Here is a 144,179-nt window from a genome sequence, read left to right as displayed (position 1 = left end):
GGACTCTGGATAGATGGACAGGGTAAGCCAGTAGCCCCCAGAGCATATCTTCCAAGCTTAGCTGAGGCGGCACATGGTCTGACTCATCTGGGTAAAGAGGGCATGTGTAAGCTGGTGAGAGCCTACTGGTGTGCGCCAGGATTCTCTTCTCATGCTGGTAAGAGAGCAATGACATGTCTTACCTGCTTGAGGAAGAATATTGGAAAGTCAATACCAACAGAGCCATCCCATATCCCGCCGATAGACGGCCCTTTTCAGGTAATACAAATTGATTTCATACAGTTGCCACCCTGCAGAAATTTAAAGTATGTGTTAGTTTGTATTGACGTGTTTTCAAATTGGGTAGAAGCGTTCCCCGCTGCCACAAATACTGCTACGTTCACTGCAAAGAAGATCATGCAGGAATTTGTGTGCAGATATGGTATCCCTAGGATGATTGAAAGCGATAGGGGTACCCATTTTACAGGTGAAGTCTTTCAGGTTATGTGCAAACTAATGGGAATTAATAGTAAGCTGCATACTCCGTACCGCCCACAGGCGAGTGCGAAAGTGGAAAGAGTAAACAGCACTATTAAGAACAAGCTGAGCAAAGTGATGGCTGAAACTGGATTGTTGTGGCCAGAAGCTTTGCCACTTGTATTGTACAGCATCAGAACCACTCCCAGGTCCCCCCTTAACCTATCACCCTTTGAGATTCTTTTTGGTCGACAACCCCATGTAATGATTGACCCCAGGATGATTTGAAATGCAATAATGAGGTGACTGTAAAATATATGGTTAAGATGAGCCAGCAGTTGAGGATTTAAAACAGAAATCTAAAGCTGGTGATTCCTGACCTACCAAACAGTAATTGTCATGACATTGAACCTGAGGATTATGTAATGATTCGAAATTTTCTACGCTCAGGTTGCCTTGTTGACCGATGGGAAGGACCGTACCAAGTCTTACTATCCAGCACGACAGCATTGAAGGTTGCCGAGAGAGAGACTTGGGTCCACTCGTCCCACTGTAAGAAGGTCGCTGACCCAGAGAAAGCCCGTGACAAAGAGCAGAGTGTAGAGGAAATCGTATCACTGGAGTGCCTGTTACGGGAAGGTTGAGAGGCAGGACTGTGGTCACGGCACCTGAGCACAGAGAACTACAAGACCAAAGGTGGTTGTCGCACCAAAATTTATTTTTCCTTTTTATTATTTTCTCCATCTCCCATTAACCTCCTTTCCCCCTTCCTTGCTCCTTTTTCTCTCCCCTTAGCAAGATGGACTTACCCCAAGAGACTGCATTCCGGGTTTTCCTGTTGACCCTGTTGTTGACCAGAGCAGTCTGTTTCGGTGAGAGTACCAGAGAGGTCGAGATAGGATCTGGAATGGGTTCTGATGGCAAGGATGGATTTGTAGAATTCCAAGAGCAACACATTCACCGAGCAAAGAAAAAAATACATCCATTCGGAAAAGACTCTTTGATGGACACTCTAAAGTCTTTTATGGACACTCTAAAGACTTTTTATGGACACTCAAAAGACTTTGATTAACACTCACGGCAAAGATACACCCATCCGGACAAGACTTCAACCAACACCCAAGGACGATTGCACAAATGTTATATGATTGTATTTGTGATACGTGTCTTATCTTCATCTCTACAACCTTCAGGTAGTGACACACATAGTCGACAGGTGATATAGATACATATATTAGCATTCACATGTGTTCCCCCCCCATGTATCATCAACTAAATGTGCACCCCATTTGTTGGAGCAAGAAGCCGAAAAGAGCTCGTTAGTGTTTGTTGGCCCACTTACAGTCCCTTAATACGGGATGAGAAGGATTTAATGTATACTTCGCAATACCTCGAAGCTTATCTAGAACATGTACGGCACAATGATACATGCCCCTCAGACATGGATTTCATACATACATGCTTTTACTATCCCACTAGGCCATACATTTCCGCCTACTCCTCTCCTACTACCATCCAATTATTTTATAGATATTGTATTGTATATTTTTCTGTTTAATGTTTAGATAGTGGCAGTTATTATTGACTGCCAAAGGGTGGACTGTCAAAGTTGAAAAAATAAGAATTTACTTACCGATAATTCTATTTCTCGGAGTCCGTAGTGGATGCTGGGGTTCCTGAAAGGACCATGGGGAATAGCGGCTCCGCAGGAGACAGGGCACAAAAAGTAAAGCTTTAGGATCAGGTGGTGTGCACTGGCTCCTCCCCCTATGACCCTCCTCCAAGCCAGTTAGGTACTGTGCCCGGACGAGCGTACACAATAAGGGAGGAATTATGAATCCCGGGTAAGACTCATACCAGCCACACCAATCACACCGTACAACTTGTGATCTAAACCCAGTTAACAGTATGATAACAGCGGAGCCTCTGAAAAGATGGCTCACAACAATAATAACCCGATTTTTGTAACTATGTACAAGTATTGCAGATAATCCGCACTTGGGATGGGCGCCCAGCATCCACTACGGACTCCGAGAAATAGAATTATCGGTAAGTAAATTCTTATTTTCTCTATCGTCCTAGTGGATGCTGGGGTTCCTGAAAGGACCATGGGGATTATACCAAAGCTCCCAAACGGGCGGGAGAGTGCGGATGACTCTGCAGCACCGAATGAGAGAACTCCAGGTCCTCTTTTGCCAGGATATCAAATTTGTAGAATTTTACAAACGTGTTCTCCCCTGACCACGTAGCTGCTCGGCAGAGTTGTAATGCCGAGACCTCTCGGGCAGCCGCCCAAGATGAGCCCACCTTCCTTGTGGAATGGGCCTTAACCGATTTAGACTGTGGCAGGCCTGCCTCAGAATGTGCAAGTTGAATTGTGTTACAAATCCAACGAGCAATCGCCTGCTTAGAAGCAGGCGCACCCAACTTGTTGGGTGCATACAGTATAAACAGCGAGTCAGATTTTCTGACTCCAGCTGTCCTGGAACATATTTTCAGGGCCCTGACAACTCCTAGCAACTTGGAGTCCTCCAAGTCCCTAGTAGGTGCAAGGCACCACAATAAGCTGGTTCAGGTGAAACACTGACACCACCTTAGGGAGAGAACTGGGGACGAGTCCGCAGCTCTGCCCTGTCCGAATGGACAAACAGATATGGGCTTTTTTGAGAAAAAACCACCAATTTGACACTCGCCTGGTCCAGGCCAGGGCCAAGAGCATGGTCACTTTTTATGTGAGATGCTTCAAATCCACATATTTGACTGGTTTTAAACCAATGTGATTTGAGGAATCCCAGAACTACGTTGAGATCCCACAGTGCCACTGGAGGCACAAAAAAGGGGTTTGTATATGCAATACTCCCTTGACAAACTTCTGGACTTCAGGAACTGAAGCCAATTCTTTCTGGAAGAAAATTTACAGGGCCGAATTTGAACCTTAATGGACCCCAATTTGAGGCCCATAGACACTCCTGTTTGCAGGAAATGCAGGAAACGACCGAGTTGAAATTTCTTTGTGGGGCCTTCCTGGCCTCACACCACGCAACATATTTTCGCCACACGTGGTGATAATGTTGTGCGGTCACCTCCTTTCTGGCTTTGACCAGGGTAGGAATGACCTCTTCCGGAATGCCTTTTTTCCCTTAGGATCCGGCTTTCCATCGCCATGCCGACAAACGCAGCTGCGGTAAGTCTTGGAACAGACATGGTACTTGCTGAAGCAAGTCCCTTCTTAGCGGCAGAGGCCATAAGACCTCTGTAAGCATCTCTTGAAGTTCCGGGTACCAAGTCCTTCTTGGCCAATCCGGAGCCATGAGTATAGTTCTTACTCCTCTACGTCTTATAATTCTCAGCACCTTAGGTATGAGAAGCAGAGGAGGGAACACATACACCGACTGGTACACCCACGGTGTTACCAGAACGTCCACATCTATTGCCTGAGGGTCTCTTGACCTGGCGCAATACCTGTCCCGTTTTTTGTTCAGACGGGACGCCATCATGTCCACCTTTGGTATTTCCCAACGGTTTACAATCATGTGGAAAAAACTTCTCAATGAAGTTTCCACTCTCCCGGGTGGAGGTCGTGCTGAGGAAGTCTGCTTCCCAGTTTCCATTCCCGGGATGAAAAACTGCTGACAGTGTTATCACATGATTTTCCGCCCAGCGAAAAGTCCTTGCAGTTTCTGCCATTGCCCTCCTGCTTCTTGTGTCGCCCTGTCTGTTTACGTGGGCGACTGCCGTGATGTTTTTCCCACTGGATCAATACCGGCTGACCTTGAAGCAGAGGTCTTGCTAAGCTTAGAGCATTATAAATTTACCCTTAGCTCCAGTATATTTATGTAGAGAAAAGTCTCCATACTTGATCACACTCCCTGGAAATTTTTTCCTTGTGTGACTGCTCCCCAGCCTCTCAGGCTGGGCTCCGTGGTTACCAGCATCCAATCCTGAATGCCGAATCTGCTGCCCTCTAGAAGATGAGCACTCTATAACCACCACAGGAGAGACACCCTTGTCCTTGGATATTGGGTTATCCGCTGATGCATCTGAAGATGCGATCCGGACCATTTGTCCAGCAGATCCCACTGAAAAGTTCTTACGTGAAATCTGCCGAATGGAATTGCTTCGTAGGAAGCCACCATTTTTACCAGGACCCTTGTGCAATGATGCACTGTTTTTAGGAGGTTCCTGACTTGCTCGGATAACTCCCTGGCTTTCTCTTCCGGGAGAAACACCTTTTTCTGGACTGTGTCCAGAATCATCCCTAGGCACAGCAGACGTGTCGTCGGGATCAGCTGCGATTTTGGAATATTTAGAATCCACCCGTGCTGATTGTAGCAGTATCCGAGATAGTGCTACTCCGACCTCCAACTGTTCCCTGGACTATGCCCCTATCAGGAGATCGTCCAAGTAAGGGATAATTAAGACGCCTTTTCTTCGAAGAAGAATCATCAATTCGGCCATTACCTTGGTAAAGACCCCAGGGTGCCGTGGACAATCCAAACGGCAGCGTCTGAAACTGATAGTGACAGTTCTGCACCACGAACCTGAGGTACCCTTAGTGAGAAGGGCAAATTTGGGACATAGAGGTAAGCATCCCTGATGTCCCGGGACACTATATAGTCCCCTTATTCCTGGTTCGTTATCACTGCTCTGAGTGACTTCATCTTAATTTGAACCTTTGTAAGTGTTCAAAAACAAATTTTTAGAATAAGTCTCACCTAGCCTTCTGGCTTCAGTACCACAATATAGTGTGGAATAATACCCCTTTTCTGTAGTAGGAGGGGTAATTTAATTATCACCTGCTGGGAATACAGCTTGTGAATTTTTTCCCATACTACCTCCTTGTCGGAGGGAGACTTGGTAAAGCAGACTTCAGGAGCCTGCGAAGGGGAAACGTCTCGACATTCCCATCTGTACCCCCGGGATACTACTTGTAGGATCCAGGGGTCCTGTACGGTCTCAGCGCCATGCTGAGAACTTGTCAGACGCGGTGGAACGCTTCTGTTCCTGGGAATGGGCTGCCTGCTGCAGTCTTCTTCCCTTTCCTCTATCCCTGGGCAGATATGATCTTATAGGGACGAGAGGACTGAGGCTGAAAAGACGGTGTCTTTTTCTGCAGAGATGTGACTTAGGGTAAAAAACGGTGGATTTTCCAGCAGTTGCCGTGACCACCAGGTCCGATGGACCGACCCCAAACAAGTCCTCTTCCTGTATACGGCCATACTGTGCCGTTTGGAATCTGCATCACCTGACCACTGTCGTGTCCATAACATCTTCTGGCAGTTATGGACATCGCGTTTATTCATGATGCCAGAGTGCAAATATCCCTCTGTGCATCTCGCATATATAGAAATGCTCTATAGTCAATAAAATACTGTCCCTGTCAAGGGTATCAATATTTTTAGTCAGGGAATCCGACCAAGCCACCCTAGCTCTGCACATCCAGGCTGAGGCGATCGCTGGCCGCAGTATAACACCAGTATGTGTGTATATACTTTTTATTATATTTTCCAGCCTTGTCAGCTGGTCCTTGAGGACGGCCCTATCTATAGACGGTACCGCCACTTGTTTTGATAAGCGTGTGAGCGCCTTATCCACCTTAAAGGGTGTTTCCCAACGCGCCCTAACTTCTGGCGGGAAAGGGTATACCGCCCATAATTTTCTATCGGGGGGAACCCACGCATCATCACACACTTTATTTAATTTATCTGATTCAGGAAAAACTATGGTAGTTTTTTCACATCCCACATAATACCCTCTTTTGTGGTACTTGTAGTATCAGAAATACGTAACACCTCCTTCATTGCCTTTAACGTGTGGCCCTAATAAGGAATACGTTTGTTTATTCACCGTCGACACTGGATTCAGTGTCCCTGTCTGTGTCTGTGTCGACCGACTAAAGTAAACGGGCGTTTTAAAACCCTTGACGGTGTTTTTGAGACGTCTGGACCGTACTAATTGTTTGTCGGCCGTCTCATGTCGTCAACCGACCTTGCAGCGTGTTGACATTATCACGTAATTTCCTAAATAAGCCATCCATTCCGGTGTCGACTCCCTAGAGAGTGACATCACCATTACAGGCAATTGCTCCGCCTCCTCACCAACATCGTCCTCCTACCTGTCGACACACACGTACCGACACACAGCACACACACAGGGAATGCTCTGATAGAGGACAGGACCCACTAGCCCTTTGGAGAGACAGAGGGAGAGTTTGCCAGCACACACCAAAAACGCTATAATTATATAGGGACAACCTTATATAAGTGTTTTCCCTTATAGCATCTTAATATATATATAAGCATATCGCCAAATTAGTGCCCCCCCTCTCTGTTTTAACCCTGTTTCTGTAGTGCAGTGCAGGGGAGAGCCTGGGAGCCTTCCCTCCAGCCTTTCTGTGAGGGAAAATGGCGCTGTGTGCTGAGGAGATAGGCCCCGCCCCTTTTTCGGCGGCCTCGTCTCCCGCTCTTAACGGATTCTGGCAGGGGTTAAATATCTCCATATAGCCTCCGGAGGCTATATGTGAGGTATTTTTAGCCAAAATAGGTATTCATTTGCCTCCCAGGGCGCCCCCCTCCCAGCGCCCTGCACCCTCAGTGACTGCCGTGTGAAGTGTGCTGAGAGGAAAATGGTGCACAGCTGCAGTGCTGTGCGCTACCTTTAGAAGACTGAGGAGTCTTCTGCCGCCGATTCTGGACCTCTTCTTACTTCAGCATCTGCAAGGGGGCCGGCGGCAAGGCTCCGGTGACCATCCAGGCTGTACCTGTGATCGTCCCTCTGGAGCTGATGTCCAGTAGCCAAGAAGCCAATCCATCCTGCACGCAGGTGAGTTCACTTCTTCTCCCCTAAGTCCCTCGTTGCAGTGATCCTGTTGCCAGCAGGACTCACTGTAAAATAAAAAACCTTAGCTAAACTTTCCTAAGCAGCTCTTTAGGAGAGCCACCTATATTGCACCCTTCTCGGCCGGGCACAAAAATCTAACTGGCTTGGAGGAGGGTCATAGGGGGAGGAGCCAGTGCACACCACCTGATCCTAAAGCTTTACTTTTTGTGCCCTGTCTCCTGCGGAGCCGCTATTCCCCATGGTCCTTTCAGGAACCCCAGCATCCACTAGGACGATAGAGAAATATTGTAATGCATGCCTAACGTACTAACCCCATGCACATGCCCGCTGCGCGTGCACTCGCTCTGCCGTGCGTGCGCATATACGCAATTTGCGTAACGGAGCTTTACACGGCCATGCGCCTTAGCGCGTGGTATGCGCATTTACAGTAGAGTTTGTGAGCGCATAGAGGGTTATTAGAACATTACATAGTTAACCCAAATAGTGTACATTGTAGATATAGTTCCCCTAGACCATGTCAGCGAGTATTGATAGTTTAAACAGTTCCTGGACAGAGAGATTTGCCTTTGCATGATAGGAAGGGTCAGATAAAGGTTGGAAGGTGATGTCTAGTATCCAGCTGTAGGGTATTTTGAGGGTAACATTCCAGTGTTGGTTAGAGAAAGATCGCTTGTTCCTGCGTATAGTTATGTACAAAAGTAGAATATGAACATTAACTGTATTTACTGTATTTTATGTATGTGGCGGGAATTTAGAGGATACCACCCACAAGAGCAGTTGGGGAAAGACATCGCCTACCTATTCAAATCCACCTATGACCTTTTCTGTAATATAGAGACACATCCCTGTGTCCAATGGACAATGAGATTACAGTGACCATTGTATTTTGTATGCATGTTGTGTATAAAAAGACCATTGTTGCCTGGCCGGTCAGGAGACTCTAAACGCTATCTGTATGACCAGCGGAGGACCGAGCCGGGTTGCGCTTGCGAAAATTCTCACGTATGTATATTCTCTGTAGCCATTATTCTGTTTAGATTTACTTGTTAGCCTGTAGTGTATGATTTGTATTGTTTTTACCTTTTGGAATTAATCCACTGAGGCCTTAGAACCCTGTGGTTGCAACTACAAACCAGTGTTGTGTTTTTACTGTCCTGCATGGGCTTTAAAATAGATTTATCTGTATAAGGTGTATAAGCATTGATAAGGTGTACGCACTGCGGGTACTTTGTATCGCCAGCGCTACTTAAGGTTTACAGGTATTACATCATCACAGTACTTGCTGTTAAGGGTTTAAAGTATAAGCGTATCATTACATTGTATCATTAACAAGGCTTAAAGGTTATCCATTGTGTGTGCGCACGCTGAGCGTACTCTGTACACTCAGCGCGGCGTGTGTACGCCAGTACGTGCCACTGCGGGACTCTGTACGCAAATAGCGTACAAAGTGCGTAGCACGTGTATTAAGTCTAGCGGCCATAGCGGCTCAACGGTAAAAGTGTATTTAGAGGTATAGCTTTGCGGTCTAAGATAATATCGACATTATCAGTCCACCTCTGCGCTCTTTTTATTGCTAGATACATAAACCCATTAGGAGCTAAATCAAACTTGCCGGTTGCTGTGATTACTGCGACGTCTCTTTGCTTTAGCCGCGCCTGCAATGATAAGCTAATGCTATTACCAGCCCATCCCTGGTGTACATCCGTGTGTCTGATTGTGCAAGGTCTGAGACGCCCAGATCTTCAGGCACTGTAATACCACATGGTCCATTTTTAGATGCCACCATTGAACCCTACACCAGCCCCATGCTGGTCCATTAGATCCATCATAGTCATCATTGAGCCTCCAATGTGAGTGATTAAGCTTCCGAGTACTGTAGTTCAGCGACACGGCTGCGACACTCGCATAACACAGCAACAAGGTAGTACATCTCCGTGCGTGTAAAAAATCCACCCCCAGTCACCGGGCAGGGCAATTCCACTGCATTTCTGATACCATGCGCCTGAATCACTACTGCACCTCTGTGCGTACACACTGTAGGACACACGCACTTCTTCGAGTCACACGCATGCGCTGCAGCAAATGTAGTATCTGGTGATTAATAAATATGCCCGTAAGTATGTTGGGGTAAGTTCCTAGCAGGTTTGCACACTGTTAGACAGTGAATTTTAACAATTCTTCCATGCGGATTTGCTCTGGGTTGTTCAGGTTGGTTGGCTGATGACATCACATGATTACACCACGGAAGAGGTGACGACCTGCGTAGCAGCCCAGGGCTATGGTTTTATATTTACACAGTCAGTCAAGTGACTCAACTGGTGTAACTGTCTATCAGGCTCGCAGTTCCTCACTAGTGGATCGTCACTGTTGCATCTATCTCCTACAGACTACTGCTGCATTAGAGTTTTAATGGCACGGAACTGCACAGCGACTTCCTTGTGGCTCTGCTATTCCTTCTAAACATGAATGAGGCTCACTGTGCACCCATTTGCAGAGCATGCATAAATTCATTCTGCACATTCGCCAAAACTTAACGTACACAATGGGCCTAATTCAGACCTGATCGCAGCAGCAAATTTGTTAGCTAATGGACAAAACCATGGGGGTCATTCCGAGATGATCGTAGCTGTGCTAAATTTAGCACGGCTATGATCATTCACACTGACATGTGGGGGGACGCCCAGCACAGGGCTAGTCCGCCCCGCATGTCAGTGCCAACTCCCCCCCCCCCCCCGTCAGAAGTGCAAAGACATTGCACAGTGGCGATGCCCTTGCACTTCAAGAGTAGCTCCCGGCCTGCGCAGCTTTAGCGTGCTGGCCGGGAGCTACTCGTCGCTCCCCGGCCCGCAGCGGCTGTGTGTGACATCGCGCAGCCGCCGCGGCCCTCCCCCACAACGGTCCAGCCACGCCAGCGTTGGCCGGACCACGCCGCCATCCAGCCCCCACCCGCCCAGCGACCGCCTCTGTTTCAGAGGCGATCGCTAGGCAACGACGGCACATGCGCAGTTCCGACCCGATCGCTGCACTGCGAGAAACTGCAGCGAGCAATCGGGTCGGATTGACCCCCCATGTGCACTGCAGGTGGGGCAGATATAACATGTGCAGAGAGAGTTAGATTTGGGTGGGTTATATTGTTTCTGTGCAGGGTAAATACTGGCTGCTATTTTTTTACACTGCAATTTAGATTTCAGTTTGAGCACACCTCACCCAAATCTAACTCTCTCTGCACATGTTACATCTGCCCCCCTGCAGTGCACGTGGTTTTGCCCAACTGCTAACAATTTTGCTGCTGCGATCAACTCTGAATTAGGCCCAATATGAGCTGTGCGGACTCAGCTGCAATTTAATCACCTCAACCAAAGAGGGGGGACGGGAATATAACAGGCTGTTCTTATATATGTAAAGTGTAGTGAGACTGTGTTAGTGCAGATGCGTTCTATGCTGGCCTAGCACACGCGGCAGTACAACAGTGCTGAGTTGTATGTTCTGCACCTAGCTGCAAGTACACACTAACATTGATGACCAGTAGCGTCACAGGTGCCTCTGCTATAAACGCAGATACAGGAATCAATATACACATTTTTGCTGTGGGTGCTTCTATTAAGCAATGTATACCCAATTTGCCCTGTCAGTACCTTAAGCCAATGACATTCAAATAGCTGCATTCTGACCCATCTCCTCTTGCATCGTAGCAATTAAGGTTTAAAGATGCTGCATACAGTGTTTCTGAATGATAGTTGCTCCCATGTGGCAGGGGATGGAGCGCTCCTTAGTATTCTAACTGGGAATCGCTGACAACTTTTTCCCATGTATCTGGTGAGGAAGTCATGGCCCCAGGCCTGGCGCTACCTGCTCAGCAGAGGGATGCAAAGCAGGTAGGTGCCAGGCTGGAGAGGTGCTCTCCCTGCTCTGCATCCCCGCTGCTGAGCCTGGGCCCCTACTGCATCTGTCACACCGTTTGAAAGGCTTGAAGCCTCCCCCTAGCCCCCTGCAGTGTCCGTATCCTGGCCAAAAAGGGGGCAGAGCTACATGGCGCTGAGGGGCGGAGCTAAATGGGACCAGGCTGCAGAGGAGGACCGAAACTGCAGCCAGCCAGATGGTATGTGGAGAAGTGTGAGTGAGAAAGTGTGTGTGTGTGTGTGTGTGTGTGTGTGTGTATCTATGTGTATGTATGTATGTGTGTGTATCTACAGTGTGTGTGTATGTGTATATGTGTGTGCGTATCTGCTATGTGTATTTGTGTGTGGATTTGTATAAATGGCACTTCTGAGGGCATTATATGCTACTACAGGGGCTATTATGTGTATAACCGGCACTACTGCAGGGGCTATTATGTGTATTACCAGCGCTACTGCAGGGGCTATTATGTGTATTACCAGCGCTACTGCAGGGGCTATTATGTATATATCTGGCGCTACTGCAGGGGCTATTTTGTGTATAAGCGTCGCTACTGCAGGGGCTATTATGTGTATAATTGGCGCTACTACAGGGGCTATTACCTGTATAACCGGCACTACTGCAGGGACTATTATGTGTATAACCGGTGCTACTGCAGGGGCTATTATGTGTATAACCGGCGCTACTGCAGGGGCTATTATGTGTATAACTGGTGCTACTGCAGGGGCTATTTTGTGTATAAGCAGCGCTATTGCAGGGACTATTGTGTGTATAAGCGGCGCTACTACAGGGGCTATTACCAGTATAACCGGTACTACTGCAGGGGCTATAATGTGTCTAACCGGTGCTACTGCAGGGGCTATTATGTGTATAACCAGTGCTACTGCATGGGTCTATTATGTGTATAACTGGCGCTACTGCAGGGGCTATTATGTGTATAAGTGGCGCTACTACAGGCGCTAGTATGTGTATAACCGGCACTACTGCAGGGGCTATTTTGTGTATAAGCAGCGCTACTGCAGGGGTTATTGTGTGTATAAGCGGCGCTACTACAGGGGCTATTATGTGTATAAGTGGCGCTACTGCAGGGGCTATTATGTGTATAACTGGCGCTACTGCAGGGGCTATTATGTGTATAACCTACACTACTATAGGGGCTATTATGTGTATAACCGGCAATACTACAGGGGCTATTATGTGTATAACCGGTGCTACTGCAGGGGCTATTTTGTGTATAACTGGCGCTACTGCAGGGGCTATTACAGTATGTGTATAAGCAGCGCTACTGCAGTGGCTATTGTGTGTATAAGCGGCGCTACTGCAGGGGCTATTTTGTGTATAAGCTGCGCTACTACAGGGGCTATTATGTGTATAACCGGATCTACTGCATGGGGCTATTATGTGTATAAGTGGTGCTACTACAGGGGTTATGTGTATAAGCAGCACTACTGCAGGGGCTATTATGTGTATAAGCGGCGCTACTACAGGGGCTATTATGTGTACAAGTGGTGCTAATACAGGGGCTATTATATTTATAAGCGGCACTACAAAAGGGGCTATTATGTGTATAAGCGGCGCTACTGCAGAGGCTATTATGTGTATAAGCGGTGCTAATACAGGGGCTATTATGTGTATAAGCAGTGCTACAACGGGGGTATTATGTGTATAACTGCCACCACTACTGGGGACATTATGTGTATAAACAGCACTATTATGCAGTAATGTAAGATTGTGCTACTGTGTGGCGTAATTTGAAATCAGGGTGTGGCCACACCCCTTCCTTGTGAAACCACACCCCTTTTTGCAGCACGCTTTCCCTTTGTAAGATATGGGAGGGAGCAAATTTATAGTTTGCAGGAGGGTGCCGAACACCCTAGCACTGGCCCTGTATGGCCCTCATCCGTTCCCCCTACACCCACCACCTCCCCACTTGACCCTATCTCCTCCCACCTCCTCCGCTACCTCTCTCCTTCTGCCTATTCCCATCTTGCCCACCTTCTCAATCTCTCCCTCTCATCAGGCACTGTCCCTTCTGCCTTCAAGCATGCTCTTGTCTCCCCTATTCTTAAAAAACCTACCCTTGATCCAAACACCCTCTCCAACTATCGACCCATCTCTCTCCTCCCTTTTGCCTCCAAACTCCTTGAGCGTATTGTCTATAACCACCTCACTGCCTTTCTTTCCTCCCACTCACTGCTTGACCCATTCCAGTCTGGTTTCCGCTCTCTCCACTCCACTGAAACTGCCCTCACAAAAGTCTGCAATGACCTCCATGCAGCCAAATCTAAGGGCCACTACTCTCTGCTTATTCTTCTTGACCTCTCTGCTGCTTTTGACACTCTCTCCTTCTGCAAATCCTTCACTCTCTTGGTCTGCGTGATTCTGCCCTCTGCTGGCTGCCCTCCTACCTCTCTGATCGTTCCTTCTCTGTCTCCTCTCATGATGCTACCGCCCTCCCACTTCCACTAACTGTTGGTGTCCCCCAAGGTTCTGTTCTTGGTCCCCTCCTTTTCCATCTCCATATGTCCTCTTTAGGTGAACTCATTAGTTCTTTTAACTTACAATATCATCTCTATGCTGATGACACTCAAATCTACCTCTCCTCCTCTGACCTCTCCACGGCTCTCCTTACTCGTACCTCCAACTGTCTCTCTGCTATCTCCTCCTGGATGTCCCAGCGCTTTCTTAAACTTAACATGTCCAAGACTGAACTGATAATCTTCCCTCCCTCCCGCACAACCTCACCTCCCACAATCTCATTATCCATTGATGGCACGACTATCTCCTCTTTACCCCAAGTGCGCTGTCTTGGCGTAATCCTTGACTCCTCCCTCTCCTTCAAACCACACATTCAGCATCTCTCACAACACAAACCTGTAATTTTCATCTCAAAAACATTTCCAGGATCAGACCCTTTCATACCCAGGATGCCACCATTATTCACTCACTGATTATTCCAGACTGGATTACTGTAATCTCCTCCTGACTGGCCTTCCTGACAATTACCTCTCTCCACTCCAATCTATCCTCAATGCTGCAGCCCGGCTCATCTTCCTCACCAAACGCACTACGTCCACCTCCCCTCTCCTACAAGCCCCTCACTGGCTTCCCTTCCCTTTCAGAATCCATTTCAAGCTTCTCACACTCACTTACAAAGCCCTCACCCACTCCTCTCCCACTTACATCTCTGACCTTATCTCCCTTTACACTCCCACCCGTCCTCTTCACTCTGCTAATGCACGCCGACTCTCCTGCGTACGGATTACTTCCTTCCACTCCTACCTCCAAGATTTTTCATGTGCTGCTCCCTTACTCTGGAATTCTCTACATCTCCCCCTCAGACTCTCCACCTCTCTACAGAACTTCAAACGGGCTCTTAAGACCCTCTTCTTCACCAAACCCAGCCAAATCTCATCCTAACCCTCTGTCCCACGCTCAGTCTACCCCATCTGTGTCACCCCTGTCTGTCTACCCCTCCCCTTTAGAATGTGAACTCTCACGAGCAGGGTCCTCTTCTCTCATGTGCTTATCCTTTTCTTACTTTCATGTTCTTCAATTGCCCAAATCCTGCAGCTCTCGGCCACCTTGATACTTATCTCAGTGTCGTCTACTGATTTAGTTATGCTTAGTTACCCTGTACTTGTCCGATATTGTCTTCAACTGTAAGTCGCTGTTTTCCTGTTTTGATTATGTGCATATGTACTCTGTAATTGGGCGCTGCGGAACCCTTGTGGCGCCATATAAATAAAGGATGATGATAATAATAATAATAATAATAATAATAATAATAGACAAACGGGGAGATTTAGCAAACCTTGGAGTGTGATAAAGTACCAACCAAGTAGCCATGTTACAGCCTGTGTTTGAAAAAATTACAGGGGCTGACTGGTTGGTACTTTATCTCCATTCGGGTTTATCTATCTCCAAGCTTTAATAAATCTCCCCCAAATGCCTGTCTGACACCACCCATAATTTTATCACCTTAATGTAAAGCTACTCTATAACTAACACTCTCCATGAAGATGTTTCCGTTTTACTGTCTGCAGATTATGAGGTTGAAGATACATATCTTAATAAAGCCATAAAACATTGCCTTAGAGTTACTCTCTGTGTAAGTTTTCTGCAACAAGCCCTAAGACGGTATTATTGACGAGCCGTCTTTCATCTCACCTAATGCACTCCACATTATCTGCTCTTCTCCAGATTCCTTCCATCTGCTGCTGCGTATCTTCCAGAGATCATCTGAAATCCGAGGATAACCTTTCACTCCGCTCCTTGTAGTCAGTAACGGGGGATAGAACCAAGGAAGGGGTCAGAGGTCACAGATTATTTTTGAATTTACTGGGACCTCAAGTCGATGTTTTGGGCTGGAGGGCTTTGAAACTACCATGCCAGGACTTAATTGTATTACCACATACCAGTATATAATGACGGGAGGCTCCGTCCATACATCTGGGCACACGCGTCAGTTGTGAAACCTCATGTGGACATCTTTCAAAGAGTTGGGCTTCCCTCGCCCAGTATGAGGCTCAGGGTTGCTGGAGACATGATCCGCAGGTTCTGCAGATAGGATTTCAGTTTTCTGGGCCTGCAATGCTTTGTTGTCAACATAAAAGGGGCAATAAAAGCTTTTAGGTAAACTATTACATTTAGGAAACTGCTGATCTTACATGTCGTTGAGATGACTGCTTCCATATTGCCATCAGCTTAAAATTGTGGAATTGCTTTGTAGTGCGCCCTCTCCCCCCCCAAATCAGGCCAAAACCTAAAACGCAAACATATGGATCTTTAATTCCATTTACCCAGAGCTGCAAAGAAAATATGGATCATTTACTTACAAAATCTGCAGCAATCAAGAATGAGGTTTTATTTGCCAAGTGTAAGGAAGGCAATACAACAGGTTCCTGATTCATTACTGGGGTTAAGTGCAAATTTTGCACCTAACTGCAGTTTTAATACATAGGTCTATTTATTAAGCCTTTGGACGGAGATAAAGTACCAATCAATCGGCTCCTAAAGGCCCGTACACACTGGTCGATATATCGGCCGTTCTCCTGAACGGCCGATATATCGCGGGACCGTCGGCCAGTGTGTACGGCCGATACGTCTGTGAACTCCGTCGTTCACAGACGTATCGCGTCGGCCGCGCAGCACAGCCGACGGCCAATATATCTACCGATATATTGGCGCGTCGCTGTGTGTGTACGGGGCGGTCGGCCGACTGCCCGTACACATGCTGCGGCGGCCGGCGGTGATTGACAGGTGAACTGGGCGGGCGTGTGTACACGCCCGCCCAGTTCATGACGTCAGTCCCCGACGGATCGAGCAGTGTGTATGCTGAACACACTGCCCGATCCGTCCATAGATATATCTGCAGATCAATTGATCTGCAGATATATCTGTTAGTGTGTACCCACCTTAACTGTCCTTTTTCAAACACAGCCTGTGACGTGGCAGTTAGGAGCTGATTGGCTGGGACTATATCTCCATCCAAGGCTTAGTAAATAAACCCCAAAAGCCATTATGACGTAAACCAGGCATGTCCAAGCTGCGGCCCTCCAGCTGTTGTGAAACTACATATCCCAGCATGCCCTGACACAGTTTTGCTGTCGGGGAATGCTAAAGTTGTGTCAGGGCATGCTGGGATGTGTGGTTTCTCAACAGCTGGTGGGACGCAGTTTGGACATGCCTGATGTAAACAGTAATGCAGTAATGTATTATATAAAAAACTTTTGGTCAGCTTCATACAGCAGAGACAATGGTGTCTATTCATGAAGCAGTGAAAAGAGTGAAAACAGCACATCTAATAAATATAGGTAGTGCCCAGTGCTTAAAGTGGCCCTAGAGAAGTGGTGGAACTAAACCCACCATGCTGTGGCGTAAGTTCGTCCAAGTTGCCCGTAGGCAGACAAAGCATCTGGGACTCTGTGAAATTATCAATACAACTTGTATTATTGAGGTAACTATCATTTATCACTCTTTTATGGTACGGGTTCCATTTAATTGTTTTTGGATTTTCTGCTGCCTCTTTTTAGCCAGTGTATACAACATATTTTTTATGGCTTTCTGTTTTTTTATGGATTTTTGTATATTTTGTACATATTGTCCCCCAACTATGTTTTTTTTTATATATGTTTGTAAAAATAAATTCACCATTTTAATATATGCAATTTTTGGGACTGATATTATTCCATATATTTTGTTTAGAGTTTTTACAGTATGTGCACTTGGGATCCCGGTCGAGAAAATATAGTTTTCCTTGATATGAAAACTAAAGAACCCCATATAGGATCTACAAATCCATTATCTCTGTGAGTGTGGTACGCAAAATCTGTTTTATATCATGCAAAAGATACCCTTATACACAGATTCTCTTTATTTTTTATGTGAGTCACAGAACGAGATCATTTGATACATTTCCTGGTGGAGGGTCCATCACTATACAGTATATACAGGTATCTTTTTTTCCACTAAGAGTGGGTTACATTTGGCTGAACACTCTGGAATTTTACTTCATTTTTTCACTTATACTTTTTTCACTTATAAAGACTATACTACGCATTGAATTTTATCCATTTTTTTTTTTTAACATGGTACACATATACCACGAGAATCTGTAGAAAGAACGTATGATACGGTGAAAACTAAAGAAACCTAGATAGGAGTAAAAAGTCTACTATTTCAGTGAGTGTGGTACGCAAGATTGTTTATTAAAGCAACACTACTTTAAAGATACCTTGCTGTGCATATTCTTACTGTAAATCAATGTGAGTTATGGTACGCTTGTGTTTGTGAAAAATTACGGTGAAGGGTCTATCATCACATAAAAAGAAGCCTTTATATTCATGGAATTAACTCTCACACTGTGAGTTGGGTATGCTCTATTCCTCAAGAGTTGGATAAAATTTGTCACCGAGAATTTTGGGTCACAAAGACAATATTAGTTACACATTGTTTTTTTAAATTATTCTTTTGCATGACCTGCGGACATTTGAAATGAGTAAAAGGAACGACATAAGAAGCACACAGACGACAAAGTTCAACATTAAAGGAACGTATTTAATTAATATTTTTTACAGTTGTATATATTTCTCACAGTTTGATGTTATCATTGATGAGTTTTTCCATATAAAAACATTTTTGGGGGTTTAGCGCCTGTGTTTGCGCCATTTCCTCATACAACTTTTGCACTAATTAAATTGTTTCTCTGAACACGGAACGGGAGGAGAGGTGCCCACCTTAAGAGCAGGATCCTGGCGGCATCAGACTCCGTTGCCACCCACAGTTACCCCTCTGCCCCCATGCTCATTCAATAAAGAGCAGGTATGAAACCAGAAGAACTTTATATGATGCACTCAATGTATTTTTTCCTGGCAAAACATTTTTAAATATAATAAACTATTGCAAGTCGTTTCTTGCTTATGGCTAGAGCACTCCATGGGGGGGATTCAGACGTGATCGCTAGGCTGCTAAGGTTGCTGACCTGAGTTCGGATAGTCCCTGCCCAAGGGGGAGTGGTAATTCGCTCTTGTAAGTGGGCGATCGCATGCGGGCAGCTGCAAATCCGTTTGCACCTCACCCACTGTGTCTCTGCGCAGCCCAGGACTTACTCCTACAGTGCGATGAGAACAGGCTGATCGGGGCCGGAGCTGACGTCAGACACCCTCTCTTAAAAAACGCTTGGGAACGGCAGCGTTCTTCCTGACACTCCCTGTAAGCGGTCAGTTACCACCCACAAACGGCCTCTTCCTGTCAATCACCTTGCGAACGCCCGTGCGATCGGATTTTTCGCACCATCCTGTCGCTGACCAGCGATGCCCATTGTTGTTGTCCAACGCGCCTGCACATTGCGATGTATACAGATGCGCAGCAGCGGTCAGGTCTGAATCAGGCACCATGTACAGTGACAGAGCAGAGATACCTATAGGCTGTAAAACATAAAAATAACAATATATATATATACAATATTTGCATACAGTATTTTCTAGTTACAATTATGTGTTTCTGCTTTGATACAAAATAACTGTATAATAATAATAATAATAATAATAATAATAATATGCTTGACTTGTCCTCGTACTTAAGTACTATTTCTCCAAAATCATCTGCGCTCTTCATTCTCTTCCTATGTTATTCCTCTGCTAGTGCTGCATTTAAATAATTGGCTTTTAAGTCACGCCTTCCTTGGCGCCATAAGCCCCGCCCTGTTTGATAACTGCATTCTGCAGTTTTGATGGCCCTGTTGCAGAAAGACAATAGTTACATTTCCACCTCAGGTGCAGGTCCCGGAACTGACGTCAGACATCCGCCCTCCAAACCCCTGGACACGCCTGCGTTGGACTCACCACTCCCCGAAAACGGTGAGTTGCCGTCCGGTTCCGCCTTTCTCCTGTCAATCTTCTTGCGGTCAAAGCTGCGACCGCTTTTTTCGCTAGTGGCGTCGCTGCCCGGCAACGGCCGGCGCCGGGCAATGATGCGCCTGCGCATTGCGGCCGCCGCACATGCGCAGAACCGACCCGTTCGCACCGCTTCGAAAAACAGCAGAGTGCGAATGGGTCGGAATGACCCCCTGTCTCTTGTAGTTCCAGAAAGTTTGGCATAGAGGGGGTAAATCAGAGTCGATTGCAGCAGCAAATTTGTTAGCAGTTGGTCAAAACCATGGGGGTCATTCCGACCCGATCGCACGCTGCAGTTTTTTGCGCAGGCGCGTCACTGCACGATGACGGGGGACGCCGGGCAGCGATGAAACTAATGAAGATTGAGATCCAGCGCCAAACGCAAGGTGACTGACAGCAGGAAGGCGTTCCGGGGTGGTAACTGACCGTTTTCTGAGAGTGTCGAGGAAAACGCAGACGTGTCCAGGCGTTTGCAGGGCGGGTATCTGACGTCAATTCCGGATCTGACGGGCTGAAGTGATCGCCGCGGCTGAGTAAGTTCAGAGCTACTCAGAAACTGCACAAAACTTTTTTGGCACAGCTCTCCTGCACAAGCATTTGCACACTTGCTAAGGTAAAATACACTCCACCATAGGCGGCAACTATCTGATCACACGGGCTGCAAAACGTTGCAGCGTGCGATCAACTCGGAATGAGGCCCCATGTGCAGTGCAGGTGGGCAGATGTAACATGCGCAGAGGGAGTTAGATTTGGGTGGGTTATATTGTTTCTGTGCAGGGTAAATACTGCTGCTTTATTTTTACACTGCAATTTAGATTTCAGTTTGAACACACCCCACACAAATCTAATGCTCTCTGCACATGTTACACCTGCCCTCCTTGCAGTGCACATGGTTTTGCCCAACTGCTAACAAATTTGCTGCTGCGATCAACTCTGAATTAGGCCCAAAGTAAAGTGATGTGAGAGGCTCCTGTCACATAGATGCTTTATAATTGTGTTGTTACATTGCCCTCGGTGTGAAATGAAGATACTACGGATGTGTCCTGGTTTTAGTATACTTTCACTGTGATATAACTTCTATAATTTTTTTCTTTGAATGGTCGATACATATATTTAAAGCATATATATGTGTCATTTTTTATAGCTATCCTCCTAGAACTCATTGGGCCTGATTCTGCGTCGGACACGATGGGCGATGGTTTTCGTATGCGCTTCCACCTGAATCACACCGCGTATACGTCCCAAGTTTGTACATACAGAGTCTCAGTACCGATTCAGAGTCATGGTATCAGAAATGTGAGGGGCGGTCCTGGATAGTGACTGGGAGGTAATAGGGCTGTGGTTAAAAGATGTACGGAATTATTGCGTATTATTATATAGCGGGTGCGTTATGGCAGTGTTGCACCGCATCACTGAAATCGGTTGCGTATAGAGGCGCTGAATTCAGGAGGCCCCAATCAGCTATAGGACTATACGTTTCAATGGTGCAACCAGAGGTGGCATCTAAATACACAGCAAATGATATTACAGCATCTACGGAATGTTGACAGTGGGCGTCTCAGTCCTTGCACATTCGGACGCATGGATCTACACCAGGAAAAGACTTTGTATCAGCGTTGTCTGTGTCTCAATCAGAATCAGCCTCATTATCTTCTTTCAAAATCTCCCTGGAGGCCAAACAAAAATGACTGCCAGATTGTAATCTCCTCTGGGGCAGGGACTGATAACAATGGCTAAATATTCTTTGTAAAGTGCTGTGAAATATGTGTAAGCTATATAATAATAATAATAATAATAATAATAATAATAATAATAATAATAAAAAAAAATAAAGGATAATAATAAATGATAATAATAATATAATGTAATGGCAGTGGGGATATAAGAAGGATTTCACTGTGCACATAGGGGGTCATTCCGACCCGATTGCTCACTGCAGTTTATCGCAGCGATCGGGTCGGATCTGCACATATGCCAGCGCATGCTGGACGACCGAAGGCTGTTGTTTCGTAGCGATCGCCTCTGCCTGATTGACAGGCAGAGGCGGTCGCTGGGCGGGTGATGGCTGGATGGCGGCGTTAAGCCGCCGTTTAGGGGGCACGGTCCGGCCAACGCAGGCGTGGCCGGACCGTTGGCGGGGCGGGCCGCGGCGGCAGGAAGGAGGTTCTCCCGGCCAGCCGCAAGAGCTGCGCTGGCCGGGAGTTTCTCCTCAAATGCGAAAGCATCGCCGCTGTGTGATGCTTTTGCATTTCTGCGGGGGGGGGGGGCACTGACATGCGGGGCAGACACTAGCTCTGTGCCGGGCGTCCCCCCGCATGTCTGAGTGCCTGATCGTAGCTGTGCTAAATTTAGCACAGCTATGATCAACTCGGAATGACCCCCATAGAGCTTAGAGTTAGAAGTGGCATTCCAAAGCCCCTCTGACTACATCATGTGCCATGTTACTGTGGTTGTGATAGCAGCCTGAAGAAAACAAAAACAATGTAATCGCTTTTAGAAAGCCGAGAACCCAACACAGACAGAGACCCAAGAGAGAAGAAACACGTTAACTTATGGACATTACATAAGCATAAACATATCTGCTGCAATACTCTAAATGAAGTAAAAAAAAGTATCTTCCTATAAGAAGACATGAAAGGACGTAATTCAGCTCAGTATTTCCTCACAAGAGGACATTTCAAATTCCAGTAGAAAGTACATCAAAAGAAGTCTAGTGCAATAAAACTGTATGATGCAACAATATGTCAAATACTATTAGTATGAAACTTCCCTTAAACCGCGGAGAAAGCTTTATACTTCGACAACTCAATACAGAACAGTTAAAGTGTCAGTATATTGGATCATTCCGTATAAAGGGGAGATAAACTTTTAAGTACAGCATGGTCCAGTTGGGTTTCTTTTTGCAGGGAAATGGTCTGGGAGCCTTGGATTAAAGTTGGTCATTCCGAGTTGATCGCTAGCTGCCGTTGTTCCCAGCGCAGCGATCAGGCTAAAAATCGGCATTTCTGCGCATGCATATGCACCGCAATGTGCACGCACGACGTACGGGCACAAAGTCCTTTGTGGTTTTGCACAGGTTCTAACGAAGATTCCAGTCGCACGGCAGAACGCAGGAAGATTGACATGAAGTGGGCGTTTCTGGGTGGCAACCGACCGTTTTTAGGGAGTGCTTAGAAAAACGCAGGAGTGTCGGGGAAAACGCAGGCGTGGCTGGGCGAACGCCGGGCGGGTGTGTGACGTCAAAAGCCGTCCCTCCGTCATTAGAATCAACGCACGCGAAGAGTAACTACAGGGCTGGTCTTGTTTTGCACAAAATGATTTTGCAGGCGCTCTGCTGCACAGGTGTTCGCACTTCTGCAAAGCGAAATTACACTCCCTGGTGGACGGCGACAATGCGTTTGCACGGCTGCTAAAAGCTAATGAGCGATCAACTCGGAATGACCCCCAAAGTCTGATACAGATAACTCAGCTGCCACTAATATACCTCCAGCGTTATCCCTGTCGTCACTTTGTATGCTGCAAATTGTTGTTCTAACGTTCCCTCTGACTTACCCTTCCACACTCTCACACTTGCCTATCTCTTCCTCCCTCTTCCGTTCCCTGATGCCTAACAGTACAGATTGTGGCCTCATTCCCAGTAGCACGCTATGTTCATGTCAGACATGGATGCAGGTTTTTTGTTTACTGCTCATGTGTTTAAGTTGCAATGCACATGCGTCCCAATTGCATACCTCCCAACTGTCCCGAATACAGGGGGACAGTCCCACTAATTGGACACTGTCCTACTGTCCCTCCCGTGGGCTGCAATGTCCTGCGGGTGGGCAGGTTCGGAGAGCCAGGAGGATGCTGGGTGGGCCCCCGTCCTCTGTACGGTGCACTAGTCTCAGGTGTCGTGCTGGAGTCTACAGCGCACGCGCAGGTGTCTGCAAACATGGCGCCCACCATGCTCCGCAGACCAAAATCACTGCTGTGCATGCACAGCGGCCATTTTGGCTACGACTTTAGCCGCTGCTGCAGTGCCCGGCCCTGGACTCCGGAGAGGTAAGTATTAAAATAAGAATTTACTTACCGATAATTCTATTTCTCATAGTCCGTAGTGGATGCTGGGGACTCCGAAAGGACCATGGGGAATAGCGGCTCCGCAGGAGACTGGGCACAAAAGTAAAAGCTTTAGACTACCTGGTGTGCACTGGCTCCTCCCCCTATGACCCTCCTCCAAGCCTCAGTTAGGATACTGTGCCCGGACGAGCGTACACAATAAGGAAGGATTTTGAATCCCGGGTAAGACTCATACCAGCCACACCAATCACACCGTATAACTTGTGATCTGAACCCAGTTAACAGCATGATAACAGAGGAGCCTCTGGAAAGATGGCTCACAACAATAATAACCCGATTTTTGTAACAATAACTATGTACAAGTATTGCAGACAATCCGCACTTGGGATGGGCGCCCAGCATCCACTACGGACTATGAGAAATAGAATTATCGGTAAGTAAATTCTTATTTTCTCTAACGTCCTAGTGGATGCTGGGGACTCCGAAAGGACCATGGGGATTATACCAAAGCTTCCAAACGGGCGGGAGAGTGCGGATGACTCTGCAGCACCGAATGAGAGAACTCCAGGTCCTCCTCAGCCAGGGTATCAAATTTGTAGAATTTTGCAAACGTATTTGCCCCTGACCAAGTAGCTGCTCGGCAAAGTTGTAAAGCCGAGACCCTCGGGCAGCCGCCCAAGATGAGCCCACTTTCCAGGTGCAATGGGCTTTTACAGATTTTGGCTGTGGCAGGCCTGCCACAGAATGTGCAAGCTGAATTGTACTACAAATCCAACGAGCAATCGTCTGCTTAGAAGCAGGAGCACCCAGCTTGTTGGGTGCATACAGGATAACAGCAAGTCAGATTTTCTGACTCCAGCCGTCCTGGAAACATATATTTTCAGGGCCCTGACTACGTCCAGCAACTTGGAATCCTCCAAGTCCCTAGTAGCCGCAGGCACCACAATAGGCTGGTTTAAGTGAAATGCTGAAACCACCTTCGGGAGAAATTGAGGACAAGTCCTCAATTCTGCCCTGTCCGTATGAAAAATTAGGTAAGGGCTTTTATAGGATAAAGCCGCCAATTCTGATACACGCCTGGCTGAAGCCAGGGCTAACAGCATTACCACTTTCCATGTGAGATATTTTAAGTCCACAGTGGTGAGTGGTTCGAACCAATGTGATTTTAGGAATCCCAAAACTACATTGAGATCCCAAGGTGCCACTGGAGGCACAAAAGGAGGCTGTATATGCAGTACCCCCTTGACAAACGTCTGAACTTCAGGAACTGAAGCTAGTTCTTTTTGGAAGAATATTGACAGGGCCGAAATTTGAACCTTAATGGACCCTAATTTGAGGCCCATAGACAGTCCTGTTTGCAGGAAATGCAGGAATCGACCCAGTTGAAATTCCTTTGTAGGGGCCTTCCTGGCCTCACACCACGCAACATATTTACGCCAAATACGGTGATAATGTTGCACAGTTACATCCTTCCTGGCTTTGATCAGGGTAGGGATGACTTCATCTGGAATGCCTTTTTCCTTCAGAATCCGGCGTTCAACCGCCATGCCGTCAAACGCAGCCGCGGTAAGTCTTGGAACAGACATGGTCCCTGCTGGAGCAGGTCCTTTCTTAGAGGTAGAGGCCACGGGTCCTCCGTGAGCATCTCTTGAATTTCCGGGTACCAAGTCCTTCTTGGCCAATCCGGAGCCACGAGTATAGTCTTTGCACCTCTCCTTCTTATGATTCTCAGTACCTTGGGTATGAGAGGCAGAGGAGGGAACACATATACTGACTGGTACACCCACGGTGTTACCAGAGCGTCCACAGCTATTGCCTGTGGGTCCCTTGACCTGGCGCAATATCTGTCCAGTTTTTTGTTGAGGCGGGACGCCATCATGTCCACCTTTGGTTTTTCCCAACGGTTCACAATCATGTGGAATACTTCTGGGTGAAGTCCCCACTCCCCCGGGTGAAGATCGTGTCTGCTGAGGAAGTCTGCTTCCCAGTTGTCCACTCCCGGAATGAACACTGCTGACAGTGCTATCACATGATTTTCCGCCCAGCGAAGAATCCTTGCAACTTCCGTCATTGCCCTCCTGCTTCTTGTGCCGCCCTGTCTGTTTACGTGGGCGACTGCCGTGATGTTGTCCGACTGGATCAACACCGGCTGACCCTGAAGCAGAGGCCTTGCCTGACTTAGGGCATTGTAAATGGCCCTTAGTTCCAGGATATTTATGTGAAGTGACGTTTCCATGCTTGACCACAAGCCCTGGAAATTTTTTCCCTGTGTGACTGCTCCCCAGCCTCTCAGGCTGGCATCCGTGGTCACCAGGACTCAATCCTGAATGCCGAATCAGCGGCCCTCTAGGAGATGAGCACTCTGTAACCACCACAGGAGAGACACCCTTGTCCTTGGAGACAGGGTTATCCGCTGATGCATTTGAAGATGCGATCCGGACCATTTGTCCAGCAGATCCCACTGAAAAGTTCTTGCGTGGAATCTGCCGAATGGAATCGCTTCGTAAGAAGCCACCATCTTTCCCAGGACCCTTGTGCATTGATGCACTGACACTTGGCCTGGTCTTAGGAGGTTCCTGACTAGGTCGGATAACTCCCTGGCTTTCTCCTCCGGGAGAAACACCTTTTTCTGTACTGTGTCCAGAATCATCCCTAGGAACAGCAGACGTGTCGTCGGAATCAGCTGCGATTTTGGAATATTTAGAATCCATCCGTGCTGTCGTAGTACTACTTGAGATAGTGCTACTCCGACCTCTAACTGTTCTCTGGACCTTGCCCTTATCAGGAGATCGTCCAAGTAAGGGATAATTAAGACGCCTTTTCTTCGAAGAAGAATCATCATTTCGGCCATTACCTTGGTAAAGACCCGGGGTGCCGTGGACAATCCAAACGGCAGCGTCTGAAACTGATAGTGACAGTTCTGTACCACAAACCTGAGGTACCCTTGGTGAGAAGGGCAAATTGGGACATGGAGGTAAGCATCCTTGATGTCCAGAGACACCATATAGTCCCCTTCTTCCAGGTTCGCTATCACTGCTCTGAGTGACTCCATCTTGAACTTGAACCTTTTTATGTAAGTGTTCAAGGATTTCAGATTTAAAATGGGTCTCACCGAGCCGTCCGGTTTCGGTACCACAAACAGCGTGGAATAATACCCCTTTCCCTGTTGTAGGAGGGGTACCTTGATTATCACCTGCTGGGAATACAGCTTGTGAATGGCTTCCAATACCGCCTCCCTGTTGGGGGGAGACGTTGGAAAAGCAGACTTCAGGAACCGGCGAGGGGGAGACGTCTCGAATTCCAATTTGTACCCCTGAGATACTACCTGCAGGATCCAGGGGTCCACTTGCGAGTGAGCCCACTGCGCGCTGAAATTCTTGAGACGGGCCCCCACCGTGCCTGAGTCCGCTTGTAAGGCCCCAGCGTCATGCTGAGGACTTGGCAGAAGCGGGGGAGGGCTTCTGTTCGTGGGAAGAGGCTGTCTGCTGCAGTCTTTTTCCCCTTCCTCTGCCCCGGGGCAGATATGAGTGGCCTTTTGCCCGCTTGCCCTTATGGGGACGAAAGGACTGAGCCTGAAAAGACGGTATCTTTTTCTGCTGAGAGGTGACCTGGGGTAAAAAGGTGGATTTCCCAGCCGTTGCCGTGGCCACCAGGTCCGATAGACCGACCCCAAATAACTCCTCCCCTTTATACGGCAATACTTCCATATGCCGTTTGGAATCCGCATCACCTGACCACTGTCGCGTCCATAACCCTCTTCTGGCAGAAATGGACATCGCACTTACTCTTGATGCCAGAGTGCAAATATCCCTCTGTGCATCACGCATATATAGAAATGCATCCTTTAAATGCTCTATAGTCAATAATATATTGTCCCTGTCGAGGGGATCAATATTTTTAGTCAGGGAATCCGACCAAGCCACCCCAGCACTGCACATCCAGGCTGAGGCGATTGCTGGTCGCAGTATAATACCAGTATGTGTGTATATACTTTTTAGGATATTTTCCAGCTTCCTATCAGCTGGTTCCTTGAGGGCGGCCGTATCAGGAGACGGTAACGCCACTTGTTTTGATAAGCGTGTGAGCGCCTTATCCACCCTAGGGGGTGTTTCCCAACGCGCCCTAACCTCTGGCGGGAAAGGGTATAATGCCAATAATTTTTTAGAAATTAGCAGTTTTTTATCGGGGGAAACCCACGCTTCATCACACACCTCATTTAACTCATCTGATTCAGGAAAAACTACGGGTAGTTTTTTCACACCCCACATAATACCCTTTTTTGTGGTACTTGTAGTATCAGAAATGTTCAAAACCTCCTTCATTGCCGTGATCATGTAACGTGTGGCCCTACTGGAAAATATGTTTGTTTCCTCACCGTCGACACTGGAGTCAGTGTCCGTGTCTGTATCGACCTGAGGTAACGGGCGTTTTATAGCCCCTGACGGTGTTTGAGACGCCTGTACAGGTATTAACTGATTTGCCGGCTGTCTCATGTCGTCAACAGTCTTTTGTAAAGTGCCGACACTATCACGTAATTCTTTCCATAAGACCATCCAGTCAGGTGTCGACTCCCTAGGGGGTGACATCACTAACACAGGCAATTGCTCCGCCTCCACACCATTTTCCTCCTCATACATGTCGACACAACGTACCGACACACAGCACACACACAGGGAATGCTCTGATAGAGGACAGGACCCCACTAGCCCTTTGGGGAGACAGAGGGAGAGTTTGCCAGCACACACCAGAGCGCTATATATATACAGGGATAACCTTATATAAGTGTTTTTCCCTGATATAGCTGCTGTATATATTTATATGCCAAATTAGTGCCCCCCCTCTCTTGTTTTACCCTGTTTCTGAAGTGCAGGACTGCAGGGGAGAGTCAGGGAGCCTTCCTCCAACGGAGCTGTGAGGAAAAAATGGCGCCAGTGTGCTGAGGAGATAGGCTCCGCCCCCTTCTCGGCGGCCTTTCTCCCGCTTTTTTATGGAAAAATTGGCAGGGGTTAAATGCATCCATATAGCCCAGGAGCTATATGTGATGTATTTTTTGCCAAAAAAGGTATTTTTATTGCCTCTCAGGGCGCCCCCCCCAGCGCCCTGCACCCTCAGTGACCGGAGTGTGAAGTGTGCTGAGAGCAATGGCGCACAGCTGCGGTGCTGTGCGCTACCTTATTGAAGACAGGACGTCTTCTGCCGCCGATTTTCCGGACCTCTTCAGTCTTCTGGCTCTGTAAGGGGGCCGGCGGCGCGGCTCTGGGACCCATCCATGGCTGGGCCTGTGATCGTCCCTCTGGAGCTAATGTCCAGTAGCCTAAGAAGCCCAATCCACTCTGCACGCAGGTGAGTTCGCTTCTTCTCCCCTTAGTCCCTCGGTGCAGTGAGCCTGTTGCCAGCAGGTCTCACTGAAAATAAAAAACCTACTTTAAACTTTTACTCTAAGCAGCTCAGGAGAGCCCCTTAGTATGCACCCTTCTCGTTCGGGCACAAAAATCTAACTGAGGCTTGGAGGAGGGTCATAGGGGGAGGAGCCAGTGCACACCAGGTAGTCTAAAGCTTTTACTTTTGTGCCCAGTCTCCTGCGGAGCCGCTATTCCCCATGGTCCTTTCGGAGTCCCCAGCATCCACTAGGACGTTAGAGAAAATATAGGTGCAATGTGTGCGGTGTGGGCCCCCCCCCTGGACAATGTGTGCCGTGTACACATTACAGCAGTGTAATGTGTACACGGCACACATTGCACCCATTATAGAAACGCCAATGAGCAGCACTGCTCTGCCGTAGAAAGCAGCTGGTGATCACTGAATAGATGCCGTGCAGGCAGTGGAGCCGGGGGCGCTGGGCACGCCCCCGAAATTACAAAATGGGGGTTGCTGTGCTAGGACCCACCTCTCCACTCAGAGCACCGTCCCTTTCCACCTGCGGACACGCCTCTGGTGCGGCATGTTCCGACTCCATACACTAGAAAGTTGGGAGGTATGCAATTGTGTCCATACAGAGTTGCAGTTGCGGTGGACCGGCTTGTGGGCATGCTCAAATGGAGACACAGCACCTGCCATACGGCTGATGCATTTTTGATAGTGCTGCCAAGTGGTATTTCTGCTGCGGGGTACACTGGGCTCCACAAGGAATAGACATAGTGGTGTAGAGTAGGATCTTGATCCGAGGCACTAACAGGCTCAAAGCTTTGACTGTTCCCAGAATGCACAGCGCCGCCTCCTCTATAACCCCGCCTCCCTGCACAGGAACTCAGTTTTGTAGTTGGTGCTGCAGTAAGCAGGCACATAACAGAGGGGCTGCTCCAGGCAGCCCTAAGAAGAGCTTATTTTTAAAGAAAAAAGTGAAGACTTCAAGGGCAGCAGTGGTGGTAAATGTCAGAAGACATTCACTGCTGCAGCTCCAGCTCTCCCCAGCGGCGCTGTACACTCCCGAGCCCTGGTTGCTGGGTAACTACAGCAGGAGGCTCCGGTTTTCTTCACGTCAGGCACACACGACTGGGGCTCTCCGGGATTGCGTGGCCGCGCTTCGGGAGGTGGTGAGTGAGTCCCGCTTGCGGGACCCGGTCTTTATCGCGATCCGGCGCAGTCAGTGGGAGGTGGGCCGCGCGCTGGCGGTGGACACTGTGGCAGTACAGGCGATCCCACTAGATCACCAGGGCATGGGTGCAGGTCAGGTTTTCTCTCTAAACCATTTTCAGTAGCCCACAGTACCCGGTGGTTTTGCCAGCAGGGGGATAAGGCTTAGACCTGAAGCCCCTCCCCCAGCCCCATGGCGCCATTTCCCGCAAATGTTCCCGCCCTGGAGCTGCATATCTGTCTCTCCCTCACTCCCTGTCAGTGTCTGGGCGCCATTATCCCTCAGCTTCACTGTTCCTGGGACTGCTTGGGCAAATCCTCCTGTGTAAAGCCACCTGGTTGTCATACCCTCCAACTGTACCTTTTTACCAGGTACAGTACCTTTTTTTTATGGTCTGTACCGATTTTTGGCTCTTCAAACTTCCATTGAAAGTATAGGAAAATGGATGTGGCCACGCCCATTTTACCCGTGACCACGCCCCTTTCCTAATTTGTACCGATTTTTCTGTGTAAAATGTTGGAGGAAATGGGTTGTCAGTGCTGTGACTCTACATGACACTTAAGTATTCTACCTGCCTTTTTAGACAGTGCTAGTTAAGAAAGAGTGCACTTAGTCAGGGTTTTCTGGTACAATTACCCTGTGATATACATCCAGTTCTTACTGTGTAGTGTTATATCTATTGACTATATAGCTATATATATATATATATATATATATATATATATATATAAATATAAAAGCTAGTCCAGTGCAGTATTATTGTTAGTAATAACCTCTGCATTGTACAAACTGTGACTATATGTATGTGCATTAGATAGCTGAGTGGTGTCCATTTCGTGTCTTTCACTCAACTTGCTATCCCTATATTCTATAACCTGAGGGGGCTTGGTGCGTCAGGTTTTATATTGATATAGGATTTTCACAAAGATATACTTTACTACGTATTTTTTTCTGTGATTTAGTCACCATATGACTATTTTATCTCTGCTAGTACTGACTACACTGCGCAGGGGTTTGGGCTAGAGGTATTGTGCTGCTGCCAATTATACTGTGTTACCTGATACTGCAAGTTATATCATGTCTGTTACTGAGGGTAACGGTTCTGGGGCTGAACACACTGCCGGTTTTGCTGAAGCCACAGATCACTATGAGGGGAATATAGCAGCTGTGGGCTCTGGTTCTGGGGGCTCCTTGCCCCCCAGTGGGACTGTGGCAATGGAGGTACATAATGACCCACCGTGGGCCGCTTTTTCCACGCTTCTGCATACGCTAGTTCATAAACTAACACCCCCTATGGGACTCCCAATGCCGGTACAACCGTATGTGGTCCCTGCAGCTAACCCGCCGTGGGCGGACAATTTATCTGCTCAATTAAAGAAGTTGAACCAGTCCCTGACTACAAGAAAGTCTAACCATCGCTCGCCTAAGTCCAAGAGGTCCTCTAAGCGAGCGTTTGTCTCCTCACAATCCACTGCTGTCACTGACACCTCGTCTGAAGTAGACGGCACTTGCACTGACCCCACAGGTTCTGACTCAGATACTGCTGATGGGGAGGGTAGTTCACATGTGGATGTTCCTGATCTTTTGGAGGCTATTACGTTAATTCTACAGATTACGGATGATCCCAAGCCATCCGTCCCTCCTAAGAAACCAGATAGGTTCAAGCGTCAGAAGGTGGTTAAACAAGTTTTACCTCACTCTGATCACCTAGTGGATATACGTCAGGAACCCTGGGAAAACCCGGGTACGAAGTTTGTGCCTCAAAAGAAGATGCTGGCTCGCTATCCCCTCGCGCCAGAGCTGTCTAAGAATTGGGAAACGCCTCCTCCAGTAGACTCACATGTGGCTAGGATGGTGGTTTCCACAGCTCTGCCTGTCACTACCGTCACGTCTCTAAAAGAGCCTACGGATAAACGTGTGGAGGGTTGTCTTAAAGCGATCTACACCCTCACGGGTGCTGCATAAAGGCCCACTATTGCAGCAACATGGGCTGCAGAGGCTATTGAAGCATGGGCCTTGGAGTTAGAAGCTGAAATCTCTTCTGACCATGCTAGACAATGCTTGTCATATATTGTCACAGCTTCTCGCTATATTAAAGAGGCGGCTTCTGATGCCGGTATCCAAACACCAAGTACCGCTCCTTCTGTGTCGAAGGCTAAAGGTACTTCCTTTCGCCCCTTTCGTCCTTCAGGTAAAGCAAAAGGTCAGGCGTACAACAAGCAGGTCCGCACTTCCAAACCTGGTAAGCCAAAGCCAAAAAGAGCCTGGGCGGCCCGTCAGCCAGCTTCCAAGGCCGATAAGCCTGCCGCATGACGGGGCGGTCCTCCCCCTGGGGGATCCCAGGGTGGGGGGCCGGCTTCTAGGGTATACCCAGGAATGGTTGAAGACCACTTCAGATGCCTGGGTACGGGAAGTCGTCACTCAAGGTTTACGCCATAGCCTTCAAAAACCGACCCCCTCATCGATTTTGCCAGACAGACGTCCCGTTGGACCAGACAAAGGCAAACACTCTGCAATCGGTGGTACAGACCCTCCAGGATACAGGAGTCATAGTACAGGTGCCTCTTGCGCAGAGGGGCCGGGGGTACTATTCTCCGCTGTTTCTAGTCCCGAAACCGAATGGGTCCTCCCGGCCCATTCTCAACCTCAAGGCATTGAACAGGTTTGTGAAGGTTTCCAAGTTCCGTATGGAAACCCTTTGCTCTATAGTTCTGGCCTTGGAACCTGGGGACTACATGGTCTCCCTGGACATACAGGATGCTTACCTATAGCAGCGTCACATCAGCAATACCTGAGGTTTGCTATTGGCAACCTCCATTACCAGTTTCGGGCGTTACCTTTTGGTTTAACAACGGCTCCGCGAGTCTTCACAAAAGTTATGGCGGTGATGACGGTGGTACACCGCCGTCAAGGGGTCAGGATAGTGCCGTATCTGGACGACTTGTTAATTCTGGCAAATTCCCCAGAACTTCTCCTGCGTCATCTAGATATGACGGTCCAGTCTCTGCAAGCCCACGGGTGGCTCATCAACTGGAAGAAATACTCCCTGATCCCTGCTCAGAGCATGGTGCACCTGGGAGCGCTATTGGACACTCACAACCAGAGGTTGTTCTTGTGTCAGGAGAAAGTCCTGAAGCTTCAGGACAGGATTCATTGCTTCCTTTCTCGTCCGCAAGTGTCGATACATTCGGCGATGCAGGTGCTGGGCCTCATGGTATCAGCATTCGACATGGTGGAGTATGCTCAATTGCATTCTCGTCCCCTCCAGAGGCTGATTCTAGCCAAGTGGGACGGCCTGCCTCACCGGATCAGGTCTCAAATGATCTCATTGACTCCGGAGGTCCGTCTGTCGCTGCTCTGGTGGCTCCGGGACCAACAATTGTGCAGGGGCCGTCCCTTCTGGATATCGAACTGGGTCCTGTTGACGACAGATGCCAGTCTAAGAGGTTGGGGCGCGGTGCTGGAGCAACACTCCCTTCATTGTCGGTGGACCAAGGAGGAGTCCCTCCTCTCAATCAACATTCTGGAATTGCGGGCGGTCTTCAATGCATTGAACCTAGCCCAGCATTTAATTCAGAACCGTCCTGTTCAAGTACAGTCGGACAACACCACCACAGTGGCTTACATAAATCATCAAGTTGGCAATGAAGGAAGTCTCATGGATTCTACATTGGGCAGAACGCCATCTACCGGCCATATCGGCAATATTCATTCCGGGAGTCCTGAATTGGGAAGCAGACTTTCTCAGTCGTCAGGACGTACATGCCGGCGAGTGGGGCCTCCATCCAGAAGTGTTTCAACTCCTAGTGGAAAAGTGGGGCCTTCCAGACGTGGATCTGATGGCGTCTCGACACAATCACAAGGTTCCGGTCTTTGGAGCAAGGACAAGGGATCCTCAAGCAGCACTCGTGGATGCGCTGGCGGTACCGTGGAGGTTTCGGCTGCCGTACGTGTTCCCTCCGGTGTCACTCCTGTCCAGGGTAATTCAGAAGATCAAGCAAGAAAGAGGAATTCTGCTTCTCATAGCTCCAGCGTGTCCCAGACGGCACTGGCTCTCAGACCGGCAAGGCCTATCGTCAGAGTGTCCAATTCTACTTCCACAATGCCCAGACCTCCTCGTTCAGGGCCCCTGTGTCTACCAGGACCTAGCCCGGCTGTCTTTGACGGCGTGGCTCTTGAAGCTTCCATCTTAAGGGCTAAAGGGTTTTCTGAGGCGGTCATTTAAACTATGTTGCAGGCCCGGAAACCAGCTTCGGCTCGGATTTACTATAGGGTCTGGCATTCTTACTTTGTTTGGTGCGCATCTAACGATCATGACGCTTTCAAGTTTAGTATAGCCAAGTTGTTGGCTTTTCTTCAGCAGGGCCTGGACTTAGGCCTGCGTCTGGCCTCCCTCAAGGTTCAATTATCTGCCTTGTCGGTGTGGTTTCAGAGAAAAATTGCAACCTTACCTGATGTGCATACCTTTACTCAGGGCGTGTTGCGTATCCAGCCTCCCGATGTCCCGCCTGTGGCTCCTTGGAACTTGTCGGTGGTTTTGGAGGCGTTACAAGAGTCTCCGTATGAACCTGTTGGTTCGGCTGACCTTTAGTGGCTTTCCCTTAAGGTGGTGTTTCTGCTGGCTATTGCTTCAGCTAGAAAAGTGTCGGATTTGGGTGCCTTGTCCTGTAGTTCCCCATATCTGATATTTCACCGTGACCGGGCGGTTCTTAGGACTCGTCCCGGATATTTACCTAAGGTTTCTTCGTTCCACCTTTACCAGGAGATAGTGGTTCCTGCACTTGTTTCTCCTGATCTGTCTCCCAAAGAGCGGTCTTTGGATGTGGTACGGGCTCTCCGTATCTATGTGAAGAGAACTGCTTCTATTAGGAAACCTGATTCTCTCTTTGTGCTGTTTGGATTTCACAAATGGGGCTGGCCTGCTCACAAGCAAACTTTGGCCAGATGGATTAGAATGGTGATTGCACATGCTTATGTGAGGGCTGATCTGTCAGCTCCTGCTCACATTACGGCCCATTCTACTCGGTCTGTTGGACCTTCTTGGGCGGCCTGCCGTGGTGCGACCCTTGAACAATTGTGCAAGGCGGCTACGTAGTCCTCTGTGAACACGTTTATAAGGTTCTATGCCTTCGATACTGCCGCTTCCCAGGATGCTTCCTTTGGACGCCGGGTTCTTGTGCCCGCTACAGTGCGTCCCCTCCCATAAGGAACTGCTTTAGGGCATCCCCTATGTCTATTCCTTGTGTAGCCCAGTGTACCCCGCAGCAGAAAACGAGTTTTATGGTAAGAACTTACCTTTGTTAAAACTCTTTCTGCGAGGTACACCGGGCTCCACAAGGCGCCCACCCTGACGCACTTAGCTTCTATGGGTTGGTATGGCATTAGCCGCTGACACTTCTCCTGTCGTGAGAGTGTGGTGTATGTGGCTACTAACCGTTGTCGTCTCTTTTCCTGCTACTGCATTGGGCTGGTTACCTAAAAACTGAGCTCCTGTGCAGGGAGGCGGGGTTATAGAGGAGGCGGCGCTGTGCATTCTGGGAACAGTCAAAGCTTTGAGCCTGTTGGTGCCTCGGATCAAGATCCTACTCTACACCCCTATGTCTATTCCTTGTGGAGCCCAGTGTACCTAGCAGAAAGAGTTTTTACAAAGGTAAGTTCTTACCATAAAACTCGTTTTCAGCGTCTTTTCTTTATACTATGTAGTTTTCTCTCTGGTTCTTGTGACTCTCTTCAAAGAGAATAATTCTTACTCTCTTATAAACCCCCCTATCGGTAGATTTGAGATGTCTCCCACATGTTTTACCCAACCCTCTTAACATTAAAACGCTAAACTTATCTAAAATAATGACACTGACAACAGAAAATAGGATTTTAATTACCTACTGGTAAATCCTTTTTTCGTAGTCCAAAGGGGATACTGGGAATCCATTTAGTACCATGGGGTATAGACGTATCCACTAGGAGCCATGGGCACTATAGAAGTTTGATTGTGTGTGCTGGCTCCTCCCTCTATGCCCCTCCTATCAGACTCAGTTTAGGAAACTGTGCCCGAGGAGACGGACATACTTTGAGAGAAGGATATAGAAAAGGAAAGTGGTGAGAATTCGAACCAGCACAACCAGTACAAGAGGAAAACCATGCTAACTAAACTTGCAAACAGGGTCAGCAACAGCGGAACCAAACAAGATTACTTAACCACGTAACAGCAGGAAGAACGAAGCACCAGGTGGGCGCCCAGTATCCCCTACGGACTACGAGAAAAGGATTTACCGGTAGGTAATTAAAATCCTATTTCCTCTTACGTCCTAGGGTCCTAGGGATCCATTTAGTACCATGGGGAATTACTAAAGCTCCCAAACTGGGTGGGAGAGTGCTGAGGTTCCTGCAGAACTGATTGACCAAACTGAAGGTCCTCAGAGGCCAATGTATCGAACTTGTAAAACTTAGCAAACGTGTTCGAACCTGACTAAGTAGCTGCTCGGCAGAGTTGTAAAGCCAAGACACCCCGGGCAGCCGCCCAAGAAGAACCCACCGACCTAGTAGAGTGGGCTTGAACAGATTTCGGAATCGGCAATCCTGCTGTGGAATAAGCATGCTGGATAGTGAGCCTGATCCAGCATGCAATGGGCTGCTTCGAAGCAGGACACCCAATTTTATTGGGATCATAAACAATGAACAGCGAGTCTGATTTCCTGTGACGAGCTGTTCACTTCACATAGACCTTCAAAGCCCTTACGACATCCAAAGACTTGAAGTAGCAGAGGCGTCCGTAACAACCGGAACCACAATAGGTTGGTTGATGTGAAACACAGACACCACCTTAGGAAGAAATTGCTAATGAGTCCTGAGTTCAGCTCTGTCCTCATGGAAAATTAAGTAGGGGCTCTTGTGAGACAACGCCCCCAGATCCGACACACGTCTTGCTGAAGAAGCCAAGGCCAACAGTGTGACGGTCTTCCACGTAAGGTATTTTACATCTACCTCCTGCAACAGTTCAAACCAGTCTGATTGAAGGAACTGCAGTATCAAATTGAGATCCCAAGGTGCCGTAGGAGGCAAAAAGGGAGGTTGTAAGTGCAGAACACCTTTCATGAACGTCTGGACCTCAGGGAGAAAAGCCAGTTGTTTCTTATAGAAAATAGACAATGCCGAAATCTGAACTTTAATTGAGCCTAGGCATAGGCCCACGTCATCTGCCGACTGCAAAAAACGTCCTAGATGAAATTCCAGAATATTGTCTACTTTCACACACCAAGAGACATATTTCTTCCAGATACGATGGTAATGTTTAGACGTTACCCCCTTTCTGGCCTGGATCACAGTCAGGATGACCTTATCAGGAATCCCTCTCCTGGCTAGAATCAACCGTTCAACTTCCATGCCGATTAAACGTAGCCGTGGCAAGTCTTGATAGATGAACGGGCCCTGCTGCAGAAGATCCTCTCTAAGAGGCAGAGGTCACGGATCTTCGATCAGCATCTCGAGAAGATCCGCATACCAGACCCTTCGTGGCCAGTCTGGAGCAATGAGGATTGCTTGAACCTTTTCCCATTTTATTCTTTTTAGAATTCTTGGGATCAGAGGAATGGGAGGAAACAAGTACACCATCTGGTAAACCCATGCAGTTGTCAGGGCGTCTACCGCTACTGCCTGTGGGTGTTATGATTCCAGCACTCTGGTCAGAGGAGATCTTATGGCAAGGACCGGAGCACTGGAACGGAATGCTGGGGAAGGGAGCAGGACAGGAAAATAGCCCCTGGCGCCCTAACTCTGTTGTCTCACCCGTGTTGTCAGAAATCCCCTGCGAGACTATGGTTTCTTGAGCCCTTGGCAGCCGCGTTTGAAGGGCGGATTATGTCTGCCCAACTTCGATGCCCCCCGGTCTTAATGAGAGACAAAGGGAAACCCGAGACAGGGTGATAACAAGAGGCCCTCTAACTAAACAACCAGGCCAGGGGCTAAGCAAACTCAAAACTATAATATGTGCGGAGAAACCGCCAGGGAAAAGGACAACCAAAATATCCACTTGTCCAATTCTCCTACCCGGCACCGCCGAGTACCAGAGAGGACTTGTGGAAGCGGAACCCTCCGCAAATGCTCCAAACACAAAATATAAAAGGTAAAGCGGCTGAGCCGCAACACACGGCAGAGCCGCAACTCACGAACACCACTGGATATAAAACGGTGATCAGTCAGGACTCCAGGGAACCAAACGACCTCTTGGGATGAGATGACAACTCCCGAATACCGGACTTCTGAGGACTGGAATGACCGGATACAGCAGGACTGGAAACAGACTCTCAGCAAACAAAGGCAGCATGCAGGAAGCTATTACCGGCGTCTGTGAGAAGCCCTGGGAGTGTATTTAACAAGGAGTCCTCCAATCAGCTGCTTAAAGGCTGATTAGAATAAATGCCGTGCAGCTGCCTTGCTGCACGGCCAGAGAGCAGGTGAATATCTTAATTTCCTAAAGCCTAGCAACGGGGAACGCGGTCCGCCAGTGGCGTCCCCGTTGCTAGGGTCCATGCGGCTCAGCGTGCCCGGCGTCTAGCGTTGCTAGGGAGCCGGCGGCTGTACGTGCACGGCGTCTCTAGTTGCTAGGCGCCGGGCCGCGCAGACCATCAAGCGGACGCCGGCGCCTAACAGTACCCCCCCCTTGAGGAGGGGTCAAGGAACCCCTAAAGCCAGGTTTCTGAGGAAATTCACGAAAAAATGCCCTCTTGAGCCTCGGGGCATGAAGATCCTTATCCAGGACCCAAGACCTTTCCTCCGGACCATAGCCTTTCCAGTGAACCAGAAAATACAGCCGATCCCGGGACAATTTGGAATCGAGAACCTTCTCTACCAAGAACTCCTGTTGTCCCTGTACATCCACTGGAGATCTACCCTGAGAGATCTTCCGAGGAAATCTACTGGAAGAAACGTATTGTTTCAACAGGGAACAATGAAACGTATTTCCAATCCTGAGAGATCTTGGTAAACGTAACCGAAAGGCAACTGGGTTGACTCTTTTAATAATAAGAAATGGCCCAATAAATTTGGGTCCCAGTCTAGCCGAGGATTGTCGAAGCCTGATGTTGCGAGTCGACAACCACACCCTATCTCCCACCTTAAAAGTGCAAGGACGTCGGAGCCTGTCAGAAAATTTCTTCTCTCGAAAGGCCGCTTTTCTGAGAGCACGGTGCACCTTTTTCCAAATGGCTCTGAGATGGGAGGTTAAGGTAAGCGAGGAGACTGAGGAATAATGAAAAAAAGAATTAGCTCTGGGGTGAAAACCAAAAACTGAAAAGAATGGAGACTCTTTAGTGGAGGAATGACAAGAATTATTGTAAGCAAATTCAGCCAACGGAAGAAACTCGGACCAATCATTCTGGAGTTTGGCTGAATACAAGCGCAAATATTGTTTCAATGATTGGTTAACTCGTTCGGTTTGCCCGTTGGATTGTGGGTGGTAACCGGATGTTAACGACAATTTCATCTTCAATGAGGCACAAAATAAGAATTTACTTACCGATAATTCTATTTCTCGTAGTCCGTAGTGGATGCTGGGGACTCCGTCAGGACCATGGGGAATAGCGGCTCCGCAGGAGACAGGGCACAAAAGTAAAAGCTTTAGGATCAGGTGGTGTGTACTGGCTCCTCCCCCTATGACCCTCCTCCAAGCCTCAGTTAGGATACTGTGCCCGGACGAGCGTACACAATAAGGAAGGATCTTGAATCCCGGGTAAGACTCATACCAGCCACACCAATCACACTGTACAACCTGTGATCGGAACCCAGTTAACAGTATGATAAAACGTAGAAGCCTCTGAACAGACGGCTCACAACAATAACAACCCGATTTTTTTGTAACAATAACTATGTACAAGTATTGCAGACAATCCGCACTTGGGATGGGCGCCCAGCATCCACTACGGACTACGAGAAATAGAATTATCGGTAAGTAAATTCTTATTTTCTCTAACGTCCTAAGTGGATGCTGGGGACTCCGTCAGGACCATGGGGATTATACCAAAGCTCCCAAACGGGCGGGAGAGTGCGGATGACTCTGCAGCACCAAATGAGAGAACTCCAGGTCCTCCTCAGCCAGGATATCAATTTTGTAGAATTTTACAAACGTATTTGCTCCTGACCAAGTAGCTGCTTGGCAAAGTTGTAAAGCCGAGACCCCTCGGGCAGCCGCCCAAGATGAGCCCACCTTCCTTGTGGAGTGGGCATTTACAGATTTTTGGCTGTGGCAGGCCTGCCACAGAATGTGCAAACTGAATTGTACTACAAATTCAGCGAGCAATCGTCTGCTTAGAAGCAGGAACACCCATCTTGTTGGGTGCATACAGGCTAAACAGCGAGTCAGATTTTCTGACTCCAGTCGTCCTGGAAACATATATTTTCAGGGCCCTGACAACGTCAAGTAACTTGGAGTCCTCCAAGTCCCTAGTAGCCGCAGGTACCACAATAGGTTGATTCATGTGAAAAACAGAAAACACCTTAAGGAGAAAATTGAGGACGAGTCCTCAATTCTGCCCTGTCAGAATGAAAAATTAAGTAAGGCCTTTTATATGATAAAGCCGCCCATTCTGACACACGCCTGGCTGAAGCCAGGGCTAATAGCATCATCACCTTCCATGTGAAATATTTTAAGTCCACAGTGGTGAATGGATCAAACCAATGTGACTTTAGGAAACTCAAAACAACATTGAGATCCCAAGGTGCCACTGGGGCACAAAAGGAGGCTGTATATGCAGTACCCCTTTTACAAACGTCTGAACTTCAGGCACTGAAGCCAGTTCTTTCTGGAAGAAATTCGACAGGGTCGAAATTTGAACCTTAATGGACCCTAATTTTAGGCCCATAGACAGTCCTGTTTTCAGGAAATGTAGGAAACGACCCAGTTGGAATTCCTCTGTAGGGACCTTCTTGGCCTCACACCACGCAACATATTTTCGCCAAATGCGGTGAAAATGTTTTGCGGTTACATCCTTCCTGGCTTCGACCAGGGTAGGGATGACTTCATCTGGAATGCCCTTTCAGGATCCGGCGTTCAACTGCCATGCCGTCAAACGCAGCCGCGGTAAGTCTTGGAACAGACAAGGCCCCTGCTGGAGCAGGTCCTTTCTTAAAGGTAGAGGCCACGGTTCTTCCGTGAGCATCTCTTGAAGTTCCGGGTACCAAGTCCTTCTTGACCCATCCGGAACCACGAGTATCGTTCTTACTCATCTCCTTCTTATGATTCTCAGTACTTTGGTATGAGATGCATATGAGGGAACACATACCCTGACTGGTACACCCACAGTGTTACCAGAGCGTCCACCGCTATTGCCTGAGGGTCCCTTGACCTGGCGCAATATCTGTCTAGTTTTTTGTTCAGGCGGGACGCCATCATGTCCACCTTTGGTTTTTCCCAACGGTTTACAATCATGTGGAAGACTTCCCGCTGAAGTCCCCACTCTCCCGGGTGGAGGTTATGCCTGCTGAGGAAGTCTGCTTCCCAGTTTTCCACTCCCGGAATTAACACTGCTGAGAGTGTTATCACATGATTTTTCGCCCAGCGAAGAATCCTTGCAGTTTCTGCCATTTCCCTCCTGCTTCTTGTGCCGCCCTGTCTGTTTTCGTGGGCGACTGCCGTGATGTTGTCCCACTGGATCAATACCGGCTGACCTTGAAGCAGAGGTCTTGCTAAGCTTAGAGCCTTGTAAATTGCCCTTAGCTCCAGTATATTTATGTGGAGAGAAATCTCCAGACTTGATCACACTCCCTGGAAATTTTTTCCTTGTGTGACTGCTCTCCAGCCACTCAGGCTGGCATCCGTGGTCACCAGGACCCAGTCCTGAATGCCGAATCTGCGGCCCTTTCATAGATGAGCACTCTGCAGCCACCGCAGAAGAAAACACCCTTGTCCTTGGAGACAGGGTTATCCGCTGATGCATCTGAAGATGCGATCCGGACCATTTTCCCAGCAGATCCCACTGAAAGGTTCTTGCGTGAAATCTACCGAATGGGATCGCTTTGTAAGAAACCACCATTTTTCACAGGACCCTTGTGCAATGATGCACTGATACTTTTCCTGGTTTTAGGAGGTTCCTGACTAGCTCGGATAACTCCCTGGCTTTCTTCTCCGGGAGAAAACATCCTTTTCTGGACTGTGTCCAGAATCATCCCTAGGAACATTAGACGTGTCGTCGGAAAAAGCTGCGATTTTGGAATATTTAGAATCCACTCGTGCTGTCGTAGAACTACTTGAGATAGTGCTACTCCGACCGCCAACTGTTCTCTGGACCTTGCCCTTATCAGGAAAGCGTCCATATTTCTTTTAGGAAGAATCATAATTTCGGCCATTACCTTGGTAAAGACCCGGGGTGCCGTGGACAATCCAAACGGCAGCGTCTGAACTGATAGTCACAGTTCTGTACCACGAACCTGAGATACCCTTGGTGAGAAGGGCAAAATTTGGACATGTAGGTAAGCGTCCCTGATATCCAGTGACACCATATCGTCCTGGTTCGCTATCACTGCTCTGAGTGACTCCATCTTGATTTGAACCCTTGTATGTAATTGTTCAAATCTTTCAGATCTCACCGAGCCGTCTGGCTTCAGTACCACAATATAGTGTGGAATAATACCCCTTCCCTTGTTGTAGGAGGGGTACTTTGATTATCACCTGCTGGGAATACAGCCTGTGAATTTTTTTCCAATACTGCCTCCATGTCGGAGGGAGACGTTGGTAAAGCAGACTTCAGGAACTTGTGAGGGGGAGACGTCTCGAATTTCCAATGTACACCTGGGATACTACGTGTAAGATCCAGGAGTCCACTTGCGAGTGAGCCCCTGCGTGCTGAAACTCTTGAGATGACCCCCCACCGCACCTGAGTCCGCTTGTATGGCCCCAGCGTCATGCTGCGGACTTGGCAGAAGCTGTGGAGGACTTCTGTTCCTGGGAATGGGCTGCCTGCTGCAGTCTTCTTCCCTTTCCTCTAACCCTGGGCAGATATGACTGGCCTTTTGCCCGCCTGCCTTTATGGGTACGAAAGGACTGAGACTGAAAAGACTGTGTCCTTTTCTGCTGAGATGTGACTTGGGGTAACAAAAGTGGATTTTCCAGCTGTTGCCATGGCCACCAGGTCCTATGGACCGCCCCTTTATACGGCAATACTTCCATGTGCCGTCTGGAATCTGCATCACCTGACCACTGTCGTGTCTATAAACATCGTCTGGCAGATATGGACATCACATTTACTCTTGATGCCAGAATGCAAATATCCCTCTGTGCATCTCGCATATATAGAAATGCATCCTTAAAATGCTCTATATTCAATAAAATATTGTCCCTGTCAAGGGTATCAATATTTTCAGTCAGGAAATCCGACCAAGCCCCCCCAGCGCTGCACATCCAGGCTGAGGCGATTGCTGGTCGTAGTATTACACCAGTATGTGTGTATATACTTTTTAGGATATTTTTCAGCTTCCTATCAGCTGGCTCCTTGAGGGCGGCCGTATCTGGAGACGGTAACGCCACTTGTTTTTATAAGCGTGTGAGCGCCTTATCCACCCTAAGGTGTGTTTCCCAACTCGCCCTCACTTCTGGCGGGAAAAGGTATACCTCCAATAATTTTCTATCGGAGGAAACCCACGTATCATCACACACTTTAATTTATCTGATTCAGGAAAAACTACAAGTAGATTATTCCCACCCTACATAATACCCTTATTTGTGGTACTTGTAGTATCAGAAATATGTAACACCTCCTTCATTGCCCTTAACATGTAACGTGTGGCCCTAAAGGAAAATACGTTTGTTTCTTCACCGTCGACACTGAAGTCAGTGTCCGTGTCTGTGTCTGTGTCGACCAACTGAGGTAAATGGGCGTTTACAAGCCCCTGACGGTGTCTGAGACGCCTGGACAGGTACTAATTTGTTTGCCGGCCGTCTCATGTCGTCAACCGACCTTGCATCGTGTTGACATTATCACGTAATTCCTAAATAAGCCATCCATTCCGGTGTCGACTCCCTAGAGAGTGACATCACCAATACAGGCAATTTGCTCCGCCTCCTCACCAACATCGTCCTCCTACATGTCGACACACACGTACCGACACACAGCACACACGCAGGGAATGCTCTGATAGAGGACAGGACCCCACTAGCCCTTTGGGGAGACAGAGGGAGAGTTTGCCAGCACACACCAAAAACGCTATAATTATACAGGGACAACCCCTTATACAAGTGTTTTCCCTTATAGCATTTTCACATATGTAATCATATCGCCAAATAAGTGCCCCCCCTCTCTGTTGTAACCCTGTTTCTGTAGTGCAGGGGAGAGCCTGGGAGCCTTCCTCACAGCAGAGCTGAGCAGGAAAATGGCGCCGTGTGCTGAGGAGAATAGGCCCCGCCCCCTTTTCGGCGGGCTTCTTCTCCCGTTTTTCTGAGACCTGGCAGGGGTTAAATACATCCATATAGCCTCCAGGGGCTATATGTGATGTATTTTTAGCCATAAAAGGTATTATACATTGCTGCCCAGGGCGCCCCCAGCAACGCCCTGCACCCTCCGTGACCGTTGGTGTGAAGTGTGTGACAACAATGGCGCACAGCTGCAGTGCTGTGCGCTACCTTCATGAAGACTGAAAAGCCTTCTGCCGCCTGTTTCTGGACCTTCAATCTTCAGCATCTGCAAGGGGGGTCGGCGGCGCGGCTCCGGGACGAACCCCAGGGTGAGACCTGTGTTCCGACTCCCTCTGGAGCTAATGGTGTCCAGTAGCCTAAGAAGCCAATCCATCCTGCACGCAGGTGAGTTGAACTTCTCTCCCCTAAGTCCCTCGATGCAGTGAGCCTGTTGCCAGCAGGACTCACTGAAAATAAGAAACCTAAAAACTTTTTCTAAGCAGCTCCTTAAGAGAGCCACCTAGATTGCACCCTGCTCGGACGGGCACAAAAACCTAACTGAGGCTTGGAGGAGGGTCATAGGGGGAGGAGCCAGTACACACCACCTGATCCTAAAGCTTTTACTTTTGTGCCCTGTCTCCTGCGGAGCCGCTATTCCCCATGGTCCTGACGGAGTCCCCAGCATCCACTTAGGACGTTAGAGAAAAACATTTCCAGAATTGTGCGATGAATTGTGGACCCCGATCAGAAACAATATCAGTAGGCAACCCATGAAGCCTGAATACATGGCGGAGAAACAAAACTGCCAACCCTTGGGCAGAAGGCAATCGGGGAAGAGCAATAAAATGAGCCATTTTACTAAAATGGTCCACTACCACCCATATGACTCGGAATCCGGCTGAAAGGGGAAGGTCAACCACAAAATCCATGGAAATATGAGACCACGGCCTGAGAGGAACATTTAAGGGCATAAGTTGCCCGATGGGCAAGGAACGGGGAACCTTATGCTGTGCACAAACCTGACATGAATAAACAAATTCCTTGACGTCTTTAGAAAGACCAGGCCACCATACTGAGCGAGAGACTAACTCCAATGTCTTAGAGACTCCTGGATGCCCTGAAACTTTGTTATCATGGAATTCCGTTAAAACAGTAGCTCTCAAAAACTCAGGGACGTAAAGACGACCAGCAGGAGTAATTCTAGGAGCTTGGTGTTGAAGCTGTTTTAACTGGGTAAATAAATCTTGTGTGAGGCCCGCCCAGATGACCGAAGATGGAAGTATGGGGGTAACAGGATTGTTATTGTGAACCGGAAGAAAGCTACGCAGTGGCGGAACAAGCAAGCGGTGGGCCCAGGTGCAACAAAATGCTTTGGGCCCCCCCCCCCCCATCCCATCCAAGTCCACCCCATGGGCAGTGCGCGCCGTAGGCGCGCGCAAAAATACATAGTGGCGTGGCTTCGTGGGGAAGGGGTGTGTCCACAAAATAATACCAATTCATAAAACGGTGCACAGTAGTCTCCATTCTTCAAATTACGCCGCACAGTAGCACCACTACACCAGGTAGAGACCCTTTTACTCCTTACAGCGAACAGATTCCCCTTTTTACACATAACGGCAGACAGTGTGCACTTTTTACACATAACGGCAGACAGCGTGCCCTCGTTACACATAGCGGCAGACAGCATACACTTTTTACACAATGGCAGACAGCGTGCCCTCGTTACACATAGTGGCAGACAGCGTGCCCTCGTTACACATAGCGGCAGACAGCGTGCACTTTTTACACATTACGGCAGACAGCGTCCCCATTTTACACATTACGGCAGACAGCGTCCCCATTTTACACATTACGGCAGACACCATACACTTTTACACATAACGGCAGATAGCGTGCCCTTTTTACACATTACGGCAGGCAGATTCTACCTTTTTACACATAGCGGCAGGCAGATTCCCCATTTTTATACATAGCGGCAGGCAGATTCCCCATTTTTATACATAGCGGCAGGCAGATTCCCCATTTTTACACATTGCGGCAGGCAGATTCCCCATTTTTACATTGCGGCAGGCAGATTCCCCATTTTTACACATTGCGGCAGGCAGATTCCCCATTTTTACATTGCGGCAGGCAGATTCCCCATTTTTTACATTGCGGCAGGCAGATTCCCCATTTTTATACATAGCGGCAGGCAGTCCCCCCTTTTTACACATTGCGGCAGGCAGTCCCAACAAATAAAAAAAGAAAGAGACAGAAAGAAAGAAAGAAAGAAAGAAAGAAAGAAAGAAAGAAAGAAAGAAAGAAAGAAAGAAAGAAAGAAAGAAGAATTATACTTACCCTCTCTGTTGGCTCAGGCTCCTCGGTGCAGCTTCCCGGGCAGTAGAGAAGAAGGAGGAGGGAGGTGAAGGAGGGAGCCGCAGCAGCGCTGTGTTACTGGTGGAGGCGCTGCTGCTGCTGCCCCTCTGCTTCCCTATAGGCTGTTCTCAGAGACAGCCTATAGTGAAGCAGAGGAGCAGCAGCAGCAGCGCCTCCACCAGTAACAAAGCGCTGCTGCGGCTCTCTCCTTCACTGAGAGACTGTGACCTGTTTGTATATGAGGGAGGGAGGGACGGACCCTCCTCCCTCCTTCGTGTGCGGGTGGCCAGAATCGTTCCTTATGACGGGCGGGTCACGGGAGCGCTGGTGTGCGGCTGCGGCATGACATACAATGAGTCATTGTGACTCATTCATGTAATGCCGGCCGGCGGCTGTGGGCCCTTGAGTGCGGCGGGGCCCCAGTGCAATGCACTGCCTGCCCCGCCAGTAGTTCCGCCCCTGAAGCTACGTGACAGGGCATCAGCCTTAGTATTCTTGGAACCAGGCCTGTAAGTGATTATAAATTTGAAACGCGTAAAAAATAATGCCCAACGTGCCTGCCGGGCATTAAGCCGCTTAGCCGATTCAATGTATTGCAGGTTCTTATGGTCAGTCAATACCGAAATAGTATGTTTTGCTCCCTCCAGCCAATGCCTCCACTCCTCGAAAGCCCACTTTACCGCCAGTAACTCCCGATTACCAACGTCATAGTTGGATTCAGCGGAGGAGAATTTCCTGGACATAAAGGCACAAGGATGTAACTCCAGAGACTCCGGATCCTTTTGAGAAAGGATAGCCCCCACTCCAACCTCCGAGGCATCAACCTCCACCACAAAGGGCAATTCCGGATTAGGATGTCTGAGGACTGGAGCCGAGACAAAGGCTTGTTTCAAGGCCCGGAAGGACAACTCAGCTTCACGCGACCAGTTGGTAGGATCCGCTCCTTTCTTTGTCAGAGCTACAATGGGAGCAACCAGGTCAGAAAAAGAATGAATGAACCTCCTATAATAATTCGCAAACCCTAAAAAGCGCTGAATTGCTTTTAAATTGGTGGGTTGCGCCCGACTAAGGATGGCCTGGAGTTTCTTTGGTTCCATGGAAAATCCCTGAGGGGAAATTATGTACCCTAAAAAAGATACTTCCGTGACATGAAACTCACACTTCTCCAGCTTGGCATATAAATGATTCTCACGTAACTTTTGAAGAACCAGACGCACCTGGGTAACATGTTGTTTCATTGATTCAGAAAAAATCAGGATGTCGTCTAAGTAAACGACCACGAATTTCCCTAGGAAGTCACGGAGCACATCGTTAATGAGGTCTTGAAAAACTGCCGGAGCATTGGACAGGCCGAACGGCATCACCAGGTATTCGTAGTGACCCGACTGAGTACTGAATCCGTTTTCCACTCATCTCCAGATTTAATTCGGATGAGGTTGTACGCTCCTCTAAGGTCAATTTTAGAAAAAATCACAGCAGAACGTAACTGATCAAAGAGTACAGAAATCAACGGCAAAGGATAGGTGTTTTTAACTGAGATCTTATTCAGGGCTCTAAAATCAATGCAAGGTCTAAGCGAGCCATCCTTTTTCTCCACAAAGAAGAAGCCTGCACTTAAAGGATTTATTAGACCATCAAAATCTCCTTTCTCAAGGCTCTCCTTTACATATTCATTCATAGCCGCAGTTTCTGGCCCGGATAATGCATATAATCTTCCCTTTGGCAATGCGGCACCAGGAATTAACTCAATACCACAATCATAAGGCCGATGGGGAGGCAGAATGTCCGCATTGCCTTTGGAGAAAACATCAGCAAACTCCTGGTATTCCACCGGAATGGGTTCTGGAATGATAGCTGCTACTCTGACTGGAAACGTGATACATTCCTTATCACAAAAAGTACCCCAATGTGAAATCTCCCCCGACCGCCAATCAATGGTGGGATTATGAAAGGCCAGCCAAGGGTGACCCAGAACAACTGGAACTGCTGGGCAATGTGTAAGAAAGAACTCGATTTTCTCGGAATGTAGAGCTCCTACTGCAAGTAGTACAGGGGGTGTACGGAGAGAAATAATCCCATTAGACAGCGGACTCCCATCTAAGCCATGCATGGTGACACACCTACCCAAAGGTAACTGAGGAATGCCTAAGGCCTTAGCCCAAGTTAAATCCATAAAGTTTCCTGCAGCTCCACTGTCAACAAAAGCCGACACCGAACAACTGAGGCTGCCAAAGGAAACTTTAACTGGGACTAAAAGGGAGTTATTCGAGGAGATAAGCTGCAGACCTAGGTGAACCCCCTCACAATTCACCTGGTCAAAGCGTTTCCCGACTTGTTCGGACAATTACGAGCAAAATGTCCCTTACCCCCACAGTACAGACAAAGACCAGAATTTTGCCTTCTGGCTCTTTCTTCAGGAGACAGCCGGGAGAGACCCATCTGCATGGGCTCCTCTACGTCTTCTGGAATGGAATATACACACGGACTTGACCTTACAGGTGCTCCTTTTTCAGCCCTCCGCTCTCTGAGACGACGATCAATCTTAATAGAAAGCTCCATGAGTTTATCGAGAGTCTCAGGAGCGGGGTACTGAAGGAGACTGTCTTTTATAGACTCTGATAAGCCGAGGCGAAACTGACTGCGCAGGGCTGGGTCATTCCAGCCACAGTCGTTCGACCAACGGCGAAACTCCGTACAATAAACCTCCGCAGGATTCCTACCCTGTCTGAGAGCGCACAACTGACTTTCAGCGGACGCCTCTCTATCAGGGTCATCATATAAGAGCCCTAAAGACTCAAAAAAAGCGTCAACTGACAACAATGCCGGATCCTCTGTTCTTAAACCAAATGCCCAGGTCTGAGGATCCCCCTGGAGCAAAGAAATAATAAACCCGACCCGCTGAGATTCAGTACCCGAGGAAGTCGGTCTTAAACGAAAATAAAGTTTACAGGATTCTTTAAAATTAAAAAACTCTTTTCTATCACCAGAAAAACGGTCAGGCAAATGCATCTTTGGTTCAGGGACTACCCTTGGGGAAGCTCGCAAAAGATCTTCCTGCGACTTCACCCGAAGAGAAAGATCCTGAACCATCTGAGTAAGTTCTTGAATCTGGCTGACTAAGAGCTGACCAGGATTTGTCCCTAAACCTGTTGGATTCATGAGGCCGATAAACTCTCACAAAACTGAATGAGAAAAAATTAAACCCCGTTTAATTTTAAGTTTTGATATGGCCGGTAATAATGTTATGATTCCAGCACTCTGGTCAGAGGAGATCTTATGGCAAGGACCGGAGCACTGGAACGGAATGCTGGGGAAGGGAGCAGGACAGGAAAATAGCCCCTGGCGCCCTAACTCTGTTGTCTCACCCGTGTTGTCAGAAATCCCCTGCGAGACTATGGTTTCTTGAGCCCTTGGCAGCCGCGTTTGAAGGGCGGATTATGTCTGCCCAACTTCGATGCCCCCCGGTCTTAATGAGAGACAAAGGGAAACCCGAGACAGGGTGATAACAAGAGGCCCTTTAACTAAACAACCAGGCCAGGGGCTAAGCAAACTCAAAACTATAATATGTGCGGAGAAACCGCCAGGGAAAAGGACAACCAAAATATCCACTTGTCCAATTCTCCTACCCGGCACCGCCGAGTACCAGAGAGGACTTGTGGAAGCGGAACCCTCTGCAAATGCTCCAAACACAAAATATAAAAGGTAAAGCGGCTGAGCCGCAACACACGGCAGAGCCGCAACTCACGAACACCACTGGATATAAAACGGTGATCAGTCAGGACTCCAGGGAACCAAACGACCTCTTGGGATGAGATGACAACTCCCGAATACCGGACTTCTGAGGACTGGAATGACCGGATACAGCAGGACTGGAAACAGACTCTCAGCAAACAAAGGCAGCATGCAGGAAGCTATTACCGGCGTCTGTGAGAAGCCCTGGGAGTGTATTTAACAAGGAGTCCTCCAATCAGCTGCTAAAGGCTGATTAGAATAAATGCCGTGCAGCTGCCTTGCTGCACGGCCAGAGAGCAGGTGAATATCTTAATTTCCTAAAGCCTAGCAACGGGGAACGCGGTCCGCCAGTGGCGTCCCCGTTGCTAGGGTCCGTGCGGCTCAGCGCGCCCGGCGTCTAGCGTTGCTAGGGAGCCGGCGGCTGTACGTGCACGGCGTCTCTAGTTGCTAGGCGCCGGGCTGTGCAGACCATCAAGCGGACCCCGGCGCCTAACAGTGGGTCCCTTGACCTGGAACAATACCGCTTGAGCTTCTTGTTGAGTCGAGAGGCCATCATGTCGATTTGTGGATACCCCCACCGATGTGTTAACCACCAGAACACCTCTGAGTGGAGGCCCCATTCTCCCAGGTGCAGATCGTGTCTGCTGAGGAAATATGCTTCCCAGTTGTCTACTCCCGGAATAAAGATTGCCTACAACGTTGCGGCGTGTTTTTCCGCCCAGAGGAGAATTCTTGACACCTCTGACATTGCGGCTCTGCTTTTCATTCCACCCTATCGGTTTATGTACGTTACAGCCGTCACATTATCCGATTGGACCTGAATGGCCTGATTCTGAAGAATAGATGAGGCCTGCAGAAGGGCATTGTAGATAGCCCTGAGTTTTACGATATTTATTGGAAGGACGACCTCCTGACTTGACCATTTCCCTGAAACTGCACCCCCATGGTGACTGCTCCCCAACCTCTTAGGCTTGCGTCTGTGGTTAGCAGAATCCAATTCTGAATCCTGAACCTACTACCCTCGACTAGGTGAGAAGTCTGTAGCCACCACAGGAGGGAGATCCTTGCTTTTGGTGACAGACGAATCCTCTGGTGCATGTGAAGATGCGATCCGGACCATTTGTCCAACAGATCCAGCTGTAAGGGCCTCACATGAAACCTTCCGTACTGAATCGCTTCATAAGAAGCCACCATTTTCCCCAGAAGGCGTATGCAGAGATGCACTGAGACTCTGGTCGGCTTCAAGACGACCCGAACCATCTACTGGATTACCATTGCCTCTTCCAAGGACAGGAATACTTTCTGAGACTCTGTGTCCAGTATCATTCCCAGGAAATGAAGCCTCTGCGTCGGGTCTAGGTGAGATTTTGGCAGGTTCAGAATCCACCCATGATCCAGGAGTAGTCTGGTTGAGAGGGCAATGTTCTCCAACAGCTGTACCCTGGATGGTGCCTTTATCAGAAAATCATCCAGGTACGGAACTATGTTCACTCCCTGTCTGTGGAGCAACATCATCATCTCTGCCATCACTTTGGTGAACACCCTCGGTGCTGTGGAGAGACCAAATGGCAGTGCCTGAAACTGGTAGTGACAGTCCTGCAGTGCAACCGTAGATAAGCCTGATGAGGCGGCCAGATCGGAATGTGAAGGTAAGCATCCTTGACATCCAGAGACGCTAGGAATTCCCCCTCCTCCAGACCTGAGATTACAACTCTCAACGACTCCATCTTGAATCTGAACACTCGTAAGAATGGGCTCAATGACTTAAGGTTCAGAATTGGTCTTACCGAACCATCCGGTTTTGGTACTACAAACAAGTTGGAATAGTAACCCTTGTTTTGAAGATGAAGGCATCGCGGTCCACTGTCATGCGGAAGGTTTTGAGGAAGCAGAGCCTAAGCCCTGTTCCTGTGAACCAGCAGTCGCTGGTTTGCGTGGTTTACCTCTAGCACCTCTGGCGGCGGTAGAAGAACCTCTGGCCTTGCCCCTAAACTTGGCCATCTGAAAGGACTATAGATTAGGCCCTAAGTAGGCCTTCCTAGCTGGCAGAACTGCAGAAGGTAGGTATGTGGACTTATCTGCAGTAGCTCAGGAGATCCATTTGTCGAGTTCATCTCCAAATAAGGCCTCTCCTGTGAAAGGTAGGCCTTTCACTCCTTTCCTGAAGTCCGCATCAGCCGTCCACTGGAGTAGCCATAATCCTCTGCGCGCCGACACTGCCATAGCTGTAGTGCGTGCATTAAGCAAACCTATTTCTTTAATGGCTTCCACCATAAAGTGAATTGTATATGTTGTAGGAGCAAAACAATCTCCTCTTGAAGTAAGGTGTCTAACCCATCAAATAAATTACCAGACCATTTAGCAATGGCTAGCGTAATCCACCCACATGCTATAGTGGGTCTCTGGGCCTCCCCAGCAGCAGTATACAAGGATTTGAGTGTAGTCTTAATCTTGCGATCAGCCGCATCTTTTAGGGAGGCTGCACCAGGGACAGGTAATACAATTTTACGTGAGTGCCTGGAGACTGACTAATCCACTATCGGTGGATTTTCCCATTTTTTCCTATCCTCAGGAGGAAAAGAAATAGATGAGAACAACCGCCTGGGAATTTGAAATTTCTTATCTGGATTAACCCACGGTTCTTCAAACAGGGTATTTAGTTCCTTTGACACAGTAAAAGTAGATGAGGATTTTTTCTTAATATTAAAGTAAGATTCCTCACTCTCCTCTGTCACCTTATCAGGGATATTTAGATTTTTTCTGATAGCCTCTATGAGAGCCTCTGCACCCTGCGACAGAGTACCCTCCCCTACCTCTGTGTCCACCTTACCTTCCTCCATTTCTGACCCTTCATTATCAGAGTCAGAATGCAGGATATGGACCAAAGTACGTTTTTGTGCACAAATCATAGAGGACTCAGACGCTGGTCTGGTTACTGAGTCCTTTTTCATAAACGCATCCATGGACTGCCTTAAGTATTGCATCTCTTTCTCATTACGAGATAATTTTGTAGAAATGGTGGAAATCATTCCCCTAATGGAGTCCAGCCATGCTGGTTCTGCCCCACTAGTCTGGGAAGGAATACTACACTGAGTACACACTAGTGAACCCCCTGGAGAAGAGGAACACTGTGCATTACATGAAACACACTCTTTGCCTGACATACTGCAGTAGTGACAGCACACACACAGGAAAAGGTTAAAAGCACAATTAAGCCCTTCCAGAGAAACACAGAGAGAGTATGGAACCTGCACACGTGTCCTTATTGCTAATGCCAAGCTTAGCCGGGTCGCAGACTAAGTACCTAGATTAGGGACTTAGGGGGACATTTACTAAGCAGTGATAAGAGCGGAGAAGTGAGCCAGTGGAGAAGGTGCCCATGGCAACCAATCAGCACTGAAGTACCATCTATAATTTGCATACCATAAAATTATACAGATCTGCTGATTGATGGGGGCAACTTCTCCACTGGCTCACTTCTCCGCTCTTATCACTGCTTAGTAAATGACCCCCTGAGTACACTAGTAAACCGCACCCCCCTGCTATAACTCCCTGGTACCGCTGAGGTAAACTGAAGGCTTTCTGGAGAAGCTGCGCGTCCCTGCCAGTCAGCGTCTGTGTCAGCTGCAGTAGGGAAAATGGCGCTTGTGAGCTGCTGGATCTGCTCATAGTGCAGCTACGCCCCTTCAATGGCGCGCAATCTTCCGCTGTTCTTTTTACTGGCTTATGTGTCTGTGTGCATAAAATGGAGACATTCACCTTTTATGGCAGTAGTGCCAGTCTGGGTACTGTGTACACTACAGTGTACTTAGTCAGGAGATTCAGCCCGCCCCGTGTAGAAGCTGTGAGTCTCTGTACCATCATGCCGCTATAATGGCCAGCGACGCCGGCTTAGTACTCACCACACTTCATTCTTCTGGCTCTGTTAGGGGTGGCGGTGTGCTGCGGAAATGTACGCTGGGCTTGCAAATAGTTCCCTCAGGAGCTAGCGTCCTGTCAGCGGGGAATGGGAACATTAACCCTTAGTGAGGTTGGGCCGTTCCCCTCCTGAAGTCCCACGAAGCAGGAGGGCTGGTGCCATCCAGTCCTGCCTGAAAATAACAAACTTTAAAAATAAATGCAGAAAACTCTTCAGGAGCTTCCAGAGATGTGACCAACTCCTCCGGGCACATTTTCTAAACTGAGTCTGGTAGGAGGGGCATAGAGGGAGGAGCCAGCACACACATTCAAACTTCTATAGTGTTCATGGCTCCTAGTGCACCCGTCTATACCCCATGATACTAAATGGATTCCCAGTATCCCCTAGGACGTAAGAGATATGGCATTAAAATCGATCAACCTTTTTTATTATTCAAGAAAACTTATAGATTAGGGGGTCTATTCATGAAACAGTGAATAGTGTGGAGAAGTGAGCCTGTGGAGAAATTGCCCATGGCAACCAATCAGCGGCTCCGTACAGTTGTATGGTTTGCAAATTATAAATGTTACTTCAATTCTGATTGGTTGCAATGGCCAACTTCTCCACTGGCTCACTTCTCCACAGTTTTCACTGCTTCATGAATAGACCCCTCAGTATGGTGGCAGAAATAAAGAACAGGCAGTTGCTTAGTGACATTATAACTTATGCTGGTCGGATGTTCGCGACATGCGCTTAACTAAGCCAACTGGCCGTTCTTTCCCGCTGCATCGAGGTTGGCTAACCCCAACAGGGGTGAGTGGTTGGGGAATGCAGGGAAAAGAGGCAGATCCTAGCTAGAATTAGCCAGAAAATGCCTGACACCCCACCCTAAATCCCCCCCACCCCCGGTACACCTAACTGGCTAACAATCCCTAACCAGTAACCCCAATCTCACGCTGCCTAGGAGTTTACATTTTGCTTGCGCTCATTCAAGCACTCGCCGGCAGAGGCGTGCGCAGCACATTTTATTAGGGTGTGTTCTGCCAGAGGGGCATGTCTTGCCCCGCCTATTGGGTGTGTCTAGCACTATTTTTACAAATGCTGCAAGTGGGAGAGCATAAGAATGTGAAAAAGAGGTGGGAGCCCTGAATGGAATGCGTATGTGGGATCGACTCCGACTATGTCAATCCCAGAATGCAAGCATTAGCGTGAACAAGGTTAGCGGTACTTAGAGCATTTTAACTGGACCAGTATTACAACTGTAAAACGGGATGCAGGTAAATTGGCAGCAGTCGGGATTCCGGCGGTCAGGATACCGACGCAGAAATCCCATCTGATGACAATGCCGCCAGCCGGAAACTCGGCTCACAGGGACTATTCCCACTCATGGGTCTACACGACACGAGTGGGACTAGCATACCTCCCAATATTGCTTCCTATGAATCCGGGACATCGGCGTGGCGTAGTCGCGCCTGAAAAGGGGCGTGGTTTGTGGGAAAAGGGGTGTGGCTTCGCAGGAGAGTCCGAGAACATGAGCCACGCCCCCGTTTTCATCAGTGAGGGGGCATGCCCAGCGCTCTGTGAGCTGCAGCATGCCCTCTCTCACTCTGTCTCCACGGAATAGACGCTGACGCGCATGCGCACAGCCTCTATCCACCACTGGAGCCTCCCAACTGCCCCCCCCCCCCACTGCGGAACACTGAAGCCTGCAGGTGGGAGAGCGGGACAGTCCCTAAAAAACTGGACTTTCCCGCAAAAATCGGGACAGTTGGGAGGTATGGAATAGGGCCAAGCACAGCGAGCCCGCAAGGGGAATCTCTGCGCTCTCCCCCTTGCTGGCATTCTGGCGACCAGTATCCCAGTGTCGGCATGCTGACCACCGGGATCCTGTACCCAACCCCCTGCGACACCCTGTTTTCTCACTTTCTTTCTGACATATGGATAGGCCCCCTGACCGCCTTCTAATATATATAGTTGTATACAGAGCCGGCCATAGGCATAGGCAAACTAGGCAATTGCCTAGGGCATTTGATATGCCTAGGGGCATCAGCAGCTTCTGCTGATTAAAATGATATGCGGCATGCCTATATTCTGTGTGTAGCATTTCATATGCAGATACAGACACAGTCTCACACAATATATAGGCATGCTACATATCATTTTAATCAGTAGAAGCTGCTTGTGCATCCTAGCCACATAGCAATGCAAATAAGATGCATTTTCATAAAAAACATGTGCCCAACGTTAGCACTGAGGCAAGATTTATGAGGACACATCTGTATTCAAGCAGAGGCAGAGGTCACAGTGTTAGTGGCAGTGTGATTGCTGTGTGTATGTGAGTGGGTTGGTTGTGCAGTAGTGTTCAGAATATGTGTAAGGATCATTATGTGTGTTATGTAAAAATGCATTAAAAATGTGCAACATATGTGTAAAGGGCCACTATGTGTGTCATTATGTGTATAAGGGCATTAATAATGTGCGGCATATGTGTAACAGGGTACTACTGTATGTGTGTCATTATGTGTATAGGGGCACTATTAATGTGCAGCAAATATCTAGGGGGCACTATGTGTGTCATTATGTGTATAAGGGCATTAATAATGTGCGGCATATGTGTAACAGGGTACTACTGTATGTGTGTCATTATGTGTATAGGGGCACTATTAATGTGCAGTAAATATCTAGGGGGCACTATGTGTGTCATTATGTGTAAAAGGGCATTAATAAAGGTTGTCATAATGTGTAAGGCACATTATATTTATAAGGACATTAATAATATGTCTCATGTGTAAGGGACATTACTGTGTGGCATTATGTGTATAAGGTGCTCTACTATGTGGCATTGCATATAGAAAGGGCACTACTGTGTCGTCTAATGTGAATAAAGAGCAATAGGGTGGGGTCTAATGTGAATAAGGAGCAATTCAGTGTGATGTAATGTGAATAAGGGGCTCTACTGTGAGGAGTAACGTTTATAAGGTAAAGTGATACTACTGTGGGATGTAATATGAATTATGGACACTATTGCATGATCAAATGTGGGTAAAGTTGCAGTACTGTGTGGCGTAATTGGAATTGGGGTTACTATTGTGTGGCCATGCCCCTCGCCAGCAAAAACACACCCCTTTTTGGGCTGTGTGCCAAATGGATGAGGGGTGGTGGTGCTGGGAAAGAGGTGCAAGGTCAGAGGCAGAAACAGCGGTGGTGCTAGGGGGCACCAGCCAAAATCTTGCCTAGGGCATCATATTGGTTAGGGCCGGCTCTGGTTGTATAGTTTGGTACTCTCAATGAATGTCAACGCCGGGGTGCCCTACGTAATTATGTCCACAAATCCTAATAATCCTTGGTATGGAAGCAGATGGCCTCTACGGGAAAATGAGCAGCGGGACTCCACGGACTTTAATATATTATAGACCGTATATTAAGACAAGGGGGGTAATTCAGACCTGATCGCTGGGCTGCTAATTTTGCTGTCCTGCGATCAGATAGTCACCACCTACAGGGGGAGTGTAAATTCGCCGTGCAAGTGTGCGATCACATGTGTACGCCGAGCTGCTAAAATCCAGTATGTGCAGTTTGTGCGCAGCCCAGGACTTACTCCTACAGTGCGACGAGAACAGGCTGATCGGGGCCAGAGCTGACGTCACACACCCTCCCTGAAAACGCTTGGGCACACCTGCGTTTTTCCAGACACTCCCTGTAACCGCTCAGTTGCCACCCACAAACGCCCTCTTCCTGTCAATTACCTTGCGAACTGATTTTTCGCACCATCCCGTCGCTGACCGGAGATGCCCGTTGTTGTCTGACGCACATGTGCAGTACGGTACATACACATGCGCAATTAGGATCTGATCACCCACTGTGCGACTACGCACAGCAGCGATCAGATCTGAATTACCCCCAATGTTAGAAACATAGGGCCCGATTCAGACCTTATTGCCCCTCTGCGAATTTGCAGAGGTCGCAATCAGTCACCGCCCAGACAGAGTGAATACCCGCCCTGTGCAAGTCTGAATGCGCCTTGCCAAAATCTCTGCATATGCCAGTCAGCAAATACGTTCGCAACTCACTCACCATCTAATGATTTTCCAGTGTGTGCAGTGTGTGCGTAGCCCAGGACTTACTCCTCCAGTGTGATACAAACAGGCTGATCGGGGCCGGAGCTGACGTCACACACCCGCACTGAAACCGCTTGGGAACGCCCACGTTTTTCCTGACACTCCCTGAAAACGGGCAGTTACCACACAGAAAAGTCCTCTTCCTGTCAACCAACTTGTGTACGCCTAGCGATAAAAAAGAGCAGGATTCTTTCGCAGCTTGGCCTCGCACGTGTGCATCACGATCCGTATGCATGCGCAGTTGATCAATAATTGTTCCATCTGTTTCCATACCAAGGATTAGTAGGAATGTGTGTGTGTGTGTGTGTGTGTGTGTATATATTAGAGATGAGCGGGTTTGGTTCCTCAAGATCAGAACCCCCCCGAACTTCACCTATTTTACACGGTTCCGAGGCAGCCTCAGATCTTCCCGCCTTGCTCGGTTAACACGAACGCGCCCGAACGTCATCATCCCGCTGTCGGATTCTCGCAAGATTCGTATTCTACATAAAGAGCCGCGCGTCGCCGCCATTTCCACTCGTGCATTGGAGATTGAACGGAGAGGACGTGGCTGCGTTCTCTCCCTGAAAAGCTCCGTAATCTGTGCTCAGTGTGCTGCAAATATCTGTGCTCAGTGTGCTGCAAATATCTGTGCTCAGTGTGCTGCAAATATCTGTGCTCAGTGTGCTTCATTTTGGTGACAAACAGTATATAGTTGTACAGTACATGATTAGGCCATTGCTGTAGTATCTTGCAGCTCAGTGTCACTGCAAGTATCCATTCCATATCTGTGCTGCATTTTGTGAGCAGAATATATAGTATTACAGTGCAGCATTTTGGTGACCAACAGTATATAGTTGTACAGTACAGTAGGCCATTGCTGTATCTTGCAGCTGTGTCACTGCAAGTATCCATTTCATATCTGTGCTGCATTTTGTGAGCAGTATATATAGTATTACAGTGCAGCATTTTGGTGACCAACAGCATATAGCTGTACAGTACATTAGGCCACTGCTGTAGTATCTTGCAGCTCAGTGTCACTGCAAGTATTTATTCCATATCTGTGCTGCATTATTGTGAGCAGTATATAGTATTACAGTGCAGCATTTTGGTGACCAGCAGTATACATATATAGTACAGTACAGTAGGCCATTGCTGTATCTTGCAGCTCTGTGTCACTTCTAGTATCCTGATCAGTGCTCAATATCTGCTGCATTGTTGTGACCAGTATGTATACTGTACTGTGCGACGTGTGTTATACACCTGGTGATTATACATCCTGTAATCTGTACTGAGCGATGTGTGAGATACACCTGGGGATTATACACCCTATATACTGTACTGTGTGATGTGCGAGAAACACCTGGGGATTATACACCCTATATTATTATTATTTTCTCTTACGTCCTGGAGGATGCGGGGACTCCAAAAGGACCATGGGGTATAGATGGGATCCGCAGGAGACATGGGCACACTGTAAGACTTTGACTGGGTGTGAACTAGCTCCTCCCCTCTATGCCCCTCCTCCAGACCTCAGTTAGATTCTGTGCCCAGGAGAGACTGGACACACACTAGGGGAGCTCTACTGAGTTTCTCTGGAAAGACTTTATGTTAGGCTTTTTTATTTTCAGGGAGACCCGCTGGCTACAGGCTCTATGCATCGTGGGACTGAGGGGAGAGAAGTCAGACCTACTTCTTCTGAGTTAAGGGCTCTGCTTCTTAGGCTACTGGACACCATTAGCTCCAGAGGGTTCGATCACTATGGTACGCCTAGCTGCTTGTTCCCGGAGCCGCGCAGTCACCCCCCTCACAGAAGCCAGAAGAAAGAAGCCGGGTGAGTATGCAGAAGGCAGAAGACTTCAGTGACGGCAGAAGACTTCAGTAACGGAGGTACAGCGCTCCATGCTCCCACACACACACACCAAAGGCACTCACAGGGTGCAGGGCGCTAAGGGGGGAGCGCCCTGGGCAGCAAGTAACTGAGGTTGGTTTTTACTGGCAAAAAACGCATATTAGGTGCCTGGGCACTATGTATGAGACCCCCGCCAGTATAATAATTTAAATTTAAGCGGGACTACAGCAAGAAGGGGCGGGGCTTAGCCGCACAGCTTACCAGCGCCATTTTATCTCTTCACAGTGCATTCAGAGACGCTGGCCCGGACCTCCACTCTCCTTACAAGTACAGGGAGCAAAACGAGGAGGGGGGGGCACAGGCAATTTGGTGCTATATATTTACAGCGCAGCCATCATATATTATTTATTTAGTAGTATATGGGCACTGGGGTGTGAGCTGGCATACTCCCTCTGTGTTCTCTCTACAGGCTTCCCTGTGGGTCTGTCCCCTTTGGCCAGTGTGAGTGTGGGTGTGTCGGTACTGCGTGTCGACATGTCTGAGGCTGAGTGTTCCTCCCCGGAGGAAGTTACTGGGGGCGCGGAGAAGGACTTGGGAATGACTCTGTCGGCACAGCCGACTGCTGATTGGGTGAATATGTTGAGTACATTGAATGCAAATGTGGCATTATTGTCTAAGAGGCTGGATAAATCTGATTCTCAGACACAAACGTGGAGAAAATCCATGGAGGATGCTTTGTCTCAGGTACAGACCCCCTCAGGGTCACAAAAACGTTTGTTTACCCAGATGGCAGATACGTACCCCGACACATACTCTGATTCCAGTGTCGACTTCAATGAGGCCAGTTTACATCCGAAATTGGTTAAGAGTATTCAGTACATGATTGTGGCTATTAAAGATGTTTTACATATTTCTGAAGTGCCTGCTGTTCCAGATACGAGGGTTTGTTTGTATAAGGGAAAAAGCCTGAGGTGACATTTCCCCCCTCTCATGAACTGAACGCTCTTTGTGAAAAGACTTGGGAGTCACCTGACAAAAGGTGGCAGATTCCCAAGAGAATTTTTATTGCATATCCTTTCCCCTCTGACGACAGGGAGAAATGGGAGTCGTCTCCCAATGTGGACAAGCCTCTGTCCCGATTGTCCAAAAAGGTGGCGCTTCCGTGTCCTGACACGGCTGCCCTCAAGGAACCGGCGGATCGCAAGCAGGAGACAACATTGAAGGCCATTTTCGTCACTTCTGGTGCACTACTCAGGCCTGCCGTGGCGTTGGCGTGGGTGAGTAGTGCTATTGCTAAGTGGGCTGATAATTTAGCTTCTGACATGGATACCCTTGATAAGGATAATATTCTTTTGACTCTTGGTTATATCAGGGATGCTGCAGATTACCTAAAGGATGCGGCGAGGGATATTGGCTTCTTGGGATCAAGGGCTAATGCCATGGCGGTCTCGGCCAGGAGGGCGCTGTGGATTCATCAATGGAATGCTGATGCCGACTCCAAGAAAGCTATGGAAGCTCTCCCTTTTAAAGGTAGTGTCTTGTTTGGTGACGGCCTTGCTGACCTGGTGTCTACCGCTACTGCGGGTAAGTCATCTTTTCTTCCTTATGTTCCCACACAACAGAAAAAGGTGCCCCATCAGCAGATGCAGTCCTTTCGGCCTAATAAATACAAAAAAGGAAAGGGCTCGTCCTTTCTCGCTTCAAAGGGTAGAGGAAGGGGAAAAAGGTCACCTGCTGTGTATGGCGCCCAGGACCAAAAGTCCTCCACAGCCTCCGCCAAGTCCACCGCATGACGCTGGGGCTCCCCTCTGGGAGTCCGTGCCGGTGGGGGGCCTTCTCCGAATCTTCAGTCAGGCCTGTTTTCAATCAGGGGGAAAAGGGCCCTAATTTGCACACCTTAATTAGGTAGTGAGGTGCTACTCTGCTTGAGACTTAGTAAAGTGGAGTGTGAGAGGAGAGAAACAGAAGGAAGTCTGTATTGTTGACGCACTGAGAAAATATGGATTAATTTTAAAATATAACCTTTATTTGATATACATTAAGATAGAGTTGGATATCGTCCTGAACTGCAGTGAAACATAAGAGTTAAAATGACAGTACTAACATATATGTGAAAAGAATGAAAAAATGTGAATAAAGAGTTAAAAACGTGTCCACATGTGTTTCACGTCTGATTCTTAGGAGTTGCTGTGATGACTTATATGTCAATAGTCTTTATCCAATATCAAAAAAGGCTCTCACAATCTATGATATTGGAACCCGCTATCAGTGGCGGTTCTTGCCACGGGCAAGCGGTACTTTTGCCCGGGGCGCCGCCTTCCGGAGGGCGCCGCACCAGGGCAAGATCCGCCACTGTGCCCCCCCGCAGTGCCCTGCTGTGCCCCCCCGCTTTGAAGGGAACCAGACACGTAGCGTCTACTTTCCCTTCATTGAGAGGACCTTAGTTGTGCGGTGCGCGATGACGTCATCGCGCACCGCACAGCAAAGGTCCTCTCCATGAAGGGAAACTAGACGCTACGGTCTAGTTTCCCTTCGTGTAGAGGACCTTTGCTGTGCGATGCGCGATGACGTCATCGCGCACCGCACAGCATAGTGGCACAGACACTAGGGGTCATAATTGACCTCTAGTGTCTATGCTGTTCTATGGGAGAGACGTAATAACGTCTCTCCCATAGATCGAAGAGAAGAGAGAGGGGAGAAGAGCGGTGCCGCAGGCGGAGGGGGTCTGGATCAGGAACGGGGATGGTTAGTATTCTTTTTATTTATTTATTTATTTTCTTGCAGCGTCGTGACCACGCCCCCAATTGAAGCCATGCCCCCATATTTTGCCCGGGGCGCCACAACTCTTAGAACCGGCCCTGCCCGCTATATAATATTAATAGTCAAAATATTCACTCTACATATATGTATCTTCTTCACTCCATGAAGATTATCATTTGACAAGTACTTCCCCTTATGTAGTAGAAATATGTGGACTATAAAATCAGATGAATGCACATATATCACCTAATTTTAGGTAAAAGATTGGTCTTTGAGTATATGTGGTTGCTTTAATCTTAATTTCCCTATTACTGTAGACACAATTCTCTGCTGAAATACGGATCTCCACACGTAAGGAGTCCCAACACTTATTATCAGTACCTTCAGAAGATCTGTTGTATGTGTGGGTAGGGTTGCTTCGGAGGTTATAATAATCCCCACTTTTATGGGAACGGCCTGCGTGTATATTAATACACATCGGCTCTATTAAACTGATTCTATTAGGAGTGTGGCTGGAAATTGCTTCTGTTAGGGGTATAGCAGCCCCAATTTTTCTTAGAAAGCAATCCGCCTGTAGACGCAACTCATTTCCTATGCGTCTATAGTATGTTAATATTGAGGATTATTATATATATCCTCAGTTGATTCCAATATTTTTTTTTTCCCTTCACAAAGTAAATTCCCATTTATCAATGTAAATCACTGTTATGCCATTAAAGGAATAAACCTTATTTGATTGGTTAACAATAACAGTGAGATTAGTGGTGGGGTATAACAGTCCAAGCTTTAATGTAGACTAACCCACATATACATTGATTATGGTAGCCTTAAGGAGTAATTCCTATTTTTTGGCTACCAATATACATAGAGTGATAACTGAAAGGTATAGTGCTCTTAGTCCTTGTGTCACAAAATTATTCTCAAATTGTTAGACTTCAGATATAGGGAAATTTATTATTATTTATGTTGGATTTATTACATTTATCAAAAAACCTTGATTTGTAAAGCAACCACTGTATGGGGAGACCTGTTATAGTTTCAGGTCAGTAGAGGTCATAAAATAAATTTATGTATGAATATTGCGGGTATCTCAAAGAGTGTGTGTCATGATGATGCCATATACCCTGGCTGTCAATTATGCCACAGTCACAAAATTATAACTTTTATTAATGAGATTCACAATTTGGAGCTGCTCTTAACATGAATTCTCTTGCTGGTAGCTGCTTCAATAATATCTTAGGACACGTAGCTGTCCTCTGGCTCTTATGTGTTGCCAGTTCGATTGCTACAGTGTGTTGTAAATTAAAGCATGCGGGTTCAAACACTTTTGCTAAGTTCTACAAGTTTGATACCCTGGCTGAGGAGGACCTCATGTTTGCTTAATCGGTGCTGCAGAGTCGTCCGCACTCTCCCGCCCGGTCTGGAGCTTTGTTATAGACCCCATGGTCCTTTTGGAGTCCCCAGCATCCTCTAGGACGTAAGAAAAAATAGGATTTTAATACCTACCGGTAAATCCTTTTCTCCTAGTCCGTAGAGGATGCTGGGCGCCCATCCCAGTGCGTACTGTTACTTGCAGTTGTACTGTTGGTTGTTGTTTTCGGTTACACGATGGTTGTGTATTGGTTATGTTCAGCTTGTTGCTGATTTTTTTTTTTTTAGTTCATACTGTTCTCTGGTATTCCTGCTTTTCCAGTTGTACGGTGTGTTTGTGGTGTGAGCTGGTATGTATCTCACCCTTAGTTTAACAAAAATCCTTTTCCTCAAAATGTCTGTCTCCCCTGGGCACAGTTCCTATAACTGAGGTCTGGAGGAGGGGCATAGAGGGATGAGCCAGTTCACACCCAGTCAAGTCTTATAGTGTGCCCATGTCTCCTGCGGATCCCGTCTATACCCCATGGTCCTTTTGGAGTCCCCAGCATCCTCTACGGACTAGGAGAAAAGGATTTACCGGTAGGTATTAAAATCCTATTATTATTATTATCCTTTATTTATATGGTGCCACAAGGGTTCTGCAGCGCTCAATTACAGAGTACATAAATAATCAAACCGGAAAACAGCAACTTACAGTTGATGACAGTATAGGACAAGTACAGGGTAAATAAACATAGTTACATCAGCAGATGACACTGGAATAAGTATCAGGTGGCAGAAGACTGCTGGATGTGGTACAGTTGAAGATTATTCAAGTAAGACAAAGGATAAGCACATGAGGGAAGAGGGCCCTGCTCGTGAGAGCTTACAATCTAAAGGGGAGGGGTAAACAGACATGGGTGACACAGATGGGGTACATAGAGAACGTGGAACAGAGGGTTAGGATGAGATTTGGATGGGTTTGGTGAAGAAGTGGACCCCCAGAAGGCACAAGTCAATACTTAACATTGCAACATTTTACTGGGCTATGCAGGAGAAAATTAAAAATAGGGGGGGAAAAAATAAAATAGGCCGTTTGTGGGTGTCAGCTCCAGGTCGGATCATCGCAGCGGCTGAGTAAGTCCTGAGCTGTGCAGAGACTGCACAAACTTCTGTTTGTGCAGCTCTCTGCACATGCATTCGCACCCCTGCACAGCGACTACCCCCTCCCCTTGTAGGCGGCGACTACCTGGTCGCAGCAGTGCAAAAAACGCCTGCTTGCGACCAGGTCTGAATTAGGCCGTAACTCTCTGCCCTTACCATAACTCTCTCACATTACATTGCTGCCTGTCACCTCTCTCTAACTCTCTGCACTTACTATAATCCTCTCACATTACATCGCTGCCTGTCACCTCTCTCTGACTAACTCTCTGCACTTACTATAATCCTCTCACATTACATCGCTGCCTGTCACCCCTCTCTGACTAAGGGTGTGTACACACGGTGAGATTTTTTCTTAAGATTTTGACTATATAGTCAAAATCGTAAGAAAAGTTAGTGCAGATCGCAAGGTGAAAGTCACCTTGCGATCCCGATGCGCGGTCCCGCCAGGTCGGCATCGCAAGGAAAGATAGACTGTGCAGGCAAGTCAATCCTTGCTAGATCGGTGTACTATCTAGTAGAGCTGAGCGCCTGAAATTTTTCGGGTTTTGTGTTTTGGTTTTGGGTTCGGTTCCGCGGCCGTGTTTTGGGTTCGACCGCGTTTTGGCAAAACCTCACCGAATTTTTTTTGTCGGATTCGGGTGTGTTTTGGATTCGGGTGTTTTTTTAAAAAAACACTAAAAAACAGCTTAAATCATAGAATTTGGGGGTCATTTTGATCCCATATTATTATTAACCTCAAAAACCATAATTTCCACTCATTTTCAGTCTATTCTGAATACCTCACACCTCACAATATTATTTTTAGTCCTAAAATTTGCACCAAGGTCGCTGGATGACTAAGCTAAGCGACACTAGTGGCCGACACAAACACCTGGCCCATCTAGGAGTGGCACTGCAGTGTCACGCAGGATGTCCCTTCCAAAAAACCCTCCCCAATCAGCACATGACGCAAAGAAAAAAAGAGGCGCAATGAGGTAGCTGACTGTGTGAGTAAGATAAGCGACCCTAGTGGCCGACACAAACACCGGGCCCATTTAGGAGTGGCACTGCAGTGTCACGCAGGATGTCCCTTCCAAAAAACCCTCCCCAATCAGCACATGACGCAAAGAAAAAAAGAGGCGCAATGAGGTAGCTGACTGTGTGAGTAAGATTAGCGACCCTAGTGGCCGACACAAACACCGGGCCCATTTAGGAGTGGCACTGCAGTGTCACGCAGGATGTCCCTTCCATAAAACCCTCCCCAAACAGCACATGACACAAAGAAAAAGAAAAGAAAAAAGAGGTGCAAGATGGAATTGTCCTTGGGCCCTCCCACCCACCCTTATGTTGTATAAACAAAACAGGACATGCACACTTTAACCAACCCATCATTTCAGTGACAGGGTCTGCCACACGACTGTGACTGATATGACGGGTTGGTTTGGACCCCCCCCAAAAAAGAAGCAATTAATCTCTCCTTGTATGGACTGTGTGACGTGCCTACTTGGATGCGGTCACTCATATAATCCTCCACCATTCTTTCAATGGTGAGAGAATCATATGCAGTGACAGTAGACGACATGTCCGTAATCGTTGTCAGGTCCTTCAGTCCGGACCAGATGTCAGCATCAGTAGAGATGAGCGGGTTCGGTTTCTCTGAAACCGAACCCGCACGAACTTCATGTTTTTTTTACGGGTCCGAGCAGACTCGGATCCTCCCGCCTTGCTCGGTTAACCCGAGCGCGCCCGAACGTCATCATGACGCTGTCGGATTCTCGCGAGACTCGGATTCTATATAAGGAGCCGCGCGTCGCCGCCATTTTCACACGTGCATTGAGATTGATAGGGAGAGGACGTGGCTGGCGTCCTCTCCATTAGAAATTAGATTAGAAGAGAGAGAGAGATTGTGCAGAGTCAGACAGAGTTTACCACAGTGACCAGTGCAGTTGTTGTTAGTTAACTTTTATTTATTTTAATATAATATATCCGTTCTCTGCTATATCCGTTCTCTGCCTGAAAAAAAACGATACACAGCAGCAGCCAGTCACACAGTGTGACTCAGTCTGTGTGCACTCAGCTCAGCCCAGTGTGCTGCACATCAATGTATAAAAGGCAAAGCTTATAATAATTGTGGGGGAGACTGGGGAGCACTGCAGGTTGTTATAGCAGGAGCCCCCAGGAGTACATAATATTATATTAATTTAAAATTAAACAGTGCACACTTTTGCTGCAGGAGTGCCACTGCCAGTGTGACTAGTGGTGACCAGTGCCTGACCACCAGTATAGTAGTATATTGTTGTATGTATTGTATACTATCTCTTTATCAACCAGTCTATATTAGCAGCAGACACAGTACAGTGCGGTAGTTCACGGCTGTGGCTACCTCTGTGTCGGCAGTCGGAACTCGGCAGGCAGTCCGTCCATCCATAATTGTATTACAATATATACCACCTAACCGTGGTATTTTTTTTCTTTCTTTATACCGTCGTCATAGTGTCATACTAGTTGTTACGAGTATACTACTATCTCTTTATCAACCAGTGTACAGTGCGGTAGTTCACGGCTGTGGCTACCTCTGTGTCGGCAGTCGGCAGGCAGTCCGTCCATCCATAATTGTATTATTATTATAATATATACCACCTAACTGTGGTATTTTTTTTTCTTTCTTTATACCGTCGTCATAGTGTCATACTAGTTGTTACGAGTATACTACTATCTCTTTATCAACCAGTGTACAGTGCGGTAGTTCACGGCTGTGGCTACCTCTGTGTCGGCAGTCGGCAGGCAGTCCGTCCATCCATAATTGTATTATTATTATAATATATACCACCTAACCGTGGTTTTTTTTTCATTCTTTATACCGTCATAGTGTCATACTAGTTGTTACGAGTATACTACTATCTCTTTATCAACCAGTGTACAGTGCGGTAGTTCACGGCTGTGGCTACCTCTGTGTCGGCAGTCGGCAGGCAGTCCGTCCATCCATAATTGTATTATTATTATAATATATACCACCTAACCGTGGTTTTTTTTTCATTCTTTATACCGTCGTCATAGTGTCATACTAGTTGTTACGAGTATACTACTATCTCTTTATCAACCAGTGTACAGTGCGGTAGTTCACGGCTGTGGCTACCTCTGTGTCGGCAGTCGGCAGGCAGTCCGTCCATCCATAATTGTATTATTATTATAATATATACCACCTAACTGTGGTATTTTTTTTTCTTTCTTTATACCGTCGTCATAGTGTCATACTAGTTGTTACGAGTATACTACTATCTCTTTATCAACCAGTGTACAGTGCGGTAGTTCACGGCTGTGGCTACCTCTGTGTCGGCAGTCGGCAGGCAGTCCGTCCATCCATAATTGTATTATTATTATAATATATACCACCTAACTGTGGTATTTTTTTTTCTTTCTTTATACCGTCGTCATAGTGTCATACTAGTTGTTACGAGTATACTACTATCTCTTTATCAACCAGTGTACAGTGCGGTAGTTCACGGCTGTGGCTACCTCTGTGTCGGCAGTCGGCAGGCAGTCCGTCCATCCATAATTGTATTATTATTATAATATATACCACCTAACTGTGGTATTTTTTTTTCTTTCTTTATACCGTCGTCATAGTGTCATACTAGTTGTTACGAGTATACTACTATCTCTTTATCAACCAGTGTACAGTGCGGTAGTTCACGGCTGTGGCTACCTCTGTGTCGGCAGTCGGCAGGCAGTCCGTCCATCCATAATTGTATTATTATTATAATATATACCACCTAACCGTGGTTTTTTTATACCACCTAACCGTGGCAGTCCGTCCATAATTGTATACTAGTATCCAATCCATCCATCTCCATTGTTTACCTGAGGTGCCTTTTAGTTCTGCCTATAAAATATGGAGAACAAAAAAGTTGAGGTTCCAAAATTAGGGAAAGATCAAGATCCACTTCCACCTCGTGCTGAAGCTGCTGCCACTAGTCATGGCCGAGACGATGAAATGCCAGCAACGTCGTCTGCCAAGGCCGATGCCCAATGTCATAGTACAGAGCATGTCAAATCCAAAACACCAAATATCAGAAAAAAAAGGACTCCAAAACCTAAAATAAAATTGTCGGAGGAGAAGCGTAAACTTGCCAATATGCCATTTACCACACGGAGTGGCAAGGAACGGCTGAGGCCCTGGCCTATGTTCATGGCTAGTGGTTCAGCTTCACATGAGGATGGAAGCACTCAGCCTCTCGCTAGAAAACTGAAAAGACTCAAGCTGGCAAAAGCACCGCAAAGAACTGTGCGTTCTTTGAAATCCCAAATCCACAAGGAGAGTCCAATTGTGTCGTTTGCGATGCCTGACCTTCCCAACACTGGACGTGAAGAGCATGCGCCTTCCACTATTTGCATGCCCCCTGCAAGTGCTGGAAGGAGCACCCGCAGTCCAGTTCCTGATAGTCAGATTGAAGATGTCAGTGTTGAAGTACACCAGGATGAGGAGGATATGGGTGTTGCTGGCGCTGGGGAGGAAATTGACCAGGAGGATTCTGATGGTGAGGTGGTTTGTTTAAGTCAGGCACCCGGGGAGACACCTGTTGTCCGTGGGAGGAATATGGCCGTTGACATGCCAGGTGAAAATACCAAAAAAATCAGCTCTTCGGTGTGGAGGTATTTCACCAGAAATGCGGACAACAGGTGTCAAGCCGTGTGTTCCCTTTGTCAAGCTGTAATAAGTAGGGGTAAGGACGTTAACCACCTCGGAACATCCTCCCTTATACGTCACCTGCAGCGCATTCATAATAAGTCAGTGACAAGTTCAAAAACTTTGGGTGACAGCGGAAGCAGTCCACTGACCAGTAAATCCCTTCCTCTTGTAACCAAGCTCACGCAAACCACCCCACCAACTCCCTCAGTGTCAATTTCCTCCTTCCCCAGGAATGCCAATAGTCCTGCAGGCCATGTCACTGGCAAGTCTGACGAGTCCTCTCCTGCCTGGGATTCCTCCGATGCATCCTTGCGTGTAACGCCTACTGCTGCTGGCGCTGCTGTTGTTGCCGCTGGGAGTCGATGGTCATCCCAGAGGGGAAGTCGTAAGCCCACTTGTACTACTTCCAGTAAGCAATTGACTGTTCAACAGTCCTTTGCGAGGAAGATGAAATATCACAGCAGTCATCCTACTGCAAAGCGGATAACTGAGTCCTTGACAACTATGTTGGTGTTAGACGTGCGTCCGGTATCCGCCGTTAGTTCACAGGGAACTAGACAATTTATTGAGGCAGTGTGCCCCCGTTACCAAATACCATCTAGGTTCCACTTCTCTAGGCAGGCGATACCGAGAATGTACACGGACGTCAGAAAAAGACTCACCAGTGTCCTAAAAAATGCAGTTGTACCCAATGTCCACTTAACCACGGACATGTGGACAAGTGGAGCAGGGCAGGGTCAGGACTATATGACTGTGACAGCCCACTGGGTAGATGTATGGACTCCCGCCGCAAGAACAGCAGCGGCGGCACCAGTAGCAGCATCTCGCAAACGCCAACTCTTTCCTAGGCAGGCTACGCTTTGTATCACCGCTTTCCAGAATACGCACACAGCTGAAAACCTCTTACGGCAACTGAGGAAGATCATCGCGGAATGGCTTACCCCAATTGGACTCTCCTGTGGATTTGTGGCATCGGACAACGCCAGCAATATTGTGTGTGCATTAAATATGGGCAAATTCCAGCACGTCCCATGTTTTGCACATACCTTGAATTTGGTGGTGCAGAATTTTTTAAAAAACGACAGGGGCGTGCAAGAGATGCTGTCGGTGGCCAGAAAAATTGCGGGACACTTTCGGCGTACAGGCACCACGTACAGAAGACTGGAGCACCACCAAAAACTACTGAACCTGCCCTGCCATCATCTGAAGCAAGAAGTGGTAACGAGGTGGAATTCAACCCTCTATATGCTTCAGAGGTTGGAGGAGCAGCAAAAGGCCATTCAAGCCTATACAATTGAGCACGATATAGGAGATGGAATGCACCTGTCTCAAGTGCAGTGGAGAATGATTTCAACGTTGTGCAAGGTTCTGATGCCCTTTGAACTTGCCACACGTGAAGTCAGTTCAGACACTGCCAGCCTGAGTCAGGTCATTCCCCTCATCAGGCTTTTGCAGAAGAAGCTGGAGGCATTGAAGAAGGAGCTAACACGGAGCGATTCCGCTAGGCATGTGGGACTTGTGGATGCAGCCCTTAATTCGCTTAACAAGGATTCACGGGTGGTCAATCTGTTGAAATCAGAGCACTACATTTTGGCCACCGTGCTCGATCCTAGATTTAAAGCCTACCTTGGATCTCTCTTTCCGGCAGACACAGGTCTGCTGGGGTTGAAAGACCTGCTGGTGACAAAATTGTCAAGTCAAGCGGAACGCGACCTGTCAACATCTCCTCCTTCACATTCTCCCGCAACTGGGGGTGCGAGGAAAAGGCTCAGAATTCCGAGCCCACCCGCTGGCGGTGATGCAGGGCAGTCTGGAGCGACTGCTGATGCTGACATCTGGTCCGGACTGAAGGACCTGACAACGATTACGGACATGTCGTCTACTGTCACTGCATATGATTCTCTCAACATTGATAGAATGGTGGAGGATTATATGAGTGACCGCATCCAAGTAGGCACGTCACACAGTCCGTACTTATACTGGCAGGAAAAAGAGGCAATTTGGAGGCCCTTGCACAAACTGGCTTTATTCTACCTAAGTTGCCCTCCCACAAGTGTGTACTCCGAAAGAGTGTTTAGTGCCGCCGCTCACCTTGTCAGCAATCGGCGTACGAGGTTACATCCAGAAAATGTGGAGAAGATGATGTTCATTAAAATGAATTATAATCAATTCCTCCGCGGAGACATTGACCAGCAGCAATTGCCTCCACAAAGTACACAGGGAGCTGAGATGGTGGATTCCAGTGGGGACGAATTGATAATCTGTGAGGAGGGGGATGTACACGGTGATATATCGGAGGGTGAAGATGAGGTGGACATCTTGCCTCTGTAGAGCCAGTTTGTGCAAGGAGAGATTAATTGCTTCTTTTTTGGGGGGGGTCCAAACCAACCCGTCATATCAGTCACAGTCGTGTGGCAGACCCTGTCACTGAAATGATGGGTTGGTTAAAGTGTGCATGTCCTGTTTTGTTTATACAACATAAGGGTGGGTGGGAGGGCCCAAGGATAATTCCATCTTGCACCTCTTTTTTCTTTTCTTTTTCTTTGCATCATGTGCTGATTGGGGAGGGTTTTTTGGAAGGGACATCCTGCGTGACACTGCAGTGCCACTCCTAGATGGGCCCGGTGTTTGTGTCGGCCACTAGGGTCGCTTATCTTTCTCACACAGTCAGCTACCTCATTGCGCCTCTTTTTTTCTTTGCGTCATGTGCTGTTTGGGGAGGGTTTTTTGGAAGGGACATCCTGCGTGACACTGCAGTGCCACTCCTAGATGTGCCCGGTGTTTGTGTCGGCCACTAGGGTCGCTAATCTTACTCACACAGTCAGCTACCTCATTGCGCCTCTTTTTTTCTTTGCGTCATGTGCTGTTTGGGGAGGGTTTTTTGGAAGGGCCATCCTGCGTGACACTGCAGTGCCACTCCTAGATGGGCCCGGTGTTTGTGTCGGCCACTAGGGTCGCTAATCTTACTCACACAGCTACCTCATTGCGCCTCTTTTTTTCTTTGCGTCATGTGCTGTTTGGGGAGGGTTTTTTGGAAGGGACATCCTGCGTGACACTGCAGTGCCACTCCTAGATGGGCCCGGTGTTTGTGTCGGCCACTAGGGTCGCTTATCTTTCTCACACAGCTACCTCATTGCGCCTCTTTTTTTCTTTGCGTCATGTGCTGTTTGGGGAGGGTTTTTTGGAAGGGACATCCTGCGTGACACTGCAGTGCCACTCCTAGATGGGCCCGGTGTTTGTGTCGGCCACTAGGGTCGCTTATCTTTCTCACACAGTCAGCTACCTCATTGCGCCTCTTTTTTTCTTTGCGTCATGTGCTGTTTGGGGAGGGTTTTTTGGAAGGGACATCCTGCGTGACACTGCAGTGCCACTCCTAGATGGGCCCGGTGTTTGTGTCGGCCACTAGGGTCGCTTATCTTTCTCACACAGTCAGCTACCTCATTGCGCCTCTTTTTTTCTTTGCGTCATGTGCTGTTTGGGGAGGGTTTTTTGGAAGGGACATCCTGCGTGACACTGCAGTGCCACTCCTAGATGGGCCCGGTGTTTGTGTCGGCCACTAGGGTCGCTTATCTTACTCACACAGCGACCTCGGTGCAAATTTTAGGACTAAAAATAATATTGTGAGGTGTGATGTGTTCAGAATAGGCTGAAAATGAGTGTAAATTATGTTTTTTGAGGTTAATAATACTTTGGGATCAAAATTACCCCCAAATTCTATGATTTAAGCTGTTTTTTAGGGTTTTTTGAAAAACACACCCGAATCCAAAACACACCCGAATCCGACAAAAAAAATTCGGTGAGGTTTTGCCAAAACGCGTTCGAACCCAAAACACGGCCGCGGAACCGAACCCAAAACCAAAACACAAAACCCGAAAAATTTCAGGCGCTCATCTCTAAGCATCAGCAGTCGCTCCAGACTGCCCTGCATCACCGCCAGCGGGTGGGCTCGGAATTCTGAGCCTTTTCCTCGCACCCCCAGTTGCGGGAGAATGTGAAGGAGGAGATGTTGACAGGTCGCGTACCGCTTGACTTGACAATTTTCTCACCAGCAGGTCTTTCAACCCCAGCAGACTTGTGTCTGCCGGAAAGAGAGATCCAAGGTAGGCTTTAAATCTAGGATCGAGCACGGTGGCCAAAATGTAGTGCTCTGATTTCAACAGATTGACCACCCGTGAATCCTTGTTAAGCGAATTAAGGGCTCCATCCACAAGTCCCACATGCCTAGCGGAATCGCTCCGTGTTAGCTCCTCCTTCAATGTCTCCAGCTTCTTCTGCAAAAGCCTGATGAGGGGAATGACCTGACTCAGGCTGGCAGTGTCTGAACTGACTTCACGTGTGGCAAGTTCAAAGGGCATCAGAACCTTGCACAACGTTGAAATCATTCTCCACTGCGCTTGAGACAGGTGCATTCCACCTCCTATATCGTGCTCAATTGTATAGGCTTGAATGGCCTTTTGCTGCTCCTCCAACCTCTGAAGCATATAGAGGGTTGAATTCCACCTCGTTACCACTTCTTGCTTCAGATGATGGCAGGGCAGGTTCAGTAGTTTTTGGTGGTGCTCCAGTCTTCTGTACGTGGTGCCTGTACGCCGAAAGTGTCCCGCAATTTTTCTGGCCACCGACAGCATCTCTTGCACGCCCCTGTCGTTTTTTAAATAATTCTGCACCACCAAATTCAAGGTATGTGCAAAACATGGGACGTGCTGGAATTTGCCCATATTTAATGCACACACAATATTGCTGGCGTTGTCCGATGCCACAAATCCACAGGAGAGTCCAATTGGGGTAAGCCATTCCGCGATGATCTTCCTCAGTTGCCGTAAGAGGTTTTCAGCTGTGTGCGTATTCTGGAAACCGGTGATACAAAGCGTAGCCTGCCTAGGAAAGAGTTGGCGTTTGCGAGATGCTGCTACTGGTGCCGCCGCTGCTGTTCTTGCGGCGGGAGTCCATACATCTACCCAGTGGGCTGTCACAGTCATATAGTCCTGACCCTGCCCTGCTCCACTTGTCCACATGTCCGTGGTTAAGTGGACATTGGGTACAACTGCATTTTTTAGGACACTGGTGAGTCTTTTTCTGAGGTCCGTGTACATTCTCGGTATCGCCTGCCTAGAGAAGTGGAACCTAGATGGTATTTGGTAACGGGGGCACACTGCCTCAATAAATTGTCTAGTTCCCTGTGAACTCACGGCGGATACCGGACGCACGTCTAACACCAACATAGTTGTCAAGGCCTCAGTTATCCGCTTTGCAGCAGGATGACTGCTGTGATATTTCATCTTCCTCGCAAAGGACTGTTGAACAGTCAATTGCTTACTGGAAGTAGTACAAGTGGGCTTACGACTTCCCCTCTGGGATGACCATCGACTCCCAGCAGCAACAACAGCAGCGCCAGCAGCAGTAGGCGTTACACGCAAGGATGCATCGGAGGAATCCCAGGCAGGAGAGGACTCGTCAGAATTGCCAGTGACATTGCCTGCAGGACTATTGGCATTCCTGGGGAAGGAGGAAATTGACACTGAGGGAGTTGGTGGGGTGGTTTGCGTGAGCTTGGTTACAAGAGGAAGGGATTTACTGGTCAGTGGACTGCTTCCGCTGTCACCCAAAGTTTTTGAACTTGTCACTGACTTATTATGAATGCGCTGCAGGTGACGTATAAGGGAGGATGTTCCGAGGTGGTTAACGTCCTTACCCCTACTTATTACAGCTTGACAAAGGGAACACACGGCTTGACACCTGTTGTCCGCATTTCTGTTGAAATAGTTCCACACCGAAGAGCTGATTTTTTTGGTATTTTCACCAGGCATGTCAACGGCCATATTCCTCCCACGGACAACAGGTGTCTCCCCGGGTGCCTGACTTAAACAAACCACCTCACCATCAGAATCCTCCTGGTCAATTTCCTCCCCAGCGCCAGCAACACCCATATCCTCCTCATCCTGGTGTACTTCAACACTGACATCTTCAATCTGACTATCAGGAACTGGACTGCGGGTGCTCCTTCCAGCACTTGCAGGGGGCGTGCAAATGGTGGAAGGCGCATGCTCTTCACGTCCAGTGTTGGGAAGGTCAGGCATCGCAACCGACACAATTGGACTCTCCTTGTGGATTTGGGATTTCGAAGAACGCACAGTTCTTTGCGGTGCTACTGCTTTTGCCAGCTTGAGTCTTTTCATTTTTCTAGCGAGAGGCTGAGTGCCTCCATCCTCATGTGAAGCTGAACCACTAGCCATGAACATAGGCCAGGGCCTCAGCCGTTCCTTGCCACTCCGTGTGGTAAATGGCATATTGGCAAGTTTACGCTTCTCCTCCGACAATTTTATTTTAGGTTTTGGAGTCCTTTTTTTACTGATATTTGGTGTTTTGGATTTGACATGCTCTGTACTATGACATTGGGCATCTGCCTTGGCAGACGACGTTGCTGGCATTTCATCGTCTCGGCCATGACTAGTGGCAGCAGCTTCAGCACGAGGTGGAAGTGGATCTTGATCTTTCCCTAATTTTGGAACCTCAACATTTTTGTTCTCCATATTTTAATAGGCACAACTAAAAGGCACCTCAGGTAAACAATGGATATGGATGGATACTAGTATACAATTATGGACGGACTGCCGAGTGCCGACACAGAGGTAGCTACAGCCGTGAACTACCGTACTGTGTCTGCTGCTAATATAGACTGGTTGATAAAGAGATGTCGTAGTATGTATGTATGAAGAAGAAAGAAAAAAAAACCACGGTTAGGTGGTATACAATTATGGACGGACTGCCGAGTGCCGACACAGAGGTAGCCACAGCCGTGAACTACCGTACTGTACTGTGTCTGCTGCTAATATAGACTGGTTGATAAAGAGATGTCGTAGTATGTATGTATGAAGAAGAAAGAAAAAAAAACCACGGTTAGGTGGTATACAATTATGGACGGACTGCCGAGTGCCGACACAGAGGTAGCCACAGCCGTGAACTACCGTACTGTACTGTGTCTGCTGCTAATATAGACTGGTTGATAAAGAGATGTCGTAGTATGTATGTATAAAGAAGAAAGAAAAAAAAACCACGGTTAGGTGGTATATACAATTATGGACGGACTGCCGAGTGCCGACACAGAGGTAGCCACAGCCGTGAACTACCGTACTGTACTGTGTCTGCTGCTAATATAGACTGGTTGATAAAGAGATGTCGTAGTATGTATGTATGAAGAAGAAAGAAAAAAAAACCACGGTTAGGTGGTATACAATTATGGACGGACTGCCGAGTGCCGACACAGAGGTAGCCACAGCCGTGAACTACCGTACTGTACTGTGTCTGCTGCTAATATAGACTGGTTGATAAAGAGATGTAGTAGTATGTATGTATAAAGAAGAAAGAAAAAAAAACCACGGGTAGGTGGTATACAATTATGGATGGACTGCCGAGTGCCGACACAGAGGTAGCTACAGCCGTGAACTACCGTACTGTGTCTGCTGCGACTGGATGATAAATAATGATATAAAAAATATATATATATCACTACTGCAGCCGGACAGTTATATATATATTATATAATGACGGACCTGCTGGACACTGTCTGTCAGCAGAATGAGTTTTTTATAGAATAAAAAAAAAACACCACACAAGTGAAGTCACACGATGAGTGTTTAACTTTTTCAGGCAATCACAATATAGTATACTACTAACTATACTGGTGGTCAGTGTGGTCAGGTCACTGGTCAGTCACACTGGCAGTGGCACTCCTGCAGCAAAAGTGTGCACTGTTTAATTTTAATATAATATGTACTCCTGGCTCCTGCTATAACCTATAACTGGCACTGCAGTGCTCCCCAGTCTCCCCCACAATTATAAGCTGTGTGAGCTGAGCACAGTCAGATATATAATATATACATAGATGATGCAGGCATGCAGCACACTGGGCTGAGCAGTGCACACAGATATGGTATGTGACTGAGTCACTGTGTGTACCGTTTTTTTCAGGCAGAGAACGGATATATTAAATAAAACAACTGCACTGCTGGTGGTCACTGTGGTCAGTCACTAAACTCTGCACTCTCTTCTACAGTATCAGCCTCAGGTCAATCTCTCTCTCTCTCTCCTAATCTAAATGGAGAGGACGCCAGCCACGTCCTCTCCCTATCAATCTCAATGCACGTGTGAAAATGGCGGCGACGCGCGGCTCCTTATATAGAATCCGAGTCTCGCGAGAATCCGACAGCGTCATGATGACGTTTGGCCGCGCTCGGGTTAACCGAGCAAGGCGGGAAGATCCGAGTCGCTCGGACCCGTGAAAAAAAACATGAAGTTCGTGCGGGTTCGGATTCAGAGAAACCGAACCCGCTCATCTCTACTATCTAGTTCTTCTCACATGTCAATGACATCTCACATAAGCCAAAATCTCACATAAGCCAAAATCGTAAGCACACATAGGGGGTAATTCCAAGTTGATCGCAGTAAGACATTTTTTAGCAGTTGGGCAAAACCATGTGCACTGCAGGGGAGGCAGATATAACATGTGCAGAGAGAGATAGATTTGGGTGGGTTATTTTGTTTCTGTGCAGGGTAAATACTGGCTGATTTATTTTTACACTGCAAATTAGATTGCAGATTGAACACACCACACCCAAATCTAACTCTCTCTGCACATGTTATATCTGCCTCCCCTGCAGTGCACATGGTTTTGCCCAACTGCTAAAAAATTTCCTGCTGCGATCAACTTGGAATTACCCCCATAGTACAGATCTCAAGAAAAGTTAGTCAAAATCTGTCCTATCTGGCCTCCGGGGAGTTCAAGGGAAATCGCAAGTAAAAATAGGACATAGCAAGGATCTCACCGTGTGTACACACCCTAACTCTCTGCCCTTACTAAGCAGGCAGAGATCCGCATAGGCTCGAAGCCACATAAACACCCGGAATTTTTCTGACATGTGTTGAGGATAGGCAGGGCTAGCCTTAGTGATTGACAGTTGTGGTCAGGTGACAGATGGATGCCTATTAGGGATATGTAGGAGGAGTATACACAGGGGTATATAGTCCTGGGTTTTGGCAGCCATCTTCCTCTTGCCAGTTTTCTTGGATGTGGTAAGTGTGCATGCTGTACAGCAGTGTTCAATTTGCCCCCTTCTACCATCTGCATTTGTTAACTGGTGCCAGCTTGTTATTTAGCCTGCTCCCCTGCGCTATGCCCCGTCCTAAGAAATCTGCTCCCCCTCCCCGCCGTCTGGCTGAGGGCACCCGTCCGCTCGCAGCGGCTGGCTACCGCCGGCCGCGCGTGCGCGTGGTCCCCCCGCCGCTTCGCCGCCCGCTGGAGACAGTGTCCTGCTCTCTTCGGGCGGCGGTTGTGCTCCTGCCACAGCCGCTCTAGGAGCCCGGCGCAGCGGTAGAGCCGCGCGCGCCGGGGCTCCGGCCTACATGGGTGGGTGGGGCTCTCGCCCCGCGGCCGCATCAGCAGGGTCCGGCGACCCGTCGAGCGGGTCCCACGACGCCGGGCTGAGTACTATGTTTCGGGGTCCCTCTCCAGCCAGCTCCCCTGCGGGTGCCTGGCTGGTACAAGACGTGGTATCCTTGCAGTCACTTACAGGGGTGGTCCGGGGGGCGGGGCCTCGGTTTACGCAGGCAAATGGGGGTGGATTAGATACCCTGTTCCCCCCGCTGTGCCCGTGGTTTCCACTGCCGCGGTGCTCGGGGGGGTGTCGGACGTCGGCGTGCAGACATCGGGGATTTACCCGGGGGCGCTCCCGGTATCCCAGATCCTGCTGCCGCCGGTGAGTGGCCTGTGGCCCAGTGCAGCGACGCCATCTGCTGACCAGCTCATGGTACAGCAGATGGGGTCAGGACACACTTCCATGGCCGCTTCATTTGCGTACCGAGGCGGCGCATATCCAGCTACCCACGCGGGTTTCCTACCGGCGGCTTCCGTGTCGGTGGCCTGGTCTGGGGCACTGCAACTCCCGGTCATGACGTCCGGGGCGGCACCCGATTTCCGAGGGGGTCGGGCCCCCTTTTCGTCCCCTTATTTGCCAGCAGCGTTTCCGCATGGGCAGGGATCGGTGACCTCCTGGCCCACGCCGAGTGGTCCGGGGTTTGCTCCATGGGGGGGTTCTTACGCCGGCGGTTTTACCCCCGGGGCTCTCGCGCAGCCGCCTTACTGGGTGGCGCCGTTGTCTCAGGCTTCGTCCAATTGGCACGCTGGTTTTACATCCCCGGCCACATGGCCTCCAGCGTCTGGCGCAGCCGTTGATTTGGCTGGCGTGGCGTCCTTGGGCATGCCCGCCCTCGGTTCACGGCCCCCGCTTGCTGCTTTCCCCCCCCCCGCTACCTCCGGTTCCCCCGCCGGAGGCGGCCGTTTTTGTGCCTCCCCTCCCCCCCCCCTTCTGTTTCCCCATCAGGTGCCGGTACGTCGAGGGGGGTCTCTCCCCCGGTCGGATCGTCGGGAGCCACGGCAGCAGCAACATCCGGCGAAGCACAGCCAGGAGCGGAGAAGCAGGCTGAACAAGTGGGAACGGGGGGATCTCGGGTCCCCGAAGAGGTTCCATCCGGCCCCGCACCCGCGGCAGAAGAAACGGGCGGTCCTTCTGGAACGGGTGAGACGGTTAATCCTTCTTCTGATAGTTCTTCTTCCAGCTCCTCTTCAGATACTAGGTCTTCCGGGTCCCCCAGGCGCCCGCGTAAATTAGCCAGGCTCATTGCGCATCGCTTGCACAAGAAAGATAGGAAGGCCAAAGGCACAGTTGCGGCAGTCACACAGGACCCTCCGCGTTTTACGGAAATGGTGCACTGCGCCAACACGGCGGTCACCAGGGGTTTACGTAAACGGATGAGGGAGAAGATTAAGAAGGGTAAATACGTCGACATGTTCACCCTTACGGATGACATGCGGAAGGCGTTCGATAAGGCCAAGAAGGTCGGGGGCATTGGCGAGAATGCATTTCGCAATTTTCACCAGTGGCTCCGGGGGTTTTTAGTGTTCACAGCGTGCTACGCCGAGTCGAGGCCTACGGAGTATCACAGCACGGTCAAGTATTTGCACCTGGTGCACGAAATGTACTTGACCTCCAAGGGTTACGCGTGGCGGGATTACGATGAGAAATTCGTCGTAACCAAGACGGTAACCCGACACTGCCCTTGGGGTTCAAGGATGTTGAAGTTTGGTTAGAGGTCACGCAACATAATAAGCCCCTTTATGAAGCCCAGGGCGGCAAGCCGGGTTTAAGTGTCCGGCCGAGCCCGCCTATGGGGAATAAAGGGAAATGCTTCGCTTTCAACGAGGGCAAGTGTTCCCGGGGGGCTATATGCCGTTTTCGCCACTCCTGCAAGGTGTGCGGCGGGGGGCACCCGGCCAAAGATTGCCAGTCCCCTTCCGGGTCCAGGCCCTCTGATGCTGCCGAGGTGCCCGGAAGTGGAAAGTAAGGCGTTTTCCCCCATCAACGTCCCCGAATTGACTAAATGGTTGGGCATTTACCCCGACGTCACTTCGGGGTTGTTTTTGTTGGACGGTTTCCGTAGCGGTTTTAGGCTTCCCATCCCGGATTCGGTCCTCGTGGTCTCCAGGCGCAATTTAAAATCCGCACGCGATTTCCCCTCCGTGGTCGCCCGTAAGGTCCAGGCGGAAATCTCTTTGGGGCGCATGTGCAGCCCTTTCCCGTCCCCACCACTGCCCCGGCTGTGCGTCTCACCATTAGGGGTGGTCCCCAAGAAAGTTCAGGGTCAATTCCGCCTCATTCAGCATTTGTCGCACCCCCGTGGCGGCTCGGTCAACGACGCCATCCCGGAGGAAGCTTGCAGGGTGCGATATCAATCGTTTGATGAGGCCCTGCGGTTAGTCCAAAGGGCGGGTCCCGGCACCCTCATGGCCAAGCTGGACATTGAGTCCGCTTTCCGCCTCCTGCCCATCCACCCCGATTCCCTGCGTTTCCTTGGTTTCAGGCTAGGGGGTGGGTATTATGTAGACAGGTGCTTGCCCATGGGGTGTTCCATCTCTTGTGCCTACTTTGAGAAATTCAGTTCGTTTTTACATTGGTGCGTAGTGTCAGCCTCCGGTCACCCGGGGGTTGCCCACTACCTAGACGATTTTCTCTTTGTGGGTCCAAGGGAGGGGTCGGTTTGCGGTGACGTGCTGGGTTTAGCCCAGAGTTTGTTCGGTCGCCTAGGCGTGCCCGTGGCCTCGGATAAGACCGAGGGGCCCACGGTGTGTATCAGTTATTTGGGCATTGAAATCGATTCGGAAGCCGGTTGCTGCCGGCTTCCGGCCGATAAGGTGCACAAGTTGCTGGGTCTCATAGAGCAGTGCCTCCTCACGCGCAGGGTCAGATTACAACGGGTCCAGTCGTTGCTTGGGTCTTTTAATTTTGCGTGCAGGATCATACCCATGGGTCGGGTTTTCTGCCGTAAGCTTGAGAGATCCATGTCGGGGGTGCGGAAACCTCACCATACGGTTTACATTTCACGCGAGGTCAGGGAAGATTTGAGAATCTGGTCCACTTTTTTGGTTTCTTTTAACCGGGAGGTGTTGTGGCCAGCGAAGCGGTGTTCCAACGCCGCGTTACAACTTTTTACCGACGCCGCTGGGGGTTCGGGCTTTGGGGCTTTTTTCAGGACAGAGTGGTGCACCGCGCCTTGGCCTGCAGCATGGGTGACCCGAGGTTTTACAAAGAACTTGCTGCTTCTAGAGTTATTCCCCTTGACAGTGGCTGTCGAGTTGTGGGCGCCCAGCTTGTCGGATCGGAGTATTGTATTCCGCTGCGACAATCTGGGCGTCGTGCACGCCGTTAATAACCAGCGCTCGTCCTCTCCTGAGGCTCTGCGCTTGTTGCGTTATCTGGTGCTTAAGTGCTTGAGGCATAACATTCATTTCACGGCTGCGCATGTCCCGGGGGTTGACAATAGAATTGCTGACGCACTGAGTTCGATAAGTTTAGGGAGCTGGTTCCTGATGCCGCGGTTGGGGGTCTATTGGTGCCGCCCTTCCTGTGGAGAATCGTTGATTAAGGCCCTCCTCGGTGAGTGGGTCTTGCCTATGCGGGCTGGATACCGTTTGGGGTATGGCAGCCCGGTATCAGTTGGCTAGGCTTGCGCCTGGTCTAAGGAATGGGTTAAGTGTTTGTTATTGCGCCTGTTGCGCGAACCCGGAAATGTGTTTTACTCGTCGGTTTTTGAACGGCTAGCGTTCAGAAATGGAGGGTGTGAAGTGAATTTTTTAATTTTCCTCTGAGGGGACCGAATTACAATTGGCATCACACACGGTTCACTGGAGTTTTTTTGAGTTTTCTCCTTCACTCTGGTTCTTAATTGCATGTTTTAAGTTATTGTTTTTCGATATGTTATAGTGTCTGACGGTAGGAAATTTTCTTTTGCAGCTACTTTGGACGCCTCGGATCAGATTTGGCTCGTTGGCCATTCTTTTATTTTTTGGGCGGAGAGGCATCCGATGGCAGGACGAACAGGCGAATTGTTTGGCGACAAGGTAGTCAGATGGTTGGGCGTTAGAGGCTTGCGTTGGATGGGTTTACTTCGCTTGCTGTTTCGCCATGAGCGAAGGTGGGGGCGCCCCGGCTGGGTTGTCATTCACCTCGGGGGGAATGATATGGGGCGGGTCATAGGCATCGATCTCATCTTGAGTATCAAAGCGAATTTAGTGGCGTTGCGGGCATCCTGGCCCCGGGTGATAGTTGTGTGGTCTGACATGGTGCCCGGCTTCCATTGGCGGGGTGCGGTTCGTTTTTCTGCTATCGAGAAAGCGAGGAAGAAAGTTAATTCCGCGGTGTCAGTATACGTGCAGGCGATAGGAGGTTTAGTGGTTAGGCATCCGCTTTTGGTGCTGCACAATGTACAGTTTTATAGGGAAGACGGTGTTCACCTTTCCCCTGTGTGTATTGGTGTGTTTTTGGAAAGTATTTTTAGAGTGCTGTCTGGTTGAGTCTCTTCTTCTTTTGTTGGTTGGATGGCGGTCTGCAGTTTTTTGTTAAAATCCTTGTAGTGGCGGAAAGTCGCTACCAGCCAGCGGTCAAAAAGTTACATAAGTGGTCACTGTGGGGCACCCCCTTTTGATTGAACAGCGAGTATGCCCTCCCCTTGCGGGTGGACTACGGATGTTCCCGTGCAGGTTCGTCCACGGCTCTGCTAAAGTAAGGGGGGTGAGTCCTGCGCAGTGCGGGTTATGTTAAGGAGGCGGTTGTGAGGCCCCTCCTATTTTATTGTTTATTATAGTTGACTGGTGCTGGTGAGTTGGTAGCGCCTTTTCTTGCCATCCTCCAATATTCTTAGTTTAAACGACAGGTCACCAAACAATAAATATCTGTTTGACCTTTTAAATGTAGCAGTTGGTGTCCGTGTGTTTATTTATTAGTGATAAGTTAGCTAGTTATAAATGTTAAATTCGTCGGAATAAAGTCATGGGTGGTTTATAATCCCCTCACATTACATCGCTGCCTGTTACTCCTCTCTGACTAACTCTCCGCCCTATCTATAATCCTCTCACATTACATCGCTGCCTGTTACTCCTCTCTGACTAACTCTCCGCCCTATCTATAATCCTCTCACATTACATCGCTGCCTGTCACCTCTCTCTAACTCTCTGCCCTTACTATAATCCTCTCACATTACATCGCTGCCTGTCACCTCTCTCTGACTAACTCTCCGCTCTTACTATAATCCTCTCACATTACATCGCTGTCTGTCACTCCTCTCTGACTAACTCTCCGCCCTATCTATAATCCTCTCACATTACATCGCTGCCTGTCACCTCTCTCTAACTCTCTGCCCTTACTATAATCCTCTCACATTACATCGCTGCCTGTCACTCCTCTCTGACTAACTCTCCGCCCTATCTATAATCCTCTCACATTACATCGCTGCCTGTCACCTCTCTCTAACTCTCTGCCCTTACTATAATCCTCTCACATTACATCGCTGCCTGTCACCTCTCTCTGACTAACTCTCCGCTCTTACTATAATCCTCTCACATTACATCGCTGTCTGTCACTCCTCTCTGACTAACTCTCCGCCCTATCTATAATCCTCTCACATTACATCGCTGCCTGTCACCTCTCTCTAACTCTCCGCCCTTACTATAATCCTCTCACATTACATCGCTGCCTGTCACCTCTCTCTGACTAACTCTCTGCCCTTACTATAATCCTCTCACATTACATCGCTGTCTGTCACCTCTCTCTAACTCTCCGCCCTTACTATAATCCTCTTACATTACATCGCTGCCTGTCACCTCTCTCTGACTAACTCTCTGCCCTTACTATAAGTCTCTCACATTACATCACTGCCAGTCACCTCTCTCTAACTTTCTGCCCTTACTATAATCCTCTCACATAACATCGCTGCCTGTCACCTCTCTCTGACTAACTCTCTGCCCTTACTATAGGCCCCCATCCACTAGTCAGATTTGGGCAGTTTTCTTCAGATTTCGATGCATCTGACCGTCATATCTGAAGAAAAGTGTCACATTGGATGGCTCTTCAGATCCAATGCTCACTCCCGTGTCAGATATGTCTGAACTACAGATCTCTGAGGCTGCCCCAACTATTTATCTGAATCTGAAGAAATCAGGTGCATATCGGATTGTTTTTTTTACTTCAGATGTATCTGATCAGATTCATCTGAAGCGTCACTTGACTGGCATCTCCCTGGCCACTCCCACCCACCACAGGACGGGGCGGCATCAGCAGCATCAGATCAATCGCATATAGCATGTGTGCATCAGATATATCTGATGCGATCTGGCACATGATATATTGCATCAGATATATCTGAAGTGAATGTAATGAAAATTAAAGCCCAGGGTCAGATCCGATTCCCGGGACACTCCTGGGAGAGTTCAAGAGAAATCTGATGCTATCTGCAGTTCAGACAAGTCTGAGTAGTGGATGGCCACCTTAAGTCTCTCACATTACATCGCTGCCTGTCACCTCTCTCTGACTAACTCTCTGTCCTTACTATAAGTCTCTCACATTACATCGCTGCCTGTCACCTCTCTCTGACTAACTCTCTGTCCTTACTATAATCCTCTCACATTACATCGCTGCCTGTCACCTCTCTCTGACTAACTCTCTGCCCTTACTATAATCCTCTCACATTACATCGCCGCCTGTCACTTCTCTCTGACTAAATCTCTGCCCTTACTATAATCCTCTAACATTAAATCGCTGCCTGTCACTTCTCTCTGACTAACTCTCTGCCCTTACTATAATCCTCTCACATTACATCGCTGCCTGTCACTTCTCTCTGACTAACTCTCCGCCCTTACTATAATCCTCTCACATTACATCGCTGCCTGTCACTTCTCTCTGACTAAATCTCTGCCCTTACTATAATCCTCTAACATTAAATCGCTGCCTGTCACCTCTCTCTGACTAACTCTCTGTCCTTACTATAATCCTCTAACATTAAATCGCTGCCTGTCACTTCTCTCTGACTAACTCTCTGCCCTTACTATAATCCTCTCACATTACATCGCTGCCTGTCACTTCTCTCTGACTAACTCTCTGCCCTTACTATAATCCTCTCACATTACATCGCTGCCTGTCACTTCTCTCTGACTAAATCTCTGCCCTTACTATAATCCTCTAACATTAAATCGCTGCCTGTCACTTCTCTCTGACTAACTCTCTGCCCTTACTATAATCCTCTCACATTACATCGCTGTCTGTCACTTCTCTCTAACTCTCTGCCCTTACTATAAGTCTCTCACATTACATCGCTGCCTGTCACCTCTCTCTGACTAACTCTATGCACTTACCATAATTCTCTCACATTACATCGCTGCCTGTCAATCCTCTCTGACTAACTCTCCGCCCTATCTATAATCCTCTCACATTACATCACTGCCTGTCACCTCTCACTGACTAACTCTCTGCCCTTACTATAATCCCCTCACATTACATTGCTGCCTGTCACCTCTCTAACTCTCTGCCCTTACTATAATCCTCTCACATTACATCGCTGTCTGTCACTTCTCTCTGACTAACTCTCTGCCCTTACTATAAGTCTCTCACATTACATCACTGCCTGTCACCTCTCTCTAACTCTCTGCCCTTACTATAAGTCTCTCACATTACATCGCTGCCTGTCACCTCTCTCTAACTCTCTGCCCTTACTATAATCCTCTCACATTATATCGCTGCCTGTCACCTCTCTCTAACTCTCTGCCCTTACTATAATCCTCTCACATTACATCGCTGCCTGTCACCTCTCTCTAACTCTCTGCCCTTACTATAATCCTCTCACATTACATCGCTGCCTGTCACCTCTCTCTGACTAACTCTCTGTCCTTACTATAAGTCTCTCACATTACATCGCTGCCTGTCACCTCTCTCTGACTAACTCTCTGTCCTTACTATAATCCTCTCACATTACATCACTGCCTGTCACCTCTCTCTGACTAACTCTCTGCCCTTACTATAATCCTCTCACATTACATCGCCGCCTGTCACTTCTCTCTGACTAAATCTCTGCCCTTACTATAATCCTCTAACATTAAATCGCTGCCTGTCACTTCTCTCTGACTAACTCTCTGCCCTTACTATAATCCTCTCACATTACATCGCTGCCTGTCACTTCTCTCTGACTAACTCTCCGCCCTTACTATAATCCTCTCACATTACATCGCTGCCTGTCACTTCTCTCTGACTAAATCTCTGCCCTTACTATAATCCTCTAACATTAAATCGCTGCCTGTCACTTCTCTCTGACTAACTCTCTGCCCTTACTATAATCCTCTCACATTACATCGCTGTCTGTCACTTCTCTCTAACTATCTGCCCTTACTATAAGTCTCTCACATTACATCGCTGCCTGTCACCTCTCTCTGACTAACTCTCTGCACTTACCATAATTCTCTCACATTACATCGCTGCCTGTCAATCCTCTCTGACTAACTCTCCGCCCTATCTATAATCCTCTCACATTACATCACTGCCTGTCACCTCTCACTGACTAACTCTCTGCCCTTACTATAATCCCCTCACATTACATTGCTGCCTGTCACCTCTCTAACTCTCTGCCCTTACTATAATCCTCTCACATTACATCGCTGTCTGTCACTTCTCTCTGACTAACTCTCTGCCCTTACTATAAGTCTCTCACATTACATCACTGCCTGTCACCTCTCTCTAACTCTCTGCCCTTACTATAAGTCTCTCACATTACATCGCTGCCTGTCACCTCTCTCTAACTCTCTGCCCTTACTATAATCCTCTCACATTATATCGCTGCCTGTCACCTCTCTCTAACTCTCTGCCCTTACTATAATCCTCTCACATTACATCGCTGCCTGTCACTTCTCTCTAACTCTCTGTCCTTACTATAAGTCTCTCACATTACATTGCTGCCTGTCACCTCTCTCTGACTAACTCTCTGCCCTTACTATAAGTCTCTCACATTACATCGCTGCCTGTCACCTCTCTCTGACTAACTCTCTGCCCTTACTATAAGTCTCTCACATTACATCGCTGCCTGTCACCTCTCTCTGACTAACTCTCTGCCCTTACTATAATCCTCTCACATTACATCGCTGCCTGTCACCTCTCTCTGACTAACTCTCTGCCCTTACTATAATTCTCTCACATTACATCGCTGCCTGTCACCTCTCTCTAACTCTCTGCCCTTACTATAAGTCTCTCACATTACATCGCTGCCTGTCACCTCTCTCTAACTCTCTGCCTTTACTATAATCCTCTCACATTACATCCTTGCCTGTCACCTCTCTCTGACTAACTCTCTGCCCTTGGCAATGAGGAAATTGGGTTAAGGATGCCACACAGGACTAAGTGATGTATAGTAAATGGCTGTTTAGATACTGAAGTTTCCAAGAAAACCGACAGACTAGACAGAAGTCTCGTATTAATCACCATCTACCAATTGAGGGAAATCCTATAGGTAGGTGAAATGGTTATTGTCAGTGGTGCTCCCATAGGTCCAAATACATGAGTAAGTAAGAAAAAGAGAAACAAAGAAAAAGTGACCTTTGTTGGGAGCACTCACTCTCGGAAACAGTTATAGATTTAAATACATATGAGCAATAATGTGATGATGAAATAATTTAAAACGTAACTTTTAATATTATTTAAATAAAATATAAGTACACCAAAAAAATGTTTTTATATAAATCAATGTGGCTATAATAAATATTAACCACAAGCTAAGCTGAAACTGCGAACATATTGATGAATAAATTAGGAATTGATTGCAAACCCATCAGGCATTTGCCCGCTATACTGCAAGGTCAGTGCAATTGTTGATATGGTGCCGTCAAAGAACCTACAACACCTGGTATTCCTTGGTGGTCAACCACCTAAGTACTGACCAGGCCCAACACTGTATTGCTTCCAAGATCGGACGAGATTGGGCATACGCAGTGTGGTATGGTAGTAGGTTATGTGTGATAAGGCAGAAGGATGCAGCAGTTGTGCAACTTGTAGGTGATAATTATCACTAGACCTGGTTGCTGGGATAAATATAATCTCTTAATAGAGATATAAATTTGACCATCATTGCACCAATTTGCAACCCATTCTTATAGGTATACAGGGGTTTAAATCATGTGGTCAATATAGGTTTGTGGCAACCTGCCTGTGTATTTTTGTGTGCATAACCGCGCCACTGGAAAAATTAATAGGTAAGGCAGATGTGAGAACGCCTGTTGTATTTAAGACATGCCACAATGTCTTTGTGAGATCCAAGAGAGACGTGACTCTTACTCGCTGGATCTCCCTGTTGAGCACCGGATGAAACAAGTTATTATTGTGGTTCCAATGCTGGCTAACACCAAAAACAAGACCTATATATGACTATAATAGGTAGTTTGAAGGAACAGAAGCTGAGACTGCAATGATCTAAACCCTTCTGCTGTTCTCCCGTCATGCCGCAATGTTCGGTATAGGACGGGGAATGAGAGAGTGCAGAATGCAGATTTTTCAACTTGAAAAAGAATAGACAGACTTTTAGCACAGAGGTTAGTATCGAGACACCCTTGATGTGAGTTGTTACCACAGCGCAAGTGGTCAGTCTCAATATTTAGCCCTAAGTGCGACTCAGTCATGAATGCACTAGAGAGGCATAAGAGTGGACAGGATAGATACAAATAAAAATATCTCTGGAGAGAAAATCTCAATTGTCCACAATGTTAGGCTGACTAACACAGTGGTGCCTTAGGTAGCAAATGCTGTCTTTATAGCAACATTGTTAAAACAATCCGTGCTTACAGAGAGGAATTATACATGTGCAAACAATGTCATAAATTGTGTCAGTAGTGATACCTGCCTAGCTTGTATCAATAATAGTGCGTGCCAGGTGTCCTTGTGCTATAACAACTGAAACATGCACAATAGCTTATTGCCTATTAAACCTGCATAGAGAGGTGCTGGGGTACCAGGAGCAAAATGAGGGCAATTCCGGCACAGTAATTACCGGGGCCCTAGTAAATAGCTATAATTGCTGGTTGCTCCCGATAAGAGCAAAACATATGAACACATGAATTTTGTATAACTGGAACTTAGTCATATAGCTAACATTACAATTAGCATTAAAAGCACCTGAAAGAAATAATTAACATATGTTTGTAGATGACGCCTGAAGTGAGTAGCATAAATTTGCCAATGAGACCGGTACATTTAGTATCATAATTACATATGCATATTGCTGGAGAGTGGAAACAATATGTATCAAGGATAGGGGAGAATACTTATATTTGCGGTGTGTGTCTCCCTGATGTCCGGATGCCGCTGACCACTGAGATTCATGCAGTAAGCGGCTAGGCGGCTCACCTGGTCTCCTCTCCTGCCGGTCTGTGATCGGTCACGTGAGCGCGCTCACCGTGGCCGCGTCCACATCACCCAACGTACGTTTCACAACAGCTTGTTCACGGGTAGCATGAATCACGGAGAGATCCATGCTTAACATCTAAGCAATCTGACTAGATTGCTTCGATTTTAAGCACGATCACTCATGTGTAGCCCCCTCAGCGATAGCGATGCGCGGCCCCGCACATCGCTATCGCCGGTGCTAGATTGAGCCTGCATGCAGGCCAAATTTAGCAGTTCACTCATTTCACCCGCTGGGTGAAATGAGCGGCCCCCATCCTCCCCCCGCATAGCTCAGCACACATCTCTCCCGTGTATACCCCCCTTAACTCTCTGCCCTTACTATAATCCTCTCACATTACATCACTGCCTGTCACCTCTCTCTGACTAACTCTCTGCCCTTACTATAATCCTCTCACATTACATCGCTGCCTGTCACCTCTCTCTGACTAACTCTCTGCCCTTACTATAATCCTCTCACATTACATCGCTGCCTGTCAGCTCTCTCTGACTAACTCTCTGTCCTTACTATAATCCTCTCACATTACATCGCTGCCTGTCACCTCTCTCTGACTAACTCTCTGCCCTTACTATAATCCTCTCACATTACATCGCTGCCTGTCACCTCTCTCTGACTAACTCTCTGTCCTTACTATAATCCTCTCACATTACATCGCTGCCTGTCACCTCTCTCTGACTAACTCTCTGCCCTTACTATAATCCTCTCACATTACATCGCTGCCTGTCACCTCTCTCTGACTAACTCTCTGCCCTTACTATAATCCTCTCACATTACATCGCTGCCTGTCACTTCTCTCTAACTCTCTGCCCTTACTATAATCCTCTCACATTACATCGCTGCCTGTCACCCCTCTCTGACTAACTCTCTGCCCTTACTATAATCCTCTCACATTACATCACTGCCTGTCACCTCTCTCTGACTAACTCTCTGCCCTTACTATAATCCTCTCACATTACATCGCTGCCTGTCACCTCTCTCTGACTAACTCTCTGCCCTTACTATAATCCGCTCACATTACATCACTGCCTGTCACTTCTCTCTGACTAAGGGGGACATTTACTAAGCAGTGATAAGAGTGGAGAAGTGAGCCAGCGGAGAAGTTGCCTCATCAACCAATCAGCAGCTCTGTATAATTCTATAGTATGCAAATTCTAGATGTTACTTCAGTGCTGATTGGTTGCCATGGGAAACTTCTCCACTGGCTCACTTCTCTGCTCTTATCACTGCTTCGTAAATGTCCCCCTAACTCTCTGCCCTTACTATAATCCCCTCACATTACATCGCTGCCTGTCACCTCTGACTAACTCTCTGCCCTTACTATAATTCTCTCACATTACATCGCTGCCTGTCACCTCTGACTAACTCTCTGCCCTTAGTATAAGTCTCTCACATTACATCGCTGCCTGTCACCTCTCTCTGACTAACTCTCTGCCCTTACTATAATTCTCCAACATTACATCGCTGCCTGTCACTTCTCTCTGACTAACTCTCCGCCCTTACTATAATCCTCTCACATTACATCGCTGCCTGTCACCTCTGACTAACTCTCTGCCCTTACTATAATTCTCCAACATTACATTCCTCTGCATTATGTAAGTGCCCTCGTGTACATGACAGTCCGGGCGTGGTGATTACTGCCCATTGATGATAAAATCAGATATACATGGCCCAACTCAGCAGCTGCAGCCCATTACTACAGTCAGCCCACCTCTGGTGTTTGCTATAACTAAGAGTACTAGCCCCATTGAATAGCACGTCCGCAGGACTGTACCTTTTAGGCCCAGACTGCACAATTTCACCATCACATTCTTTGTCGTTACTACAGGGACTGAAGCAAGGAAGATATAGGGCTATTGGCCCAACATATAGATTCTTCTGGAGTGCACAATCTGGATAGAATTTCAGCACAGACAATATTGATGCGTTTGGCGCCCAGATGTTTACGTGATATATACGGGCTCGGCTGAGCGAACCTGCAGCAGATTTGGTACAAAAGGCACTTAAAAGCATTATGCATCCATCGGAAAGCTCCATAGATGTCCCATTGTGTATATTAAATGCACAGTGTGTTGTCAGTATGGCTTTCATAAAATAAATCCAGCTAATAACCAACCTTTGTGAAAACAAGTCAATAAATGAAACCCACACTCTGGTTTTCCCGTTAGATCCATTGGATATAATAAGTAGGTGCCGTGATATAACACATCAAAGTTCATTAGAGACAAACTGTGCACCAGATGTTACAGCTTAACTTTTATAAACACCGTAATACATTCAGAGCTTGTTATCGGCGCATATAAATATTATTCCTTCAACGATTTGTGTTACATAACCAAGATCGGCAGAAGCATTTGATCTGTAGACCCCATAGATTACACAGCCAAGGATGGCTACTCCAGGCCTCTGTTCACGCGATTATCAACTGTCCAATCAGCGTTGTTTTCTCTCGCGCCTTTCACATTTTTTTCCCTTTTCATTTTTCTCCCCAACAAATGAATTCCACTTGGTTAATATAATGTAATATTCATCAGCAAACACTTATTTTACTGGCAGTTGTGTTTAGTGGCTCAATAACACCGCACCGGGGGGGTCATTCCGAGTTGTTCGCTCGCTAGCAGATTTTAGCAGCATTGCACACGCTAAGCCGCCGCCCTCTGGGAGTGAATCTTAGCATAGCAGAATTGCGAACGAAAGATTAGCAGAATTGCGAATAGAAAATTCTCAGCAGTTTCTGAGTAGCTCGAGACCTACTCCTACACTGCGATCACCTCAGTCCGTTTAGTTCCTGGTTTGACGCCACAAACACGCCCTGCGTTCGGCCAGCCACTCCCCCGTTTCTCCAGCCACTCCCGCGTTTTATCCTGGCAAGTCTGCATTTTTCCGCACACTCCCAGCAAACGGTCAGTTTCTGCCCAGAAACACCCACTTCCTGTCAATCACACTCCGATCACTTTAACGATGAAAATTCTTCGTTCGGACGTGAGTAAATCTACTAAGTTTTGTGCAAAATTACTTAGCGCATGCGCACTGCGTACCATGCGCATGCGCATTTTTGCCTTAATCGCACCGTACCGAAAATCGTCCACGAGCGAACAACTCAGAATGACCCCCCTAGGGCCTAATTCAGACCTGGTCGCAAGCAGGTGGTTTTTTTGCACTGCTGCGACCAGGTAATCGGCGCCTACTGGGGAGAAGGAAAACGCTGTGCAGGGGTGCGATTGGCTGTGCAGTTTCTGCACAGCCCAGGACTTACTCAGCCGCTGCGACGATCCGGGATGTGAGTGAAGTCAGGAACCTTCCCTGGAAACGTCCGAGCCCGTGGCCGACGCGCCTGCACATTGCGGGTCACACGCATGCGCAGTTCAGACCCAATCGCACGGCTGCAGAAAAGTGCAGCATGCGATCGGGTCTGAATGACCCCCAATGATCACCTAACGTATGAGATACGTGGTCAAAGCGGTATAAGGTGTCATCAGCTTTGCCGCAGTCTCAAGCTCATCCCTAACATTTACATGGAAGATGACTTCATCTGCAGCACCGGAGGGATTCTGGCGTTGGCTGAACGCCTAAGCGGCAAAAAGTTCCATCTGCGGGGTTCGCAACTTTTATCCGAAAAGGGCTATAAGGAAGGATTAAAGGGCCGTGCCCTTATAGGGCAGCATCTGGCTGACTGTGCGCGGCTTCATCTGAATATAAGATTTATGCATAAAATTCTAATTTTTTATTATTTCAAGTCATTAGATTTGACACATTTATAATGCCAAAGGTCCTAGGGGTTTATTTGCTAAAGGTCCATTTCCAGTCATTTTTACCATTTTCAAATCAATGAAAATTGATCTAAATCGATGTTGGGTTTGTGTGCTAACACACACATTTTCTACAATGGAAAAATCAATATTAAAAATGTCTTAGTAAAAGTCTGTGTTAGCTCATAGGCAAACACAGGGAGGGGGAGGGGGGGGGGGTTACAGTTGCCCGGAAACCCCCTCCTCTTGGTAAGTGGCTCAATTTAAGACAATGGCAATGATATATAATACGATTCTTATAGCTGCCACCACATCATGCAGTGTAAGGGACAGAGCAGAGCTGCTGCACATGACCAGTGGTAGCAGCTTCTTCTACCAAGTTTGCTGTGTGTGTGGATCTGAGTCCTCAATTAGGGCACTGGACCAGAGAGTAGCTGCCAGGGAGAAGAGACAGGAGCCTCACCATGAGGTGGGAGAATGTGTGCTTAGAAAGTGCAGTACTGGTTCTCTTATTATGTTTGTGTATTTATTTATAATGGTATGTTTAACCTTTTCTTGACCATGTATTTATATTATTAAAATGTTTGATAAATCCTATACTATAGACCATCTATAGTGTTAAATATAAACACTGTATTCCATACAGTATCCAGTGTATAAAAAGAAGACCAATGTTTACATCAATGTCCAGGGTCGTTACTATGTTCTTCTACCACTCCTCCAGACTCCCTCACTTGCTCCAATGTTACGCAGAGTAGGAGATTGCCACCCTCTAGAAATCTTGCGTTTGCCAAACCCCCAGAAACCCAACATCACTTTAGATCAATGTTCATTGGTTTGAAATTGAATTAAATCTATGAAAATTGACCGTTTGTAAATATTACTCCTAGTGGCAATCTCCTGTATAATAGCCCAGATCTGTCACTCTGTGACTGTGTGTATAACGCTGGGTGTGGCTAAGAGCTCTAATTGGGTTAGCGGCAGGTCTATCACACCCAGTCCACAGCTGATTGGGCGAGAAATGCCCTCCCACACAGGTTACATCCAATGGGAGGCTCTGCCCTTTGGCTGCTGTGTGTTCCCAGAGTAGTATTAGCAATTGGGGTTGATGGAGCAGCAGCTCCAGGCCCACATCCCAAAATAGGCCCACTGCATCTGCAGCAACCTTCCCTCCAACAATTTACACATAACAAACGGGACAAATTCGGAAAGGGGGCGTGGCCACGGCTAAAGGGGTGTGGCCATGCCCCTTTTCCTATACTTTTAATGGAAGTTTGGAGAGGCAAAAATCGGTACAGACCATAAAAAAAGGTAGTGTACCTGCCAAAAAGGTGCAGCTGGAGGGTATGCCACTGCATCTGCAGCAAGTCTCTGCGCTGTAGATAGGGGGAAAAAATCCTTTTACTGCAGCGTCCTATGTCCTGCTGCCAGTCCTCCTGCCCACTCCTGCATCAACAATCCCCCACTCCCTAGCCGCGGCGCAGGTGGAACAAAAGCTGCTGCGGCCACCGGTATAGATGTGTATGAAAGCGGTGCAGCGGAAGGCTTTCATAGCCCTCCCTGCGCCACATACTCTCTGAGCCCCGGAGCCTCCTATGCGCGTGATGTCACAGAAGTGCCTCCCTGCCACAGCAGCGCCCAGATCCCCAGAGGCCCTGACTCCGCAACCCCGCACCTGGGCTGCCAGCCTGGAAGCCCCAAGATGGCTAATGTAACGGATAGAGTGGGGGATATCGCGGAGGGTAATGTCTGGACGCTGAATCAATGTAAAAGGTGACAGTGCTGTGCAGTGCAGTGGGTGTGCAGTGTCACTGACACTGCACAGCACTCTCACCTTTTACATTCATTCAGCGAGTCAGTCAGTTCTGCCAGCCAGTCACTACTGTTAGCGCCGGTGTCCCAACGCGCCACATTACAGGGAAGTACACCTACTAAATATAATACAGCTCCCCGCAGCCCTTAGCGCTGAAGCATTCCGGTGCTAAGGGCTGCTGGGAGCTGTAGTTTATTGAGTGCATCTTCTTCCCAGTAATGCGGCACGTTAGGACACCAGCGCTAACAATAGTGACTGGCTGCTTGGCTGCTGTGCGAGTCTCCGGGAGAGCCACTGCCAAAGGGAGGACAGCAGCTTAGCTGCTTCCAGGAGGAGAAGCAGGAGAAGCATTACCCGCCCCTCCCCCACTCACAGTACCTCGGGGCCCCATCCACGGCACCCCCACACACACCCCTCCACCACCCGCAGTGGCTCCGGACCCCCTCCCCCACCCGCAGCACCCCCGCCCCTCCCACATCCGCGGCACCCCCGCAACAGCTCTTTCCCCACCCGCGGTGGCTCCGGACCCCCTTCCCCACCCACGACACCCACGCACCCACTCCTCCCCCACCCACGTCACCACTGCACCAGCCCCTCCCCCACCTGGGGCACCCATGCAACCGCCCCTCCCCCACCCGTGGCACCCCCCGACCCCTTAACCATTGCACGCCCTTTGTCCGTGCAATATTTATCCACTCACACAATTATGATTGGAGGTAATACTCCATATAATAAAAATATTGCATGCCACAAGGGTGTGCAAGGGTTAAGGGGGCGTAGCCCCTTACAATGGTGTGAAGAGCGCCTGTATGGCGCGATGAATCACCTAGTTTGTTTATACTTTACTAAACCTTCTAGGGCCTGATATTGGCGGTTGCCCATTTCCGCATTAATGCAGATACCCCTACAAAGTAGTGGTGAGCGGGTTCGGTTTCTCGGAAACCGAACCCCCCCGAACTTCACCTTTTTTACACGGGTCCGAGGCAGGTTAGAACCTTCCCGCCTTGCTCGGCTAACCCGAGCGTGCCCGAACGTCATCATCTCGCTGTCGGATTTTCGCGAGATTCGGATTCTATATAAGCAGCCGCGCGTCGCCGCCATTTTCACTCGTGCATTGGAGATGATAGGGAGAGGACGTGGCTGGCGTCCTCTCCGTTTATTGTAGAAGTTGATTGGTTTATTGCTTAATTGTGGGGAGGATTGGGGAGCAGCTGTTAGGAGGAGTACAGTGCAGAGTTTTGCTGATAAGTGACCACCAGTTTTTATCCGTTCTCTGCCTGAAAAAAACGCTCCATACCATATCTGTGCTCAGTGTGCTGCATAATATATCTGTGCTGAGTGCTCACACTGCTTAATTGTGGGGACTGGGGAGCAGCTATAGCAGGAGTACAGTGCAGAGTTTTGCTGACAGTGACCACCAGTATACGTTGTCTGCCTGAAAAACACTCCATATCTGTGCTCAGTGTGCTGCTTTATTGTGGGGACTGGGGACCACCAGTATAATTAATATTATATAGGAGGAGTACAGTGCAGAGTGCACTGCTGTACCTACCTCTGTGTCGTCATCCATTAAGTATACTATCCATCTACATTCTATACCTTTGGTGCATTTTAGTTTTGCAGTTTGCTGACACAGTGTCCACCAGTATACTATATATAGCAGTATGGTAGGCCACTGCTGTACCTACCTCTGTGTCGTCACTCGTCATCCATTAAGTATACTATCCATCTACATTCTATACCTGTGGTGCATTTTAGTTTTGCAGTTTGCTGACAGTGTCCACCAGTATACTATATATAGCAGTACGGTAGGCCACTGCTGTACCTACCTCTGTGTCGTCACTCGTCATCCATTAAGTATACTATCTGTCTACATTCTATACCTGTGGTGCATTTTAGTTTTGCAGTTTGCTGACAGTGTCCACCAATATACTATATATAGCAGTACGGTAGGCCACTGCTGTACCTACCTCTGTGTCGTCATCCATTAAGTATACTATCCATCTACATTCTATACCTGTGGTGCATTTTAGTTTTGCAGTTTGCTGACAGTGTCCACCAGTATACTATATATAGCAGTACGGTAGGCCACTGCTGTACCTACCTCTGTGTCGTCACTCGTCATCCATTACGTATACTATCCATCTACATTCTATACCTGTGGTGCATTTTAGTTTTGCAGTTTGCTGACAGTGTCCACCAGTATACTATATATAGCAGTACGGTAGGCCACTGCTGTACCTACCTCTGTGTCGTCACTTGTCATCCATTAAGTATACTATCCATCTAAATTTTATACCTGTGGTGCATTTTAGATTTTCAGTTTGCTGACAGTGTCCACCAGTATACTATATATACTTATAGCAGTACGGTAGGCCACTGCTGTACCTACCTCTGTGTCGTCATCCATTAAGTATACTATCCATCTACATTCTATACCTGTGGTGCATTTTAGTTTTGCAGTTTGCTGACAGTGTCCACCAGTATACTATATATAGCAGTACGGTAGGCCACTGCTGTACCTACCTCTGTGTCGTCACTCGTCATCCATTAAGTATACTATCCATCTACATTCTATACCTGTGGTGCATTTTAGTTTTGCAGTTTGCTGACACAGTGTCCACCAGTATACTATATATAGCAGTACGGTAGGCCACTGCTGTACCTACCTCTGTGTCGTCATCCATTAAGTATACTATCCATCTACATTCTATTACTATACCTGTGGTGCATTTTAGTTTTGCAGTTTGCTGACAGTGTCCACCAGTATACTATATATAGCAGTACGGTAGGCCACTGCTGTACCTACCTCTGTGTCGTCACTCGTCATCCATTAACTATACTATCCATCTACATTCTATACCTGTGGTGCATTTTAGTTTTGCAGTTTGCTGACAGTGTCCACCAGTATACTATATATACTTATAGCAGTACGGTAGGCCACTGCTGTACCTACATCTGTGTCGTCATCCATTAAGTATACTATCCATCTACATTCTATACCTGTGGTGCATTTTAGTTTTGCAGTTTGCTGACAGTGTCCACCAGTATACTATATATACTTATAGCAGTACGGTAGGCCACTGCTGTACCTACCTCTGTGTCGTCATCCATTAAGTATACTATCCATCTACATTCTATACCTGTGGTGCATTTTAGTTTTGCGCAGTAAATATAGTAGTAGGCCATTGCTATTGATACTGGCATATAATTCCACACATTAAAAAATGGAGAACAAAAATGTGGAGGTTAAAATAGGGAAAGATCAAGATCCACTTCCATCTCGTGCTGAAGCTGCTGCCACTAGTCATGGCCGAGACAATGAAATGCCATCAACGTCGTCTGCCAAGGCCGATGCCCAATGTCATAGTAGAGAGCATGTAAAATCCAAAACACAAAAGTTCAGTAAAATGATCTAAAAATCAAAATTAAAAGCGTCTGAGGAGAAGCGTAAACTTGCCAATATGCCATTTACGACACGGAGTGGCAAGGAACGGCTGAGGCCCTGGCCTATGTTCATGGCTAGTGGTTCAGCTTCACATGAGGATGGAAGCACTCATCCTCTCGCTAGAAAAAAGAAAAGACTTAAGCTGGCAAAAGCACAGCAAAGAACTGTGCGTTCTTCTAAATCACAAATCCCCAAGGAGAGTCCAATTGTGTCGGTTGCGATGCCTTACCTTCCCAACACTGGACGGGAGGAGCTTGCGCCTTCCACCATTTGCACGCCCCCTGCAAGTGCTGGAAGGAGCACCCGCAGTCCAGTTCCTGATAGTCAAATTGAAGATTTCACTGTTGAAGTACCCCAGGATGAGGATATGGGTGTTGCTGGCGCTGGGGAGGAAATTGACAAGGAGGATTCTGATGGTGAGGTGGTTTGTTTAAGTCAGGCACCCGGGGAGACACCTGTTGTCCGTGGGAGGAATATGGCCATTGACATGCCTGGTCAAAATACAAAAAAAATCAGCTCTTCGGTGTGGAATTATTTCAACACAAATGCGGACAACAGGTGTCAAGCCGTGTGTTGCCTTTGTCAAGCTGTAATAAGTAGGGGTAGGGACGTTAACTACCTCGGAACATCCTCCCTTATACGTCACCTGCAGCGCATTCATCATAAGTCAGTGACAAGTTCAAAAACTTTGGGTGACAGCGGAAGTAGTCCGCTGACCACTAAATCCCTTCCTCTTGTAACCAAGCTCCTGCAAACAACACCACCAACTCCCTCAGTGTCAATTTCCTCCTTACCCAGGAAAGCCAATAGTCCTGCAGGCCATGTCACTGTCAAGTCTGACGAGTCCTCTCCTGCCTGGGATTCCTCCGATGCATCCTTGAGTGTAACGCCTACTGCTGCTGGCGCTGCTGTTGTTGCTGCTGGGAGTCGATCGTCATCCAAGAGGGGAAGTCGGAAGACCACTTGTACTACTTCCAGTAAGCAATTGACTGTCCAACAGTCCTTTGCGAGGAAGATGAAATATCACAGCAGTCATCCTGCTGCAAAGCAGATAACTCAGGCCTTGGCAGCCTGGGCGGTGAGAAATGTGGTTCCGGTATCCATCGTTAATTCAGAGGCAACTATAGACTTGATTGAGGTACTGTGTCCTCGGTACCAAATACCATCTAGATTCCATTTCTCTAGGCAGGCGATACCGAAAATGTACACAGACCTCAGAAAAAGACTCACCAGTGTCCTAAAAAATGCAGTTGTACCCAATGTCCACTTAACCACGGACATGTGGACAAGTGGAGCAGGGCAGACTCAGGACTATATGACTGTGACAGCCCACTGGGTAGATGTATTGCTTCCCGCAGCAAGAACAGCAGCGGCGGCACCAGTAGCAGCATCTCGCAAACGCCAACTCGTTCCTAGGCAGGCTACGCTTTGTATCACCGCTTTCCAGAATAGGCACACAGCTGACAACCTCTTACGGCAACTGAGGAAGATCATCGCAGAATGGCTTACCCCAATTGGACTCTCCTGGGGATTTGTGACATCGGACAACGCCAGCAATATTGTGCGTGCATTACATCTGGGCAAATTCCAGCACGTCCCATGTTTTGCACATACATTGAATTTGGTGGTGCAGAATTATTTAAAAAACGACAGGGGCGTGAAAGAGATGCTGTTGGTGGCCCGAAGAATTGCGGGCCACTTTCACCATTCAGGCACCGCGTACAGAAGACTGGAGCACCACCAAACATTCCTGAACCTGCCCTGCCATCATCTGAAGCAAGAGGTGGTAACGAGGTGGAATTCAACCCTCTATATGCTTCAGAGGATGGAGGAGCAGCAAAAGGCCATTCAAGCCTATACATCTGCCCACGATATAGGCAAAGGAGGGGGAATGCACCTGACTCAAGCGCAGTGGAGAATGATTTCAACGTTGTGCAAGGTTCTGCAACCCTTTGAACTTGCCACACGTGAAGTCAGTTCAGACACTGCCAGCCTGAGTCAGGTCATTCCCCTCATCAGGCTTTTGCAGAAGAAGCTGGAGACATTGAAGGAGGAGCTAAAACAGAGCGATTCCGCTAGGCATGTGGGACTTGTGGATGGAGCCCTTAATTCGCTTAACAAGGATTCACGGGTGGTCAATCTGTTGAAATCAGAGCACTACATTTTGGCCACCGTGCTCGATCCTAGATTTAAAACCTACGTTGTATCTCTCTTTCCATCAGACACAAGTCTGCAGAGGTTCAAAGACCTGCTGATGATAAAATTGTCAAGTCAAGCGGAACGTGACCCGTCAACATCTCCTCCTTCACATTCTCCCGCAACTGGGGGTGCGAGGAAAAGGCTAAGAATTCCTAGCCCACCCGCTGGCGGTGATGCAGGGCAGTCTGGAGCGAGTGCTGACATCTGGTCCGGACTGAAGGACCTGCCAATGATTACTGACATGTCGTCTACTGTCACTGCATATGATTCTCTCACCATGGAAAGAATGGTGGAGGATTATATGAGTGACCGCATCCAAGTAGTGATTCTTCTGAGGAAACAGCCATAAACATACGGCTGAGAAACGCATCAAGAGTGTCCCTTGTGTGTGTGGACCTAATTGTGAAAACAGTTTACGAGTTCCCCCCTGTCGGCAAGACACCTGGCAAAATCTCGGGAACTGTGAAAACAGCGCGCAGCCGCTGATAGACACCGCCGGAGCTAATTAGCCCGACAGACCACACCACCGCAAGTTTTCTGTGGTACTGTTTTGGGAGAGGCGGTCCGCGAGAGTCTTGGTGCAGGAGAAGCAGCCGCGTGCTGCCTAAGATACCGACGGACGCCCGGCGGGAGCAGTAGCCGATACGAACAGGGGTGAGATCAGCCGTGTATGCGGCCTCCATTTATTGAATAAGAACTCACGAATGAACTGTGGAGCATGCCTATATAAACAGGAGTCCTACTGTATATAATTAACTCTATCACCAGACGGGGACGCCCGTCAGAACGGCAATTTATTCAGTTATAATAGCCGCAAATTAAGGGATTGTATTAAGAAAAGTAGCTACTTTATCTCCTTAATTCAGATATTGCGTGCTCTAAATCTGTGGCTTTGGATGGATTATTGTCCCAGCGGGAGGAGATATATAATTTAGATTCATGGTGAACATATCTCTCCGGATATGTCTGGGACTGTGAACACTTAACCCTTCCAATTACGTTTATAGGAGGCTGCTTAAAGGAGTGAACTATCAAAAAGGAATAAACACTGAGTGGATTAGTATATGACATCTAACACAATTGTTTAATTTGATGTAGAGCAGGCATGTCCAAACTGCGGCCCTCCAGCTGTTGAGAAACTACACATCCCAGCATGCCCTGACACAGCTTTAGCATTCTCTGACATCAAAACTGTGTCAGGGCATTCTGGGATATGTAGTTTCACAACAGCTGGAGGGCCGCAGTTTGGACATGCCTGATGTAGAGTGTGTCAATTTAATGCAAGTGTATCTACTGTGTTTAAACTGTTTCACTAATAGGTACCACTGGAAAATAGCTATGGTCCGTAATATGTTTCAATGTCTAAACCTTTAGATCAGTATTGATAAGGATATATGTGAATAGTGATTTTATAATTTTTTAATCAAATAAAAAACTCCTTTATTGTGGACAGCGCTTTCAACCTTTTTCTTTGATTATATGAGTGACCGCATCCAAGTAGGCACGTCAGACAGTCCGTACGTATACTGGCAGGAAAAAGAGGCAATTTGGAGGCCCTTGCACAAACTGGCTTTATTCTACCTAAGTTGCCCTCCCTCCAGTGTGTACTCCGAAAGAGTGTTTAGTGCAGCCGCTCACCTTGTCAGCAATCGGCGTACAAGGTTACTTCCAGAAAATGTGGAGAAGATGATGTTCATCAAAATTAATTATAATCAATTCCTCCGTGGAGACATTCACCAGCAGCAATTGCCTCCAGAAAGTACACGGGGACCTGAGATGGTGGATTCCAGTGGGGACGAATTAATAATCTGTGAGGACGGGGATGTACACAGTGAAAGGGGTGAGGAATCGGAGGGTGATGATGAGGTGGATATCTTGCCTCTGTAGAGCCAGTTTGTGCAAGGAGAGATTGATTGCTTCTTTTTTGGTGGGGGCACAAACCAACCAGTCATTTCAGTCACAGTCGTGTGGCAGACCCTGTCGCTGAAATGATGGGTTCGTTAAAGTGTGCATGTCCTGTTTATACAACATAAGGGTGGGTGGGAGGGCCCAAGGACAATTCCATCTTGCACCTCTTTTTTCTTTCATTTTTCTTTGCATCATGTGCTGTTTGGGGACAATTTTTTGGAAGTGCCATCCTGCCTGACACTGCAGTGCCACTCCTAGATGGGCCAGGTGTTTGTGTCGGCCACTTGTGTCGCTTAGCTTAGTCACACAGCCACCTTGGTGTGCCTCTTTTTTTCTTTGCATCATGTACTGTTTGGGGACAATTTTTTGGAAGTGCCATCCTGTCTTGATTGACACTGCAGTGCCACTCCTAGATGGGCCAGGTGTTTGTGTCGGCCACTTGTGTCGCTTAGCTTAGTCACACAGCCACCTTGGTGCGCCTCTTTTTTCTTTGCATCATGTGCTGTTTGGGGACAATTTTTTGGAAGTGCCATCCTGTCTTGATTGACACTGCAGTGCCACTCCTAGATGGGCCAGGTGTTTGTGTCGGCCACTTGTGTCGCTTAGCTTAGTCAAACAGCCACCTTGGTGCGCCTCTTTTTTTCTTTGCATCATGTGCTGTTTGGGGACAATTTTTTGGAAGTGCCATCCTGTCTTGATTGACACTGCAGTGCCACTCCTAGATGGGCCAGGTGTTTGTGTCGGCCACTTGTGTCGCTTAGCTTAGTCACACAGCGACCTTGGTGCGCCTCTTTTTTTCTTTGCATCATGTGCTGTTTGGGGACAATTTTTTTGAAATGCCATCCTGCCTGACACTGCAGTGCCACTCCTAGATGGGCCAGGTGTTTGTGTCGGCCACTTGTGTCGCTTAGCTTAGTCACACAGCCACCTTGGTGCGCCTCTTTTTTTCTTTGCATCATGTGCTGTTTGGGGACAATTTTTTGGAAGTGCCATCCTGTCTTGATTGACACTGCAGTGCCACTCCTAGATGGGCCAGGTGTTTGTGTCGGCCACTTGTGTCGCTTAGCTTAGTCACACAGCCACCTTGGTGCGCCTCTTTTTTTCTTTGCATCATGTGCTGTTTGGGGACAATTTTTTGGAAGTGCCATCCTGCCTGACACTGCAGTGCCACTCCTAGATGGGCCAGGTGTTTGTGTCGGCCACTTGTGTCGCTTAGCTTAGTCACACAGCCACCTTGGTGCGCCTCTTTTTTTCTTTGCATCATGTGCTGTTTGGGGACAATTTTTTGGAAGTGCCATCCTGTCTTGATTGACACTGCAGTGCCACTCCTAGATGGGCCAGGTGTTTGTGTCGGCCACTTGTGTCGCTTAGCTTAGTCACACAGCCACCTTGGTGCGCCTCTTTTTTTCTTTGCATCATGTGCTGTTTGGGGACAATTTTTTGGAAGTGCCATCCTGTCTTGATTGACACTGCAGTGCCACTCCTAGATGGGCCAGGTGTTTGTGTCGGCCACTTGTGTCGCTTAGCTTAGTCAAACAGCCACCTTGGTGCGCCTCTTTTTTTCTTTGCATCATGTGCTGTTTGGGGACAATTTTTTGGAAGTGCCATCCTGTCTTGATTGACACTGCAGTGCCACTCCTAGATGGGCCAGGTGTTTGTGTCGGCCACTTGTGTCGCTTAGCTTAGTCAAACAGCCACCTTGGTGCGCCTCTTTTTTTCTTTGCATCATGTGCTGTTTGGGGATTATTTTTTAAATCGGCCATCCTGTCTGACACTGCAGTGCCACTCCTAGATGGGCCAGGTGTTTGTATCGGCCACTTGGGTCGCTTAGCTTAGTCATCCAGCGACCTTGGTGCAAATTGTAGGACTAAAAATAATATTGTGAGGTGTGAGGTGTTCAGAATAGACTGGAAATGAGTGGAAATTATGGTAATTGAGGTTAATAATACTATGGGATCAAAATGACCCAGAATTCTATGATTTAAGCTGTTTTTTAGGGGTTTTTGAAAAAAACACCCGAATCCAAAACACACCCGAATCCGACAAAAAATTTTCGGTGAGGTTTTGCCAAAACGCGTCCGAATCCAAAACACGGCCGCGGAACCGAATCCAAAACCAAAACACAAAACCCGAAAAATGTCCGGTGCACATCACTACTACAAAGTCCTACCCTGGTGCTCATCCACGCAGATGACTGTGCAGGGACTGAGCGCAACTTTGAGCATCTGTAGATGCTGTAATACCAGCAGATAACCAAGTATTTGCAAATTCATGTAACAAATATCTCTGAAATTCTATTACCAGATAGGTTATTTATTTATTTATTTATTTATTTATTTATTTATTACCAGTTATTTATATAGCACACACATATTCTGCAGCGCTTTCCAGAGAATATTTTTGCCCTAATGGTTCAGGTAATGTTGCGAGTATTAGTCAGTATGCTGGGGGATAAAAGGGGTGGAGGGGGAATGGGAGGAAACACCGCTCAGAATTTTTTTGTTTTTGTTTTATAAAGTGTAAAAAGTATTTTTTTTTAAATATATTTCAATATTTAAAAAACATATATACCTAGGTGGTGGTTTGCAGTGCACACCAACCCCCCACCCCCCCGTGTCCATAGGCCACCATTGTGATTGTACTTCCCACCCCCGATCAGAAATCTTCCCTAGTGGCATAAGATCCCCTGCTTTATCAGCCCCCACCTCCCTAGTGGTAATAGATCACAGCGGAAGATCCCCCACCCTCAAGCCCAGAATCAATGGGCCCCCATTTTATTCCCGTCTCCCCATGTGTCACTATATAAGGATTTTGTTATTTTATATATATTCCCCCAGCACAAAAATCTTTTTATGGGGCAGCATAAATCACCCCTACCCCACATAGTGCCTAAAGATGGCAGGTAGAGGGGGGTATCCAATTACCTGCGGTCAGTGTCCACGGGTAATTGTATTGCCATGAGCTATCCTGTTACCTCCTCCACACGATGCCGGCACTTATCGCGGATTATGCCTCATGTACCTCAGGCACCCGAAGCATAATCCGCGATGAACCGTCATCGGAGCAGCAACTCCAGATGGGATAGGGGACTTATCCCTGATTCCATGGGTTTTTGCGCCAATCCATACAGCCTCCAATTGGATACCGCAATAATGACCATCGGTCATTAATCGCGATATCCGGCCGCTTTCATCCGCCGAAATGGCATGGTGGCTAATTGGATGCCCCCTTAGAGTGTGGAAATGTTACACTATACACTGTAGCTATTACTGTCCACGATTCATTTTCTAGTCCGCTACTTTTTAAACAAACACGGCAGCCCCTGCCGCTCCCATACACGTAGACTATTTCTTCTTTGTATATTATACAATTTCAACCCAATACATTTTTGTGTAATATTCCCAATGCATTTAATCATCCATTTATTTAGAATTACGCTCCCTGACGATATCTTTTGATGAAAATCTAAAGAACAGCCTCAAAAACGTAAAATCGGCCGCAAATAACGAGACGCTGCTACCGAGCTGTGAAGTGAAAACATGCATTAAGGCAAATATTCACTTCCGAGAAGAGGGGTGGGGGGTGGGGGTGGGGGGGGGAGAAATAATTTCCCTGTGCTAGAAATTAACGAGTCAGGCCTGTGGGGGGGATAATTCTGCTGAGGCAGTATATCTGCGACCTAGGTGGTGGTCGGCTCATTCTCACAGAGGGCCGGGGGGGCTCTGACACAGGCTTCAGACCACCAGAAAGGGAAAATTGCTTAGCGCGCTAGGCACATATTCAATTTAATTAATGCAGTCACGTTGAGGGGAAAATATATACAAAAGGAAATTGACTGTAAAACCTAGTTGTGCTGCAAATCTCACACAGCTCGAATGCTGTAAATATTACTCACGGGGGGACTATATATGTGTGTTCTACTATTCACCTATTAGCTCAACGCTCTGCAAATTTACTGCTGGAATATATTTATTTTCACTTTTACGATGTCGTTTTTTTAAAATTATTATTATTATTTTTACCATTTCTGTGTTATTTTACCGTTATTTTACCTTTATTTTGTGTTTTTTACCCTGGAGTTTCTAACACAAACGGAATTTGTACATTTGCGTTGGAAAGGATTTATGTGGTGCTAGAATCAGGATAAACACGTGTGATTTACAGAAATAATTAAGGTTTGTATTGTAGAGTCAGAGGTCCCTGGCAATAGAGAGACGTTGGGGGGAAGGCAGGGAGGAGTCACGGTGAAGGGCTTCTGGGAAAAAATTGTTGTGGTAGAAATATAAAATGACAGAAAAAACATTACAGGTTGTTGGGGGTATGGTATTAATGTAACAGCCAATTCAAGGTTTCAGAGGAGGATTCAAGTAAACTAATATAGTAGAATAGGAAGTATTACGGGACATGGACATGGGGGGCTGATGCCATATGCCATAAATGGCTAGTTTGTGGCCTCACAGCACTGAGGCCTTGAGCTCAATTGCCACAAACTTTCCCCTAGGGCAGGCATTCCCAACCACGGTCCTCAAGGCACACCAACAGTGCAGGTTATAGGCCCTACACACTGGCCGATTTTTTTAAAGATATGAACGATCTCGTTCATAAATGAACGAGAACTCGTTCATATCTTTCAGTGTGGAGGCTCCAGCGATGAACGATGCGCGGCTCCGCGCTCGTTCATCGCTGGTCCCCCGTCGGCTGTGCATGCAGGCCAATATGGACGATCTCGTCCATATTTGCCTGCAGTTCTATGGAGCCGCGTGACGGGGGGAGTGAAGAAACTTCACTCCCCCCGTCACTGCCCCCCCGCCGCCGGGTCGCTCGTCGGCCGTATCCGCCGTCGGGCAGCTCGGCGGCGGGTCGGCCAGTGAGTAGGGCCCCTTATAGTGATATCCAGGCTGCAGCATAGATGGTTACATCAAAATAACTGAGGTACTAATTAAGTCACCTGTGAAGCCTGGATATCACTAAACAGTGCCAGATAAAGGTCCTGATGGGCCTGGAGCTGAAATTTATAAAGGGCCTATTGGGGGCTGCCGCAGGGTGTGTGGCTACTGATAAGGGTGTGTGGTCTGTGTCGTGAGGTGTGACTAGCACCAAGGAGGGCGTAGCTACCCACCTTCTTTCACCCAATGCAATCTCCCTCTCCTCTTTGCTTATATGAAACACAAAAACAAAAACACAAAAAACTAGTGATGAGCTGGTTCGGTTTCCGAGAAACCGAACCCCCCCGAACTTCACCCTTTTTAGACGGGTCCGAGCCATACTCGGATTCTCCCGTATGGCTCGGTTAACCCGAGCGCGCCCGAACGTCATCATCCCGCTGTCGGATTCTTGCGAGATTCGGATTCTATATAAGCAGCCGCGCGTCGCCGCCATTTTCACACGTGCATTGAGATTGATAGGGAGAGGACGTGGCTGGTGTCCTCTCCGTTTATATAGTTATATACTACACAGTTGATCTGATTGCTTAGCTTATTGTGGGGAGGATTGGGGAGCAGCTGTTAGGAGGAGTACAGTGCAGAGTTTTGCTAATAGTGACCCCCAGTTTTTTATCCGTTCTCTGCCTGAAAAAAACGCTCCATACCATATCTGTGCTCAGTGTGCTGCATGATATATCTGTGCTGAGTGCTCACACTGCTTAATTGTGGGGACTGGGGAGCAGCTATAGCAGGAGTACAGTGCACAGTTTTGCTGACAGTGACCACCAGTATACGTTTGTCTGCCTGAAAAACACTCCTGTGGTGTCTTTTTTTTTTATACTATAAACGCAGTCTGCTGACAGTGTCCACCAGGTCCATTATACTGTATATAGCAGTACGGTAGGCCACTGCTCTACCTACCTCTGTGTCGTCACTCGTCGTCCATAAGTATACTATCCATCCATCTACATTGTATACCTGTGGTGTCTTTTTTTTTTATACTATAAATGCAGTTTGCTGACAGTGTCCACCAGGTCCATTATACTGTATATAGCAGTACGGTAGGCCACTGCTGTACCTACCTCTGTGTCGTCACTCGTCGTCCATAAGTAGACTAAGTATCCATCCATCTACATTGTATACCTGTGGTGTCTTTTTTTCTTTATACTATAAACGCAGTCTGCTGACAGTGTCCACCAGGTCCATTATACTGTATATAGCAGTACGGTAGGCCACTGCTGTACCTACCTCTGTGTCGTCACTCGTCGTCCATAAGTATACTAAGTATCCATCCATCTACATTGTATACCTGTGGTGTCTTTTTTTCTTTATACTATAAACGCAGTCTGCTGACAGTGTCCACCAGGTCCATTATACTGTATATAGCAGTACGGTAGGCCACTGCTGTACCTACCTCTGTGTCGTCACTCGTCATCCATAAGTATACTAAGTATCCATCCATCTACATTGTATACCTGTGGTGTCTTTTTTTTTTATACTATAAACGCAGTCTGCTGACAGTGTCCACCGGGTCCATTATACTGTATATAGCAGTACGGTAGGCCACTGCTGTACCTACCTCTGTGTCGTCACTCGTCGTCCATAAGTATACTAAGTATCCATCCATCTACATTGTATACCTGTGGTGTCTTTTTTTTTATACTATAAATGCAGTCTGCTGACAGTGTCCACCAGGTCCATTATACTGTATATAGCAGTACGGTAGGCCACTGCTGTACCTACCTCTGTGTCGTCACTCGTCGTCCATAAGTATACTATCCATCCATCTACATTGTATACCTGTGGTGTCTTTTTTTCTTTATACTATAAACGCAGTCTGCTGACAGTGTCCACCAGGTCCATTATACTGTATATAGCAGTACGGTAGGCCACTGCTGTACCTACCTCTGTGTCGTCACTCGTCGTCCATAAGTATACTAAGTATCCATCCATCTACATTGTATACCTGTGGTGTCTTTTTTTCTTTATACTATAAACGCAGTCTGCTGACAGTGTCCACCAGGTCCATTATACTGTATATAGCAGTACGGTAGGCCACTGCTGTACCTACCTCTGTGTCGTCACTCGTCGTCCATAAGTATACTAAGTATCCATCCATCTACATTGTATACCTGTGGTGTCTTTTTTTTTTATACTATAAACGCAGTCTGCTGACAGTGTCCACCAGGTCCATTATACTGTATATAGCAGTACGGTAGGCCACTGCTGTACCTACCTCTGTGTCGTCACTCGTCATCCATAAGTATACTAAGTATCCATCCATCTACATTGTATACCTGTGGTGTCTTTTTTTTTATACTATAAATGCAGTCTGCTGACAGTGTCCACCAGGTCCATTATACTGTATATAGCAGTACGGTAGGCCACTGCTGTACCTACCTCTGTGTCGTCACTCGTCGTCCATAAGTATACTATCCATCCATCTACATTGTATACCTGTGGTGTCTGTTTTTCTTTATACTATAAACGCAGTCTGCTGACAGTGTCCACCAGGTCCATTATACTGTATATAGCAGTACGGTAGGCCACTGCTGTACCTACCTCTGTGTCGTCACTCGTCGTCCATAAGTATACTAAGTATCCATCCATCTACATTGTATACCTGTGGTGTCTTTTTTTTAAAAATATAAACGCAGTCTGCTGACAGTGTCCACCAGGTCCATTATACTGTATATAGCAGTACGGTAGGCCACTGCTGTACCTACCTCTGTGTCGTCACTCGTCGTCCATAAGTATACTAAGTATCCATCCATCTACATTGTATACCTGTGGTGTCTTTTTTTTTATACTATAAATGCAGTCTGCTGACAGTGTCCACCAGGTCCATTATACTGTATATAGCAGTACGGTAGGCCACTGCTGTACCTACCTCTGTGTCGTCACTCGTCGTCCTTAAGTATACTATCCATCCATCTACATTGTATACCTGTGGTGTCTTTTTTTCTTTATACTATAAACGCAGTCTGCTGACAGTGTCCACCAGGTCCATTATACTGTATATAGCAGTACGGTAGGCCACTGCTGTACCTACCTCTGTGTCGTCACTCGTCGTCCATAAGTATACTAAGTATCCATCCATCTACATTGTATACCTGTGGTGTCTTTTTTTCTTTATACTATAAACGCAGTCTGCTGACAGTGTCCACCAGGTCCATTATACTGTATATAGCAGTACGGTAGGCCACTGCTGTACCTACCTCTGTGTCGTCACTCGTCGTCCATAAGTATACTATCCATCAATCTACATTGTATACCTGTGGTGTCTTTTTTTCTTTATACTATAAACGCAGTCTGCTGACAGTGTCCACCAGGTCCATTATACTGTATATAGCAGTACGGTAGGCCACTGCTGTACCTACCTCTGTGTCGTCACTTGTCGTCCATAAGTATACTAAGTATCCATCCATCTACATTGTATACCTGTGGTGTCTTTTTTTTTATACTATAAATGCAGTCTGCTGACAGTGTCCACCAGGTCCATTATACTGTATATAGCAGTACGGTAGGCCACTGCTGTACCTACCTCTGTGTCATCACTCGTCGTCCATAAGTATAGTATCCATCCATCTACATTGTATACCTGTGGTGCCTTTTTTTCTTTATACTAGTAGTACTAGTTTAGCAGTCTGCTGACAGTGTCCACCAGGTCCATTATACTGTATATAGCAGTACGGTAGGCCACTGCTGTACCTACCTCTGTGTCGTCACTCGTCGTCCATAAGTATACTATCCATCCATCTACATTGTATACCTGCGGTGGCTTTTTTTCTTTATACTAGTAGTACTAGTTTAGCAGTCTGCTGACAGTGTCCACCAGGTCCATTATACTGTATATAGCAGTACGGTAGGCCACTGCTGTACCTACCTCTGTGTCGTAACTCGTCGTCCATAAGTATACTAAGTATCCATCCATCTAATTGTATACCTGTGGTGTCTTTTTTTTATACTATAAACGCAGTCTGCTGACAGTGTCCACCAGGTCCATTATACTGTATATAGCAGTACGGTAGGCCACTGCTGTACCTACCTCTGTGTCATCACTCGTCATCCATAAGTATACTATCCATCCATCTACATTGTATACCTGTGGTGCCTTTTAGTTGTGCGCATTAAAATATGGAGAACAAAAATGTGGAGGTTAAAAACATAGGGAAAGATCAAGATCCACTTCCACCTTGTGCTGAAGCTGCTGCCACTAGTCATGGCCGAGACGATGAAATGCCATCAACGTCGTCTGCCAAGGCCGATGCCCAATGTCATAGTACAGAGCATGTAAAATCCAAAACACAAAAGATCAGTAAAATGACCCAAAAATCAAGATTAAAAGCGTCTGAGGAGAAGCGTAAACTTGACAATATGCCATTTACGACACGGATTGTCATGGCTAGTGGTTCAGCTTCACATGAGGATGGAAGCACTCATCCTCTCGCTAGAAAAAAGAAAACACTTAAGCTGGCAAAAGCACAGCAAAGAACTGTGCGTTCTTCGAAATCACAAATCCCCAAGGAGAGTCCAATTGTGTCGGTTGCGATGCCTGACCTTCCCAACACTGGACGGGAAGAGCTTGCGCCTTCCACCATTTGCACGCCCCCTGCAAGTGCTGGATGGAGCACCCGCAGTCCGGTTCCTGATAGTCAAATTGAAGATGTCAGTGTTGAAGTACACCAGGATGAGGATATGGGTGTTGCTGGCGCTGGGGAGGAAATTGACAAGGAGGATTCTGATGGTGAGGTGGTTTGTTTAAGTCAGGCACCCGGGGAGACGCCTGTTGTCCATGGGAGGAATATGGCCATTGACATGCCTGGTCAAAATACAAAAAAAATCAGCTCTTCGGTGTGGAATTATTTCAACACAAATGCGGACAACAGGTGTCAAGCCGTGTGTTGCCTTTGTCAAGCTGTAATAAGTAGGGGTAAGGACGTTAACCACCTCGGAACATCCTCCCTTATACGTCACCTGCAGCGCATTCATCATAAGTCAGTGACAAGTTCAAAAACTTTGGGCGACAGCGGAAGCAGTCCACTTACCAGTAAATCCCTTCCTCTTGTAACCAAGCTCCTGCAAACAACACCACCAACTCCCTCAGTGTCAATTTCCTCCTTACCCAGGAAAGCCAATAGTCCTGCAGGCCATGTCACTGGCAAGTCTGACGAGTCCTCTCCTGCCTGGGATTCCTCCGATGCATCCTTGAGTGTAACGCCTACTGCTGCTGGCGCTGCTGTTGTTGCTGCTGGGAGTTGATCGTCATCCCAGAGGGGAAGTCGGAAGACCACTTGTACTACTTCCAGTAAGCAATTGACTGTACAACAGTCCTTTGCGAGGAAGATTAAATATCACAGCAGTCATCCTGCTGCAAAGCGGATAACTGAGGCCTTGGCAGCCTGGGCGGTGAGAAACGTGGTTCCGGTATCCATCGTTAATTCAGAGCCAACTATAGACTTGATTGAGGTACTGTGTCCCCGGTACCAAATACCATCTAGGTTCCATTTCTCTAGGCAGGCGATACTGAAAATGTACACAGACCTCAGAAAAAGACTCACCAGTGTCCTAAAAAATGCAGTTGTACCCAATGTCCACTTAACCACGGACATGTGGACAAGTGGAGCAGGGCAGACTCAGGACTATATGACTGTGACAGCCCACTGGGTAGATGTATTGCCTCCCGCTGCAAGAACAGCAGCGGCGGCACCAGTAGCAGCATCTCGCAAACGCCAACTCGTTCCTAGGCAGGCTACGCTTTGTATCACCGCTTTCCAGAATACGCACACAGCTGAAAACCTCTTACGGCAACTGAGGAAGATCATCGCAGAATGGCTTACCCCAATTGGACTCTCCTGGGGATTTGTGACATCGGACAACGCCAGCAATATTGTGCGTGCATTACATCTGGGCAAATTCCAGCACGTCCCATGTTTTGCACATACCTTGAATTTGGTTGTGCAGAATTATTTAAAAAACGACAGGGGCGTGCAAGAGATGCTGTCGGTGGCCCGAAGAATTGCGGGCCACTTTCGGCGTTCAGGCACCGCGTACAGAAGACTGGAGCACCACCAAAAATACCTGAACCTGCCCTGCCATCATCTGAACAAGAGGTGGTAACGAGGTGGAATTCAACCCTCTATATGCTTCAGAGGATGGAGGAGCAGCAAAAGGCCATTCAACCCTATACATCTGGCCACGATATAGGCAAAGGAGGTGGAATGCACCTGTCTCAAGCGCAGTGGAGAATGATTTCAACGTTGTGCAAGGTTCTGCAACCCTTTGAACTTGCCACACGTGAAGTCAGTTCAGACACTGCCAGCCTGAGTCAGGTCATTCCCCTCATCAGGCTTTTGCAGAAGAAGCTGGAGATATTGAAGGAGGAGCTAAAACAGAGCGATTCCGCTAGGCATGTGGGACTTGTGGATGGAGCCCTTCATTCGCTTAACCAGGATTCACGGGTGGTCAATCTGTTGAAATCAGAGCACTACATTTTGGCCACCGTGCTCGATCCTAGATTTAAAACCTACGTTGTATCTCTCTTTCCAGCAGACACAAGTCTGCAGGGGTTCAAAGACCTGCTGGTGAGAAAATTGTCAAGTCAAGCGGAACGTGACCCGTAAATAGCTCCTCCTTCACATTCTCCTGCAACTGGGGGTGCGAGGAAAAGGCTAAGAATTCCGAGCCCACCCGCTGGCGGTGATGCAGGGCAGTCTGGAGCGAGTGCTGACATCTGGTCCGGACTGAAGGACCTGCCAACGATTACTGACATGTCGTCTACTGTCACTGCATATGATTCTCTCACCATTGAAAGAATGGTGGAGGATTATATGAGTGACCGCATCCAAGTAGGCACGTCAGACAGTCCGTACGTATACTGGCAGGAAAAAGAGGCAATTTGGAGGCCCTTGCAGAAACTGGCTTTATTCTACCTAAGTTGCCCTCCCTCCAGTGTGTACTCCGAAAGAGTGTTTAGTGCAGCCGCTCACCTTGTCAGCAATCGGCGTACGAGGTTACTTCCAGAAAATGTGGAGAAGATGATGTTCATTAAAATGAATTATAATCAATTCCTCCGTGGAGACATTCACCAGCAGCAATTGCCTCCAGAAAGTACACGGGGACCTGAGATGGTGGATTCCAGTGGGGACGAATTAATAATCTGTGAGGAGGGGGATGTACACAGTGAAAGGGGTGATGAATCGGACGATGAGGAGGAGGTGGACATCTTGCCTCTGTAGAGCCAGTTTGTGCAAGGAGAGATTGATTGCTTCTTTTTTGGTGGGGGCCCAAACCAACCAGTCATTTCAGTCACAGTCGTGTGGCAGACCCTGTCACTGAAATAATGGGTTCGTTAAAGTATGCATGTCCTGTTTATACAACATAAGGGTGGGTGGGAGGGCCCAAGGACAATTCCATCTTGCACCTCTTTTTTCTTTCATTTTTCTTTGCATCATGTGCTGTTTGGGGAGTATTTTTTTGAAGGGCCATCCTGCGTGACACTGCAGTGCCACTCCTAGATGGGCGAGATGTTTGTGTCGGCCACTTGGGTCACTTAGCTTAGTCACACAGCTACCTCATTGCGCCTCTTTTTTTCTTTGCATCATGTGCTGTTTGGGGAGTATTTTTTTGAAGGGCCATCCTGCGTGACACTGCAGTGCCACTCCTAGATGGGCCAGGTGTTTGTGTCGGCCACTTGGGTCGCTTAGCTTAGTCACACAGCTACCTCATTGCGCCTCTTTTTTTCTTTGCATCATGTGCTGTTCGGGGACAATTTTTTTGAAGGGCCATCCTGTCTGACACTGCAGTGCCACTCCTAGATGGGCCAGGTGTTTGTGTCGGCCACTTGGGTCGCTTAGCTTAGCCATCCAGCGACCTCGGTGCAAATTTTAGGACTAAAAATAATATTGTGAGATGTGAGGTGTTCAGAATAGACTGAAAATGAGTGGAAATTATGCTTATTGAGGTTAATAATACTATGGGATCAAAATGACCCCCAAATTCTATGATTTAAGCTGTTTTTTTAGGGTTTTTTGAAAAAAACACCCGAATCCAAAACACACCCGAATCCGACAAAAAAATTTCGGTGAGGTTTTGCCAAAACGCGTCCGAACCCAAAACACGGCCGCGGAACCGAACCCAAAACCAAAACACAAAACCCGAAAAATTTCCGGTGCACATCACTACAAAAAACACAAACTATGGTTTATTAATAAAATAAAATTAATGTTATTGAGGTTAGTAATACTCTGGGAACAAAACAAGGCCCAAATTACGTGATTCTAGCTTTTTTTGTCAATTTTTGGAAAAATTGCAAAACCAAAACCAGTCACAGCATTTTCGACACACGTCAAGAGTTGATCGCAGCAGCAAAATTGTTCGCAGTTGGGCAAAACCTTGGGGGTCATTCCGAGTTGATCGTAGCTGTTCTAAGTTTAGCACAGCTACGATCGTAAACTCAGACATGCGGGGGGACGCCCAGCACAGGGCTAGTCCGCCCGCATGTCTGTGCCGGCCACCCCTCACAAATACAAAAGCATCGCACAGCGGCGATGCCTTTGTATTTGAGAAGTAACTCCCGGCCAGCGCAGATCCTGCGGCTGGCCGGGAGTTACTCATCGCTCCCGCTGGCCGCAGCGGCTGCGTGACACGTCACGCAGCCGCCGCGGCATGCCCCCCCAACGGTCCTGCCATGCCTGCGTTGGCCGGACCGCTCCCCCTAAGCGGCGGCTAAACGCCGCCGTTTAGCCCCCTCCCGCCTAGCGACCGCCTCTGTCTCAGAGGCGATCGCTAGGCAACAATGACTGCCATGCGCCGGCGCACTGCAGCACCGGCGCATGCGCAGTTCAGACCCGATCGCACGGCTGCAAAGAAGTGCAGCGTGCGATCGGGTCGGAATGACCCCCCATGTGCACTGCAGGGGAGGCAGATGTAACATGTGCAGAGAGAGTAGATTTGGGTGGGTTATATTATTTCTGTGCAGGGTAAATACTGGCTGCTTTATTTTTACACTGCAATTTAGATTTCAGTTTGAACACACCCCACCCAAATCTAACTCTCTCTGCACATGTTACATCTGCCCCACCTGCAGTGCACGTGGTTTTGCCCATTAGCTAACAAATTTGCTGCTGCGATCAGATCTAAATTAGGCCCTCAGTCTTTCAATCAGGCAGAAGTAAAAACAGACACAGGGCCTGATTCAGAGTTGCAAGCAAAGCCAAAAAGAACACAACTGGGCAAAACCATGTGGGGCTAATACAACATGTGCAGACAGATTTAGATTTGAGTGGGTTGTATCCTACTAATACTGGACAGCTTCATTTTTACACTGCAATTTAGATTATAGGGGTAAATGTATTACCCTCCTTTATGGGGGAGCAGTATCAGCGCACCGATACTGCTTCTCCCCCTTCTATTACTTTTGCGGTGCTGGCTCAGATAGCGCCCCTTTCCATATCGCCACTGCTATCTAATGTAGCCCATACACTTGTGAGATATCAGGTACAATCCTTCGATTTCGACCGCATCTGTAAGAGAAATCGGAGGATTGTATGCACATTTTAGGTACCTTGTGACGCGATGTGCGGGCACGCTGCTCGACAGGGCCGGTTCTTGCCCTTGCGGCGCCCCGGGCAAAAGTTAGGGGCGTGGCTTAACATGGGGGCGTGGTCAGTCACGCCCCCATTTGTAGCGCCGCTGGGAAAAAAAAGAAAAGAAAAAAAAGTATACTTACTGTACCCCGCTCCTGTTTCCAGACCCTGCAGACCGGCGCCGCTCTTCTCCTCGGATCTATGGGAGAGACGTCAGTCATGACGTCTCTCCCATAGCACAGCATAAGCGCTAGAGGTCAATTATGACCCCTAGCGTCTATGCCACAATGCTGTGCGGTGCGCGATGACGTCATCGCGCACCGCACACCAAAGGTCCTCTCCATGAAGGGAAACTAGACGCCTAGCGTCTGATTCCCTTCAGAGCGGGGGAGGACCAGCGCCACGAAGGGAAACCAGACGCATAGCGTCTGGTTCCCTTCTCACAGCGGGAGGGGGGGCACAGCGGGGGGACACTGCTGGGGCGCACACTGACAGTGGAGGATCTTGCCATGGTGCGGCGCCCTCCGGATGGCGCCGGCGCCCTCCGGAAGGCGGCGCCCCGGGCAAAAGTCCTGCTTGCCCGTGGCAAGATCCGCCACTGCTGCTCGAATATCGCGTCTCATGATAGTATGTGCTGCACTTAATATTTATTGAATCGCAGTGCAATCGCATGTGATTTTAAAAAACACTTGCAATATATCGCACTGCGATGCGCGATGGGCACCCACTCGGCGTGACATGCCCATCACGTGATTACCATACGATCTATCGCATGGTAATCACTTTGACAGTACAGGTGTGATTTCATCGCACCTGAACTGCCGGTGCGATGCCCAGCGATGTCGCGTCGCGGGGCATCGCACAAGTGTATTGGCACCAATACAGATAGCACACTGATATGAGGGGGCATTGCTGACCGTTCTGACACCTGCAGCTGTCAGTTTCGACAGCTGCAGGTGGCGATGCCCATTCACCGCAGCAGGGACAGAGCTGTCCCTGGCTGTGGCGGGTGCCGGCTCCGGACAGCGTAGGGGATCTCACGTGAGTATGAGATTCTGCGCATCAGCACTGAGCAAATCAGGTATATTTTTAACATGCATCATTTCCCCGATTTCTCAATACAGTAGATCGCTAATCGGTGGATCATCAGTTCATACGGATTGGAGAATCACAGCCATTGATGTATGGAGGGCAGTAACTTGCAGGAACAGTGTGAAGCTGCTCAAATAATAAGGCTGTTCTAAGCAGAGTGTGACCGCTTGTCCGAGGCCTGCTAGGAAGGATCAGTCTGTGTGGTCACATTCAGATTAGGTAGTCCCTTGTACCCAATAACTCCAGTTCACCTGGTGCTGATTACGGGAGGTCTCAGTCCGTTCGTGGTATGGTAACCTCAGCGGCTCTGAGTCAGGACTGAGTGGTTTTAAATAAAATAAATGAGTATAGTGTGCTGCGCTGGATAATTATTTTGGGCCAGAATAACTTCCATTATTCACATTACAGCGCACAGCAGCATCTATTATTCACATTACACCGCCCAACGGCATCTGTTACTCACATTACAACGCACAGCAGCATCTGTTGTTCACATTACAATGCAAAGCGGCGCCTGTTATTCACATTACAACGCACAGCAGCATCTGTTGTTCACATTACAATGCAAAGCGGCGCCTGTTATTCACATTACAGCACATAGCGCCTTCACATTATTCATATGACAGCGCCCAGCGACGTCCGTTACTCACATTACACCGCACAGCGGCATCTGTTTTTTTACATTACACTGCACAGTAGTGTCACATTATTCACATTACACCGCACAGTGCCATCACATTACAGCGCACTACGGCATCCTTTATTAACGTTACGTCACCCAGCGGCATCCGTTGCTCACATTACACCGCCCAGCAATGTTCGTTACTCACGTTACAACGCACAGCGGCATCTGTTATTCACATTACACCCCCCAGCATTGTCCATTATTCACATTACACTGCACAGCATCGTCCGTTATTCACATTACAGCGCACAGCGGCAGCACATTACACTGCACAGTGGCATTCAGTACTCACATTACACCGTAGAGCAGCATCACACTATTCACATTACAGTGTACTGCGGCGTCACATTATACCACACAGTGGCATTCAGTACTCACATTACACCGTACAGCAGCATCACACTATTCACATTACAGCACACAGCGGCGGCACATTACACCTCACAGTGGCATTCAGTACTCACATTACACCGTACAGCAGCATCACACTATTCATATTACAGTGTACTGCGGCATCACATTACACCACACAGTGGCGCCCCTTATTCACATTACAGTACACAGCGGCGTACGTTACTCACATTACAATGCACAGCGTCGGCACATTATTCACATTACACAGCACAGCATCGTCCGTTATTCACATTACAGTGCACAGTGGCATCTGTTATTCATATTACACTGCCCAGTGGCGTCTGTTACTCACAATACAACGCACAGCGGCATCTCTAGCTCACATTACACCGCACAGATGCATCCGTTATTCAGTTACAACACACAGCAGCATCACATTACAGCGCCCATCGACATCCGTTACTCACATTAAAATGACCAGCGGCGTCCGTTATTCACATTACAGCGCACAGCGACTTCACATTACAGCGCCCAGTGATGTCTGTTACTCACATTACAATGATCTGCGGCGTCCATTACTTACATTATAACATCCAGTGGCATCCGTTACTCACATTACACTGCACAGCATCGTCCGTTATTCACATTATAGCGTACAGCGACGGCACATTATTCAGATTACAGCGTACAGCGACGGCACATTATTCACATTACAGCGTACAGCGACGGCACATTATTCACATTACAGCGTACAGCGACGGCACATTATTCATATTACAGCGCACAGCGACGGCACATTATTCACATTACAGCGCACAGCGACGGCACATTATTCACATTACAGCGCACAGCGACGACACATTATTCACATTACAGCGCACAGCGACGGCACATTATTCACATTACAGCGTACAGCGAAGGCACATTATTCACATTACAGCGTACAGCGACGGCACATTATTCACATTACAGCGTACAGCGAAGGCACATTATTCACATTACAGCGCACAGCGACGGCACATTATTCACATTACAGCGCACAGCGACGACACATTATTCACATTACAGCGCACAGCGACGGCACATTATTCACATTACAGCGCACAGCGACGGCACATTATTCACATTACGGCGCACAGCGACGGCACATTATTCACATTACAGCGTACAGCGACGACACATTATTCACATTACAGCGCACAGCGACGGCACATTATTCACATTACAGCGCACAGCGACGGCACATTATTCACATTACAGCGCACAGCGACGGCACATTATTCACATTACAGCGCACAGCGACGACACATTATTCACATTACAGCGCACAGCGACGGCACATTATTCACATTACAGCGTACAGCGACGGCACATTATTCACATTACAGCGTACAGCGACGGCACATTATTCACATTACAGCGCATAGCGACGGCACATTATTCACATTACAGTGCACAGTGGCATCTGTTATTCATATTACACTGCCCAGTGGCGTCTGTTACTCACAATACAACGCACAGCGGCATCTCTAGCTCACATTACACCGCACAGATGCATCCGTTATTCATTTACAACACACAGCAGCATCACATTACAGTGCCCATCGACATCCGTTACTCACATTAAAATGACCAGCGGCGTCCGTTATTCACATTACAGCGCACAGCGACTTCACATTACAGCGCCCAGTGATGTCTGTTACTCACATTACAATGATCTGCGGCGTCCATTACTTACATTATAACATCCAGTGGCATCCGTTACTCACATTACACTGCACAGCATCGTCCGTTATTCACATTATAGCGTACAGCGACGGCACATTATTCATATTACAGCGTACAGCGACGGCACATTATTCACATTACAGCGTACAGCGACGGCACATTATTCACATTACAGCGTACAGCGACGGCACATTATTCATATTACAGCGCACAGCGACGACACATTATTCACATTACAGCGCACAGCGACGGCACATTATTCATATTACAGCGTACAGCGACGGCACATTATTCACATTACAGCGCACAGCGACGGCACATTATTCACATTACAGCGCACAGCGACGGCACATTATTCACATTACAGCGCACAGCGACGACACATTATTCACATTACAGCGCACAGCGACGGCACATTATTCACATTACAGCGTACAGCGAAGGCACATTATTCACATTACAGCGTACAGCGACGGCACATTATTCACATTACAGCGTACAGCGAAGGCACATTAGTCACATTACAGCGCACAGCGACGGCACATTATTCACATTACAGCGCACAGCGACGACACATTATTCACATTACAGCGCACAGCGACGGCACATTATTCACATCACAGCGCACAGCGACGGCACATTATTCACATTACAGCGCACAGCGACGGCACATTATTCACATTACAGCGTACAGCGACGACACATTATTCACATTACAGCGCACAGCGACGGCACATTATTCACATTACAGCGCACAGCGATGGCACATTATTCACATTACAGCGCACAGCGACGGCACATTATTCACATTACAGCGCACAGCGACGGCACATTATTCACATTACAGCGCACAGCGACGGCACATTATTCACATTACAGCGTACAGCGACGGCACATTATTCACATTACAGCGTACAGCGACGGCACATTATTCATATTACAGCGCAGAGCGACGGCACATTATTCACATTACAGCGCACAGCGACGGCACATTATTCACATTACAGCGTACAGCGACGGCACATTATTCACATTACAGCGTACAGCGACGGCACATTATTCACATTACAGCGTTCAGCGACGGCACATTATTCACATTACAGCGCACAGCGACGGCACATTATTCACATTACAGCGCACAGCGACGGCACATTATTCACATTACAGCGCACAGCGACGGCACATTATTCACATTACAGCGTACAGCGACGGCACATTATTCACATTACAGCGTACAGCGACGGCACATTATTCACATTACAGCGCACAGCGACGGCACATTATTCACATTACAGCGCACAGCGACGGCACATTATTCACATTACAGCGCACAGCGACGGCACATTATTCACATTACAGCGCACAGCGACGGCACATTATTCACATTACAGCGTACAGCGACGGCACATTATTCACATTACAGCGTACAGCGACGGCACATTATTCACATTACAGCGCACAGCGACGGCACATTATTCACATTACAGCGCACAGCGACGGCACATTATTCACATTACAGCGCACAGCGACGGCACATTATTCACATTACAGCGCACAGCGACGACACATTATTCACATTACAGCGCACAGCGACGGCACATTATTCACATTACAGCGCACAGCGACGGCACATTATTCACATTACAGCGCACAGCGACGGCACATTATTCACATTATAGCGCACAGCGACGGCACATTATTCACATTACAGCGCACAGCGACGGCACATTATTCACATTACAGCGTACAGCGACGGCACATTATTCACATTACAGCGCACAGCGACGGCACGTTATTCACATTACAGCGCACAGCGACGACACATTATTCACATTACAGCGCACAGCGACGACACATTATTCACATTACAGCGCACAGCGACGGCACATTATTCACATTACAGCGCACAGCGACGGCACATTATTCACATTACAGCGTACAGCGACGGCACGTTATTCACATTACAGCGCACAGCGACGGCACGTTATTCACATTACAGCGCACAGCGACGACACATTATTCACATTACAGCGCACAGCGACGGCACATTATTCACATTACAGCGCACAGCGACGGCACATTATTCACATTACAGCGCACAGCGACGGCACATTATTCACATTACAGCGCACAGCGACGACACATTATTCACATTACAGCGCACAGCGACGGCACATTATTCACATTACAGCGCACAGCGACGGCACATTATTCACATTACAGCGCACAGCGACGGCACATTATTCACATTACAGCGCACAGCGACGGCACATTATTCACATTACAGCGCACAGCGACGACACATTATTCACATTACAGCGCACAGCGACGGCACATTATTCACATTACAGCGCACAGCGACGGCACATTATTCACATTACAGCGCACAGCGACGGCACATTATTCACATTACAGCGCACAGCGACGGCACATTATTCACATTACAGCGCACAGCGACGGCACATTATTCACATTAGAGCGCACAGCGACGGCACATTATTCACATTACAGCGTACAGTGACAGCACATTATACCACCCAGCACCATCTGTTACTCACATTACACCGTGGGTGGCGGTGCCGATAGAACTGTTCTATCACAAGAGCACTTCGTTTGCAGGCAGAGGCAGATGTCAGAGAGATTAGAGAAGACTCATACTCACCTCTCCTGCTGGATCCACCACAGCAGTACCATCTCTTCCTCCGAGGTCTTCGCAATGACGTCAACGGAGCTTGGTGCGCAGATCTCCTCCTCTTCCTGACAGCCGGGTGGTGTGGGTACGGGACCTCTTCTCCTGTTAGCGTCCGGTGGCCGCAGTGCACGAGGCAAAGTTCATTAAGTTAGTGAGGTGCGGGTCGGGTGGGTGGGGCCACACATGACAGGCGGGCCCACGCCCCAATCAGCCCACCGGGGCCCTGCTTGGTAGAACTAATGACCAATCCGGCCCTGGTCACCAGAGTTCATTCTTGCCCACTGTGCTTGCAGTAAATGAGGAGGATGAAAGTACAGAGCCACAATTCGTTTGCACTACTGCTGAATAGAGCTCCTGACCTGGCAGCAGGGTTTTGCTGGGAAGCCTGGTGATGAAGCTCCTTCAGCTATGTCTCCTTCTCCGGTCCTGCCATTGGGGACCTGCCAGCAGCTGGACTCCACCACCCACAGGCAAGCAAATCGCGGGCATAATGCAGTGAGGGGGCATGACCTAATGCCACGAGGGGGCGGAGCTACGATTGTGGGTAGTGAACCTTAACAGAAACTTACTCTATGAGTCTATCAGGTCCCCCGCATGTGCCACTGACCGGCGCAGCCGCTGGGGGGGGTTGAGGGGGGTTCCACTGGTGTTCTTGATGCCGGAGGGGGCGGGCCCTAGGGGGCGCTGTAGCCTGCAGTAGCAGGGAAAAAAAAACCTGTCTACAGCACAATAGACATTTGCAGATACCGTGGACCTATTTTGGAGGGTGGGCCTGGAGCTGCAGCTCCATCAGGCCCATTGTTAATCCGGCCCTGTCCCTAAAACCTGCACTGTTGGTGTGCCTTAAGGACCGTGGTTGGGAATGCCTGCCCTAGGGGATAGACTGAGGCATTTACGTCTCAACTCTGGGAGAAGCCTGGAGGGAAGATACAGACAACCATTCCAGGGACGGGGCCCGGCTCTCCTTGTCATTAGGCCCCACCCCCATTGCGCCAAAATGCCAAGAATCACAGGTCAGTTGGGAGGAGGCGGGGCTGACATTATGCACATCACATATTGGCTCCACCCCCTCCCTACAGATCTGAAATTCCCAGTATTATTCTCCCCATCCTGCACACTTAACTAGGAAGCAGGCAAGATGCCGGCGATTCACACACTCTACAGGGAGTCCACAAGACTACCACATAACATCGAGAGTCTCCTGCTCCTTCCTTGGGAGTAGGTACAGTAAGTATGGACTGAGGTGCAGCCCTTGTTACAAGATCCCTAAATATTCTCTGTAAAGAGATAAGGAATATGTGTTAATAAATAAATGCAGGGAAAGCACTAAGGGAGATATCCAATTAGCCCCGGTAATGTACTGGGGGTAATTGTCCCGCCGGGGGCTATCTAATTAGCCCTAATAAGCCGGCACGTGCCGCGGCTTATCAGGGATTTTGTGTCACCTGCCTCCGGTGGGGCTATTTCACACGAAAACACACAGGTGTCACTGAACCTGTGTGTTTTCGGGAGAAAGGTTTTTTTTTTACAGGTGATCAATCTGGATAGCCTGTAAAAAAAAATTGGAGAAACATCGGAAAAAAGTCAGAAAAACTTTCGTTTTGGGCTGTTTTTCGGCCCCGATGTTTTACCAGAGATAATTGGATATCCCCCTAAACCAGTTTGCAAAGGATATCTTGCATTAAATTGTTATATGCATGTCAAGCAAACGTCTGATTCTTGCAGCTGGACAGTCAACATCAGGAAAGGGAGGGTAGGGGACAGATCTACACTTTTAGGGGAGCCGTTTTGCAATTATTATTGACCTCTCCCACCTCCTAGTCTGTACACTTCTGTATGCTTGCAGTACATATATATGTGTGTGTATTTCATTCACCTATAGAAAAATACTTTGCAGCTCTTCCTGGAGGGGATTCAAACTCCAGACCACCTGTACTATGGTCAGACATTAAATAGCTAAATTATCCATATACAGTATATGTGGGTTGTGTTTGCACCATGTTAATAATGACTTTCAGTGGCTTAATCTCCCTGTATTAAAATTCATAACAATTAAAGCATGGGATTTGAACACCAAACCTCATGTAATCCTGGCCTGCCACACAACTTGTGAGAGATCTATAACAATATATTATAGATTTGCTTCATATTAATAAGAAATTTTAGTTTAATCCTCCTATAAAATATTAATAATAATAATAATTTTATTTATATAGCGCTCTTTCTCCAATAGGACTCAAGGCGCTTAACAGATAGAATGAACATAATATAGTACAGAAACAATGAAGTACAGAAAAGCTTTCCATAAAATACAGAGAGCATGGAGATACTAAAGGGACATTATGGAAATGCTTGAGAAAACAGCAATGGCCAGTTTGACATGCAGGTAACTCGAACTCGAACACCGGACCTCACAGCCAAAGACTATAGGCCTGAGTCAAAGATAGATGTTTGCAAAGTTGAATGATTATAATGCAAGAAAGGACCTGAAAACAAGTATGGCAAATGCATTCTCCGAAATGTATGCAGAAACCGCTGTTGCGTCGTTGGCATTAGAACTAGTGGCGCAAAACCATCCACGTTCCTGAACAAAGTAGCCTAACAGTGTACAGTACAACGGAATGATGTTAGATATATTTATACAGGCAGATTATCAACCAGGAAGAAATAGACTCAGCTAGAGTATATATGATGTTATGTGTTAGCACGTGCATCCAGGCTTGGACTGGCCCACAGGGGTACAGGGGAAATCACCGGTGGGCCCTACTGCCTGGGGGGCCCACCTCCTGCTCTAAAGATCAGGTTCCAGACTGTGCACCTGAATTATACATTATACATATGTTACCTTATACTGGACTATGGTGTATTTTCTACAGTGCATTGCTGTTATTAATCTGGTACATTATCATGCATGCAGCAGCTGAATTTACTTATATATTTATGAAGGGGCCCAGACGTTGCACTCTCTAATGGTTAGTCAAACCAATGAGGTGGCAGGTCACACCCCCTCTGCGGACTGGCCACACCCCTAACATGGGACCCTACCACTGCATCCCCCCCCCCCCCCCCCGGTGGGCCCTGCATGCCCCAGTCCGACACTGCATGCATCTGACCCGACTGCCGGGATGCTGACCCCATTCCGAGCCAGTATATGAACGCTTAGAAGGGAATACAAGCAAATTGTCCAAATTTTATTTACAAACGATTCAGCAAATTCAACCAGCAAATTTGTAATCCCACCAATAAATTCTTTGATTTGTTCAATCAGACGTCGTTTCATAGACTTTATTTTTTTAGCTTTTGCTTTATTTGCTGTTTTTGTTGTTTTACTATGCACAGGAGGCTGCATGGTTATTTTAGTAGTTATGCATCATTAGATATCAGTCATGTTTTATTAGTTATTGATCTCTATTGCGGCTGGTCTAATGCCAACTAACATCAAGCTATTAAAGAATTTATTAGTTAGAAAAGGGCGGTTTTATTATGTTAAACTATATTATAAGATATTTATGAGACTTGTGTAATATGCAGATTTCTGTATTAGTAGAATGGAAATGACAACAGCTAGAAACTAGAGATGAGCGGGTCAGGATTTACTCGGTTCTTTACGCCAGAATTATCGCCATTTCTTATTTTCTGGATTTTTCTTATTGGCTAACCAAAACACGTGACGTCCGATAGCCAAAAAGGAGATTCGGGTAAATCTGAGTAAATCCGAGTAAAACCGAACCCGCTCATCTCTACTAGAAACACTCTGCAGTATTTGTTAGAGTAGACTAAAACAAAGGTGTCTATCTATTGATGATATTTTTAAAAACAAACAACTTATGCATATTAGAGAAATCTGAAGCCCCTATTGAAATATTTGACAAAAAAAACTCCTAAAAAATGATGGATGATCTGTATAACAAAAAACAAAAAAATATATTATATATTATATATTATATATTATAATTATGTGATTATAAATTTGACCTGCAAAGCTACATCAAGCCTTAGAGGGTGATAAATTACATGGCGATAAAGAACCAGCCAATCAGCTCCTAACTGCCATGTTACAGGCTGTGTTTGAAAAATGACAGTTAGGAGCTGATTGGTTGGTACTTTATCACCATGCAATTTATCACTCTCCAAGGCTTGATACATCTGGGCCAAAGTATGTTACTGCAAACACTTGCAAAGCGCTGAGTAAACCTACAGACCAGTGTACTGTACAGAATTCTCCTTATAGGGAGCTGTATGTGGAAGATGGGTGCCAAATTAGCTACATGCCGGGTCTCTACATGGAGTTAAGTTCATTCTATTTAACTAGTTTCTTGTCTTACCTTTTTATTTTTGCAATGGGAATATTCTTTGAAGAATGTATTAGTTGTATAATTATAATTATATGCTTCCGATATGTAATTATATTATTACTAGGGGATACATTTTTTATGAAAGTGTCACGAAACCTCATTGAAGAGGTCACCATTCAGTAGACTGTCATCCTTTCTGTCTGTAGCATAGTCTTATCTCCTCACAGGACCCTTTATGTGTGTTAGACCGCTTACAATACAATAGTTTAGAAGCATAAGCGGGAATTAGATAAGGCATGGCATGTATTTGGACATGGCCAGTGTCTCGCATCAGAGAGACCCGGGAGAGTGGTGGACGGTAGAGCTTCCAAAATCTGCTTAAAACTAGAGATGTGCGGTTCAGTTTTCCGGAAATCCAGATTGTGATGTTAGTGTATTAGAATGCTTAATATTTGTAGACACTCCCTTACTAACATGTGTAAGCCTGAATCTTCAGTAATGGTCCCTGGGACCAGGGGGATGCTGGGGAGTGGGTGGTCCAGTGTGCCTGGAGTTGGTGATGGAATAAACAGCACAGCAGTGAACTCACATGTCTCTGTGTCCTGATGACTGGATTTATAAACATATGAACAAAACACAAATCTACCTGAATTTTGTGGATCCGAACTGAGCCAAAACCCGGTCCAGATCTCTGAAGGAGATCCAATCCAAACCAAGTACCAGTTTGGATATTCCCTTGGTTAGGATATCAGATTTTAAATCTGAATTTTCGTTTTTGGATTGCAAAAATGTCATGATTTCAGCTGTTGTTCCATTTTTATCAATGATTTTCGATTTTTTTTTAATTCAATTAATTTTAACAGAACCAAAACACTGGAGGGTGGTTTTGCCTAAACCAAAAACATGATGATGACTTAGAACCAAAACCAAAACACAGGGGGTCCACGCACAACTCTACTTATAACTTGTACAGAAGGACAGCATTTCAGTACCGTATGTCTAGCAGGTTCTCCATGTAGGAGGCACAAATGACTAAATAGAACATTTGAGGTTAGAGGGCTTTTAAAAGTTTGTTTTCAATCTTCATGATTCCAGTTGGAAGCCTGATTAGCAACAATGTTCTATTATCTCCTCAAACCACAGGAAGACTATCCAAAAACTAACATTAATAGCATAAACCCAGCAATCAGGCAACGGGAGCACCCAATGTAACGTGATAGTAACAGACCACACATACAACAGTAACACACAGCCATGGAATATAGAGAGAGGTGATTCCGTCCTTCGCTGTCTGCCCAGACCCAAGCCGTTGTTTCCTCTTCAGCATCTAGGAGGAGAAACTGACACGGACCCCTCCCACATATTGGTACCATTAGAGATTGCTCCCAGGATCTGGGCTAAGGAGAAAAATAACTTCAGTTAAAGATTTAGCTAAGTTATAACTTGTGGACATCGGAACGAAAGCCCGTCATCGGGGAATGGCAGTACACCCTGGCACGATGTTAATGAACAGTATGTTCCATGCTTCATTAGCATAAACAAGGACGCTAGCACATCAAACCTAGCATCCGTCCCTAGCGAACGCGGGAGCACGCAATTCTGGGTACACACTGAGCGACGTAAGCGATATGTTGTTCCAAAACTGCATTTTGGGACGACATCGATCTAGTGTGTACCCAGCTTAACTCTAATTTCCTGACCACAGGCACACATACAGTACACACACATACAGCACACAGTAGAGACAACACATACACTGTATGGATGGAGTAATGGTTAGCATTATTGCCTCACAGCACTGAGGTCATGGGTTTGATTCCCACCATGACCCTAACTGTCTGGAGTTTGTATATTCTCCCCGTGTTTGCGTGGGTTTCCCCCGGGCGCTCCGGTTTCCTCCCACAATCGACAAATAAACTGTTAGGTTAATTGGCTACCAACAAAAATGAACCCTTGTGTGTCAGTGTGTGTACAAGTGGTGGGGAATATAGATTGTAAGCTCCCATGGGGCAGGGACTGATGTGAATGGGCAAATATTCTCTGTAAAGCGCTGTGGAATATATGTGTGCTACTGTGTATATATATACAGGTTGAGTATCCCATATCCAAATATTCCGAAATACGGAATCTTTTGAGTGAGAGTGAGATAGTGAAACCTTTGTTTTCTGATGGCTCAATGTACACAGACTTTGTTTAATACACAAAGGGGTAAATTTACTAACATTCGTAATTTTCGGAAAAAGGTCAAAGTTCAATCACGAATGACATCGAAAGTGTAAAACTGCAACTTTTTGAATTTATTACGACTAATTTACTAAGCTGTCTTATTCGGGTTTTTCTTTTCTTCCGATGTCGATGTCATTCGTGTTTTGTTTTTGTTTTTTACGGCAGTGATTAGCAAAACACTGCCAACTTTTTTACAATTAATCTCGGCCGGATCTGTGTGATCCGTGCTGGGGTTTTTTTTTTTTTTTAATTAAACACTGTAAAATCTAAATAAAAAATTGCGTGGGGTCCCCCCTCCTAAGCATAACCAGCCTCGGGCTCTTTGAGCCGATCCTGGTTGCAAAAATATTGGGGAAAAAATGACAGGGGTTCCCCCATATTTAAGCAACCAGCATCGGGCTCTGCGCCTGGTCCTGGTTCCAAAAATACGGGGGACAAAAAGAGTAGGGGTCCCCCGTATTTTTAAAACCAGCACCGGGCTCCACTAGCTGGACAGATAATGCCACAGCCGGGGGTCACTTTTATATAGTGCCCTGCGGCCGTGGCATCAAAAATCCAACTAGTCACCCCTGGCCGGGGTACCCTGGGGGAGTGGGGACCCCTTCAATCAAGGGGTCCCCCCCCCCAGCCACCCAAGGGCCAGGGGTGAAGCCCGAGGCTGTCCCCCCCCATCCAATGGGCTGCGGATGGGGGGGCTGATAGCCTTTGTTGTAAAAGAAAAGATATTGTTTTTAGTAGCAGTACTACAAGTCCCAGCAAGCCTCCCCCGCATGCTGGTACTTGGAGAACCACAAGTACCAGCATGCGGCGGAAAAATGGGCCCGCTGGTACCTGTAGTACTACGACTAAAAAAATACCCAAAAAAACACAAGACACACACACCGTGAAAGTATAATTTTATTACATACATACACACATACATACATACTTACCTTATGTTCCCACGCAGGTCGGTCCTCTTCTCCAGTAGAATCCAAGGGGTACCTGTTGAAGAAATTATACTCACGAGATCCAGGGGTCCAGGGTCCTCGGGGAATCCAGGTGTAATCCACGTACTTGAAAAAAATAACAAAACGGACACCCGAGCCACGCACTAAAAGGGGACCCATGTTTGCACATGGATCCCCTTTTCCCGACTGCCAGAAACCCACTCTGACTGATGTCTAAGTGGGTTTCTTCAGCCAATCAGGGAGTGCCACATTGTAGCACTCTCCTGATCGGCTGTGTGCTCCTGTACTGAGTGACAGGCGGCACACGGCAGTGTTACAATGTAGCGCCTATGCGCTCCATTGTAACCAATGGTGGGAACTTTCTGCTCAGCGGTGACGTCACTTTAGGTCAACCGCTGGGCAGAAAGTTCCCACCATTGGTTACAATGGAGCGCATAGGCGCTACATTGTAACACTGCCGTGTGCTGCCTGTCATACAGTACAGGAGCACACAGCCGATCAGGAGGGTGCTACAACGTGGCGCTCCATGATTGGCTGAAGAAACCCACTTAGACAGAAGTCAGAGTGGGTTTCTGGCATTCGGGGTAAGGAGTCCCATGTGAAAACATGGGGCCCCTTTCAGTTCGTGGCTCGGCTTTCCGTTTTCTTATTTTATGCAAGTACGTGGATTACAAATGGATGCCCCGAGGACCCTGGGACCCGCGATCTGGTGAGTAGAATTTCTTCAACAGGTACCCCTTGGATTCTACTGGAGAAGAGGACCGACCTGCGTGGGAACATAAGGTAAGTATGTATGTATGTATGTGTGTATGTATGTAATAAAATTATACTTTCACGGTGTGTGTGTCTTGTGTTTTTTTGGGTATTTTTTTAGTCGTAGTACTACAGGTACCAGCGGGCCCGTTTTTCCGCCGCATGCTGGTACTTGTGGTTCTCCAAGTACCAGCATGCGGGGGAGGCTTGCTGGGACTTGTAGTACTGCTACTAAAAACAATATCTTTTCTTTTACAACAAAGGCTATCAGCCCCCCCCATCCGCAGCCCATTGGATGGGGGGGGACAGCCTCGGGCTTCACCCCTGGCCCTTGGGTGGCTGGGGGGGGGACCCCTTGATTGAAGGGGTCCCCACTCCCCCAGGGTACCTCGGCCAGGGGTGACTAGTTGGATATTTGATGCCACGGCCGCAGGGCACTATATAAAAGTGACCCCCGGCTGTGGCATTATCTGTCCAGCTAGTGGAGCCCGGTGCTGGTTTTAAAAATACGGGGGACCCCTACTCTTTTTGTCCCCCGTATTTTTGGAACCAGGACCAGGCGCAGAGCCCGATGCTGGTTGCTTAAATATGGGGGAACCCCTGTCATTTTTTTCCCCATATTTCTGCAACCAGGATCGGCTCAAAGAGCCCGAGGCTGGTTATGCTTAGGAGGGGGGACCCCACGCAATTTTTTTTAATAAAATAACAACTTTCCCACCCCTTCCCACTGATATACATGCACGGATCTCATGGATCCCTGCATGCCTATCCAATCACGGGAAAAAAAAGCAGGTCTGTTTTTTTTTTGCACTTTTTTACGAGTTGTAATTTTTCACGGCAGTGTTTGGTTTTTTTTTGCTTTGCACTTCTTAGTAAATTACCGAGATTCATACTTAAACAGTCGCGTTTTGACCGATGGTGTATTCATTCGTAATTTTTTTCTTGGACTTGCAAAAAATTACGAATGCCCTCATCACTGCCGTGATTATTGCTTAGTAAATTACCGAGATGACACTTTGATGAAAAAACGGCATCTCTGTCAAAATCGGGAGCTTAGTAAATTTCCCCCAAAGTTATTAAAAATATTGTATTACATGACCTTCAGGCTGTGTGTATAATGTGTATATGAAACATAAATGAACTGTGTGAATGTAGACACACTTTGTTTAACGCACAAAGTTATTAAAAATATTGGCTAAAATGACCTTCAGGCTGTGTGTATCAGGTGTATATGAAACATAAATGCATTCTATGCTTAGACTTAGGTCCCATCACCATGATATCTCATTATGGTATGCAACTATTCCAAAATACGGAAAAATCCGATATCCAAAATACTTCTGGTCCCAAGCATTTTGGATAAGGGATATTCAACCTGTAACTGGTAATAAATAAGTAAAACTTCAGCAGAAGCTACTTAATTTACCAGTAATTTTTTGTCCTGTGGGAGAGAACCAGGAAAAACTCATGTAGTAACAGGGAGAACACACAAACTCTACAAATATTGCTCCCTGGCTATATAATCAAACCCAGAACCCCAGCATTCTCTAATGCACATTTGTTAAATGCTCTGACACATTGCTAAAATAAAACACTTGTATGATCACAATGTGAATATGGGCAGATAACTCAAGGTGCTGTGTAATTCGGCATATGTTCATTACTCGAGAAAATGTGGTGAATCTGGTATTGGTAACAATTCCGGTTACTCTGGGCCTCATTTAAAAGCAGGGGAGCTGCGATCAGATCAGGTGCTCAGAAAACCCCCCTGCGTGCGCCACTGCTCTTCTCCACTCTTTTCACTGCTTAGTACATCTCCCCCTCTGTGTGTGTGGGAGGGGGGTTGGGTTTCTTCTGATAGAGGAGTCTATTTACTAAGCCTTAGAGAGAGATAAGGTGGACAGAGATTATGAGTCTATTCATGAAGCAGTGAAAAGTTTGGAGAAGTAAGTCAGTGGAGAAGTTGCCCATGGCAACCAATCAGCTGCTCTGTATAATTTTATAGTATGCGTCTCTCCCATGGTGCTGCTCCTCAGGCCGGCAGCTCCTCTCTGCTTCACTGACAGCATTATGGCTGCCCGGGGCAGTTGTCCGCACAGTACCCCCAGTGCCTCCAAGCCACTGAACTGGGGGCAACAGAATTACATTGCTAGATTGCATTATGATACAGCAGTAAATGACTTTTCCTAGTGCCAAGTTCCGTTGTCCTTCATCTGTGACTTTGTACGTGTGTAAAACCAATTCCTGTGCAGATAAATCGCAGCCCGTCATCTTGGTACACTGCTACTTCTCTTGGTGCATCTCCGTCATGCTGGGCGTCTTGCAACGTACGCTAGGTGCATGAGGAGACATCTGTCGCCCCTTCCCCCAGATAAAGAATGCAATATAGCCAACTCTATCAGGTAACACACCGCCACAAGTGCTTCATAGAGCAAACTACATCGTATTCCTTTAATAAGAATTGTTCCTGTAAGGTTTTTACTTTACAAAAAAATAAAAAATACTTGTAGAGGAATCAACCCGTTTTTTTTTTTTTTTTTTGTTATTTTTTTTTTTTTTGCACACTTCAAAGGTTCCATTGCTCTTGTTGCAGATATTTACTGTACAGCACTAGACTAAACATTTTGGGAATTGCATTGTTTTATTTTTTCCTCCAACCATCTAAATTTTTGGTAACCGTCGGTGAAGAAACCTTTGGAGCAATAACGGCTTGAGTCTGCTCTATGTCCTTCAGAAATGCTGTTGAATAATTCATCTTATCATCAAAGTGTTGATGTAATTGCATCAACCAGATTTTGATTTGTTCCTTATTTTTTAGGAAACCATAAAGGATTATGTCTGGATTGCTTCTTCTGCATGCATAGTGGCGTCCTGTCAACAAAACCATCAGGCACTCTAAAAAAACCACCAGCACACATATCTAAACATTTTACTTGTACAGTGTTGGAAACGTTTACATGCAGAAGTTCATTACTGTATATAAAATGTTAACATTGAGGGCCTGTGTAATTTCAGCCTGATGTTAAATGAGGTAATGGACAATAGCGCTTTATAAATAGTGTTTTTAGAAAGGTTTCTAGCAACCCTCTACCGGAATAGTGGTGGCCCTCCATTGGGATCTCCTTTCTCTTTGGTGTGGAGGACAACCAATGGAATTGGTCCTCCAAATACAGGACACAGAAAGGCAGATGAAGAGTTGCACCAAGTCTGCTTAGTGAACGTTAAAATTGAGCCTGCTCCATAGCTGAGCATCCACATCTGTAAGCAACTATGGGCGAATCAGAGACTTACGCAACTCAATCACTCACATCGGCACTTGTGGCTGAAGGGTCATAACTGGACGGAAAAGGGGTAGACCACGTTGGCCAGGTTGATTGAGGGCATTTCGTGGGTGTGTAGACAGAATTCTTGCACCAGGTATAGGGCTAGTGCAAGAGTGCCTATTACAGAAGGTGGCTAGTTCCACAATAGTGATGGTGTGGCCACATGGATGCATAAAGTTCTACATAATGTTGCTCTTCTCCAAATGCATTGGGGAAGACGGTTTGGGCTGACTAGGCTTATAATGTAGCCTCTCCTCTTTCCATCTCGTCCTCCTCTCCCAAGTCAACTCTTACCAACTGCAACCATGGCTCTCTTGAACCAGCCTTAGTCCCTGGACTCTCTCCAATCCCTAACCTCTCTTACCCAGACCATGCTGTCTAAATTTACAAACCTTAATTGACCTCTGCCCTTGATTCCACTGCCCAGGCTGTTACTCCCAGCTTCCGTTGACCCCCATCCCCCCCAACACTGGCATCCCAAGCTTAAACGCTGTCTCCAGAAATGCTCACTACTGAATTAAGGACAACACCATGACATGGCACGTGTCACAATGGTCTAGATTTATCAAGCATTGGAGAGTGATAAATTGCACGGTGATAAAGTACCAACCAATCAGTTCCTAACTGTCATTTTTCAAACACAGCCTGTAACATGGCAGTTGGGAGCTGATTGGCTGGCACGTTATCACTGTGCAATTTATCACTCTCCAAGGCTTGATGAATCTGGGTCAATATCATGGAGGAACTGTGGCGGAAGCTCAAAGCCAGGAGCTCGGAGCAAAAAGCAAGGCTGGGGTAATTTGTGGAAAGCCTTCACTGGTGTTGGGTGTCAAACCCCCCAGGGGTTAAAATGTGTGCATGGCTGAGTCAGTGCCCATTCCACTTTCTCAACCGGTGGCATTTTGGTCAACATAACGGTGATATCACTGGTTCCTAGTGAACTCATAGGTTGCATGGTATGTGGAGGCAACAGGTGCTCTATAAAGCACAGTGCCGGTTGGTTATAAGATAATAATAGACTACCCAAATGCTAATATAACATTATAACAAACCTATAAATATATTCAAACATTTTTCCTCCTTGGTGATGGTTTTCAGTAAAGCTGTTAGTCAAATCTCCTGGATTCCGTTGAGATGACTCATTGTATCTGGTTGATTTGGCAATTAGAGTGCTGCTACGCTTTACATAAATTGCTGTTTCATACAGTCTGTGATGTCGTTTGAGGTTTAGCTAGAACTGCAGTCAGTGAACCTCACAAACTTTCCCAGGAGCTTGACCTTATGGTGCCTGAACTTCTTCTGTGCCTGACATCTGCTGTTGTAGCAATCGTGCACAATGTAGTGTAAATGTATAGATTCTTCTACAGGAATAACCAATCCTGCCCGCATATCGCACCCCAGAACCATCACTTCTCCAGAGCTGTCTTTCGCTCCAGACATCAGTTTACTTCACCTGGGCCACTCACAAAGCGACTTTTCCTGAACTGCTGCTTTGACTTCATAATTGGGGATATTCCTGGTAATTATCGTAATTGCGATTTGTTTTAAGCAGCAATTTTCTGAATGGTGCATGAGATTGCAGCAATTTCCTAGAACGCTCATTTCATCCAGCAATTTCCTGCATTAATATTATCCCCTGGCTGTTTCCTCAATGTCTCTCTCGCTTTTGCCCCCCCTTTCTTTTAGACAATTAGGAGAGTGTCATTACCCCTCCCCTGAAATTGTGTAAGCTGTCGAAATTAAACTGTTTCGGGAAAACTGATAAAATAAACAATTTAGCAATTAGGCTGAAAAAACGGGAATTCTTTTTAAAAAATGCAGTAAAAAACTTTGAGATCCTCCACAATCCCCGAGAACTATTTTCCGGCCACATATACTTTATAGAAGTTTTAAATGATAAGGATAAAACAATATAATCTAGCCTGGCTGCCTAATAAAGTATTCATTTATTTTTACTACAACAAAATTTGCAACGGAAATGTTCCTGACAGCTCAACCTCTCTTATTTTTTCTATTCGGAAGGTTTTGATAAATGACTCCCTGTATCCCATTCATCTCCAAGCTGTGAAAACAAATCTAACTTGTCTTTATTCATGTACAGATCTATCCCCAATTAATTCTCCATTTGTCAGCTGAAAAATAATTGTTTTGGGACCGTTATATGCCTCGGGTGATGCAGCCCATTTGCATTAAAGGAAATATATTGCATTTATTAGTCCGGTTAATTTTGATGATTGTTAAAATCAGTCATCATAAGCTTCTCTATGAGTTTGGAATATACTGTTGAGTAAATACAAACCTAGAAAACCTTTATAGCATTAAATCTACAGTAGTAGTGTAAGCTACCTCTTGCACCTTATATAAATGCTAAGGACATATATAATGTTAATGAACTGATAGGGTAAAAAAAAAACCCCCAAAGGAACATTTGCATTGAAAAGATGAATATAAAATATATTAAAATTGTAGGGCATGATTCTGAGTTGGAAACAAGTTCAAAAGTTATGCGTACTTCTAATCTCTCTACTGTTAGTTAGAGATGAGCGCCTGAAATTTTTCGGGTTTTGTGTTTTGGTTTTGGGTTCGGTTCCGCGGCCGTGTTTTGGGTTCGAACGCGTTTTGGCAAAACCTCACCGAATTTTTTTTGTCGGATTCGGGTGTGTTTTGGATTCGGGTGTTTTTTTCAAAAAACACTAAAAAACAGCTTAAATCATAGAATTTGGGGGTCATTTTGATCCCAAAGTATTATTAACCTCAAAAACCATAATTTACACTCATTTTCAGTCTATTCTGAATACCTCACACCTCACAATATTATTTTTAGTCCTAAAATTTGCACCGAGGTCGCTGTGTGAGTAAGATAAGCGACAATAGTGGCCGACACAAACACCGGGCCCATCTAGGAGTGGCACTGCAGTGTCACGCAGGATGTCCCTTCCAAAAAACCCTCCCCAAACAGCACATGACGCAAAGAAAAAAAGAGGCGCAATGAGGTAGCTGAGTGAGTAAGATTAGCGACCCTAGTGGCCGACACAAACACCGGGCCCATCTAGGAGTGGCACTGCAGTGTCACGCAGGATGGCCCTTCCAAAAAACCCTCCCCAAACAGCACATGACGCAAAGAAAAAAAGAGGCGCAATGAGGTAGCTGTGTGAGTAAGATTAGCGACCCTAGTGGCCGACACAAACACCGGGCCCATCTAGGAGTGGCACTGCAGTGTCACGCAGGATGTCCCTTCCAAAAAACCCTCCCCAAACAGCACATGACGCAAAGAAAAAAAGAGGCGCAATGAGGTAGCTGTGTGAGTAAGATTAGCGACCCTAGTGGCCGACACAAACACCGGGCCCATCTAGGAGTGGCACTGCAGTGTCACGCAGGATGTCCCTTCCAAAAAACCCTCCCCAAACAGCACATGACGCAAAGAAAAAAAGAGGCGCAATGAGGTAGCTGACTGTGTGAGTAAGATTAGCGACCCTAGTGGCCGACACAAACACCGGGCCCATTTAGGAGTGGCACTGCAGTGTCACGCAGGATGTCCCTTCCAAAAAACCTTCCCCAATCAGCACATGATGCAAAGAAAAAGAAAAGAAAAAAGAGGTGCAAGATGGAATTGTCCTTGGGCCCTCCCACCCACCCTTATGTTGTATAAACAAAACAGGACATGCACACTTTAACCAACCCATCATTTCAGTGACAGGGTCTGCCACACGACTGTGACTGATATGACGGGTTGGTTTGGACCCCCCCCAAAAAAGAAGCAATTAATCTCTCCTTGCACAAACTGGCTCTACAGAGGCAAGATGTCCACCTCATCTTCACCCTCCGATATATCACCGTGTACATCCCCCTCCTCACAGATTATCAATTCGTCCCCACTGGAATCCACCATCTCAGCTCCCTGTGTACTTTGTGGAGGCAATTGCTGCTGGTCAATGTCTCCGCGGAGGAATTGATTATAATTCATTTTAATGAACATCATCTTCTCCACATTTTCTGGATGTAACCTCGTACGCCGATTGCTGACAAGGTGAGCGGCGGCACTAAACACTCTTTCGGAGTACACACTTGTGGGAGGGCAACTTAGGTAGAATAAAGCCAGTTTGTGCAAGGGCCTCCAAATTGCCTCTTTTTCCTGCCAGTATAAGTACGGACTGTGTGACGTGCCTACTTGGATGCGGTCACTCATATAATCCTCCACCATTCTATCAATGTTGAGAGAATCATATGCAGTGACAGTAGACGACATGTCCGTAATCGTTGTCAGGTCCTTCAGTCCGGACCAGATGTCAGCATCAGCAGTCGCTCCAGACTGCCCTGCATCACCGCCAGCGGGTGGGCTCGGAATTCTGAGCCTTTTCCTCGCACCCCCAGTTGCGGGAGAATGTGAAGGAGGAGATGTTGACAGGTCGCGTTCCGCTTGACTTGACAATTTTGTCACCAGCAGGTCTTTCAACCCCAGCAGACTTGTGTCTGCCGGAAAGAGAGATCCAAGGTAGGCTTTAAATCTAGGATCGAGCACGGTGGCCAAAATGTAGTGCTCTGATTTCAACAGATTGACCACCCGTGAATCCTTGTTAAGCGAATTAAGGGCTCCATCCACAAGTCCCACATGCCTAGCGGAATCGCTCCGTGTTAGCTCCTCCTTCAATGTCTCCAGCTTCTTCTGCAAAAGCCTGATGAGGGGAATGACCTGACTCAGGCTGGCAGTGTCTGAACTGACTTCACGTGTGGCAAGTTCAAAGGGCATCAGAACCTTGCACAACGTTGAAATCATTCTCCACTGCGCTTGAGACAGGTGCATTCCACCTACTATATCGTGCTCAATTGTATAGGCTTGAATGGCCTTTTGCTGCTCCTCCAACCTCTGAAGCATATAGAGGGTTGAATTCCACCTCGTTACCACTTCTTGCTTCAGATGATGGCAGGGCAGGTTCAGTAGTTTTTGGTGGTGCTCCAGTCTTCTGTACGTGGTGCCTGTACGCCGAAAGTGTCCCGCAATTCTTCTGGCCACCGACAGCATCTCTTGCACGCCCCTGTCGTTTTTTAAAAAATTCTGCACCACCAAATTCAAGGTATGTGCAAAACATGGGACGTGCTGGAATTTGCCCATATTTAATGCACACACAATATTGCTGGCGTTGTCCGATGCCACAAATCCACAGGAGAGTCCAATTGGGGTAAGCCATTCCGCGATGATCTTCCTCAGTTGCCGTAAGAGGTTTTCAGCTGTGTGCGTATTCTGGAAAGCGGTGATACAAAGCGTAGCCTGCCTAGGAAAGAGTTGGCGTTTGCGAGATGCTGCTACTGGTGCCGCCGCTGCTGTTCTTGCGGCGGGAGTCCATACATCTACCCAGTGGGCTGTCACAGTCATATAGTCCTGACCCTGCCCTGCTCCACTTGTCCACATGTCCGTGGTTAAGTGGACATTGGGTACAACTGAATTTTTTAGGACACTGGTGAGTCTTTTTCTGACGTCCGTGTACATTCTCGGTATCGCCTGCCTAGAGAAGTGGAACCTAGATGGTATTTGGTAACGGGGGCACACTGCCTCAATAAATTGTCTAGTTCCCTGTGAACTAACGGCGGATACCGGACGCACGTCTAACACCAACATAGTTGTCAAGGCCTCAGTTATCCGCTTTGCAGCAGGATGACTGCTGTGATATTTCATCTTCCTCGCAAAGGACTGTTGAACAGTCAATTGCTTACTGGAAGTAGTACAAGTGGGCTTACGACTTCCCCTCTGGGATGACCATCGACTCCCAGCAGCAGCAACAGCAGCGCCAGCAGCAGTAGGCGTTACACGCAAGGATGCATCGGAGGAATCCCAGGCAGGAGAGGACTCGTCAGAATTGCCAGTGACATGGCCTGCAGGACTATTGGCATTCCTGGGGAAGGAGGAAATTGACACTGAGGGAGTTGGTGGGGTGGTTTGCGTGAGCTTGGTTACAAGAGGAAGGGATTTACTGGTCAGTGGACTGCTTCCGCTGTCACCCAAAGTTTTTGAACTTGTCACTGACTTATTATGAATGCGCTGCAGGTGACGTATAAGGGAGGATGTTCCGAGGTGGTTAACGTCCTTACCCCTACTTATTACAGCTTGACAAAGGGAACACACGGCTTGACACCTGTTGTCCGCATTTCTGGTGAAATACCTCCACACCGAAGAGCTGATTTTTTTGGTATTTTCACCTGGCATGTCAACGGCCATATTCCTCCCACGGACAACAGGTGTCTCCCCGGGTGCCTGACTTAAACAGACCACCTCACCATCAGAATCCTCCTGGTCAATTTCCTCCCCAGCGCCAGCAACACCCATATCCTCCTCATCCTGGTGTACTTCAACACTGACATCTTCAATCTGACTATCAGGAACTGGACTGCGGGTGCTCCTTCCAGCACTTGCAGGGGGCGTGCAAATGGTGGAAGGCGCATGCTCTTCACGTCCAGTGTTGGGAAGGTCAGGCATCGCAACCGACACAATTGGACTCTCCTTGTGGATTTGGGATTTCGAAGAATGCACAGTTCTTTGCTGTGCTGCTTTTGCCAGCTTGAGTCTTTTCATTTTTCTAGCGAGAGGCTGAGTGCTTCCATCCTCATGTGAAGCTGAACCACTAGCCATGAACATAGGCCAGGGCCTCAGCCGTTCCTTGCCACTCCGTGTCGTAAATGGCATATTGGCAAGTTTACGCTTCTCCTCCGACAATTTTATTTTAGGTTTTGGAGTCCTTTTTTTTCTGATATTTGGTGTTTTGGATTTGACATGCTCTGTACTATGACATTGGGCATCGGCCTTGGCAGACGACGTTGCTGGCATTTCATCGTCTCGGCCATGACTAGTGGCAGCAGCTTCAGCACGAGGTGGAAGTGGATCTTGATCTTTCCCTAATTTTGGAACCTCAACATTTTTGTTCTCCATATTTTAATTAGAGATGAGCGCCTGAAATTTTTCGGGTTTTGTGTTTTGGTTTTGGGTTCGGTTCCGCGGCCGTGTTTTGGGTTCGAACGCGTTTTGGCAAAACCTCACCGAATTTTTTTTGTCGGATTCGGGTGTGTTTTGGATTCGGGTGTTTTTTTCCAAAAACACTAAAAAACAGCTTAAATCATAGAATTTGGGGGTCATTTTGATCCCAAAGTATTATTAACCTCAAACACCATAATTTAC

General features: G+C 47.5%; 1 pseudogene; it reads right to left on the bottom strand.

Annotated features, from left to right (window-relative positions):
* Window positions 1–89,727: 89,727 nt before the first annotated feature.
* LOC135054363 (5S ribosomal RNA) lies at window positions 89,728–89,846 on the bottom strand (annotated as a pseudogene).
* Between the last annotated feature and the right edge of the window lie 54,333 nt (window positions 89,847–144,179).

This window comes from Pseudophryne corroboree, chromosome 2 (assembly GCF_028390025.1).
Source record: "Pseudophryne corroboree isolate aPseCor3 chromosome 2, aPseCor3.hap2, whole genome shotgun sequence".
NCBI classification, from domain to species: domain Eukaryota; kingdom Metazoa; phylum Chordata; class Amphibia; order Anura; family Myobatrachidae; genus Pseudophryne; species Pseudophryne corroboree.
Note: the sequence above shows the minus strand (reverse complement) of the source record. Positions and strands in the feature narration are given on the sequence as shown.